Source organism: Loxodonta africana, chromosome 1, assembly GCF_030014295.1.
Source record: "Loxodonta africana isolate mLoxAfr1 chromosome 1, mLoxAfr1.hap2, whole genome shotgun sequence".
NCBI lineage: Eukaryota > Metazoa > Chordata > Mammalia > Proboscidea > Elephantidae > Loxodonta > Loxodonta africana.
In genome coordinates, this window is record NC_087342.1 from 155,062,304 (window position 1) to 155,206,482 (window position 144,179).

A 144,179-nucleotide genomic window follows, 5' to 3' on the forward strand; every position below is an offset into this window, starting at 1 on the left:
ATAAAAGGAAAAAAGATGACCACTTAACTTTTAAACTTAGACATAGCCCTTTAGCTATACATGATGATCAGTCATTGCTGAGAGAGAGAAAGAAAATAATTTCTAAGGTTGAAAAATGTTTTTTGTACTATACTCACTTTCCGGGAATACAAAGAAAGATTACTCTGGATATGACTATAAAGAAAAAAAGATTAGTGTTCTGATTTGACTCACTAAAATAATTTGTATTATTCTATAGTTATAATTTATCTATGCTTTAGCACTCACAGATGTTTAATGAAATCTTCCACATTTAAGAGACTGTCCTAGTAGACAGGTGTCATGGTTTTCAACAATGTCTAATAAGATTTTCATTGTAAACCAAATAAATACATAAAAAAAAAAACCCTCCAAACTCATTGCCGTCGATTCCAACTCATAGCCACCCAAATGACTCAGTAGAACTGCCCCATAGGGTTTCCAAGGAGCACCTGGTGGATTTGAACTGCTGACCTTTTTATTAGCAGCCGTAGCTCTTAACCACTACACCACCAGGTTTCCAAAAATGTGTATAGAAGGTGATGTATGTTCATCTTCAATGAACATTTTCAGACCTTTCTCTTGGAGCTTCTTAATTTTTCATGTTTACCAAAGGAGATTTCTCAGTTCTCCAACATCATTTGTGACTTAAATACTTTAAGCATCATTTTGTATATCATTTTTCAGAACAAGTGAAGTTAGGTAAGAGATTTATATCTTGTTTATCAAAAGATTTTCCTAGTTTTTTTTCTAAGAGCCTTTTACTGAATAAAGACACTTCAAAGATTTGAAATAACATGCTGACCCCTGAATATCAAATTCAATCTCTTCCATTTTTTTGTGAACTTATGACATATTTCATGATGGTTAAGATAGCATTTTCAACAGGCTTTACCTCATAAAATTTATAATAAAAATACCAAAAATCTTAATCACTGTGGGAAAAGAGGTCATCCAACAGAGATTAAGAAGAAGAAAAAGCTATGTTCCAGGAAGCAATATACTTCATAACTGCTACTCTAGTCATAAGACAGTGTTTCAAATAAACAAAAGCTAGTAAATTAAGGGTCACAGATTAAAGGTAATGTAATACTGACAGAGGGCTGGCATTCTTATGTTTCTGTCCTGCCAAGATCTTCTTTAATCATAAAAGGACAAGGGGGGTCACGTACCTTACCATACCCAATCGGGAACAAGCCTAGTTGTAACAGCAGGCTAAAACCTTTATGGAAATGTCACCTACCTGTGCATATCAAGTGCATGGATGGCATTATTATTTCTATTATCAGGGACTAAGCAATACCCTGTGATTGTCATATAACTCTAAAATGTTATTTAAAAAAATGAGGGCTTTGTTTCACAGTTGCTAGTGTTGGCAAAATGAAATGTTACTTCCACAGCATAAAACTGACAGTTTCTTCACCTTCAAAAAGTGCAGACTCTTATTAACATTTTGTATATGAAATGTGTAAAATTTAAGAGTGTTTTGAAAAATTATGTCTATAGACAAGTAAGTGTATAAATAATTGCAAATTGTAAAAATTTCATAATAGGCAAAACATTTTCTGTTAGCCTTTGTCTGATATGACCCTTGAAAAATGAATGAAAGATTTTTATATGTATATATATAAAGGAAACCCTGGTGGCATAGTGGTTAAGAGCTACGGCTGTTAACCAAAAAGGTTTGCAGTTTGAGTCCACCAGGTGCTCCTCGGAAACCCTATGTGGCAGTTCTACTCTGTCCTATAGGGTCGCTATGAGTCAGAATTGACTTGATGGCAAAGGGTTTGTTTGTTTTTGTTTTCTTTTTATATATATATATAAATGTGTGTATATATATATGTATACATACATATCTCCTTTGTCCAAATTTTCCACATTGTTCCTATGTTTCTATCCAAGACAATACCTCTTACCCACCCTGGATGGCAGGTACCATATTGTGGCACACAAAAAATTTGAAGTGACTCTGTACTTTCCTAATGGAAAAGTACAAAGACTTATGACCAATTCTGGAACCAGATTATAGATATTGAGTACAGTTCAGAGATGTTTCTGGCAACTGTCTTGAATCAGGTTGTCAGGATCATTCTGGGTTTAGCCAAAGCTGACTTGGGCTCTGTCTTTGAGCCGGCCGCACTTGGATGTTACTCTAGAGCAACATCCTCTATGGCTAAAGTAGATCCAAACCACTGTCTAGGTAGGAGTTAGCACTTGCATTCATCCAGAAAAAAAAAAAAAAAAATCCTTTGAAGTCATAGTCACATGAGGACAGTCATCTTCTGAGGTTTAAAATGGAAATGAAAACTTAAAAGATGGGTATTTTCTTAGATACACACTTAAAAATGTTTAACATAATCTTCCAATTTAAAGGAAAATGCTATCATTATAGATGCGAGATAGCAGTCTTTTAATCTTAACTATGTACTAATCTTTTTTTTTTATGTACTAATCTCAGTAAATACAAAGCAAAGTATTTTCAACTACTAATTTCACATTAAAGTTTCTTTCCTCTCGTTTGACTAGCTCACGTACTAAAAAGACCCCATAAGGAGTTGAGAATACCTTAAGATTATAACACACCATTAGAAACAGCCTGAACACATATACTTCAGTAAATATGTGGAATCATACAATGCACCTACCTCTTGAATCTCATTTTAAATCTATAAATAAATCACTCTTCCTACTGCAGCCAACAGAAAAATTTAGTTTTTCCCCCAACTTTTCTTTTGCATTACAAGGTCAATAGATATAGGTGGGAAGCTATTTTGGCTTTTCAGTTCCCTGATTGCTCTAGATATATCAACTATTCACCTTCATGTTTGTGACTTCATTAAATTCTGATTTAGAAACTAATTTAAAAGAAGCCTGACCTTTGTAATACGGAGGGTGACAAGAGGGCAAAGAAAGGAGGTGGAGAAGATACTGCTGAGCAGGTCTCAAATCATATGTATGTTTTAAAAGCTACCTTAGGATCCATTCACCACTCACAATTTAGCTTTTTAATCCAAATTTTAACGTGAAAAGCAACCCCTGCTGACTCCAAAGTGTTATAACATGCAGTGGCCAGGTGGGGGAGAAGTGCAGCCTTATCCCTTTGAAGCTTGGCTGCCCAGGATCAATAGGACATCACAGGTGGCTGCACTTCAAAGGGGAAACACTGGATCTCTGTTACAGTCCAGCCCCTGTAACAGTTCTCCCCTCCTCTCTCCCTAGTGCTGGTGGAATTGGCTTTCATGTTACACTTTCACTTAGGAAAGTGAATGAAGAGCATTAGAGGCAGATCTTGATTAAAAGGATCTGAAAAGAATCCAACATCTTGAGAGGTCCAGCTAACTTTTAAAAGCACCTATTAATGCAATTGCTAGGTAGAAGGAAAGGTAAGCCTGCAGGGAGATTTTTTTAGAAGCAACCCACTTATGGTGTTGTATCTAACATTTTAGCAACTATGCTGCAACCCTTCAGATAGCTACAATGGTTCTAAGTAAGTTTTTATTCAACATTTTGTAACTGGGTATTTATTCTGTATGGATTTCGATCGAAAAAATGCCCAGCACTGCCAACTTCAGGTGGAAAGAACTCCAGTGATATTAGTGGAAAAATAGCAGTGACCACGAATAGAACCATTAAATCCATTTCTGCTACAACCAATACACAGGAATGTATTCCTTGTGAACATAGGCACAAAACACTCACTGAAATATATCTTCTATTAATTCTCATAGTTGGAGTCTTTTTTACTCCTCACTTATTAATTATCTTGTTATCTGACATTTCACATTTTAGTGCAGCAGCTAAGAGCTACAACTGCTAACCAAAAGGTCAGTAGTTTGAATCCACCAGCTGCTCCTTGGAAACCCCGTGGCGCAGTTCCACTCTGTCCTACAGGGTCACTATAAGTCAGGATCAACTTGACTGCAATGGGTTTGGTTTTTGGTTTAACTCCTCACTTATCGACTCTCGTTATCTGACATTTTGCATCTAGGACAATAGTAAAAAATTTTCTATCCAACTATTCTGTGCATTAACTACATAAAGCTGGCAGTAGCAAACAGCGAGGTATGAGGTGAGAGTAATGCTGGCTGTGAGGGTTAAGATTTTAGGTCAGCTTAGCTGGGCCATAATTCTCAGTGGTTTGGCAGTTATGTAACGATGTAATTTGACAGTTACGTAACGATGTAATTTAGCTGTTATGTAATGATGTTATCACCCTCCATTTTATAATGTGATGTGGCCTTCCTCCATTTTTGTATGACACCAATTTTCACGTAACTACCTGCTCTTTGGAACCTACCCATGTCAATAAGTGAGGAGAGGGCATACTGCATTTTATATAAACAAGCCTCTGAATTAGTTGGTAGTGTTCCTCTTGTCACAGATAAATAGATCATACGTGTGTCTCAATACTTTTATAAGTGACATAAAAACTGGAGAAGTTCTTTATAATCCAGAAAAGATGGTTCTCAAACTTGGCCATATAATGGATCTATCTGGCAAGCTTTAAAAACAAAATGATGTCTGGACCCCATCTGAGAGATTTTATTTAATTGGTCTAGAGTGGGTCTGGGCATAGGAATTTGAAAAATTCTCAGGTGATTCTCATGTGCACCCAAGAATGAGAAACACTGATCTAGACCAGTGCCTCTCAACCTTAAATGTATACACAAACCACCCAGAGACCTCTCTAAAAACACAGATTGGTTCAGTGGGTCCAGGGTAGGGCCTGAGATTCTGCATTAGTAGGAAGCTTCCAAATGATGTCAAACTGCTGGTTCCCAGGCCACTCATTGTAAAGTAAGAACTTAGTGATGTTTCACAGCTTGGGAGGATCAGAGACTACAATAATTCAGGCATTTACATTGAAACTACCTATATTTTCATAGGTCTCCAACCAAACTAGACACCCAATTGCTCTGACTCATGTGCCACTACTTTTTACCTTTCAGGGTAAAGCTGTTATTTTTGTTGTCGCTACCTCATAGCCAACCCATATGTTACAGAGTAGAACTACTCCGTAGGGTTTCCTTGGCTGTAATCTTTACAGAATTTCATCAGACCTTTCTTCCACAGAGCTGCTGGGTGGGTTTGAACTACCAACCTTTAGGTTAGCAGCTGATCACCTACTGCTTGTACCACCCAGGCTCCTTGAAGTCAATGTTAGGGGCTCATTATATCTAGTTCCTGGTATAACCCCAGAAGGCCATGCTGGAGCTTTAAAATTCATATAGAAATTGCATGCTGGGATATTTCAAATGAATAAACTGCTTACTATAAAAAAAAAAAAAATTTTTTTTTTTTTTTATAGGCAACTAAAAAAGCTGCATTGTTAAAATTATACTGTGAACATGTTGAGCTTGAATGCTAAAGTGAGGTCTTTAATTTGATTGGACCCTATTCATGACATTTTTTCAAGGAAAGGATAAGCTGGGTGAGAACCAACTGAATGTAAGGAAAGGACTAGTTACCCACATCAGTGGAAGTCAGAGCATTCTGTGCGCACAGCAGGGAATGTATAACCCCGACTTGCAGTTTACACATCCTGGGTGGCCTGTGTGGGATCCAGACTAAAGGCTGCGCAGGGTGCTCTAACCCCTGGGTGACATCTTATCTGACTTTCGTTCAACATTTAACCATTCACTATCCTACCATATGCTAAACAACCTTCAGGAAATTGAGGATTTAGCAGGAGAGACGATGACAAAAACTTTGTCCTTGAACTGCAGATTCTCTAGATTATAAAATAAGATCTAAAAATCTACAATATTACAAGAATAAGTGACTTTCTCAGATTCACATGGTTTGTGGCTACTATTCTCTTGGAATTTGAACACAGCCTGAACTCTAAATGCTCCCTCTCTATACCTGGGTGCCTCCCATGTGCTAGTCATACTTCAGTGGGAAGAATCCAGTGATGAACAAGGATGACATAATCTCTGATTATATTAAGAGAAGGTCAGGACTTGTTCCACTTTAGGGTGTGATATTTGATTGAGGCATGAAAGGTGAGAAGGAGATAGCCAACCAAAAAGCCAAGAGAGGGGTTTTTCAGGGGTAGAGAACAAGCAGAGGGCTTTAGCGGACACGGAGCTGAATGTGAGTAAGAGAAAGCAGTTAAGTAAGGGAAAGAGTGGTACAGAATAGGTTCAAACAGATATGCATGGACCAGATCACCTTGAATGTCATTGTAAAAAAGTTTAGACTTTTATTTTAAGGGCTGTGGGAAGCTACTAGAAAATTAAGGAGTAACATGATCTAATTTTTGTCTTTAAAAAGATTTTGTTGGTGACTGCAATGTGGAGAATAGGTTCCAGGAAGGCAAAATGAGAAAGAAGAAGGCAGGAGGCTACTGAAGGAGTCCAGATGAGAGATGATGGAGCTGGGATGATATGTAGGAAGCACTGCAGAATACCTAGCACAAAGTGAGGGCTTAATCCTAAAGCAAGTCCGTTGCCATTAAGTAGATTCAATTCATAGTGACCCCATGTATTTAAGAGTAGAACTGTGATCTATAGGAATTTCAATGGCCATGACATTTCAGAAATAGATCACCAGGCATTTCTTCAGACGTGCCTCTGGGTATATTTAAGCAACCAACCTTTCAGTTAGTAGACAAGTACTTAACTGTGCCACCCAGGTACTCTGGTAGCAATTATTATTATTATTAGTTTAAGGAGGGCTCTATGGTCCCATGTTAGGGATTGAATTGTGCCCCCCAGAAATGTGTGTCAACTGGGTTAGGCCATGATTCCCTGTACTGTGTGGTTGTCCACCATTTTGTGATCTGATGTGATTATCCTATGTGTTGTAAATCCTAATCTCTGTGATGTTAATGAGGCAGGATTAGAGGCAGTTATATCAATGAGGCAGGACTCAATCTATAGGATTAGGTTGTATTTTGAGTCAATCCCTTTTGAGACATAAAAGAGAGAACTGATCAGAGAGGAGAAGGACCTCATACCACCAAGAAAGGAGTGCTGGGAGCACAGTATATCCTTTGCACCATAGGGTTCCTGCACTGAGAAGCTTCCCTGCACTGAGAAGCTTCCTCGCCCAGAGGAAGATTGGTGACAAAGACCTTTCCCCAGAACTGACAGAGAGAGAAAGCATTCCCTGGGAGCTGGTGTCCTGAATTCAGACTTCTAACCACCTATACTATGAGGGAATTAATTTCTGTTTGTTAAAGTCATCTCCTTGTGGTATTGCTGTTATAGCAGCACTGATAACTAAGACAACCCGCTATAATGTCTTTGGCAGGCCATTGTTACATATCACAACTACCATTTCTCCTTTGTTCCTAATTAGGTCATTGTGGTTCTTACTTTCCCAAATAGCTGGGAGTATTTCTCCAGCTAACACCAGATTGCCTGCAATTATAAGCACTTTCCTGAAAAAAAATTTTCAGCAGTGCATCTCATTATTTGAAAATAACCACAGTATTTTAAAGATTCTAAAGTTAGTATAAATCAGTAAATACATGTAGATAAATTATTGATTTTTTTCACCTGCTTTTTGTTCTCAAATATAAAGTTAGTGGTAAATCTGAATAAAAGTGATAAGGGATTTATTACTCTATTTCCTTAATTACAAGATATTCCTCCTTCTCTTTCTTCTTTTAGTAAGTATGTCCCATATAGTATTGGGGATATACTTACATTTAAAAAAAAAATTCTTATTTATCTGAAATTCAAATTTCACTGGGCAGCCTGTATTTTATCCGGCAGTTCCAACAAAGGCTCTGGGAAGCCAGTGATAGCCTTTAGAGAAAGTCGAGCTATGATCAGATTTATGATTCTTAGACATTCTCTCTGATCATATTTTAGGGTTGTAGTTGTTGTTAGCTGCTGTTGAATTAATTCCAACTCATAGAAACCCCATAAGGCAAAGTAGAACTGCTCTATAGGGTTTCCCAGTCTGTAATTTTTATGGGAGAATATTGCCATGTCTTTCTCCTGCAGAGCCTATGGGTGGGTTTGAACCACCAATCATTTGGCGAGGAGCTAAGCTCTTAACCACTAAGTCACCAGGTCTTCTTCCTCCTTCTTTTAATGACATTTTAAAGTGCTTGGATTTGGGAACATTTTCACAATTGATGTGCAGAATTAACAGATGTGGTAGGCTGATGTCCTAATTACTGGAACTTTGGATGTTGTGAATGTTATTTTACATGTTAAATTTTTTGGCAGATGTGATTAAATTAAGGATTTTGAAATGAAGAGATTATCCTGGGTTATCCATGTAGGTCCTAGATGCTATCACAGGTGTCCTGATAAGAAAGAGGCAGAGGGAGATTATACAAACAAAAGAGGAAGAAGTGGATGTGAAGACTGAGGCAGAAATTGGAGTGAAGTAGCTACAAGGACAGGAATGTCACCAGAAGATGGAAGAGGGAGGGAACAGATTCTCTCTTAGTGCCTCCAGAGAACGTGCAGCTGACATCTTGATTCTGGACTCTGGTCTCCAGAACTGCGGGAGAATACATTATAGTTGCTTTAAGCCACTAAGTTTGTGGTACAGGCAGCCCCAACACAGGACATATTCAAATTACAATGAACTGCACTTACTACCGTCTGTTTTTTCTTATCATTAGTAATGTGTACTACATACAATGTTGCAGCATGTAGTTTGCTAATATTATCATTCTCATTTGTCCACTCACAGGTTATTTATAAAGATACTGATAATAAAAGGCAATACACTTAGTCCTTACTTATCAACTATCTCATAATCCAACATTTCATATTTACGATGATAGTAAAAAAATCTACTATCCAACTATTTTGCACATTAATGACATACATCCAGCAGTAATAAACGCTGAGGTATGAGTAAGAGTAATGCTGGCTGTGATGGTTAAGGTTATGCGTCAACTTAGCAGGGCCATGATTCTCAGTAGTTTAACAGTCATGTAATGATGTAATTTGGGAATTATGTAATGATGTAGTGATGTAGTCATCTTCCATTTTGTTATCTGGTGTAGTTAACCTCCATTTTTGCATCATGCCAATTTTTGCATAATGACATGGTCTTTAGAACCTAACCATGTCAATAAATGAACAGTGGGTCTAATAATGAAAACTTAAAAAAAATGGGTTATGCAGCTTATGTCAGAACTGAATTAATATGGAGCAGTCAGAATGGAACATTTGTCATAAGTTGGGCACTATCTGTAATTTTTTACAACAACGTTAGGAAACTAATACTATAGGTTAGAGGGTTTTTTTTTTCTCCTTAAAAGCTGTTGTTAAGTAGATAGTTGTCATGGATTGAATTATGTTACCCCAAAAATGTGTGTATCAATTTATCTGAGCCATAATATCCGGGTATTGTGTGATTTTCCTTTACGTTGTAAATCCTGCCTCTATGATGTTAATGAGGGAAGATGGGTGGCAGTTGTGTCAGTGAGGCAGGACTCAATCTATAAGAGTGGATTGTGTTTTGAGGCAATCTCTTGAGATATAAAAGAAAGAAGAGAGCAGAGAGACAGGGGGACCTCATACCCAGGGAGCAGAGCACTTCCTTTAGAACTAGGGTTCCTGCTGGGAGAAGCTCCTAGGTCAAGGGGAAGATTGACAAGAAAGACCTTCCTCCAGAGCTGACAGAGAGAGAAAGCCTTCCCCTGGAGCTGACACCCTGAATATGAACTTTTAGTCTAATATACTGTGAGAAAAAAAAATTCTCTTTGTTAAAGTCATCCACTTGTGGTATTTCTGTTTTAGCAGCACTAGATAACTAAGACAACAGCATATCTTTCACTTAATGCCATCTCAGTTAATGTCTGCATGAAATAAGTGTTTTCTAAAATAATGATTATATAAACTTAAAAACAAAAGGTTATAATTCCAAAACTTTACTAACTTGTAAATCAGACAGCTTTCTCAACAACAGTGAGGTAATATTGAAAATGACTTTTTGCTTGGCAATATAAAATAAATATATCAGATATAACTTATGTATTGCAGAAATTCATAATATTGAAACACACAGCTATAGTGAAAGTTCCCTACTGCTATGAAAAACTTGGCTTGTAATTAATTTAGGAAGAAAAACAAGTATTTAATTCAAGCTGAATGGTCTCAGCAAAGACATCACTGAGGATGAATATTATCCAAATTTGAGAAAAGAATAAAAAGAATGAGCACACAACAGAGGTTGAAATAGTGTTATAACTTGTTAAACTCCGGCTTAGAAAGACTCTCAAAAGTACTGTATCATTGCCCAGATTCCTTTCAGCATAAGGTTCATGAGCGTAAGGTTCATGAGCAGGTGCTTAATCTAAATTTTTATTATATCCTTTAGGGATAGAATCTAAGAGGTCAAGCAAAATTAAGTAGAACATCTTATACAACAGCATAGTAAAGACATACAGTATAGTAAAGCTGTAATAAAGAACTCAGGTCTGGTAAATTATGTCACTCTTTTCAACAAAATCCACTAAATGGAGAGGGCTGCCAATATACAAGTGATTATCATAACAATGATAAGCAATTTTCATAAAAGTTTCAGTGCATCATGTTTCACCCATTAAAGTGTTTTCTAAAAATTGACACGCGTGTGAAACAGTCTTTTAAAAAGGTAGAATTTCCCCCATTGACCCTCATTATAATATCAGGTATATCACTTTTTGCATCACTTATTTTCTGTCATTCTAGCTTTGTTTCCTTGCTGTCTAGTCTCTATCTTCTCTATTAATTATGTCAATGTTTTACAAGTTCTTTTTACTACAAATAAACATAACCCATTGCCTTTATCACAAGTTTTTTTTTTAATACACATAATCATAACTCATTGCCTTTGAGTCGATTCTGACTGGCAGCAACCCTATATATGACAGAGTAGAGCTACCCCATAGGGTTTCCAGGGCTGTAAATCTTTGCAGAAGCAGACTGCCCTAGCTTCCTCCTGTGGGGTAGCTGGTAGATTAGAACTGCCAATCTTTTGGTTAACAGCCTAGTGCTTAGCCACTGCACTACCAGATCTCCTAATACAAATAAAAACAAAAAACTAAACCCATTGCTGTGGAGTCCATTCCAACTCATAGTGACTCTATATGTAGAACTAATTAAATTTCTTGAGTCACTTCTAATATTAAAGGTTATCTTCAGTGAGTTAGCTAATGTATGTGACACCTAGAAGCCAAGAGCCTCTTAAACAAATGACTTAAAATTTTCTGTGGTAGAAGGGAGCAGTTCTTGCTCCATATTTTCCATGTTCCAGTCATGATAAGGAATCATGACAATTGCTCCATTAACATCAGTGGTTGAAAAATAATGATACATCTTAATATTTGTGTGTAGCACTCAGTGCTACTCAGAAAGCATTCCTATAAGCTCATTCTTGCCACCTAAGATACATTGCACATGGTTACTCCTCATTCCCCACCGCGAGTCTGCAGTTTTATGTAAACGATCAATTTATTATATAATGTTTCATAAAATACATACGGCATTTCGATTTTCATTTTTCCCCTTTGTGTCCATAATGTGTTTTGTAATTCATTATTAAGAGCAGAAAAGAACAACCTTTCCTGTCATGCTCCTTATCCTAGGTTTGGGTTCTTCCTTCGATTTTCCCCCGGAGAAGCCTAAAAAGGAGGAAATCAGGAGGTAGAATGGACTAGAATGCTGATTCCTAGGATAATGGTCTGGCTGCTTTAACTCAGCCAGTGAATCAGTGCTTTCCCTCCACAACAGTGGGTTTTGTTAGAGAAAATAAATAGGTTCATTCCCTACGCAGAGTTAGGTAAGAATATAATGGAGAACTGCCTGACACGCTGGCTTATAGCTTTTTGTAGAAATGCCAGCAGGAGCAGTAAGAGGTTGGGCACATAAAGAAAAACAGAGAAGAATAAAGCAAGCAAAATTATGAGCTATAATAGAAACAGTATAGAATACAAAAGCTTTTTGCAGATAAAATAGAAACAACACAAAACTAAGATTCCCTGGCTGCTCATGACTTCACCCAACACATTCAATTAATTAGAAAGACCTTGTGATCCATCTCCAAACCTTATCCCAGATTCCATTCTTCTCTTTATTTCCTCTATATCATTGGCATATAAATCGCCATGTCTCCTCCTAGCAGTCTCCTTTCTTCCACTCTTGCTTCCCAAAGTGGCCCCCACCCCACACCATATCCTGATTCAAAGCTAATTTAATTGGATCTTCTCATTTCCCCTGCATTAAACCCTTTCATAGCTACTAACACTAACCAAAAACCAAACTCATTGCCATTGAGTTGATTCTGACTCATAGTAACAGTAGAATAGAACCTAAATTTTTACCAATCTTTCAATCCTAGTATAATCTGGGCCCATATTCCCCTGTCATTATCTAAAACCTCCCTTTTGTGCTTTTTAAAGCTACAATCACAATGGCTTTTTTTCTATTCCTAGAAAAAAGACCTGCCTTGAGCTATTTGCCCCGGCAGTTTCTACCCTGAAATACTATTCTTTCTGATGTTGCCACCTCCCTGGAAACCCTTCCTCAAGCTTCTTCTTGTCTTTGAGGTCTCAGTTTGACATTCACCTTCTCAGAAAGTACTTCCTTGACTCCTTGATCAAAAGTAGCCCCTGTCTCAATCCAGTGCATCATCCTACTTTACTCCTCTGTTGAGCACTCATCCCTATATTTTCCTCTTTACTTTTTTGTTGTTGTTGCTGTTTGTTTAATTATGACCTGCACCCCATTACCACTAAACAGATTGTAAACTCCTTGAGAGCAGTAACTTGTCTGTCTCTTTGTTTTGTATATTGCTCTAACTTCACACCTAGAGTAATCCCTGTTATTGTTAGGTGCCATCAAGTCGGTTCCAACTCATGGCAACCCTATGTACAACAGAACGAAACATTGCCCGGTCCTGCACCATCCTCACAATTGTTGCTATTTTTTAGCCCACTGTTGCAGCCACTGTGTTAATCCATTTTGTTGAGGGTCTCCCTCTTCACTGACCATCTACTTTACCAAGCATGATGTCCTTCTCCAAGAACCAATCCTTCCTGACAACATGTCCAAAGTCTCACCATCTTTGCTTCTAAGGAGCATTCTGGTGTACTTCATCCAAGACAGATTTGTTCATTTTTCTGGCAGTCTGTGGTATATTCAATATTCTTTGCCAACACCACAATTCAAAGGTCTCAGTTCTTCTTCCATCTGCCTTATTCATTGTCCAGATTTTGCATGCATATGAGGCGATAGAAAACACCATGACTTGGATCAGGTGACCACGGCTTAGTCCTCAAGGTGACATCTTGCTTTCCAACACTTTAAAGAGATCTCTTGCAGCGCATTTGCCCAATGCAACACGTCTTTTGATTTCTTGACTGCTGCTTCCATGGCTGTTGATTGTGGATCCAAGTAAAATGAAACCTTTGATAACCTCAATCTTTTCTCTGTTTGTCATGATGTTATTTATTGGTCCAGTGGTGAAGATTTTTTTTTCTTTATGTTGAGGTGTAATCCATACTGAAGGCTGTAGTCTTTCATCTTCATTAGTAAGTGCTTCAAGTCCTCTTCAGTTTCAGCAAGCAAGGTTGTGTCATCGTACATCTCAGGTTGTTAGTAAGTCTTCCTCCAAGCCTGATGCCCCATTCCTCTTCATACAGTCCAAGTTCTTGGAATATTTTCTCAGAATACGGTTTGAAGAAGTATGGTGAAAGAATACAACTCTGATGCACACCATTTCTGATTTTAAAACATGCAGTATGCACTTATTCTGTTTGAACGACTGCCTCCTTGTCTATGTACGGGTTTTTCTTGAGCACAGTTAAGAGCACTCCTCACAATGTTATCCATAATTTGTTATGATCCACACAGTCAAATGCCTTTGCACAGTCAATAAAACACAGGTAAACATCCTTCTGGTATTCTCTGCTTTCAGCCAGGATCCATCTGACATCAGCAATGATACCCTTGTTCCACATTCTCTTCTGCATCTGGCTTGAATTTCTGGCAGTTCTCTGTCCATGTACTGCTGCTACCACTTTTGGATTATCTTCAGCAAAATTTTACTTGTGCGTGAGATTAATGATATTGTTTGATAATTTCGACATTCTGTTGGATCACATTTCTTCGGAATGGGCACAAACATGGATCTCTTCCAGTCAGTTGGCCAATTAGCTGTCTTCCAAATTTCTTCACAAAGGTGAGTGCTTCGAGCACTGCATTCATTTGGTGAGACGTCTCAATTGGTATTCCATCAATTCTGGAGCCTTGTTTTTTGTCATTGCCTTCAGTGCGACTTCAATTTCTTCCTTTCATACAACTGGCTCTTTATCATACGCCACCTCCTGAAATGGTTGAACATCTACCAATTCCTTTTGGTGCAGTGACCGTGTTCCTTCCCTCTTCTTTTGGTGTTATACGTCATCCAGTATTTTGCCCACAGAATCCTTCAATAGTGCAACTCTAGGCTTGGATTTTTCTTCAGTTCTTTCAGCTTGAGAAATGCCAAGCATGTTCTTGCCTTTTGGTTTTCTAACTCCAGACCTTTGTACATTGCTAAATATAGAACTATTAAATATATAATATGAACAAAGAAAAACTCAAATCGTACATAATAAAAAAAACATAACCAAATTGAATAAATATTTAGCCCATATGCTTGGAAGACATTCTAAAGTTCTTTGTCAAATAATCTTCTTATCTTTTCCTCTTCCCTTGGTTAATTCACCACTACAGTTTGTCATATACTTTGCTGTCAATTTGCAATTTATTACATGAAACCTGAGACACTGAGTATACTTGGTATACATTTGAGTATACATGTGTATTTTGATGCTATAGCTACATTTTTTTCATTTATTTACTTTTCTTAAGTAGATATTGCACACAAATCTATTTTTTATATGACTGGCTATTTGGAATTCTTCTTATTATGTTTTCTGTCCTTAGAAGTGGGTCACTATAATTTCATCTCCTATGGAAAATACAGTTAGACACAGACTGACGTATTGACATGTAAGTAACTAATGTCCTTCTGAATGTTCACCAAATTTTCATGTGCTACGGGAGCCATGGCTGCTAGCCAAAAAGTCAGCAGTTCAAATCCCCCAGGTGCTTTTTGGAAACCCTATGGGGCACTTCCACTCTGTCCTATAAGGTTGCTATAAGTCAGAATCAACTTGACGGCAGTGGTTTTACTGTCCATAGTTTCATCAACTATTGCTACAATCAGTTTTTTTAAAAGGTGGATTTTGTATATTTTGAAAAAACTTGACATCTGAAAAATCCAAAACTACACAAAATATAAATTGAATATAAATCACTGTTTGATTATACAATGACTTGATCCAAACAGAACTATGGAATTTTTACTTGAATATTACCTTAGAAATCATGTAGTTTAATTATCTCAGGTAGTTTGTTGCTGTTGTTAGGTGCTGTCGAATTGATTCTGACTCATAGTGACCCTGTGTACAACAGAACGAAACACTGCCTGGTTCTGCATCATCCTCACAATCATTTTTATGTTTGATCCCATTGTTGCAGCCACTGTGTCAATCCATTCCATCAAGGGTCTTCCTCTTTTTCACTGACCCTCAACTTTACCAAGCATGATGTCCTTCTCCAGGGACTGGTCCCTCCTGATAACATGTCCAAAATATGTGAGATGAAGTCTCGCCATCCTCATTTCCAAGGAACACTCTGGCTGTACTTCCTCCAAGATAGATTTGTTTGCTCTCCTTGCAGTCCATGATATATTCAATATTTTTCACCAATACCATAATTCAAAAGCATCATTTCTTCTTTGGTCTTTCTTATTCATTGCCTAGCTTTCACATGCATATGAGGCAATTGAAAATGCAATGGCTTGGGTCAGGGCCACCTTAGTCCTCTATGTGACAGTTTTGCTTTTTGACACTTTAAAGAGGTCTTTTGCAGCAGATTTGCCCAATCCAATATGCTGTTTGATTCTTGACTGCTGCTTCCACGTGCATTGATTGTGGATCCAAGTAAAACGAAATCCTTGATAACTTCAATATTTTCTCCATTTATCTGGATGTTTCTTATTGGTCCAGTTGTGAGGATTTGTGTTCTCTTTATGTTGCGGTGTAATTCATATTGGAGACTGTAGTGCTATATTAATGTAGTATTAATAGCTCATATTAATAATAAACCCAAGAAGAAAAAGTAAATTTGAAGCAGATTTGAAAGTAGTAAGAGAATAGTGTATAAAAAGTTGATCTCTTAATATTTATTTCCCCAACTGGAGAACCAATCGTCTGTCACATAGTATGTTAAATATTTGCTGACTTACTATTGAAGAGTTATGTTGTCTTTATGCTACTTTAAAACAAGTCACAAGTACACATCGCATAAAATATCCTTTTAAGTGTTCATAGCATTATATGTTTGGCACATATTTTAAAAAATATGTCTTGATTTAAGCATGCTGGGTTCTAATCTTGATCTGTCTGTATCATATAGTGAACATGCCAAAACTGCAATTCTAGACTAGGTCCTTAATATTACCAGTTAATAAGTGACATACATGGGATCACAATAAGTTAGGATTGACTCGAAGGCAACTAATTTACTGGTTTATTGAAAGGAAGTAATCATATTTGTGCTTGAGGCTTGACTGAACTTAGCAACAACTCATTCCATGCAGCATGTAGGGAAATATTATCCTCGAGTTTAGAACCTTAGCCAATTTCTGCAGAACCTGGCATAGTTTGTGTCTCTGCCTTTTTGAATCATGGTCAATGCCTTTGCTCATAAAAAAACACTCCATTTCCAGTTGCTCAATGCCAGATTGCTTCCACTGCTATTATTTCCCAGCAGGTCAATGCTATGGAGTACCATGTAACACTGAGGGGTTTGTCAACATTGTCAGTCCTCCATATTTATGAAACATTGCCTTTGTGGGGATGAAATATAGCCAAATCCATGTCATTTCCAGTGTGCCTTTTCCATAACTGTCATTTATTTGGCTTGAAGTGGATAATGCTTACTTTCCAGGGAGCAAATGTAGCCTCCTTTCAGACTGGCATTTGGAAAGGAATTTACATTCTTACACTAAACAGACTTCTTGTTTTAAGAATATAAAATAATCAGCAAGAATCACAAGAAAGAAAAAGTAGGCAAAAGAGAAAGTAAAAACTCCAGAAATGCTTTTGAGTCTTTAAAACCACAGTGGTATTGATGCCTTTAGACATCAGCAAATACATATGGCATTTGCTATATTTGAGATCAATTAAAAAATAATTGCTTTAGAGTACAAATGTATCACCAATTGAGTTCTGCAAAATGTCATGATGTTCAGATGCACGTATGGCTTTGCACAACATGGAATTCAAGAACTACCTCCAAAGTGATATATGGACTACACACAAAATTATAAGAAATACAATAAAAAGATGTAAATTCAGCAGTCTAGAAGACAAGCATTATAGCTCCTAAAAACTGCACACATTATTAATGCCTGGCAGTAAATTCTATGTAAGTGGCTGTCACAAAGAAAATCTGTATCTTAAGATAACACACCAAGAATGCTTAATCACAATAAAATCCACAAACAGTTGTAGAGACAAAACACAAACAGTCAACAGTTTTGTTTTCTGCTGATCGAGAGTAAAGAATGACCAAAAGCTCATAACTCTGACTTTATGATTCAAACTCTACTTAGTATTATTTAAAAATATTCCTTTTTAATTTTTAATTAAAAAAAGTATATTAAGAAGGTGTCTTAGGCTGGGTTCTCCAGAGAGGCAAAACCAGTAAAGCGTACAAATATATATACAGAGAGAGAGAGAGATTTAAATCAAGGAAATGGCTCCTGCTGCTGTAGAGGCTAGAATGTCCCAAGTTTATGGGTCAGGATAGAGGCTTCTCCTGATGCACACAGCCACCAGGGCCAGTGAACTCAAGATCAGTAGGCTGGAGAACAGGGCTCTTATTCATAGGCTGTGAAGATCAACAAATCCCAAATATCAGATGGCAAGACCACGGGCAAGCTGCTAGCTCAAGTCCCAAGAACCAGAGATCGAATGAACAGGAGCCAGCTGCAGGAACTAGAATGAGCAAAAGCCTACAAGCTTTGCTAGAATATCCACTTATATTCAATGCAGTCCACACGCCCAAGAAAATTGCCTTGCAACTGATTGGCTACTCACAGCAGATCTCACATAATATCAAATCTCATCAAGGAAGTGATTACACCATCATCCAACTATCAAATCACTGAGAATCGTGGCCCAGCCAAGTTAACATACAACCTTAACCACCACAGAAGGTATTGTTAGCTATTTATTACGGATTACTAAATGGATTTATTACTAATGGATTTTTTTTTATTGGTTTCATAAAACAAAAACCATAGTATTTCAGGTTGTGTATGAAGTAAGCCCAGTTATTTAGTGGAAAGAAAATATGAAGGGGGCCTCTGTTATTCCAAAGAAATAAAAAATCAATATTCCACCATTTCAAGCAATGTCTTTAAACCTATATTAAGTTGGAATTAAAATAATTTAGGAGTGATCTACTTGTTATATAGGCAATACTTGGATTTTTTTACATTGGCCTAGTGTAAATTTTCTTTGAGATCTTGTCCTTTTCATTTCACAATATCAAGCTTGCTTTGTTTAGAAGAAAAGCTGAAAAACACACAGATGATATAGGACAATAAGAATATAAATATTATAAGAGCATTAATCAAGTAGTTCAGCAGATATTATCTGTACTATTGCAGCCCATTTGTTCTTTTTTGCTGTGCTTTAAATCACTGTGTTATGATAAACTATGGTTTCACATCATTCATCAGCAATTGGATTATAGCTGTATTGCAATTTGCCTAATTGGTATCAAAGCAAAAATTATGCTGTACTGGACAGGTTGTTAACAGAATGTAACAAAGGGAGAAAAATGTTGTCTCTAGCAAATCTGAACATCACAATATAATGCTATGCCTGTCAAGGCAACTGGTTGGTTTTAAATGTCATGATGAATAATTAGGAACTGCAAGCAAGATCTGTGATCATTCAGAACGTATGCTATTAAGACACTGTACTCTTCTGGCTAGAAACTCTGAATTTTTAAATCAAATATTAAGAAAAAATACTAAAGAAAAAAGATATTATGCCCTCAAAAGTAGAAAGTTAAGTTTTTCTACTTTAGAAGCAAAAAGGGTATTTTTCTTTTAACTGGAGCACTAAAGATGAATGAACTTACCCCAGAATGAAAAAAGCTGCATTTTTCATGATCGAAATTCACATTTCTACCCACTTTGAAATGTAATTTGCAAAGCTGGTAGCTGATTTGAACATAGCCATGTTTTAGTTGGGTTCTTGACCCCATTTTACATCAAAGCATTTTGAAAAAAATTCTTAAAAATGCATTAATTGGAAAAATTCACAGGCTTTCAAAGGTCTATTTCACGCACACACACGAATCTATGCCTGTATCTCTTTACCCATGACACATGCAAACTTCACATCTAAAGCCAACTTTCTAAGATCTTCTTGAAAATGGAATGTCAGCCTTGGAAATGAAAAAAATACATTTGTCTTACTCATAAGTGTAACTATTTAGAATAAAGTTTACCTGCCTAAATAAATTCTAAAAGCCTAATTTTAAAATCAAATGTACCCCTTCATCATATACTGTTAGCAGAGAAGGAGATAACAGCAATCAGTTTGGTGATTGAAAATCAACCTGTATTTAAAAAATGGAAAAGGTAATTTATAAAATGATATTTCTCATATAAAACCAATATACTTTTCAGATGTCTTAAATACCTCATGACATATGATTTTGCATACACATTCTGGTTTAGCATATGTCTGTGTATTAGTAGACAAATGTAAGTACATGGAGGCAAGATTAAGCATGCTACTCCTTCAATAAGTAATGACTGAATATTGCTAACATGGCTGTATTCTACTTCCTCTGACAAGTTCAGAAAGGGCATCCTAGATTCACTGAATATTATGACCAAAAGGGAGATCTTTTAGTTCAAACTTATCCTACAATTCAAAACGTCAATCAAATTATGTTTAAATATATCACAGATGAATATTTTCATCAACTTGAACTTTGTTAAAGGCACAGAGTTGAGAAGGACTTCTGATGAAGTACGTATGCATCCAGACAGACATTAGTCATTCTCAACTTTGGCTGAATATTAGAATCACCTCTAAAAAAAAAATTAGAATCACCTCTGCCTACAGAGAATTTATTTGTCTGGTGAAGTCTGCACATCAGTGTTAGAAATTCACCATCAGTATGTTTCTAAAGCATACTCTAATGCATAGCCAGGTTGAGGACCGCTGACCACATGGATCATATAAGCAATTACTGTTGGGAGGAGATATCAAAATGCAAATACATAATGTCAGAAATGAGCAAAGTTTGTTTCCAAGTTAAAACAAATTGCCAATATTGCAAACCAGATTCACGCATGTAAATTCACATAAACAATTCTTTCCATGTTTATTAAATGAGTCATTATGCATACATATTTTTACATTTTGAATTAAGGCTATTTTCTATGACATTGAAGTTGTTAAAAAGCACTTTACAAACATTAATTGTGCTTCATAATATCCCTATAAGCTACATATTACTATTTCTGTTTTACAAATGGGAAAACAGAGGCATGAAGAGGCTAAACTAATTGCCCACAGTCATGCAAATAATGAGCAGTAGAACTGGGAAAATAAGGAGGATTCTAATTCTTAATTCCCTTATCTAATAAAATTTTCCATGGAGGTGAAGAAAGGACAGGGCCTCACAATTTTTTTTTTTTTTAATTCAGTGCTTTCTTTTTTAGAAAACACTGTGCTGTCATCTATAAACATTTATTGCCTCTATTGGAACTAGTTTTTTTTTTTTTTTTTTTATGTATGGGGTACTGTGATGATTAAGATTGTGTGTCAACTTGGCTGGGTCATGACTCCCACTGTTTTGGCAGTTCTATAATGTTGTGATCACTTCCCTGCTGAAATTTGATACGTAAGCACCCCCCTGACAGAATCTGCTGGGTGGTACTGGCAGGGGTGGGACCTGTGGTGGCTTATCAGGCCCCCACAGCCTTCATCTCTCTGCCTTCCACCTCCTACTTCCTTCCTGCTTGCCTTGCAAAAGTTGTTGGCTTGTTCTGGATCCAGCAGCTATCTCTTGTCTGACCTCTGTTTCTTGGGACTTGAGCTAGCAGTTTACCTGTCCGTCTTGGGATTCCTCGATCTTCACAGCCTGCGAGCAAGAGTTCTGTTCCCTGACCTGCCTATCTTGGGTTTGCCAGCCCCGGCAGCTACTTGACTTAGAAGAAACCTTGAGGTCTTGTCTACAGACCTGGGGGATTCCCCTGTCACAGCCCATGAGCGGGAGTCCTCCTGTGGAACCTGCTCACCTTGGGTTCACCAGCTTCTGTGGCTCCATGAATTGAGAAAGACCTCTATCTTGAACCAAGGACTTGGGGCTTTCCAACCCCTACAATCGCTTGAGCTGTTTCCTTGATATATGTTGCTCTATTTATATATATTTATACATGTTACTGGTTTTGCTTCTTTAGAGAACCCAGCCTAAGACAGGGACCATGCCACACAAAAGGAACATAAAACAGTACAGGACCAAGAAGTTCCATTTCAAATACAGGCCCAAGATCCTTCATTCTAAATATAGGACAAAGAAACTATCTGAGGTGAGCACGTAAAAAAAATCACGTATGCTAAGAGACAAATTTGTGCTGAAGAAATAACTATAGAGATCCAGGGGTTGTATTTGGAAAAGCTTGAAATTAAACTGATATAAAGGCAAAAAAAAAAAAAATGCTGAGGCAGAAACATGTGTGGGAACAATTAATTGCCTAATTTATTTTGATCACATATTCATGGAAGAAAGTATAGATGATAACTTTTGGAAACATGGTAAGACTCAAGAGGTGAAAACATTTGAATAGCAGTCTAAGAAGTTTGTATATTACCCAATGGGAAAAATGAAAAAACATTGGTAATTTTTAAGTAGAGAAATATCAAAGGTAAATTACTGGATAGAAATATTAATATGAAACAAACTTTGTGAGAAAGGCTCAAGTGGAAAAAACTAGAAGCAAGGAGACCAATTAGGGTATAAGTGGTTGGCTGAGGTAGAGAAAGAAGGGTCTGATTAATAATGGTAAATGTGGAAATAGAAAGAAATATATGGATTAGAAAGACCTTTGAAAAGCAAAATTAAAAACTGTTGATTGACTGAATACAGGAAGAGATGGAGAAGGAGAATTTGAAGATGACATAGATATGTCATCATATGAATACACTATATTTCATCTAGCTTGGTATTGAGTATGTTTTGGGATTGTAAAACTCCCTTTTACATTCCATTTTTGGATTGCCCTAGTTATTAGAAAGTTTATTTGCTGAAAATCTCATCTTAGTGTAACTTTCATCTATTAGTCTAAGTTGGCTATCATATCACTCTAGCTCACAGGAAGGCAACAGGGCCAACTTTCTCTGAAGGGCCAGGTAGAAAAAATGTTAAGATTTCACACCACATGGTCTCTGTTGCAACTACACAATTGTGTCATTGTAATGTGAATGCAGCTATAGATAATATGTAATGCAGATGAGTGTGTTCCAATAAAACTTTATTTGCAAACACAGATGGAAGGTTAGTTTTGGCCCTAGCCCAAAGGACATAGTTTGTCCACCCCTGCTGTAGCTCATACCTGTGGTTAACATATTTTAAAGCATATTTTATCCTCCTAACTTTTCACAAAGGAGCTCCAATGGCACAAGAGTTGAGCTTTCGGCTGCTAACAAAAAGTTCCACAGTTCCTATCCACCAGCCGCTCCATGAGACAAAGACAAAAAATCTGCACAGCCTTGGAAACCCTGTGGGGCAGTACTACTCTGCCCTATAGGGTCACTATGAGTAGAAATTGACTGGATGGCAATGGATTTCGTATTTGGTTTTGAACTTTTGGGAAGTTCCTGTCTGCTCCTTTTGGTGTCCCCTGGGCAGCTTGAAGGCTGAGGTCAAATGAAGGCTTATTCGCTCACGTCTTTTGGTTGATTTTGCCTGTTGGTTGGGAACTTGGTTGGAGCTGTTGGCCAGGAAACCTAAATCCGGCCTTCCTGCCTGGCCTCAACTACCTCACAGCTCAGAGACTGGCTTTAAGGTAGAACATACTGAGAGAAAAATAGGCAAAAACTGTGTCACCCTTTCTAACCTAGCTTCATAGCCATGCCGTGTTAATATTGCCACTTTCTACTCATTACAATGCCAGCCTGTATTTAAGGGAAGAAGAAATAAGCTCTAACCATTAATGTGGAAGATTGTCAAAGAAATTGTGGCCTTGTTTTATAATCATCACAGTCCTTCCTCTGGCTACAGATTATTTAAATTTTTTGAACATGCAATATACCATCGTCCCCTCATAAAAACCATACAAACAAACAAAAAGGTCTACCTCTCATTTTGAAAGATTCTCCCTACCTCAGTCACGCTGTTCCTCAGACTTGCCAAGCACCTTCCGCTTCAGAGCTTTCCCTTTTCCTGGCCCTTTTGATGGCTAGCTTCTAATCATCTTTCAAGTTCCCTCCTCTGGGGTCTTGAAAAAAAAAAATTTTTTTTCGAGCCCCATCTAATTTAGTTTTCCCTTTCTACATTTTATAATGTCGTGTACACATTAAAACTCCCTTCACAAAATAAATACCACATTGCTACAGAAGGCAGCATCACTATGATCAATTATTAGAATTTGTCTTTGGATAGTAATGTGTGTGGCTATTTATTTGATTACCGACTTTTCCTCTAGAATAACAGTTTTCAGAGTAGTATCCTTAAACTCTTGGGTGTCCCCAGGACCCTTTGACCCATTGAGGTCAAAACTATTTTCATAATAGTCCTAAGATGTCACGTGCCTTATTCTTGCTCATCCTCTTACTGGTGTATGGTGAGCTGTACTGGAGGATGAAATGCAAAGGTTTTATTGGTTTATAAATATATATTTATTTTCTTTTTCAGGGCCTTTCTGATATGTGATGTTACAACAGACAGAGCACCGAGGCAGATATGTGATTCCAGCTGTTTTCTATTACCACAGACATTAAAGAGATTTACAAACTGTAAAGCAATGGCACTCTTGACTAAATTGTTTTGTAAAATAGTTATTTTTCATTAAATATATATAATTTATGTGAATTTGTAATGAGTTTATTAAAGTTATTTTGAGTACGTTATTGAATAAAAAAATTAAGATACGTTAATTTCTAATTCAGTAAATGTAAAACCAAAACCAAACCCACTGCCTTCGAGTTGATTAATCCACGTAAAAAAAAAAAAAAAAAAAAAACTCTTTGAGGCCCTCAATATTTAAGAGGAAAATGTTTGTATCACGGCCCTAGAATGTAAGCTTAACAAATGTGGAAATCATCTCTTTTTGCTCGTCACTGTATACCAACACTTAACATAGTGTCTGGAGCAAGATATTTGTTGAATGAATGAATGCATGGTCGATGAAACAGTTTCAGTGGAGCTTGGGATAAGAACCAGATTGCTAGGAGTTAGATAAAGGGTGAGTAAATAGGAAATGTCATCAGCATGGGTAAACAACTTATTACAGAGATTTTTCAACAAATGAAACAAGATAAACAGGAAGGTGGCTAAGGAAGGAGACAGGGCCAAGAGATTGTTTCAAGATGGGGGAATTTGGGTCTGTTTAGTTTCTCTGTCCTCATAGTTACATGTTCAGGTATGTGATATTTACATGTGCTCTAGATGGATTCCTTTTGTCTCACGTGTCATGATGAGTGTACACTGTATTTATGATCCATGGATAGTCCTTTTACAGGCGTCTCCCACTTCTGTGTCTCTGATATGGGGCCATAACACTTGGCTAAAGCATTTTGTAAGTTTGATTGATTACCTTTAGGAGATGCTCAAAGCACAGAATGTGCTTCTGGCTCCCTCTGTATCATGGCTACAAAAAAAGACATGCCACTTGGACAAGTTGAAATATCAACCATCGTTTTGAAATATAGTCATAAACGAAAGAAAATTTCCTTCCTCCAGCTTGCAATGGGGAAGTGGTAGCAATTACTGATATCACAGCCCGTGAAAACACCAATGAGGATCAGAACACAGTATGAGACACACACACTGCCAAGCAAATGTGTGCAAAGCTGAGAAGGAATCAATCTGGGCGAGCAGCTTTAAGTGGTGCAGTGCCATTCACTTTCTAGGATAAACCTGTACGTTTTAACATTTACTTTTGCCTGGGGAATTCTTTATCTGAATTCTTATCTCTCTTTTTTTTAAACTCTGATTTTGAACTGCTCACTCTATATTTTTATGTGACTTTGCTGCCGCCTTCGCTCCCTTTAGGGTCAGTTCTGCCTGGCCACTCAGAACACATGCAGCTCTTCCCCTCTGATGGTTCCCACTCACCAACTTAGAATTAGGAATATTCCTTCCTACGATTGGAGAAGAGGAAAGATTTAAAGATGAAGGGTATAGGCTTCATGAGCACAGTGAATGTGAAATGCATAATGGATGTAAAAAATCGTTGTGTGAAAATTAGTTTAACGTTGCAGAGTCTACAGTTTGGAGCCTGACAAAGTGTATGACCTTGCCATCAGGATAATTTAATTAACAAGATGTAGTGGGCTGAATGGTGACCCCCCAAAAATATGTCCACATTCTAATCCCTGGGACCTGTGACTATTTCTATACGGCAAAGAAGTGGTTAAGGAGAGGAAGTCCTTATCCTAAATTATTCATATGGGCTATAAATGCAGTCACGTGTGCCCTGATAAGAAAGAGGTAGAGGGAGATTTGACCCAGACACATAGAGAAGAAGAGAGAAGAAGAGGAGGCAATGTGACCAAGGAGGCAGAGATTGGAATGGTGAATCAACAAGGCAAGGAACTCCTACAGCCACCAGAGGCTAGAAAAGGCAAAGGAAGATTCTTCACTAGAGCCTTCAGGGGAAGCATGGCTCTGCTGACACCTTGATTTTAAACTCTGGCCTCCAGGATCATAAGAGAGTAAGTTTGTGTTGCTTTAAGCCACCTGGAAAAAACTAAACCTGTTGCCGCCAAGTCGATTTTAACTCATAGCAACTCTATAGAACACCATAGAACTGCCCCATAGGGTTTCCAAGGAGTGGTTGGTGGATTCAAACTACCAATCTGTTGGTTAGCACCCAAGCTCTTAACCACTGCACCACCAGGGCCCTTTAAGCCACCCAGTTGATGATAAGTTGTTATGGTAATTTGTTTTAGCCCTAGAAAACTTTATACAATGTAAATAATGGAGTCACATACTTTGATTTCTTTGTTGTTGTTGTTGTTGTTAGGTGCCTTCGAGTTGGTTCCAATTCATAGCAGCCCAATGTACAATAGAATGAAACGCTGCCTGGTCCTGTGCCACCGTCACAATTGTTGCTATCTTTGAGCCCATTGTTGCAGCCACTGTGTCACTCCATCTCATGAGGGTCTTCTTCTTTTTCCATGACCCTCTACCTCACCAAGCATGATGTCCTTCTCCAGGGCCTGGTCCATCCCTATAACAGGCCCAAAGTACGTAACACCAATTCTTGCCACCCTTGCTTCTAAAGAGCATTCTGGCTGTACTTCTTCCAAGACAGATTTGTTTGTTCTTCTGCAGTCTATGGCATATTCAATATTTTTCACCAACACCACAATTCAAAGGCATCAATTCTTCTTTGGTCTTCCTTATTCGTTGCCTAGCTTTCTCATACATCTGAGGTATTTGAAAATATTGTGGCTTGGCTCAGGTGCACCTTAGTCCTCAGAGTGACATCTTTGGTTTTTAAAACTTTGAAGAGGTCCTTTGCAGCAGATTTGTCCAATGAAATATGTCATTTGATTTCTTGACTGCTGTTTCCATGGCCATTGATTGTGGATTCAACTAAAATGAAATCCTTGATAATTTCAGTATTTTCTCTATCATGATGTTGCTTATTGGTCCAGTTGTGAGGATTTATGTTTTCTTTATGTTGAGGTATAATTCATATTGAAAGCTGTAATCTTTTGTCTTCCTCAGTAAGTGCTTCAAGTCCTCTTCACTTTCAGCAAGCTAGGTTGTGCCATATGCATATCTGACTGGAAAAGATACATATTTGTGCCCATTCCAAAGAAAGGTGATTCAACAGAATGTGGAAATTATAGGACGATATCATTAATAACACATGCAATTAAAATTTTGCCGAAGATAATTCAAAGACAGCTGCAGCAGTACATCAATAGGGAACTGCCAGAAATTCAAGCCAGATTCAGAAGAGGACATGGAACGAGGGATATCATTGCCGATGTCAGATGGATCTTGGCTGTTGGCAGAGAACACCGGAAAGATGTTCACCTGTGTTTTATTGCCTGTGCAAAAGCATTAGACTGTGTGGACCATAACAAATATGAATAACATTTTGAAGAATGGGAATTCCAGAATACTTAGTTGTGCTCATGAGGAAACTACATAGACCACGAGGCAGTTATTCAAACAGAACAAAGGGATACTGCATGGTTTAAAATCAGCAAAGATGTGTGTCAGGGTTGTGTTCTTTCACCATGCTCATTCAATATGTATGCTGAGCAAATAATCTGAGATTGCTTTCTTTAGGTTCAATTTATAAACATACATATGTATACATATTTATATTTTCAATTAGTGTATATGTATATATATAATGATTGCTACCTTCTCATTAAGCTAATAGGAAATTCAATAAATCCAATTGAGGAAGAAATGTAAAGGCCAAATTATATGGCACCTATGATTTGAAGCTGAGCTGTAAATATGTGCTACTCTCTCCCCTATAGATACACACATTTATAGTATATAGACACTTAAATTGGCAACAGGTAAGTGTTTCTAATGTTGAGGGAACTGTTGATTATACCCATGCAGACATTAAAACTCCTTTTACAAATTAAATGTCCCTTTACAGCAAAAGGCACCAATACCAATGCTCTATGCTCTATGAATGCTAAGTGGAATGTGATAATTGTCATTGCACTGTACACATCTGTTTGAATTTCGCAGGATCTTGACATGATTTCTATGTTTTGTCTAATTGGTTACTACAAATTAGATATAACTGAAGATATATTGATCACTGGTGGATTATTGGGAAAGTAGTGCTTATGTTTATTATCATGTGCATAACAGTACCTTAAAATTATACTTAATGTGTATTAATTTTTAGGTGACAGTAGGTAACCCTGAGGTCCCATTTGTTTACAGCAATGAGAACCATAGCGGTACAAAGATGCAATTATATAATCAGCTACACACACACATACTTGGAGTGGGATTTCAAATTCGATACCAAGCCTTTTTAGATGTAAAGTGGCTCCATTTAGTATTTTGGTAGGTCACACACCACAAGTCTAGCGAACTTTATTCTCGGCAATGTAAGTTGCTGCCATCTGAACAGTGGCAGAGCCCTGGACAGCCTCAAAGCTCAGGTTTCTCAAGTTCTGAGGTTGCTGAGGAGGAACAGTTGTCAGTAGGCATCCTTACATTCATAGGCCACAGATACTGTGGTTGGGAATCATGAGCTCTTCCTCATGTGGTCTGATGAAGTAGTCTTCATCTTTGGAAACATGTTTTTCAATTAAAATTTTTTAAATATATGTTTTAAAACCCCCACGCATCTGTCAGTTTCTCATACTGTGGGGGATTGTATGTTGCTGTGATGCTAGAAACTATGCCACAGGTATTCAAATTCTGGCAGTGTCACCTATGGAAGACAGGTTTCAGTTGAGCTTCTAGACAAAGACAGACTAGGAAGGAGGGCCCGGGAATCTACATCTGGGAAAAGAATTAGCCAGTGAAACCTTATGAATAGCAGGGGACCCTGATATAGTGCCAGAAGATGAGCCCCTCTGGTTGGAAGACACTCAAAACACAACTGGAGAAGAGCTGCCTCCTCAAAGTAGAGTTGACCTTAATGATATGGATGGAATCAAGCTTCCGGGATCTTCATTTGCTGATGTGGCGTGACTCAAAAATGAGAAAAAACAGCAGCAAACATCCATTAATAATCAAAACCTGGAATGTACAAAGTATGAATCTAGGAAAACTGGAAATTGTCAAAAAAAATAATAAAATGGGGTTAAGAAACCCAACCCAGTGCTGTCGAGTTGATTCCGACTCATAGCGACTCTATAGGACAGAGTAAAACTGCCCCATAGAGTTTTCAAGAAGCACCTGGCGGATTCGAACTGCCGTCCCTTTGGTTAGCTACGAGAGAGCCATAAATGAGGGTTGTATACCAGAGGAAGCCAGCCAGGTACACAGCTCACAGGCTGGAGGGCCTTCTCTGACAGGAGCTCAGGGAAAGGCTAACTTCACGGAAGCAGAGTCTAAGTGGTTACTTCGAGGTTCATCAAATGGAGTTTTCAAAGACTTTTGGTTCCATAAAGCTAATTTGGAAAGCCTGGTGCTGTAGTGGTTAAAAGCTATGACTGCTAACCAAAAGGTGGGCAGTTCTAATTCACCAGGCATTCCATGGAAACTCTATGGGGCAGTTCTACTCTGTCCTATAGGTTCGCTATGAGTCAGGATGGATTCAACAGTAATGGGTTTGTTTTGTTTTGTCTAAAGCTAGTTTACAGGTTATCTGGGGCCATGGCAAAGACCTTGTCCTGGAGTGAACAGAAAGAAGCTGTGCTGAGTGATGAATGAGACTAAACAGTGTTCCCGTGCTTGGTGATTTTGATAAGGATGTACTACATAAGAGTTAAGAGCATTATAATGACCATTATTACCATATAAACATGTCACTTATCCAGAAAGCCTACAATTTATGTTCACCTGGGAATGTAATTTAAAAACTTTCCGAACACCAGATTGAATCTTGGGAAGCAATTTTCAAGTAAACAAAAACATGTCATCTTAAAAAGAAAAAAAAGGAACATAAAGATCAATATCCTAGGCATTAGTGAGCTGAAATGGACTGGTATTGGTCACTTTGAATCAGACAATCATACAGGCTACTATGCCAGGAAGGACAATTTGGAGAGGAATAGCATTTCATTCATCCTCAAGGAGAACATTTCAAGATCTATCCTAAAGTACAACGCTGTCAGTGATAGGATAATATCCATACGCCTACAAGGAAGACCAGTTAATGCAGCTATTATTCAAATTTACACAACAGCCACTAAGGCTAAAGATGAAGAAATTAAAGATTTTTACCAACTTCTGCAATTTGAAATTGATCAAACATGCAATCAGGATGCACTGATAATTACTGGTGATTGGAATGCTAAAATTGAAAACAAAGAAGAAGGATCAGTAGTTGGAAAATATGGCTTTGGTGATAAAACGATGCCTGAGATCTCATGATTGAATTTTGTAAGACCAATGACTCCTTCGTGGCAAATATCTTTTTTCACCTACATAAACGGTGACTATACACATGGTATTCAGCAGATGGAATACACAGGAATCAAACTGACTACATCTGTGGAAAGAGATGATGGAAAAGCTCAATATCAACAACCAGAACAAGGCCAGGGGTTGACTACAGAACAGATCGTCAATTCTCAGATGCAAGTTCAAGTCGAACTGAAGAAAATTAGAACAAGTCCATGAGGGCCAAGGTACAATCTTGAGTATATCCCACCTGAATTTAGAGACCATCTCAGGAATAGATTTGACATGTTGAACACTAATGACCAAAGACCAGAGAAGTTGTAGAAGGACATCATACATGAAGAAAGCAAGAGGTCATTAAAAAGACAGGAGAGAAAGAAAAGGCCTAAATGGATGTCAGAGAGACTCTGAAACTTGCTTTTGAATGTTGAGTAGCTAAAGCAAAAGGAAAAAATGATGAAATAAAAGAGATGAACAGAAGATTTCAAGGGGCAGCTCAAGAAGACAAAGTATTAGGATGATATGTACAAAGACCTGGAGATAGAAAACTAAAAGGGAAGAATAACTCAGCATTTCTCATGCTGAAAGAACTGAAAAAAAAAAAAAATCAAGCTTCTAGTTGCAATAGTGAAAGATTCTATGGGGGAAAATATTAAATGGCACAGGAAGTAACAAAAGAACATGGAAGGAGCACACAGAGTCACAATACCAAAAAAAAAAAAAAAAAGGTCTATATTCGACCATTGCAGGAGGTAACATATGATCAGGAACTGATGATACTGAAGGAAGAAGCCCAAGCTTCGCTGAAGGCATTGGGGAAAAACTAGGCTTCGGGAATTGACAGAATACCAACTGAGATATTTCAACAAACAGACGCAGCACTGGAAGTGCTCATTCATCTATGCCAGGAAATTTGGAAGACAGCTACCTGGCCAACTGACTGGAAGAAATCCATATTTATGCTCATTCTCCAGAAAGGCAATCTAACTGAATGCAGAAATTCTTGAACAATATTAACATCACATGGAATCAAAATTTGACTGAAAATCATCCAAAAGCATCTGCAGCAGTATATCAACAGAGAACTGCTAGAAATTCACGCTGGATTTGGAAGAGGATGTGAAACAGGGGATATCATTGCTGATGTGAGATGGATCCTGGCTGGAAGCAAAGAAAACTAGAAAGATGTTTGCCTATGTTTTATGGACTATGCTAAGGCATTTGTGCGGATCGTAACAAATTATGGATAACATTTCAGAGAACAGGAATTCTGGAACACTTAATTGTGCTCATGGGGAACCTATACATGAATCAAGAGGCAGTCATTCGAACAGAACGAGGGGGTACTGCATGGTTTAAAGTCAGGAAAGGTGTGCATCAGGGCTGTATTCTCTCACCATACCTATACAATCTGTATGTTGAACAAATAATCCGAGACGCTGGACTATATGAAGAAGAACAGGGCATCAGGATTGGAGGAAGACTCATTAACAATCTGTGTTATACAGATAACACAACCTTGCATGCCCATAGTGAAGAAGACTGGAAGCACTTACTGATGAAGATGAAAGACTACAGCCTTCAGTGTGGCTTGCACCTCAACACAAAGAAAACAAAAATCATCACAACTAGACCAATAAACAACACCATGACAAATGGAGAAAAGATTGAGATTGTCAAGGATTTCATTTTACTTGGATCCACAATCAACACCCACGGAAGCAGCAGTCAAGAAATCAAACTATGTTTTTGCACTGGGCAAATCTTCTGCAAAAGACCTCTTTAAAGTGTTGAAAAGCAAATATGTCACTTTGAGGACTAAGGTGCACCTGACCCAAGCCATGGTGTTTTCAATCACCTCATATGCATGCGAAAGCTGAACAATGAATAACGAAGACCGAAGGATTAATGCCTTTCAATTGTGGTGTTGGAACCAACTTAAAGGTACCTAACAAGAATAGCATATTTTAAAAATCAAGGAATTATTTTTGATTTGCTGCTCTACCACATAATTTATTCATATAGATATATGCTTAAAACTGACACATATTAAGACTGGAATTAAAAGTATATACACACGGAAACATTTTAACAGTATACCCAAATCATTATGTCATTGTTACTCGGTTCTGAGTAGGTTCTGACTCATAGCAATCCTATGCAGAACGGAATGAAACACTTTCCCGTCCTGTGCCATCCTCACAGTTGTTGTTATGCTTGATCCCATTCTTGCATTCATGTGCCAATTCATCTCGTTGTGGGTGTTCCTCTTCTTTGATGACCCTCTAATTTACCAAACACCACATCCTTCTTCAGGGACTGATCCCTCCTGGTAACATGTCCAAAGTATGTGAGATGAAGTTTTGCGATCCTTGCTTCTAATGAACATTCTGGCTGTAATTCTGCCAAGACAGATTTGTTCTTCTGGCAGTCCATGGTACATTCAATAGTATTTTTCAACACCATAAATCAAAGTCTTCTCTGATCTTCCTTATTCATTGTCCAGCTTTCACATGCATATGAGGCAAGTGAAAACACCCAGGCTTAGGTCAGGCACACCTTAGTCCTTAAAGTGACATCTTCACTTTTTAACATCTTCAAGGGGTTTTTTGCAGATTTGCCAATGATCGTGCTTAATAATTTGCCTCTGGTTATAGTACTTTCATGCTAACCACATTAAATCCCCAGCCCCCAAATATTCCTCTGAACTTCAAGTGACAGAATAGTTTTCACGCACAATTATAAAATAAGAAAAGGCAGTTATGGACATAGACAAACTTATTCAAAATACTGACAAACCAAGTAGTAATCATAGTTTTTTTTTTTTTTAACTACTCACAATAATTTATAAAATTTATAACCATCCCTTAATTCCTATTCTGTATTCTTTTTCATTCTCAATATCAAAATGACATTTTCCCTGAAAATACTATTACTAAATTTCACGGCTTCAAGTCCCCTCTCTGTGGATTAGATCAGTTTTGATCTAATGGCCAGTTTTCCTATAACTACCTAGAGCTACGGCCATACCCATTCAATTCCAGTTCTTCTCTTGAGCCCAGCCAAGTATAAACCAAGAAAAACCCAAAGCCGTTGCCATCGAGTCCCTATAGGACGGCATAGAACTGCTCCACGGAGTTTCCAGCTGGTGGATTCAAACCGCAGGCCTTTTGATCAGCAGCTGAGCTCTTAGCTATTGTGCCACCAGGGTTCCAAAACCACTCAGAGCTATGGTCAAACCCATCCAATCCCAATTCTTCTTTTCAGCCCAGCCAGGTATACTTGCCTCCTTTTCCTCTCTGAGTGTTTTACCTGTGAGTGTAAGATTGAATTAATCATGATACAAGGCATTGTTACTCTAAAAGCGAGATTAGGTCTCCCTGAAATATTAAGTGGAAATCCATGTACTTTCTCCCCAGTGTGATGGTGGCAGACACAGCTTGTCTCCCTATGGACATGTGGTAAGGCTGTGAGCTTTGCTCACTAGGGATTAAGATGCGGAGAAGAAAAGAACTGAATATTTGAAATTGGATTGCTATTCCTAGACTAAGTCACTTTCAGTCATGCAGAAATGAGGAGCAAATATTAATCCTCTTCCAGGAAAAGGAGTCTGTCCTGAAGGGAAAGAAACGTAGCAATGTACAAGATTTACCCATGGATGATGATAGACCCAGGAGCCCTGGTAGCACAGTGGTTAAAGATAGCAGCTGATCACAGAAAGGAGTCAGGAGTCACTCTGTAGGAGAAGGATGTGGCAGTCTGCTTCCATAAAGATTTACAGCCTTAGAAACCCCATGGGACAATGCTACTCTGTCCCTTAGGGTCCTTATGAGTTAGAATGACTCCAGGGCAATGGGTTAGGTTTTTTTTTTTTTCCTCTTTTTGGTGATGACAGGAGGGAAGGGAGGATCCATTAGATGCATCACAGCACGGTGACACACAGATTTTAGAGAGGAAAGTATGATATATATGTATATATATATATTTTAATCCCAAGGACACAAACAGCACCACGTCGTGAATTTAGTCCTCTTCCCTTTAAAATCAAAAAGGAAAATCTTCTAGGCAGTGTAGAGCACCACAGAGGAGAAGCATGTCATGAGGGTGTCCCCTGTATTCTGTAGGAAGAAACAAACCCTAAAACATTAGACCTCCAAAGTACACTGGGCGTGGCTGCTGCAATGCCAGTAGGGAAAAGAGTTCAGACGCTAGGTGCCGTCAGCGTTAAGGGTATGGAATTGGGAGACAGGATGCCTGCGTTTGAATCCCAATTCCCACGATAGTTTGCTACGTGATCGTGGCTAAGTATGTCACTGCTTGTTGCTTTAGTGTCCTCAGCAGCCAACTTGGGGCTATGGGAGTGGTAGTATTTACAGGAATCGATTCCAATTCAGGGAGATCCTTATAGGGTGTTGTAAAGATCCACTGCAATTTTATATGTGTTAAATGTTCAGTACAGTTCTGACACATGGGAAGCACTCAGTAATTGTTAGATAATATTAATTTTATTATTTGATTATATTTAAGCCAGAAAAAGTTATTGGATGGTACCAGAGCTTTAGTGATATTAAGGCTCGTGATGATGTTACATAGAGTTATTTTGTAGTGAGCTGGAGGGTTTTGACTCGATTATAACCCCCAGAGTTGTCTTGAGCTTTGAAGTTAGACACAGTTTTGCACCACTACTCATTCACCTGGAGCTCATTACTGAGCCATTCTGAGGATGAGTTACTTCATCTGTTAAATAAGGTAGGTATGTAAAGTGCCTAGCACATAGTAAGGATTTTGTCTAGTTTATTTTCCTCAAATTCTGTCCTTCCTCTCAACTTTGTGTTTATACTACAGAAGAAAAATTGACAAGAAACTATGAGAGTACCTTGAAAAATATTTGTGCTTGGACCAATCTACGTGCTAAATAGCTGCACCTTCTCAGGCTCTGAGTAAATCGTGGTTCCAGCCAGAGCCACCAGGTTACTTAAGGTTAATCACTGGTGCTTACAGTTAATTGTTATCAATCCCCTTCTGAAAGACTGCTCTGTTGGAGTTTTCCATACACGACAATCAGTTCCAACAACAGCTCCAGGCTTAAAATGAGTTCATGTTGTGATTTTTTTTTTCCTGATTAATTATCAAAATATATCAAACACAGTAAACATAGACTTCGTATCATTAAAATTGCCAACTACGTATGTGGTTTTCAAGCTTAAGCATTGGTCAGAATCATCTGGAGGGCTTGTTAAATCTCAGTTTCTGATGCAGCAGAACTGTGGTGGGTCCAGAATCCCAGGATGATGGAGTTTCCAGTCTCCCCAGAGGAAAGGCCTGGCGATCTACTTCTGAAAAATCAGCTTTTGAAAACCCTGTGGAGTACAGTTCTACTCTGATACACACGAGGTCACCATGAGTCCTAATTGACTCCGGAGCAACTGATTGGGGGTGGGTTCAGGGAACATGCATTTCTCACCAAGTCCTAGGATATGCTGATGCTGCGGGTTCCGGAAACCTTTTTTTTTTTTTTTTTTTTTAAAGGATTTGGGGCATTTGTGAAGAAGAAAAGATTGATAAGCAAAACTCTTCTGTTGCTTTAACTTAACTACAATTTGACATCCCCCTTTGTCATTGTCAAGCCTTTTGCATTCCTACCCATACAACCCAATCTTAAGTACTGCCTCCTCAGATCTTTCATTTTTCCACATCACCTGTAAAGATGCCTCTTTGCTCATCTAAGAATAGGCAGATTGTAAGGGCAAAATAATCCCTAAACCAGAGATAAATCCCCAACAACTGTCTTTTCCCTGGACTGCTCAATCTCACAGTGTTTTATGGGCCTATCATCAACCATTTCCTGCATCTTAAACTTTGATGTTTCCTAGAGATTCATCCACTCTCGTCCCGTAGCCTTAATTAAACAGGGATCGATTTCTTGGAAAAACTCATCCTCCCTGACTTGTTAAATGATTGTATCCCCTGCTCCCAACCCTCACCCACTCTTCTGTCCAATTGTTCCTGGACTTGTGCCTGTTGTGCCCTTGCCTCTACCCCAGCTTCTAAATGATGGAATAGTGTGGCATTTGGAGCCACAGCACTGGTTTCCTGATGGCATAAGTGAATCAAAGTATTTCCCACAAACATTTAAATGATTTCCTGGCATCCAGTTCCAAAGACAAATAATGCATGGCCAAAGCATGGCTGTCATACATGTTCCCTTGAGTAGTGGAGAGGGATATCATACCCGAATGCCATATAAAGACTAGAGGTTTCCTCCGCTGGCTGCTCTGAAAAGCCATGTTTGCATTGTTCTTAGGTCCAGCTACTCACTTGCCATAGCCACCTTCATTGTGCACCTCTTCCACCACTGTGGACTCTGGCAGGTTTCTCATCAGAGTCCCCAGGATTGTGCTTTCCTTGTAATCCACTGTATAGGATCACCAGCATGCCCCACCAAATCAGACGCCACCGTAGATACCAGTTCTGAAATCATCACCAAGGACTTAAAGAAGAAACAGGAGATTGTGGAGGAGGTGGAGAATGGAAGAGATGCACCCACTAATGGGAATAAAAAACGAGGGAAATGGGAAACGGGAGGCTGACAATGAGGTAGATAAAGAAGAGAAAGAAGGTGAGGAGGAAGAGGAGGAAGAAGATGATGGTGAGGAAGAGGATGGAGATGGAGATGAGGAGGCTGAGGCAGCTATAGGAAAATCGGCAAAAAAGGAAGAGTTAAACTAAAAAAAAAAATAGGTCACCATAACTTCTTTTTTTTTTTTAATTTTTATTGTGCTTTGAGTGAAAGTTTACAAATCAAGTCAGCCTCTCACAAAAAAACTTATATACACCTTGCTACATATTCCCAACTGCTCTCCCCCTAATGAGACAGCCTGCTCCCTCCCTCCACTCTCTCTTTTTATGTCCATTCTGCCAGATTCTAACCCCCTCTACTCTCTCATCTCCCCTCCAGACAGAAGATGCCAACATAGTTTCAAGTGTCCACCTGATCCAAGAATCTCACTCCCCACCAGCATCCCTCTCCATCCCATTGTCCAGTCTAATCCTTGTCTGAAGAGTTAGCTTTGGGAGTGGTTCCTGTCCTGGGCCAGCAGAAGGTCAGGTCATGGTAACCCTCTTCACCCTCTACTTCCCATTTCAGAATCTGAACGTGGCCACCCTCTACTAGAGTCCCACCGCCCACCTCAGGCACTGCCACCCGTATATGACATGCACTCTCCACAAGCTAACCAAAACCACAACGTGAATTTGCTTGCAACAGAGGAGAAAAAAAAGAAACAAAACTTTCAAGGCCCTGCTTTTTTTTCTTAAAAGTACTTTAAAAAGAAAAATTCTTTTGTATCTGTTATTTACATTTTATATTTTTGCACATGTTAGAGGTCAGCCATTTTTAATGATCTCGTATGACCAAACCAGCCTTCTGACTTTGTGGTGTGATCATGTTCAGTATAATCTCAAAGGGAAAAAAAATAAGTAAAACTTTGTAATAAAAGCAAAGCAACAACAAAAAAATACAATTTTATTTCAAGCTTTGCAGTAACTTTTTTGCATATGCACTTAGCTATACTATAAGTAGTTGGTTTGTATGAGATGGTTAAAAAGGCCAAAGATAGGTGGAGCCAGCATGGCACCCTAGACAGACGCATCATGTCCACATCATGCTGGTCCCTCTGCAACCAAGACTAGGAAAACTAGGTAAAATGCATAAAACGTCAATCCTGGAACCCTAAGCATCAAATGAAGGATAAAGAACTACATCAAATACTGAATGGAAAAGGAAACTGAAGGAAAACAGAAAATGAGGAGAGAAAGGAAGTGAAGGTCCCCTGCCAAGTAATACCCCACATCATCGCCATTTTAGAGCATAGCCAGCAATGATCCTGGACGGGCAGTAGGGAAGGCAGATTCACAGAGCTGCCAACAGGAGACAGAGCACCCAGTAACCAGAGAAACATGCTTTCCTATCCCTCACTCTTCTGCCCATAATCAACCTCCACCCCTTCCCACTGGGGCACTTTGATAGAAAGCCAACAGCCTGTCGCTACCCCAGTTCTGATCTGCCCCCATCTGCTGGCTCTCACCATGCCATTTTTTTTTTCCTTTCTTCCTTTTCTTTCTCCCTTCCACCTAGCCCATACACTACATCTACCCCTTCTCACTGGGCCACACTACACTGCTGCGGGAAGAGAGCCACTGGCCCCCCACCACCCCAAGCCCACCCAACCTGTCCCCGTCATGCTGACATTTTCTTTCTTTTTCTTCTTTCTTTTCTTTCTCCCTCCCACCTAACCCTGTAAGTCACCTCCCCTCCCTTCAAACTGGCCCTCAGGTCTGCCTCCCACACTTGCTGACCTCACCACATCACCAGTTTTTCTTTTTTTATTATTATTATTTTTTCTTTCTCCCTCCCACCTAGCCCTGTACACCACCTCCACCCTTCCCACTGGGCCACACCACATGACCGTGATTAGAGAGCCACTGGCCCACTGCCACTCCAGGTCCAGAGCCAGACTATGCTGCATCACCTTTTTCTTTTCTTTACCTTCCCTCCCTTCTCACTGGCTCTTGGGCCTGACTCATCCCCACTCACCAGCCACTATCCTGCAGCCAGTTTTCTTTTTTTTCTTTCTGCGTTTTTTTCTCCCTCCCATCTAGCCCTGTACACCACCTCCCCCCCTTTCCTACCAAACTTTGCCACACCACCTCAGCAGAGTGCCCCAGGTCTGTCCCCCCTCCACCCACAGTCCCCACAATGCAGACTTTCTTTGTCCTCTTGTTTTTTTTTTTTTTGTCCCTCCCCCCAGCCCGATATATCACTTCCCCACCTTTCCTACCAGACCCTGGGTCCACCCTGCCCCCACTCACCAGCCCCAGCTACATCACCATTCTTTTTTCTTTTTCTTCCTTCTTTTCTTTCCCCCTCCCACTTAGTACTATACTTCACCTCACCTCCCTTCTCACTGGTCCTTGGGACTGATCCACTTCCACTCACTGCAGCCCCCATCCTGCAGCCAGTCTTTTATTTATTTCTCTTTCTACCTTTTCTTTCTCCCTCCCATCTAGCCCTGTATGCCACCTTCTCCCCTTCCTACCAGCTCACTGCTGCTTCAGGTCTATCCCACCATCACCCATGGCCCTCACCATGTTGACTTTTTTTTTCCTGTTCCTCCTTTTCTTTCTCCCTCCCATCTAGCCTAGTACACCATCTCACCTCATATCCCACTAGCCCCTGGGTCAATCCCACCCCCACTTGCTGGCACCAGCCACACTGTTTTGTCTTACCACAGTACTGTTTTCTCTTTTCTTGCTTTTCTTTCTCCCTCCCACCTAGCCCTGTACACCACCTCCCCCACTTTACACTGGCCCTTGATACTCTGCCACAGACAGTGCCACTGGCACATCAGCCCACCAATGCTCTGGGTACACCCCACCCCAACCCATTGGCCCTCGCCTCACTGCTATTTCTTGTATTTTTTTTCTTTTTCTTTCCACCTCCCACCTAGCTCTATCACCCCCTCCCCCGGACGGCTTCCAGGTCCACCCCATTCTCACCCCCCTTTTTTTCTCTCTCCTTTCATTTCTTTCTCCCCCTACCTAGACCCTTACACTACCCTTATTTCCCACTGGCCTCTGCCAGTCTCTGCTGGGCAGAGTGTCCACAGTGCTCAGGCCCACTGCCACACCTGTCCCACACTTGCCATCCCCTCCTACCACTTGAGCGGCTGCTGAATGATGGGAAGCAAACCTGTACAATACTCTGTACACTCCCCCACCTATCTGGCTAGTGGCTGTGAATGTTTCCACATCGCTGGGCCAAAATCAGGGGGCAGACAGTGCCTGTTCAGTCCACTCTTAGATACCTAACCAAACCAGTGTATGGCTAAGTGGGCTCACCATGCCTGCTGCTGCCCTGTCCACCCAGACAAGGTGGTGAGATCTATCATGCCCACAAACAAGCAAGCAGTAAACATGGCTGGCCTGAATGCCCCAACATATCAAAACAAAGAAGCAGAGCAAAACAAATGAACATACAATCAATAACTAAAGAAAATAACACCTTAATGTCTCGAAGACAGCAGAAAATATCAAAACATACAAAAAAGTGGGACAAGACAGCTCCAGCAAGTGATCAAAATTAAAATCAGATGTTCCAGTAGAAAAGAAGACAGTGTAACTACCTGATATGGCATTCAAAAGACTAATATTTAGGACTCTCCAGGAGATTAGGAAAGATATCAAGGAAAACACAGACGAAACCAAGGAATATATAGATAAAATTACGGAAAATATAGACAACACCAACAAAAACGTAGCCAAAATCCAGGAAAAGAAACACACAAAACAATAGAAGAATTCAGGAAAATAATACAAGAACAAAACATCAAAATAAATAAACAATTAGAAATCATACAAAAACAGCAACTAGAAATCCAAAAATAAACAACAAAATTTCAGAAATGAACAACTCAATAGAAGGGTTTAGGATCAAATTTGACATAATGTAAGATAGAATCAGTGATATTAAAAACATATCTATGGATACCCCTTTGAGGAAAAATCAGAGAAAAGAGCAAAGAAAAATGAAGATAAACTAAGAATTATGTGGGACACAATCAAAAGCAAAACTGTGCACTTGATCAGAGTTTCAGAACAGGGAGATAAAATGGAAAACACAGAGAAGGTTGCTGAAGATTTGCTGGCAGAAAACTACCCAAATGACATGAAAGATGAAAAGCTGACTATCCAAGAAGCTCAATGAACCCCATATAGAAAAGACCCCAAGAAAAAGTCACCAAGACATTTCATAATCACACTTACCAAGACCAAAGACAAAGAATCCTGAGAAAACCTCGAGAAAAATGAAAAGTCACTTACAAAGGGGAAACAATAAGACTAAACTCTGATTATGCAGCAGAAACTATGTAGACAAGAAGGCAATGGGATGACATGTATAAACCTTGAAAGGAAAAAAAAAAAATTCCAACCAAGAATAGCATATCCTGCAAAACCCTCTCTCAAATATGGCAACATTAGGACATTTCCAGAAAAACAGAAATTAAAGGAATTTGTAAAAACCAAACCAAACTTACAAGAAATATTACAGTATGTACTTTGGTTAGAGAACAAACAACATCAGACAACAACTGGAGTCTAAGACACAGGATAGCATCAGCCAGATACCAACGTAGTTACAGAACTCTCAATAATAAAACAAAACTAAAAGACTTAAAACAGGGAAACAAAGATGTCACTCTGTAAATGATGACAATGTCAAAACAATAAAAAGGGAAATAAATGATGTAGTTATAGAATTTTTAAATGAAGAGGAGGTCAAGGTGGTATCAGATAATAAAAGACTGATTCAAACTTAGGAAGGTAAGGGTAAATTTCAGAGTAACCACAAAGAAAGCTAACAAACCTACTCTTCAAAATAAAACTAAAGAAAAACATAAAGTCTCAGTAAACATAAAATCTATAATAATGAAAGAAAAGAAAATCCACAAACAAAAGTAGCTCAATACAGAAAAGTAAAAGGAGCAAAGAAAACATCAACAACACACACACACACAAAGAAAGCACAATATGGCAGCAATAAACTCGTATCTACCAATAACACACTGAATGTAAATGGCTTAAATATACCTACACAGAGACAAAGATTGGCAAAATGGATTAAAAAAAGAAAATGATCCATTAACATACTGTATACAAGAGATACACCTTAGATCCAAAGACATAAATATATTAAAAATTAAAGAATGGAAAAAATATGTCAAGCAAACAGTAACCAAAAAGAGCAGGAGTGTCAACACTAATCTCAGATAAAAAGTAATTTAAGACAAAATCTACCATAAAAGATAAGGAAGGGCATTATATAAGGTTAAAGAGACAATCCACTAAGAAGACATAACCTTAATAAATATCTGTGCATCTAATGACAAGGGTCCAAAATACATAAAGCAAACTTCAATAGCACTGAAAGAGACATTCCACAATAGTAGTAGAAGATTTTAACACATCACTCTTGGTAAAGGACAGAATATCTAGAAAGAAACCCAACAAAGAAACGGGTGATGTAAAGGCCAAAATCAAGCAGCATGACCTCATAGACATATACACAGCACTTCACCCAATAGCAGCAAAGTATACATTCTTTTCCAACACGCATGGAACATTCTCCAGAATAGATCACCTTTTAGGTCACAAAGCAACCCTCAATATAATCCAAAACCTCAAAATAACACAAAGCATTCTCTCTGATCACAATGCCATAAAAGTAGAAATCAGTAACAGGAAGATCAAAGAAAAAAAATTAAATACATGTAAACTGAATAACATCTTGCTTAAAAACAGCTAGGTAACCAAAGAAATAGAAGAGAGAATCAAAAATTCCCTGGAATCAAATGAGAGTGAAAACACATCATACCAAGACCCTTGGGACACAGAAAAGGCAGTGCTAAGAGGTAAATTTATAGCAATAAGCACATCCATTGAAAAACAAGAAAGGTCCAAAATCAAAATGTTAGCCCTACAACTCAAACAAATAAAAACAGAACAGCAAAAGGAGCCCTCAGGCACCAAGAGAAAGGAAATAATAAAGATTACAGCAGAAATAAATGAAATAGAGAACAGAAAAACAATGGAATCAAGAAGACCAAAAGTTGGTTCTTTGAAAAGATCAACAAAATTGACAAGCCATTGGCAAACTGACAAGAAAAACAGGAGAGGAAGCAACTAACCCAAATAAGAAATGAGACGAAGGACATTACAACAGACCCAACTGAAATAAAAAGAATTACAACAAAACACTAAGAAAAATTTTACTCCAACAAATTTGAGAGCCTAGAAGAAATGGACAAATTTCTAGAAACACATTCCCTATCTAAACTATCAAAAACTGAGATAGAAAATCTAAGTAGACATAACAAGAGAAGAGATTGAAGAGGTAATTAAAAATCTTCCTCCCCCTCCTAACCCTCCCCCCGCCCCCCGCAAAAAAAGCACTGGCTTAGACAGCTTCCTGAAGAATTGCACCAAGCATTCAGAGAAGAGCTCACACCAGTGGCACTCATACTATTTCAAAGTGTAGAAAAGGAAGGAATATTGCTGAATTCATTCTATGAAGACAGCATAACACTGATACCAAAACCAGGCAAAGACACCACAAAAAAAAAAAAAAAGAAAGAAAGAAAGAAAATTACAGACCAATCTCTCTCATGAATATAGATGCAAAAATTCTCAACAAAATTCTAGCCAATAGAATTCAGCTTCATATAAAAAATTAATACACCACAACCAATTGCGATTCATACCTGGTATGCAAGGATGGTTCAACATTAGAAAATCAATCGATATAATCAAACACATAAATAGAACAAAAGAAAAAGAATTGCGTGATCATCTCAATCCATGTAGAAAAGGCATTTGATAAAGTCTAACACCCATTCTGATAAAAACTCTCAAGAAAATAGAGATAGAAGGGAAATTCCTCAACATAATAAAAGACGTCATACAAAACCAAGCCAACATCATTCTTAATGGAGAGAGGCTGAAAACACTCCCTCTGAGAATGGGAACAAGACAAAGATGCCCTTTATCACCACTCCTATTTAACATTGTGCTGGAAGTCCTAGCTAAAGCAATAAGTCGAGAAAAGGAAATATAAGGCATTCAGATTGAACAGGAAGAAGTAAAACTATCCTGATTCACAAATAATATAATCCTATAGAGACAGAATCCCAAAAAGAATCCCAAGAAAACTACTGGAACTAATAGAAAGATTTAGCAGAGTATCAGAATACAGGATAAGCATGTAAAAATCAGCTGGATTTCTATACAAAAACAAAGAGAACTTTGAAAAAGAAATCAAGTATAATAACCTCTAAAAAGATAATATACTTAGGAACAAATCTAACTAGGGATGTAAAAGACTTATAAAAAGAAAACTACAAAACAGTATTGCAAGAAACCAAAAGAGACTTTTGTAAATGGAAAAAATACCATGCTCATGGATCAGAAGACTCAACACTGTGTAAGTGTCAGTTCTACCCAAAGTGATCTACAGATACAATGCAATCTCAATCCAAAAACCAACAGAATTCTTTAATGAGATGGAAAAACTGATCACCGACTTTATATGAAATGGAAAGAGGTCCCAGATAAGCAAACCACAACTGAAGAAAAACAAAAAAGTAGGAGACCTCACACTACCTAATTTCAGAACCTCCTGTAGGACGAACATAGTCAAAACAGCCTGGTACTGGTACAAGAGGCACATAGACAAATGGAAAATCAAGAACATAGATGTAAATCCATCCACCTATGGTCAGCTGATTTTTGACAAAGGCCAAAAGTCCTTAAATGGGGAAAAGACAGTCTTTTTAGCAAATGGTGCTGGCAAAACTGGATGTCATCTGTAAAAAAATGAAACAGGACCAATAACTCACTCCCTATACAAAAACTGACTCAAAATCTATCAAAGACCTAAGTGTAAGACCTAAAACGATAAAGATCGTGTAAGAAAAACTAAGGACAGCACTATGGGCCCTAATAACCCGTTGCCATCGTAACACAAGGCATAAATTCACTACAAACTGTAACTAACAATGTACAAACACCAGAAGATAAACTAGGTAACTGGGAACTCCTAAAAATTAAACACTTATGATCATCGAAAGACTTCACCAAAAGAGAAAAAAGAACCTACAGACTGGGAAAAAATTTGTGGTTACGACATATCTGACAAGGGTCTCACCTCTAAAATATAAAAAAAAAAATCTATAGAACCCTTCAAAACCTTGATAACAAAAAGACAAATAATCGAGTTAAAAAGTGAACAAAGGATGTGAACAGACACTTTACCAAAGAAGACACTTAGGCAGCTAACAGATACATGAGGAAATAGTCATGATTATTAGCCATTAAAAAAAAAAAAAGGAATGCAAATCAAAACTACAATGAGATACCATCTCACCCTGACATTACTGGCACTAAACAAACAAACAAACAAGCAGAAAATAACAAATGTTGGAGAGGCTGCAGGGAGATTGGAACTCATGCAATGCTGGTAGGAACATAAAATGGTACAACCTCTATGGAAAACAATATGGCACCTCCTTAAAAAGCTAGAATAGAAATACAATATTTTTGTTGTTAGGTGCCATTGAGTCAGTTCTGACTCATAGTCACTCTACAGGACAGAGTAGAACTGCCCCATAGGGTTTCCAAGGAGCGGCTGGTGGATTTGAACTGCCAACCTTTTGGTTAGCAGCTGAGCTCTTAACCGCTATGCCTCCAGGGCTCCAGAAATACCATGGGATCCAGCAATCTCTCTCCTAGGAAAATATCCTAGAGAAATAAGAGCCATCACATGAACAGACATATGCATACCACATTCATTGCAGCATTACTCACAATAGCAAAAAGACAGAAACAATCTAATTATGGTACATACACACGATGAAATACCACTCAGTGATAAAGAACAGCGTCAAATCTGCAAAACATTTCATAACATGGATGAACCTGGAGGGCATTACGTTGAGTGAAATAAGTCAATTACAAAAGGACAAATACTGCTTGAGACCACTATTATAAAAACTCAAGAAAAGGTTTACACACAGAAAAAAAAAAAAAAAAAAAAACTTTGATGGTTATGAGGGAGCAGAGGAGTGAGAGGAAATCACTCACTAGATAGTAGACAAGTGTTCACTTTGGTGAAGGGAAAGACAACACACAATATAGGTGAAGTCAGCACAACTTGACCAAGGCAAAGCCATAGGAGCTTCCTAGACACATCCACACACCTTGAAAGACTGAGTCGCTGGGGCTGAGGGCTGAGAACTCTGGTCTCGGGGGACATCTAGGTAAGTTGGCATAACATAGTTCATATAAAAAATGCTGTACATCCTCCTTTGGTGAATAGTGTCTAGGGTCTTAAAAGCTTGCGAGCGGCCATCTAAAACATCTATTGGTCCCATCATGTTAGGAGCAAACGAGAATGAATAAAACCAAAGAGACAAGTAAAATATTTGTCCAAAGGACCAATGGACCACAAGAACCATACAGCCTCCATCAGCCTAAGCCTAAAAGAATTAGATGGTGCCTGGCTACCACGACTGACCACTTTGAGGACCACAATAGAGGGCTCCAGACAGAGCAGGAGAAAAAATGTAGAACAAAATTCAAATTCGTAATAAAAGACCAGACTTACTGTTCGACAGAGGCTGGAGGAACCGCCAAGACTATGGCCCACAGACATCCCTTTAACGCAGAACTGAAGCCATTCTCAAAGTCCACCTTTCAGCCAAAGATTATGAAGGCCTAGAAAACAAACAACACAAGTGAGGACACAAGTGATGAACATGCTTCTTAATTCATTCAAGTATATGAGATCGAATGGGCAACATCTGACCAAAAGCAAAGACGAGAAAGCAGAAAGAGACAGGAAAACTGGATAAATGGACATGGAGAACCTGGGGTGGAAAGTGAAAGGGGGAGAGCGCTGCCACATTGAGGGAATTGTAACCAATGTCACAAAACAATCTGTGTATAAGATTTTTTATGAAAAGAAATAAATAAAACCCTTAGTCACGTTCAAAAAAAGAAAAAAAAAATGCCCCCCAAAATTTTTATTTTTTGCCTATGAAGTTGCTGTTTATTATTTATTTATTTATGGACTGTTTGATGTATGTGTGAAACAATGTTGTCCATCAATAAACAAGAATTTTCTTTTTCTGAGTTGTTCTAACACACACACACAAAGACTAGAGATTTATCAGAAGGTGACTAACCAGATATTTCCCAGATAAATAGAAGGCAAAGAATATCCTGAGGAATTCTGGCTGAATGCCACTTTTTGGGATGGAGTAAGTGGGGCTAAGATTAAGAAAGTCAGTCATTGATTATACATAGACTTTTCTATTTACCTCTTTACACTAAAGTGACCTCATAATTTATCGGTCAATCAGGACACTTTTGAGAGTGGGAGGCATGCTAATAATTACACCAGGACAACCTGCATCAGCTGGACTGTCCTAGAAAAGTGGGGCTTTGTTATTGTTAGGTGCTGCTGAGTTGATTCCGACTCATAGTGACCACATGTGAGAGCAGAACTGCCCCGTAGGGTGTTCTTGGCTGTGATTATTATGGAGGCAGATTGGCAGTTCTTTCTCCCACAGAGCACCTGGGTGCTTTTGAACTTTTAGGTTAGCAAAGAAGTGCTCAACTGTTGTGCCACCAGGCCTCCTTATTTAACACCAACTCTGAAGCTGTCTGCAGTATTTGGAGTCAAGAGGGGGAAAGTTTAGTCTCTATCCTCACCACTACACCAGACATAAACATAGAGAGAACCACTGAGAATATAAGATCAGTTCTCATTTCAGAAGCAAGCAATATAATCAAATTTATATAGCATCAGGAGGATACCTCATAAATATGCCTCTTAAAGACCCAATGCCTCAATCCTTCAGCAAGAAAAGTTCCTCCTAGAACTTCTTCCTAGACCCAGGGCCCCTTCCTATTACTACATACCTCTTTTAACCCTTCTTTGAATCCTAAATGCCCAAATCTTTTCTAATCATAGCCTCTCTGCCCTATGATTTTTGACTGTTGGAGATGGAATGTGACATTAGGAAAGGTAATCTGTCCCTAGGCAACAATATCTAATAGAAGAACAAAAGGAAGTATCTCAAAGTAAACCACCTCATATTGCTAGATGTAATTCCTTGTTAGCTTATCCTTGATCCTTACTTAAATGAAGTCTCCTTTTCTGAACGTGAGTCACATCACAAAAATCCCTCTTCTGTTATGTCAGTCTATAAAGACCTTAATTTAGAAGAAGAGAAAGAAATACTACCCCATATCCCATTTTTGTCTGGAATCTCCCTTGATGTTCCAAAGAGGTCAGAGACAGCACAGGTTCAAGCCTTGCTTTTGCCCAGGTATGTGCAAATATGAATTCATTAATTCTGTCCTCACCCTTTCTGAGTTGTGAATGGTTTTGTGTTCTTATTCAATGGCATTATGTTGCCTAGCACAGATTACCAGAGTGGATGCCACTCATCCATTCTCACAGCACAAGTAATGGGCACAGGGCCCTGAAAATCAGCATCTCTGCCAAAGAGACTGATGTCCTTTCTTAGAAAGCTGATGGGCCAGGTCAGTCAGTCAGGACTTCACAGGTCTGAACCTGAAGAGAGTGTAACTTAGCCTGAGTTGCAGAAGCCGCTAGAAGCAGAGAAATATACAGTGGGGTGCTGAGCAAAAGTGCCAGTATCAGTAAGCAAGAAAAGGAGCCTGGGTCAGAGGCAGCTCTCAATACTCAGTCCCAAGCCCAATGGCCTGAAAGCCATGGAAATATAAACATGAGTTTAATGGCCAACCAAGCAAGCAGTTCACAATACATACCAGAAGCCTGTATGTTCTACATAATTGAGTACATAGGGGTCTCTGCCCAAGCCATGAATATGAGTTGCTGCTTTTAAATGACCAGATATAGAGCAAACTCTTTGATAAAATTATTGAAATTTTCCCTGTTTCTTCAGGATTAAGCCCACAAACACCTTAGCGCAGCAGTCAAGTACATCAAACTTACCTATACCAAACTTTCTAGAAACTTTGGTCATTCACATGCATTCACTTGGTACCCAGGAAAAATGTCAGTTTAATTGTAAGTTTTTGAAAATATTCTATGTTCCTTATTGCTCTCTGCCTTTGCCTACACAAAATCATAGTTAACCTCCACTGATCTAAAAGCCGTTGCTATTGCACTATTCTATCCGCAACATCAAAATGTGTTTGACACATAGAAGCTGTTTGATAAAATTAACTGACTGAATGGAGGGATGTCACTGTTCTTTCCTGCCCTGTGTGTCCTCTGAGACTTGGCTTGATGTTTCTTCTCTTGGACTTCAATGGTCAAGCCCATGCATGCTTCCTCTTTGACCAGGATCTCCTCACAGACCCCATACCAGGCTGCCATAATTCCTATTTGCATTTCTATCTTTGCTCCTGGACCTGGGAGATATTGGAGGGCAAGGACAATAGTTACGTAATCCTGGAACCTAGCACATTATTATCATAGAGATTACCTTTTGGTAGGCAATTTTGGTACTTTAGTGAATAGTCATATACATTTTTTTTTCATATACAAAACTGATGTGAATCAATGTTGCCTAACATACTTTTAAAATATAAACTAAAAATATGTTGTAAAAATATATTATAAAAAGCGTATAAATGTGTATATAAAAATTAAAGATATAAACTAAAATAAATGTAAATATAAAATATATATTTACTAAAAATTAAAATATTTAAATACTATAAGGTGTATCATTCAGTTATTTTCAAATAAGTACACACTGTGAACACAAGAGTTTTATCAGAAAATAATCTTAGGATTTTAATGGATTCAAAGACTGGCTATAGAAATAAAGAACAATAAATATAGAATCATGGCAAAGGTAAGCAGTAATTTAACAGAAAGATTCCCAGGTGAAAGTTTGGTGTATTGGGAATAGTTGTTAGAATTAAGAAGACCCACGTTCACATTGTCTCTACCCTGCATCCCTTGTACTTACGGACACTTTACTTGAATTCCCTGAGCATCAATATCCTTCCCTAAAATGGAACTAATACTATACACCCTAATGGATTGTTGTGAAAATTAAATAGGATGCTACAGCTTCTGACACATAAATAGGTGCCCAATAAACTTGAGACCCTGTTTTTATGTCAGATGCTGAAATTAAGACACATATAAAGATGATGATACCTTCAATGAAAAAAGGTAAACAATGAACTCATCAATAGGTAAAATTCATGTAAACAAGGACAGGCAGAGAATTACCACATATTTCTTAGGGAAACAGTTTTTATCCCATAAGTGGATGCCAAATAACAAAGCATATAACACCCTCCCCCTTATCCTTTTTCTCTTGGTGAATTATATTAATCTCTGTCTATAAGTAAACACTCTTTCTAAGGCTTAAATGTACCAACACATTATATATTATTATAGAAAGAGAAATGTTTTAATTTCTATTTTCATATCATTAAAAAAAAAAGGCTTAACATGAGGCTTTGGTAAGAAGAGCAGATCAGGAGCCCCAAACATTTGGACATTTTACTTTCTTAATTCTGAACGAGCTCCTACAAAGACTTCTCATTTTGCCCTCCTTTGTAGCAATTTATACTGACTACAATTCCTCTTTGCCACCTGAACCTTTCTGCTCTGCACACCTGCCCTAAAGAAGTGAACATTAGATGTAACACCCAGTCAAGAGAAGGCTGAAAACGTATCATAGATAATTACCTTTCTCTAGGAGAGAGGAATTCTGATCCTTCTTCTAGGTCACATATAAATATGACATTCGAGATTTTTACAAATAGAAACAATGACTCTGATACAATGCAAAAAATGAGGCATAATACGAAGCTGGTAGTGAGAAACCAGAAGGGAATTATCATTGTGATTGTTTAGTAAACTGAATTTAGACTAGGAGTGACACTCAAGATATATCCATTACCGTATTTTCCATTAGTTACATGCCATCCTAAGCAATATCCCACTGCTAATTTTAACTTGAGTAATATAAATTATTTTTACCTTCATATTACTTATTTGATATGACAATTTAAAAGAAAAGCGTACCTCTGAACTTACTGTGAAAAATGGCATACAATATACTTATTACTGGCAAAAGCAAGGGTCTGTTTCAATCCTTGCTGTCACCTCTGTGGTGGTTATAACCATTATTCCTTTCCCAGGTTTTGCATTTTGCTTCTTGTTTAAACCAGTTTTGCTTTTTTTCTTACTTGTTCAATTTGTTCTGCACGTTTTTGAAAACCAGTGCAAATTAGGGTCCCTGCCAGGAAAAAACGTGTTTTGTAAAATGCTGACATTAGAAAATAAATCAAATACCAGCTGTAATTGATGTGATTATCTTTTGGTAGATAATCTGAAGAACTTTAGCAAATATTTCTGTTTTAGAATGAAATGAAAAGAAGAAATATCCACTTTTCAGATAAGTATTGAATTCAGGAACAAAGAATTATTGCGATATTAATTTAAGCGTTCTGTGAGTAATTTGGGTAATGATTGTATTTATTAGAAACATAATTTTGGATAAAGGATTTAGCCATTTTTAATTTGTGAACTGCATTATAGTTCAGCAACCTTGAATATAATCAAACTTCCTTACTAAATAAGAAAGGATTTATGAAAGGGGAAACTTTTACAGGATCAAACACATTTATCTTGTGACATTATAAATACGCTTTCAATAATATATTTCATTTTAAAAATCTCAATTTTCAAAAGATCATATAAAAAGGATGTTTTTCCATATAAACTAACATTTAAGTTCAGCTTAAAAGTAACATGCCTACAGTTAAATTTTATTTAAGAAAGTAGCATGTATTTACTTGTCATCTTCAGAAATGCAAAACTAATTACAGGAGTGGGATATTCCTTTAACATTAGCTCAAAAACAAGAAGTACTTGTTTGGAGAAAGTTCACAAAATCATAGCAGTTCACATTGTCAGCCACATTTAGTTACAGTGGATTTTATAGATACCGTAAAATTACTGTTTAAAAAAATATTGTCGAATTTCAAGTCTTCTGAAAGTTCCAAGATCTAAAATTGCACCTCATATTTTATAACATATAATAACAAGTTTCCCCCTCTTCAAGCCCCACGGGTTAAAAGCCATTTAAATGTGTTCAGGAAGAAAGTATTATGTACTGTAGATTTCCTGAAACATAAACAAAGATCTTTAAAAGCAATGCTTAAGAACAAAAGGTTCAGTGGAAATACATTTGTCTTATAATTGAAAGTCTATATACAACTATGTGAAATAGATTTAGAAATCAGTTTATTTACGAATCTTTAAAGGAAAATTGTTCTCAACATTTTCTCTGTATATAACACAAATGAACATGATACTTCAAGTTTATTAAAAGAAAACTGGCATTTAAGTATTAATAACAATTACATTCGTAGCTGAATTGTGAGAATATTAACTAGATTTGATAAATGACATACATTTGTCTCATATTCTCTTCAGGCATTATTTTATTGTCAGAATACTGATACCCCACTTTACATAAGAACACATTGTATATAGGCTAAGACTTGATACTCTATAAACTAGATTCTGAGGCTATTTCCCTTGGGGGGCTCATACTAGATTACAGTAAGTTTCTGATTATACTAATAAAAGTAATGTCTACTTTCAACTTTCCAAAGAGACCACCAGAATAACAGGTCGATTAAGCAAAGTCTAGGATTTTTTTTTTTTTTTCACTGCAAGAGGAAAAACACTTTGAGGCTTAATAGTGTCTTAAAAGGGGAGTTTAAGGCTGGTATTTTTAGGTCTTGATCATCTTACCATTGTTTAAGGTATATCTTTCAATGGGTTATTGAACTGGAGCTAGGCAAAAATCATGATGTAAAAATTTAAGACTGAAAGACAGAGGGAGGAAAGAAGTGAATGTTGCTGAATAAACGGTTGTTTGATTAGTAAATGGGTTTGACCAGTTGAGTGATCTATTGTCCTGAGAAGGGGGTTGGTTGAGCACTCTGTTGTTTGGATAAATGGATTTTTCCAAAGCTCTTGGAAAAAAATAAAGTTATTTTCTGGTTTATAGCCTTATCTTTCAGGGAAAGAATTTCCTGGAACCCATTGTAGCCTTGTGATGTAGGTTTAGTTCTGAAGTTAAACTCTGAGACCCCAGAGGCCTCTTCATTCAGTTGTTGGAGATGACAACCACAACTGGATACACACCACCAAAAGCAGAATAATGAAAACAGGAAAGATTCTCCCTCATGTAACTGTAAATATAATCATATTATAAAAATATAATAAAGACAATATAATAAAGGTCATTAGATAAGCACACTTACACACAATCCCAGAAGCACTCCACCTAGGAAAAAGTACATGAACTACTTGAAGTATCTGTTCAAATGTATACCTCAAGTTATTACTCCTTTCTGAAATTTTGAAGACAGAGATTTTTAATGATGACCAATGACATTTGCATAAGGCATTTTGTTTCTGGTCTTCACTTTGTTAAATTGTGTATTAAATGAAAATTGAAATACATACCTATGAAATCTAAGATATTTGCAAGTATTTAAATATGCTGGAATCGAAGATCTAAGCATTAGTGTGACTCAACAGCCACATGGGGTCTGCATTAAAGAATCAGCTGGGTGTTAAAGTAAGTAGCCATGGGGTTAGTTTACTTTTAGAATCCATTGTCTGTGCATCAGCAATATAGATTTATGAAATAAAATGGCATTTGGCCTTCTAACAATGTATTTGAAATTATCTTCTTCAGAAGACTCCTTATATCTGAAAAGATGTTGGCTGTGTGAATACTTTCTCTCTCTCTCCCTTTTCTCTTGCTTTCCTTTTCTTTCTTCCTTCTCTTTGTTTATTAATTTTCTTCCCTACATATAATTAATTTCTCATCCTACAAATAATTATATCTTCAGCACTTACTGACACTGTACAAGGGGCTTCTTTAGAGAGAGAGGAAGATGAATCAGAACTATGTAATCAGAATTTTAACATCTCCTAAATGATGTATTTAAATATTTTTAATATTATTAAATATAGTTACAAAAGCAATGCTTATAATTGTCAAATATTCTCTGTGACTCTATGGAGCCCTGGTTGCACAGTGGTTAAGAGCTTAGCTGCTAACCAAAAGTTAGGCAATTCAAATTCAATAGCTGCCTTTTGGAAATCCTACAGGGTAGGTCTACTTTGTCTTGTAGGGTCACTATGAGTTGGAACGACTTGATGGCAAATTGTTTGCTTTGGTTTTTTTATAGGATGAGTTTTTGAGGACTGTTGTTGCTGTCATTAGGTGCCATGGAGTCGGTTCCAACTCATACTGACCCTATGTACAACTGAACACAACTCTTCCTGCTGCAGCACTGTCCTCACAATCATTGCTATGCTTCAGCCCATTCTGTCAGCCGCTGTGTTAATCCGTCTCCTTGAGGGTCTTCTACTGACCCTCTACTCTACTAAGCATAATGTCCTTCTCCAGGGACTGGTCCCTCCTGATAACACATCCAAAGTATGTGAGTCAAAGTCTTGCCTTCCTTGCTTCTAAGGAACATTCTGGATGTACTTTTTCCAAGACAAATTTGTTCATTCTTCTGGCAGTCTGTGGTATATTCAATATTCTTCACTAACAGCATAATTCAAAGGCATCAATTCTTCTTTAGTCTTCCTTATTCACTGTCCAGCTTTCACATGCATATGTATAAGGCGATTGAAAACACCGTGGCTTGGGTCAGGCACACGTTAGTCCTTAAAGTGGCATCTTTGCTTTTTAACACTTTAAAGAGGTCTTTTGCAGTAGATTTGCCCAATGCGATGCACCATAGCAACATGCAAACCCCCACAGTATGATAAACTGTAGATGCATGGAGGTTTTTGAGGGCTAGAAGGGGAGAAATGCACCACTGAAAATATAGCAGTAAATGTGATATATTATCTCAACATAAAATACATTTATTCTTAGATAAAATATCTCTACTTCAAATAAAAAAAGCATTTAAAGCAAATATAGATAATATTTCTTAAACAATTAATTAGATGCAAATATTGGACAACCAATATAGTTATATGTATAAAAAAACATGTGCCTGAGATTATGACATCTCTCCAATGGGATCACATGCATTTACTTCTCAAAATATTATAAATACTTTATTCTTCTATGGTTTCTTTTATTTCGAGTGATCTTTGGAATTATTTCAAATCATTAGATACATTTCTGGCCATTCTACTTTTTTTTTAATAATTTTATTTATTTTGTTGTTGAGAATATACACAGCAAAACATACACCAATTTAACGGTTTCTACGTGTACCATTCAGTGACAATGATTACAGTCCTTAAGTTGTGCAACCATTGTCACCCTCTTTTCTGAGTTGTCCCTCCCCCCCAGCATAAATTCATCGTCCCTAAGGTTCCTATCTAATGTTTTGAAATGCTGTTGTCAATTTGATCCAGTGTATATAGTTCTTAAAAGAGCATAATGGTTAAGGCAGACATTTTTTACTAGTTAAGCTAAACTAGTGTTTGGTTTTAAGAAGACTAGATGGCAGCTTGCAAGCTTTTAAGACACCAGGCACTATGCATCAAATTAGGAAGTAGAAAGGAAACATTAAACATGTTATTAGGTCAGCTAACTGGGATGTCCCATGAAACCGTGACCCTAAACCTCCAAACCAAGAAACCAAATCCCATGAGGTTTTTGGATGGACATAAGCAGCCTCAGTAGCTACTCTTTTTGCTATTGTTGTTGTAAATGTATCTATCACACAAATTCTGCCAATTCAACTTTTTAGAGGTGTACAGCTTATTGAGAGCAATTACAATAATCTGCTATGCAAACCTACCCTTAATCAATGCAATATTCCCATCCCATTACCCCTCCTCTCTCCTTCTCCTCCTCCCTATGGTAACCACTAATAAACTTTGTTCTTTTACATTTGCCTTTTCTTTTTATATAAGTGAGGTCATACAATATTTGTCCTTTTGTGATTGAGTTATTTCACTCAACATAATGTCTTCCAGCTTCATCCATATTGTAGCATGTATCATGACTTCATTTCTCCTACTGGCTGAGTAGTATCCCATTGTACATATGTACCACGTTTTGTTTATTCATTCATCTGTCGATAGGCATTTAGGTTGTTTCCACCTCTTGGCTATTAAGAACAGTGATGGAATGAACACTGGTGTACAAGTCTCTTTTTGAGTCTCTGCTTTCAAGACTTTTGGGTACATATCTAGAAGTGGAATTACTGGGTCAGATGGTAGTTAGATTTTGGTTTTTTGAGGAGCCACCTCGCTATTTCCCACATGGCCATACCATTTTGCATTCCCTCCAGCAATACGTAAATGTTCCAATTTCTCCACATCCTTAACAACAATTGTTATTTTCTTTTTATATATATATATATGGTTGCTTTGAGTTGGAATCAACTTGATGGCAAGGGGTTTATATATATATATGTATATACATATATATAAAATATCATTTGAAAAATAAAATAAAATCCTCACCAAAACCTTTAGAAGTGATGCCAATATAATATGCAAACATGTACTTTTTTTGAATAAAATGATAGTGGTTACTTCAATGCTTTCCATTTGGGATTTATTTTATTTATGGGTGGAAACGAAAAGGATGTTGAAATGGAAAGGTGAAATCTATAACTGATCTGAGATAGTTTGCCTAATCATGGCTTATTATTTCATGTATAATTCAAACAAAACATCTACTTCATTGGTCTACCTCTCTACCCTAGTGCTATTTTACTTTTTTACTATTATCAAATGAGAAATTAGCTCTTCTCACTTTAATTTGTGTTTATTTGTTACTGGGAGGAGAAGGGAGTTAAATGGTAAACAAGGAATGAGATCCCATATGAAAAATGTAAACTAGTCTAACAAATTCTACATGCTTTTATGAAAGAAAATACTTCACTGTTGTGGAAATAAATGGAAACACCCAAATGAGATCTAGCAAAGGCTCTTTATTCACATCTTTCTGCAGCAAGGGAGTCAGCCACAATCACCTGTGTTTGGTAAAGACTCAAAGCAGGCAGAGGAGTGAGGAAGCTTTATAGTGGAAAAAAAAGAATACTTCAGGTATACCGTTATTGAAGGATGTTGGCGTGAGGAAGCTGTAGGCAGGCTAACTAGATGGGGGAGCATACTATGCAATTTTTTAGGGAATCATATGCTCACTCATCCATGCCAAGAAATTTGGAAGACAGCTACCTGGTCAGCTGACTAGAAGATATCCACATTTTTGCCCGTTTCAAAGAAAGGTGATCCAACAGAATGAGAATATTATCAAACAATATCATTAATATCACACACAAGTTAAAATTTACTGAAGATAATTAGAAAATTGTTGCAGCAGTACACCAACAGGGAACTGCCAGAAATTTAAGCCAGATTTAGAAAAGGATGTGGAATGAACAATATCATTGCTGATGTCAGATGGCTCTTGGCTGAAAGCAGAAAATACGAGAAATGTGTTTACCTGCATTTCATAGACTATGCAAAGGCATTTGTCTGTGTGGATCATAACAAATTATGGTTAACATTGTAAAGAATAGAAATTCCAGAACATATATTTGTACTCATGGAGAACCTGTACATAGACCAAGAGGCAGTCCTTTCAACAGAACAAGGGGATACTGTGTGGTTTATAATTGGGAAAATGTGTGTCAGGGTTGTATCCTTTACCTATACTCATTCAATCTGTATGCCGAGCAAATAATCTGAGAAATTGGAATATAGGAAGAAAAAGTGGCATCGGGATTGGAGGAAGGCTCATTAACAACTTGTGATATGCAGACGATACAACCTTGCTTGCTGAAACCAGTGAGGACTTGAAGCACTTATTGATGAAGTTCAAAGATCACAGCCTTCAGTATGTATTACACTTTAACATAAAGAAAACAGAAATCCTCACAACTTGACCAATAAGCAACATCATGATAAACAGAGAAAAGACTGAAGTTGTCAAGGATTTCATTCTACTCAGATCCACAATCAACACCCATGGAAGCAGAAGTCAAGAAATCAAACTACATATTGCACTGCACAAATCTTCTGCAAAAGACTTCTTTAAAGTGTTGAAAAGCAAAGACGTCACTTTGAGGACTAAGGTGTGCCTGACCCAAGCCATGATGTTTTCAATTGCCTCATATGCATGTGAAAGCTGGACAATGAATAAGGAAGACCGCAGAAGAATTGATGCCTTTGAATTATGCTGTTAGTGAAGAATATTGAATATATCATGAACTGTCAAAAGAACAAACAAGTCTGTCTTGGAGAAGTACAACCAGAGTGCTCCTTGGAAGCGAGGATGATGAGATTTTGTATCACGTCCTTTAGACATGTTATCAAGGGGGACCAGTTCCTGGAGAAGGACATCATGCTTGGTAAAGTAAAGGGACAAGTATAAAGACCAAACCATTGAGTGGATTCCAACTCATAGTGAGCCTATATGTCAGAGTAGAACTGCCCCATAGGATTTTCAATGAATGGCTGGTGAATTCGAACTACTAATCTTTTGTTTAGCAGTCAAACACTTAACTACAATGCCACTGGGGCTCCAGGGTCATGTACAGAGTCAACAAAAAAGAGGAAGACACTCTATTAGATGGATTGACATAGTGGCTGCAACAGTGGGCTCAAACATAGCAATAATTGTGAGGACAGCATAGGGCAAGGCAGTGTTTCATTCTGTTGTACATAGGGTCCTATGAGTTTGAATCAACTCCAAAGCACATAGCAACAACAATAATGCTGTTCTCTGCATTCATTGCAGTCTTCATAAATGCCAATTATTTTCCTTCCATCTTTTGCAAAAATCATACTAAAAATGAAAATATTTACAGATAATTTTTGTTTCGGTCCTCACCTTAGTCCTCAATTTTTGTTTTGCATTAAAGCAAAAATATTAAATTTGGTCATAAAAATCCAATATTTTAGTGCTCCTATTATTTGCTTATTTCTACTGATTACTGGTTCTAAGATAAGACAATCTGTTCACCACATTCTAGGATGATCCTTTGAAAATCTGTGTGGTTTTCCTAATACATGAGCCGTATTTAGCAGCACAGAATCAAATAAAGCTAAATGATACTGGTACATGAAGTTGTTTAGAAAATTAACCTTTAAATGGAAAAAAAGTAATGCATGTCAGAGTCCTATTGACGTCATGCCAGCTTAGACAAATCACAATCAATTTTGAGCGAAAAAAAAGTTAATTGCATATTCCCTTCCTTTCCTTTTCACAAATGTCACAAAACATAATGTAAGTGCCACAGAAGAAGACACTTCCAAAAAAAAATACAGGCTATCGTTGTTTTCAAATCATTAAAAATCACATTAAAAATAGAGTAAGTTTCTAAATATACCCATAAAATATATTCAAATTTCAAATATCTGTTACCTATCTATATAATCAGGGAAAGTAATCAGAATGAATATTTCTAGAGTGTCAAGCAAATCTATTTCACATATACTACTCTTAACAGTATAGAATAAAATATAGATAGCAATTCAGGAACCATGGAGAGACTTTTGTTTCATAATCCTGTGTACTACAGAAAAAGGATATCATTGAAAAAAATAATTAATAAATTTGGATAGAATTCCCATTTTATGTTCTTAAATTTTATAGCACTTGGTTGTATTAAAAAATGCTAGGATCACAGTTTTTACCAAGAAAGCAATAAAATTAAAGGCAAAAAAATGGAAATTATGTTTGAAAATTCTAATCAACTATACCAGCTTCTTCAAATAATTCAACTTTATGAATGGGAAAAATAATTATGGGATTTGAAAACTATTTTTTGAGAGAAAGGAAAAAAAGTAGCAAATTAAGAAGCAATTCCAATATTTAAAATTATTATATATTTTTTTTGTGCTTCATATAAGTTTTTAGAAAGGAGCCTGGGTGGCCCAAATGGTTAAGCCCTCAGCTGCTAACCAAAAGTTTGGCAGTTCGAAGCCACCCACCAGCTCCAAGGGAGAAAAACCTGGCAATCTTCTCCCATAAAGGTTATAGCCTAGAAAACCCTTTGGGCAGTTGGAAGGTTGCATACTCGATCTATAAGGATTATTATATAAAAACGATTATGTTAACTTGGGGAAATTGTAGTCAGTTAATTGCAATTGCTGTGTTTATTTCAGAAAGAATTCATGAGTGATTGTTATTGCTGTTGTTAGGTGCCATGGAATCGGTTTCAACTCATAGCAACCTTAACTATTACAGGACGAAACACTGGTCCTGCGCCATGCTCACAATCGTTGTTATGCTTGAGCCCATTGTTGCAGCCACCATGTCAATCCATCTTGTTGAGGGTCTTCCACTTTTTCACTGACCCTCTACTTTACCAAGCATGATGTCCTTCTCCAAGGACTGATACCTCCTGATAACATGTCCAAAATATGTAAGACATAGTCTTGCCATCCTTTGCTTCTAAGAAGCATTCTGATTGTACTTCTTCCAAGCCAGATTTTGTTCATTCTTTGTGGCAGTCCATGGTATATTTAATAATCTTTGCCAGCACCACAATTCAAAGGTTTCAATTCTTCTTCGGTCATCCTTATTCATTGTCCAGCTTTCGGATGCACAAGATGCGGTTGAAAATACCATGACTTGGGTCAGGCGCACCTGAGTCTTCAATGTGACAGCTTGGCTTTTCAACACTTTCACAGCAGATTTGCCCAATGCAATGTGTCTCTTGATTTCTTGACTTCTGCCTTCGTGGGTGTTGATTGTGGATCCAAGTAAAATGAAATCCTTGACAACTTCAGTCTTTTCTCTGTTTATCATGATGTTGTTTATTGGTCTAGTTGTGAGGATTTTTGTTTTCTTTATGTTGAAGTGTAATCCATACTGAAGGCTGTGGTCTTTGATTGTCATCAGTAAGTGCTTCAAGTCCTCTCCACTTTCATCAAGCGAGGTTGTGTCATTGGCATTATGCAGGTTGTTAATGAGTCTTCCTTCAATCCTGATGCCCCGCTCTTCTTCATACGGTCCAGCCTCTTGGATTATCTGCTCAGCAGAGAGATTGAATAGGTATGGCGAAACAATACAACCCTGACACACACCTTTTCTGACTTTAAACCACACTATCCCTTTGTTCTATTCAAACAAGTGTCTCTTATCTATGTATAGATTTCTCACAATCACAATTATGTGTTCTGGAATTTGCAATGTTATTCATAATTTGTTATGATCTACACAGCCGAATGCCTTTGCATAGTCAATAAAACACATGTAAACATCTTTCTGGTATTCTCTTTCAGCCAGGATCCATCTGACATAACCAATGATTTCCCTGGTTCCATGTTCTCTTCCGAATCCGGCCTGAATTTCTGGCAGTTCCCTGTCAATACACTGCTGCAGTTGTCTTTGAATAATCTTCAGCAAAATTTTACCTGCGTGTGATATTAATGTTATTGTTTGATAATTTCCACATTCACTGGGAGCAACTTTCTTGGGAATAGGCATAAATATGGATCTCTTCCAGTCGGTTGGCCAGGTAGCTGTCTTCCAAATCTCCTGGCATAGAAGATTGAGCAGTACCAGCACTGCATCCATTTGTTGAAACATCTCAACTGATATCCCGTCAACTCCTGGAGCTTTGTTTTTCTCTAATGCCTTCAGAGCAGCTTGGACTTCTTCCTTCAGTACTGAACCCCTATCATATTAAAAGGGAACACAATTTCTTCTTGTTTTCTTTTCTTTTCTTAAACAAATGCTCGTTCCTAAAATTACAGATCTCTTAATTTGGACCTCTATCAGGTAAGCACAGAAAAGGGCAGACTGAAGCCTGTTCCAAAAGAATCAGTCTTCATAAACCTTTTAACTTGTAGGATAAAAGAACCCAAAACCAATTCGAGAGAAACGCTATGAAAATTTTTCTTCTAAGATCCTTTAAGTCAAAAACATGTCAGAATTAGAGGCATTGTTATTAGTCACTAACACAAGGCTGGGATCAGTTAACTAAACTCTCTTCAAAATAAATAAATTGCCAATACTTAATTGCATCCATTAAATTTTCCATTGTGGTAATTCAAGGTACTAAGTATACCAATGAACTTGGATCATTAATCATTTAATTTTAAACTTTTTTTTTTTCTTAATATGGTCCTCAGACAAAGTTTTATATCTTTCTTCAATATGTGCTTTCTTTCTAAGTTTGGGAATTTATAACATGGGCAGAGAATTGTTACACAAGAATCAATATGCATCCTTAAAAATATGTAAGAGTACCTTGACTTGCTGTAACAGAGTTACCTAATATATAATTAATTCTAAGACTTGTGGTTTACAATTGATAGATTCCTTTTCTTTCCTTTTTCATTCCTAAAGGCCCATGGACTCATATTAATGAAGTAAGGTTTTCAAGGAAGCTTGGGAGTATTCTTATATTACACCAAACCAAAGCCTTAATAAAATTAGTTTTCACAGCACATATATTTTCCCCCCACATAATATGGAAAATTGTGTAAATGCATACATTAATTTCAGGAAAAACACAAAATGATCTTTCAAACATATGGACGTATCTTTTTTATATTATACTTCTGGTGTTTTTAGGAGGTGTGTAATAATAACTAATGCTTAGTAAGTGTGTTTCAGACACTATTCTAAATGCTTTAAATGTAGCATCTCACATAACTTTTCTACAGCTCTGTTTGAGATTGCTACCTTTACTATCCTCGTTTTACAAATGAGGAATTAAGGCACATGGAGCATAGGAAAATTGACAAAGGCTACAGAGCCAGTAATTGGCAGAACCAGGATTTGAAATAAATCAGTCAAACTTTAGAACCTGTGCTCTTAGCCACAACAGTTTATTCCTCTGGCTATAAAATATTATAACACTAGAGTACCTGAACTATCCAAAGAAGTTTTCAAAATAGATATCAATCTCAACTACACAAAATAGGTGATATGTTTGGTTTTGATTATTGAGTACACAGGAGTCAGGTTTGCTCTTTGGCATTTGTAGAATGGTGAAGGTGGAGAGGTTGGCACACGTCCTCTCCCTGTTCAGCTACACTCTTTTTCACCCAGGTGCCAGGCAATTCTCCTACCACCTTAACTCTTTATACGTCAATATACGCTGGCTCATAGCCCATTCTCAACTAATCCTTCCAGGTAAAACTTTAAAAAATGTCCTAATATGTTCCGTTCCATTTATTTAATGTTCAAAATAATTAAGCTGTTCAGACAATCAAACGTTTTACGAAAGCAATCACTTTTTTCAAAATCCAGTTATCACTAGTCTTTAGCTTAAGGAAAGCGTTAGAATTAAAAATTAAAATAAAACGAACTTCAAATCACCAATTCCCTGCCTGATCTGCCCGGAATAGAGATCTAGAGGGGGGATGGAGGAGTTAGTATCATACTTCTCAATATGAAGTGTAAATATCCCCATGGCTACTGTGATGTGCCAGGTATGAGGAATTGTTGGTGCTAAAGCCACAAGATAAATACAGTACACCTTCCAGAAGCATGCATTTTAGTAGACAGCAATTATTTAAAACTTTATTTTCCATATGCATCAAGATGCATCCAGAAGTCAGAAGCAATATTTACATGACTTTTTTTTTTTTTTTTTTTTAGCATAAAACAGAGACTTGAGAAAATTTTATGTTTTTACCTGTTTGCTAAAGCCTACATTCTTAATGACTGCCTCCTTTTCCAGGACGAATTCAGGATTTCCTAACATCAGGGTCTTTAGTACAGGTTGAAAATTACTTAATTGAGGAATACATCGAAATTGAGATAGGAGGACATCGCACAATATATCATAGCTTCTTTTGAAATTAAGTCTGATTGGATAAAATATACTCAGATATTGATTCTTGTGGGTTGAATTGTGTCCCTCAAAAAGACATGTCAAAGTCCTAAACTCTGGTAACTCTGAATGGGATCTTATTTGGAAATAGGCTCTTTGCAGATGAAATCAAGTTGAGGTCATTAGGGCAGTGTCTTAGTTATCTAGTGCTGCTATAACAGAAATACCACAAGTGGATGGCTTTAACAAAGAGAAGATTATCTTCTCATAGTAAAGTAGGCTAAAAGGCGAAATTCAGAGTGTCGCCTCCAGGGGAAGGATTTCTTTCTCTGTCAGCTCAGGAGGAAGGTCTTTCTCATCAATCTTCCCCTGGACCAGGGGCTTCTCTGAACAGGACGCGCTGTGCTTCAGGTGCTTCTTTCTTGGTCATATGAGGTCCCCAGTTCTCTGCTTGCCTCCCTTTCCTTTTGTCTCTTGTAAGATAAAAGGTGATGCAGGCCACACCCCAGGGAAACTCCCTTTACATTGGATCAACGATGTGACCTTAGTAAGGGTGTTACAATCCCACCCTAATCCTCTTTAACATAAAATTACAACTAAAAAAAAAAAGACAACCACACAATATGAGGAATCATGGCCCAGCCAAATTAATACACACATTTTTGGGGGGACGTAATTCAGTCCATGACTGGCAGGCCTTAATTCAATATGATTGGAGTCCTTCTAAGAAGAGGGGAAGAGGCACACGCACAGAGGAAAGAGGACTGTTCAACAGTGAAGGCAGAGACTGGAGTTATGCTGCCGCAAATGAAAGAATGCCTGGGGCTACCAGAAACTGGAGGCAAAGAAGGATCCTTCCCTAGAAAATCTGGAGGAAGCATGGTCCTGCCGATCCCTTGATTTAGTACTTTTAGCCTCCAGAATTGTAAAAGGATAAATTTCATTTGTTTCAAACCCTGCAGCTTGTAGCAATTTGTTCTGGCAGTCCTAGGAAACCAACGAAGTTCCTGAGCAGTGTAAATGATTAACACGCTAGTCTGCAAACCAGAAAGTTGGAGGTCTGAATTCATTCAGAGGCACCTCAGAAGAAATGCCTGGTGATCTACTTTTGAAGAATCAGCCACTGAAAACCCTCTGGAACACAGTTCTACTCTGACACACATGGGGTCTCTACCAGTTGGGGTCAACCTGAGGGCGACTAGTAGGCTATCAATACACTGACAGACTGACAGTTAACATCTTCCTGTGCCTAAATTTAGTTAATATTATATAGGCAGACAAGGGGAGGTGTGTGGATATCTTATGCACTAGATACTGGCCTCCGTGGGAATTTTCACATTTGGTAAGAACTGTGATATTTTATAGATAAAAGAAAAACAGTTTGAGTTTACATCGTTAAATGGAGCGACAGTAAGTGAAATAACATGATCTAAGTTATGGTGCATTTTATAGTTAGTGATTACCTGTTGCTGTCGAGTCAATTCTGACTCATGGTGACCCTATAGGACAGAGTGGAACTGAAGCAGACCACCACATTATTCTGCCACGGATCAGCTGATGGGTTCGAACCACTGACATTTCGGTTGGCAGCCGGGTGCATAACTACTGCGCCACCACGGTTCCTTAGTTAATGATTAGATACCCCAAATACAAATATAAAACATGCCTGAAACCTGGATGGAGTTAGCAGTACCTCACTGGCCATCAAATGGTCACTGCACAAATAGTCTCAAAATTAGAAACATTCTCTGTTAACCTCTCTTAAAAGACTATCCCCCACAAGAGAGTTTGCCTAATAACAGTTTCAAGTTGACATAAAAGAAGACACTTGAAAACCAAAAGCATTCACCTACTGAAATGAAATATATGCAGTTGTGGAATTTTAAGTATATTGAGAGTTGATGCAAATACTTTGGTGTGGAGATTTTTGCTAGGATCCTTTTCACACCATATTAGTGATAACATTACCTGCTTATGTATGCGTAATGGTTTAGCCAAAGGTCATAAGTTCTACTTTATTTACTTATATAGTAGACTTGACTTATCACAATTGGCAAGAGCAGACAAAACTGTGATTTTCTTATGGGTACTGTTTAGCTAGTATTTCTCTTTGTGGAGCTTTCATTGTGTTAGATACAACCAGGAATACCAACCTTGCTATGACTCACATTCATTTATCTAAGGTCACTCTCAACCAGATTCCATGGCATGAAGTCAGGAGATATCAGACAATAAATTATTTATTTAATCGGTGAAGGCATAACCAGATAGTTTGACTAATTAAACAGATACTTACCTGGTTTCTGAAATGTCTTTAGGATTTGGGAATGCTAACCACTGCGAATATGATAGCAAATAAGACATAATCCCTATCTTCGTGTTGCTTCAAGATTATTTAATAACTCTGTTTTAGCAGCTGTATTTGTCTTCCTAGTCTAATGACCTGGGAAACATGAGCTATAAGATCTCTCCTCCTCACTTCTTACAAGACTTAGAGCAGAAGCAGTCTGCAGGAAGAATCCCATCTGTTCTGACTTGCTTTTCTAGTTCTTTTTATTCCAATATAGAAAGAGGCTTTCTCCCGTAAAATCTAAAGCAAATTTGCTCTCTACCACTTCCTATATTTATATTATTTTATGTTCCTAATGAAATCCCTGGGCTGCTAACCCTAAGGTTGGAGGTTCGAGTCTACCCAGAGGCACCTCAGGAGAAAGGCCTGGTGATCTACTTCTGAAAAATCAGTCACTAAAATACCAGAGAAGCACAGTTCTACTCAGACACACAGAGGCTGCCATGAGTCAGAACGGACTGGACAACAACTGGTTTGGGTTTATGCTCTAAAAGGTAGGGGGTCTCCCAAGTGGGAAGTAGCTTTATTCCCATGACACTACTTCACCTTCATGAGCTAGGAACCAGTAGATGGGAAGAAGCAGACCATAAGGAAGAATGCACTTCTTACATTTTACAATTGTGTAGTCATACATTTTTATTCCTTCCCCAAACATCAACTACCACTCTCAATTTTTTCACTTTGCTCCTGGTGCATATCAGATGCCAGGGAGGAGAAAGGACAAAAGGGGAAGAAAGGAAGGAGCAGAAGGAGCAGGAGGAGCAGAGACCAGCCGGAAGAACCAGAAGCCTCGCTCGAGTTAGAGGCTAGTTCATGTGGACCATGATGTGTACCAAGCTCTGGAAGCAGCTTGGAAAAAACCATGTAGCCAGCTTAAAGAAAGACTCCAGGAAAATGATGAAGATGGCTCCCTTCCTGTTGTATTCTAGACAGCATATTATTCATACTGTCGCAGGCACCAAAGAATAAATTAGACTGTCTGAATATTCTTGGCAGAGCAGAAGCTATCATAGCAAACTGAGTTATACAACATTCTGAACGAAATGCAATAAGGCATGTAATAGGCCAAATAAACTCCAAAGTTAAGCTTAAGAAAAAGCCCTCTGCTCTCAGTTGTGTGTTTGCATGGTATAATCTATTTTCTGTTCTGGAATAAAGTCAAAGTGAAAGCAGCTTTGACGTTATGAATCACCTGCATCAGATGGTAAGCTCCATCACACAGACAATTTTATTAAATAATACGTTTCAAGGGAAGATTAAAATAAAATTGCGGCAGAAAACATGCAATTGGCTGATAAATTCATTATGATCATTTTGTCTTCTTAATTAATATTTGTTGCACAAAGAAATATTATCCTGTTAGATACTTTAAGTGTCATCTAAATGGTGTACAGTTAGAGATCAGTACTCATTTAGATAAATAAAATTTTCCTGTTGAGATTATCAGTTTTCTTTAAAATAAAAATGGCTAATGTGAAAATTGATCATTTAGATATTCTTCTTAATTACAAATACTTGTCTACATTTTGGGTTATCCTTTTAATGCAAATTCTCTTGTTGCATTTTTAAAAAGAATTTACTATGCATATCTGTGTTTCTATGTTTACAAAAGCTACACCAAAACCTCATTAAAACTAGAGCCTCAATTCATGTTATACAGTGTACTATACTTCATAATTATGTCAGCCTCAAATTTCTTAATGGCTATTCCCAAGAAACGAAACAATTTAAAAGACCAAAGCAAACTGAGAAGCCATGTTTTGTGGGCATCAACATTTGATCATTTAAATTTGCTTCCATCACTAATGTGAAAACACAGGCAGGATGCAGAAGATGGCTTTATATAGTTACTTTTGGTAGCTGATTATGAAAACACAGAGGCCCATCAAGGATCAGAGGAAAAGTAATGGTAAGAGAGAAAAGTTGATTAGTAAATTCATTTCTGATACATAGTTAAAACTCTATTCTTTAAGTAAAACTTTTACTTAGGGAGATAGAGGAATCCTATAAGATTTCATGGAAATCCTGTTTGAGAGTAATTACCTGAGGAGCCCTGTAGAGGAGGGGCAGGTGTGGAACAGCTCTTAGATCACGGTGACCAACAACTAAACTGTTTGGTTATTCAAGCATAATGTGAGTTGATACTGGAAAAAGGTGGCAACTGTTGAAAAAAATGTAGAAGCATTTCAGAGTAGGGATAAGTAGAATTGGCAACAAAGAGCAAAGGAAATAGTATCTTCATGAATGAAACCCAGCCTACAGACCTGAAGGCTCAATTGGACGAGTATTTCAAATTCAAGTATCATCTTTGTGATCCCACAGCTGCTTTTTCTCATGAATGACCTATCTCAGTAAACCAAGTCCACTACCTATCCTTTGCCTAGCTCAGAAACTTCACTCATCCTCAACCCTTGCCTCCCTCTTCTCCCCTACATACCAGCCATCAACAAATCTTAGGAAACAAAATGCTCCCTTAAATTTTTGAACTCTGCCCATTTGTCTCTATCCCTACCACCTCAACCCAAACAATACAGTGATCTGTCTTTATTGCAGAAATTACCTCACTGGTTTCCCTTTGCTGCTTTTGCTCCTTCTATTAATCCATTCTCCATACTATATAGCCAGAGTGAGTGTTTCGAAATGCAAATCTGATCCTTATCCATCACCTGTTTAAAACTCAGTGTTCTCTGGATAAAATAAAATCTTCCCATAAGTTCCTTCCTTTCATGTCCCCACCTTCTTCTCCAGACCAGTCTCTCATCCCCTAATGCACTCCCACTATACTCCGTCCACACTAAAAGGCTTCTAGGTCTTCAAATGTGATTACAGTAAAACGTGCAAAAGCTGCAAACTGTTAAGGCAGGAACCTGTCAGAGAAGGAAAACTCAAATATTTTCCACTCGTACAGATCGATAGAAAAGCGGTCAGCTGCACTTACCAGACCTGGAAAAACAAAGCAGTCCTGTCGAGTTCCAACTCTCACAGGCTTCACTGTATGAGAGCTATTTCACTACTGACCATTGTCAAGAATCTAACTTGTATCTTTAATATTTTAATAGTCTGTCATTTTAAATGTGTTATGTATATACCCAGTCTGAATCTGGCTGAAATGAGTGGAAGAATCCTGATGAAGACATGGTGAGAAAACTTATAAATTGGGCCACATTGTTTAAATTTGATATGTAATTTACATAAAAGCCATTAACCTATTTGGACCAGCTTCAGAGTAGAGTAATTAAATTCAACAAATCATAGAGTATAAATCAAAAATAAAATTATTTCCCATTTTTCTTTTCCCAGAAGACACAGGAGACTCAATTTACAATTCTTACCCATCTTCTCTCTACTACTCTTCACCCAAACATGTAAGCACAAACAATATTCTCTTGTTTCCTCACCACACTTTCTCTAAACTCTGTAATGTGTAGGGAAATTCACCCTCTCTGTACTTGTTCAGCTTTTTTGTTGTTGTTGTACTGCATTTAGTTTTCATTTTGCCTCACCCATTACCCTCATTCTTTACAAAATGCATGTCCAAGGACGTGATGGAGCAATCATGTGGCTAAGAAATTCAGAAGTGGGGAAGTTGTAAAGATCCATACATTAGGGGTCTTCTGCCCTGCACATTTTTATTATCTATTGTATTATTTCCTAGGGCTGCTGTAATGAAATAGGACAAACTGAGTGGCTTAAAACAAGAGGAATTTATTCTTTCACAATTCTGGGGGCTACACACTCAAAATCAAGGCAGGGCTATGTTCTGTCTTAAGGCTCTAGGAGAGAATCTTTCTTGGCCTCTTCATAACTTCTGGGATTGCCAGCAATCCATGAAATTCCTTGGTTTGTGGACACATCACTCCAATTTCTGTCTCTGTTGTCACATGGCATTATTTCTGTGTATCTCCTCTTATAAGGACACCAGACATATGGATTTGGGCTCAACCTCATCTTAACTAAACTACATGGGCAAAGACCCTAGTTTCAAATAAGGTCATATTCTGAGGTTCTGGGAAGACGTGAATTTTGAGGAACACTATTCAACTCAATATGCATACATATTGCAATACTTCAGTGGCACAGTCACTAGAATTCCCATGAAGAATACATCAAGAAGCTGCTTAAAATATCAGCGGGGCATCAGGGGAAACTGAAAACTTCACCTTGTTTAAAAAACATGCACAACAAAATGGAAGAAGGACTTGACAAAAATAAAAGAACGCGCCCAACTAAAAGGATATTTTAAAGAAGGTTCAAGCTCTAAGCTGAGGCCTGCCTTAATGCTAAGGGTAACAGCATGCATTTCTATTACAAAACATTTTTCCTGCCCTCAGTTTAAAATTATTCTTGCCTAATACACTGTAGCAGATCTGGTAGATAGACTAACTCAATCTCTGATCCAGTCTCTGTCTTGTGTGTCTTCCTGTACTGTGGAAACTGAAAAACAAACAAACAAAAAACCTATATTTCCTGGGTACCCTTGCAACTAAGTTTCAGGATGTGATTTAGGTTCTGTCAATCAGATACTCCGATGTTAAGCTTGTGAAGCTTGAATGTGGAATGAAAGACAAACACACCACTATAGCTTTATATTTTAAGCCTATTCTGGCTGGATTTTATGGCCCCAGCCTCAGTTATCCTTCTTTTGTTCCCGTTCTCATTTATTTATTTACTTATTTATTTTTAAGCTATTTTAAGAACTTTCTAGAAGAACCAATATTGAAATTACACTTACATAGAATTTTGAACATCTTTTTTCAATACAATTATTTAAAAGCTAATTTCTATAACATGATATTGAAAAAAAATCTTGGCAAGCTTGATACTTGACAAGGAAATCTCATTGTTTTAATTTGTATTTGTCTAGTTTTTGCAGATATTCAATATTTTTATATTTTTAAGCCATTTATAGACCTTCTTTGGAAAATTGCAATTCATATCCTTTGTTCATTTATCTATTAGAACTTATTAAAGCATATTTTCCTTATTTGGAGGATATTGCCAACCAGTTGCTGTTGTACAGATTCCAACTCATGGTGACCCCATGTGTTTCATAGTACGACCGCTCTTCATAGGGTTTTCAATGGCCGTGATCTTTCAGAAGTAGATCCTGAGGTCTTTCTTCAAAGGAGCCTCCAGGTGTATTCTAATGGCTAACTTTAAGGTTAGTGGCTGAGCTCTTAACCTTTTGAGCCATGAAGGGGTTCTTTGGTGAATATTACTGCTTTATTTATTAACTATATCTTTACAGCTTATTTTTCTGGAGGACAGGGGAAAGTACATTGTTAAATACTACCATGAGAGCAAGTAAAGAAAAACTGTCCAACAAATACTTTATATGTTATTTAGAATATTTCTTCATTGAGAGTAAGAGCTGAACGCTAAAAACGGTAAACTCAAGCCTAGAAACAGATGAGGGAGAGAACTTAAAACACATCTAGTAATTTTAAATAAGTACAAATATCCTGGCCAGTAAAACCTTTGAATCAGGTATCAGTGCATAACTGTTATTAGTAATGTTTTAAAGTTCATGAAGAAAAAGACAGACCACAGAAGATTAGAAAGGAGAAAATACCGCTCCAACATCCAGAAGGAGAAAAAGATAGCATGTGAGAATTTTACAGTGAGCTTGATATTACGTCTTAGAAAAATCCTAGCCTAGATAATTAAACAGATGATTTGTAACTATTGGAGCCCTGGTAGCACAGTGGTTAAGACCTTGGCTGCTGACCAAAGGGTCTGCAGTTCAAATCCACCAGTCGCTCCTTGGAAACCTTATGGGGCAGTTCCAGTCTGTCTATAGGGTTTCTGTTAGTCTGAATCTACTCGACGGCAATGGGTTTGGGTTGTATTTAAGAAGAGTGATCTATAAGGAACAACACAACCCTAAATTAGTATATTTTCTTTTCAGCTCAGATAACAAACTGGCAGATCCTGAAATTCCACTTCATTGGTTTTCAGCTGAATATTTGGGTAAGTCTATCATATGTCATCGATGTCTGAAAAAATAAGTATGGACTGCTAGAAAAACTCATGTTGTTGTTTTTAGGTGCCTTCGAGTTGCTTCTGACTCATAGTGACCCTATGCACAGTGGAGCGAAACACTGCCCTGTCATAGCTGTCTATAATGTTTCCCAAAGAATTTTGATCATTTAGTTGTGAGAAATTTCTCAACGTGGTGATCATTAAAATTTTTGGTTGAAGCCTTTATGAGAAACAAAAAATATCGAGTATTTATTCTCTTTATATATAAATATGTAAATTATTTGCATATTTCTATAACAAAGGACTCGTCAGCACTGTTTTTTTTTTTTTTATAACAAAAGAGCCCTGGTGGCACAATACTAACCAAAGGTCTGCAGTTCAAATCCACCAGCTGCTTCTTGGAAACTATATGGGACAGTTTAACTCTGACCTATGGGGTCACTATGAGTCAGAATTAACTTGATGGCAATGGGTTTTATAATAAACTTATATAGATTATAAAACCTATACAAAAGGTGAAACTGATGAGATTGAGATAAACATTGAGAAAATAACACTAGATTCATGAGCACACAGAAACTGCCCTAACTGAAAAATATACTGTTAATAGTGTTCTGAATGCTTGATTTTTAAATGTCTTGCAATTTATGGTGGTTTTATTTAATTATTAAGGACTATCCCATGGCACACATACATTTATTGATGTGTTTATCCTCAATAATTGAGGATACAAAGCTGTATTTGAAATAATCTTTTCAATAAGTAAAAAATTGAGGGACTGACGTCTTGTTAAATCTGATGAGCTTATCATGGTGTCTGTAATATGCCTGATTATGAAGACGTTCTGAGAGAAATATCAGCTGTGCCATTTTCTTCTTCTTTGCTTATATTTGAAAAATAATATTTTCAATTGCAGTTTCTTAGCAAAAACCTTTTAAGCTACTTTTCCACTTAAATAATCAGGAAATCCACTTAAAGAATACAAACTGCAATACGTACCAATATGTTAAATATGAAAAAAAAAACCTTTAGGTTGTCATTATCAAACCTTTTGTGTTAAAATTTTTCTGTTCTTTCTGACATTGAAACCAAGTTGGATTATGAGTCAATTAATATTAGAAACATTAGTAAAGCTTAATATTGTCTAATTGTGCAGATAAAAATACATAAGTAAAATTGATCTAGTATCTTCTTCTCCATCCCAATGGCTCAAATCATCAAGTGAAATTCTTGAGAGAAGACTATCTCACTTCATAGACCACAATTTGTAATATAAACGACTTGGCTGAAGACATATGAAGCATGACTATTAAATGTGTTGCTGTTGTTGTTAGGTGCCATTGAGTTGACTCCAACTCATAGCTACCCTGTGTACAACAGAACGAAACACTGCTTGGTCCTGTGCCATCCTCACAATCTTTTTTATGCTTACACCCATTGTTGCAGCCACTGTGTCAGTCCATCTCATTGAGGGTCTTCCCCTTTTTCACTGATCCTCTACTTTCCAAAGCAATATGGCCCTCTCCAGAGACAATCCCTTTAGATAACATGTCCAAAGAATGTGAGACACAGTCTTGCCATCCTCGCTTCTAAGAAGCATTCTGGTTGTACTTTTCCCAACACAGAGTTGTTAGTTCTTTTGGCAGTCCGTGGTATATTCAATATTCTTCTCCAACACCACAATTCAAAGACATCATTTCTTCTTCTGTCTTCTTTATTCATTCTCCAGCTTTTGCATGCATATGAGGTGACTGAAAACACCATGGCTTGAGTCAGGCACACCTTAGTCTTCAAGGTGATGTCTTTGCTTTTCAACACTTTAAAGAAATCCTTTGTAGCAGATTTGTGCAATGCAACGTGTCTTTTGATTTTGTGACTGCTGCTTCCATGGGTGTTGATTGTAGATCCAAGTAAAATGAAATCCTTGACAACTTGAATCTTTTCTTCATTTATCGTGTCGTGGCTTATTGGTCCAGTTATGAGGATTTTTGTTTTCTTTATGTTGAGGTGTAATCCATGAAGGCTGTGGTCTTTGATCTTCATCAGTAAGTGCTTCAAGCCCTCCTCGCTTTCAGCAAGCAAGGTTGTGTCATCTGCATAATACAGGTTGTTAATGAGTCTTCCTCCAATCCTGATGCCCGTTCTTTTTCATATAGTCCAGTTTCTAGGATTATTTGTTCAGCAAACAGATTGAATAGGTATCGTGAAAAGATACAACCCTGACACATAGCTTTCCTGACTTTAAACCACGCAGCGTCCCCTTGTTCTGTTCAAATAACTGCCTCTTGATCTATGTACAGGTTCCTCGCAAGCACAATTTAGTGTTCTGGAATTCCCACTCTTCACAACATTACCCATAATCTGTTATGATCCATACAAATGACTTTGCATAGTTAATAACACACAGGTAAACATCTTTTGGGTATTTTCTGCTTTTAGCCAAGATCCATCTGGCATCAGCAATGATATCCCTGGTTCCACATCTTCCTCTGAATCCAACTTGAATTTCTGGCAGTTGCCAGTGGATATACTGCTGCAGCCACTTTTGAATGATCTTCAACAAAATTTTATTTGTGTGTGATATTAACGATGTTGTTCGGTAATTTTCACACTTGTTGGGATCACCTGTCTTGGGAATAGGCATAAATATGGCTCTCTTCCAGTCGGTTGGCCAGGTAGCTGTCATTCAAATTTCTTGGCATAGACGAGTGATTACTTCCAGTGCTGCAACTGTTTGTTGAAACATCTCAACTGGTATTCTGTCAATTCCTGAAGCCTTGTTTTTCTCCAATGCCTTCAGTGCAACTTGGACATTTTCTTTCAGTACCATTGGTTCCTGATCATATGTTACCTTCTGAAATGGTTAAACATTGACCAATTCTTTTTGGTATAGTGACTGTGTGTATTCCTTCAATCTTCTTTTGATGCTTCCTGAATCATAGAATCCTTCACCATTGCAACTCAAGTCTTGAATTTTTTCTTCAGTTCTTTCAGCTTGAGAAATACAGAGCGTATTCTTCCCTTTTGGTTTTCCGTCTCCAGGTGTTTGCACATGTAATTATAATAGTTTACTTTGTCTTCCTGAGCAGCCCTTTGAAATCATCTGTTCAACTCTTTTACTTCATCATTTCTTCCTTTCACTTTAGGTACTCTATGTTCAAGAGCAAGTTTCAGAGTCTTTTCTTTCTTTTCTGTCTGTTAAATGACCTCTTGCTTTCTTCATGTTTGATGTCCTTGATGTCACTCCATAACTCCTCTGGTGTTTGGTCATTCTTGTTCAATGCATCATATTTATTCTTGAGATGCTCTCTAATTCAGGTGGGATATACTCAAGGTCATACTTTGACACTTGTTGACTTCTAATCTTCTTCAGTTTCAGCTTGAACTTGCATATGAGCAATTGATGGTCTGTTCTACAGTCAGCCCCTGGCTTTGTCTGACTGATGATATAGAGCTTGTTTATCTTTCCACAGATGTAGCAGATTTGATCCCTGTGTATTCCATGTGGGGAGGTTTACTTGTATAGTCACTGTTTATGTTGGTTAAAAAATATTTGCAATGAAGAAGTTGTTGGTCTTGCAAAATTCTATCATGCGATCTCTGGCATCTTTTCTGCCTATCACCAAGGCCATTTTTTCCAACTGCCAATTCTTCTTTGTTTCCAACTTTCGCATTCAATCTCTAGTAATTATCAAAGCATCCTGATTGCATGTTCAATCAATTTTAGACTGAAGATGTTGTTAAAAACATTCAATTTCTTCATCTTTGGCCTTAGAGGTTGGTGCATAAATTTGAATAATAGTGATGTTAACTGGTCTTCCTTGTTAATATGGATATTATCCTATCACTGACAGCATTCTACTTCAGGATAGATGAAGTACAATGAATGCAACACCATTCCTCTTCAAGTTGTTGTTCCCGGCATAGCAGACCGTATGATTGCCAGATTCAAAATGGCCAATAGCATTCCATTTCAGCTCACTAATGCCTAGGATATCAATGTTTATGTGTTTCATTTCATTTTTGACAACTTCCAATTCTCCTGGGTTCATACTTCATACATTCCATGCTCCGATTATTTATGGATGTTTGCAGTTGTATCTTCTCATTTTGAGACATGCCACATCAGAAAATGAAGGTCTGGAAGCTTGACTCCATCCACATCATTAAGGTTACCTCTACTTTGAGAGGCAGCTCTTCCCCAGTCATCTTTTGAGTGCCTTCCAACCAGAGAGGCTCATCTTCTGGCACTATATCAAACAACATTCTATTGCTATACATAAGGTTTTCACTCGATAATTCTTTTCAGAATTAGACTGCAGGGTCCTTCTTCTTAGTCTGTCTTAGTCTGGAAGCTCAGCTGAAACCTATCCACCATGGGTGACCCTCCTGGTATTTGAACATTGGAGGCATAGCTTCCAGCATACAGCAACTTGCAAGCCCCTACAGTATGACATACTGACAGACACAGGGGAATGACACAAAATGAAAGGAATAATTAGTATGCTGGATAGGGTTTTAATTAAATCCAAGCATACTACCTGTCAAGACACTAGGAAATGGGAGGGTGCAGATAGAACCTACTGGTATTTCAGTCTTTATGATGCTGAACACGGGTAAGAAGAAGACTAACCTCAGAAAAGAACTGTTATGTGTCAGACAAAATACCTTGAATGATAGCCACTCTTATTAACATTGAGATATTGATCATTTAGGAGATGGTTACTATTTTAAAGTATATTTAAAGAGATGTATTTTATTTTACTATTAGAGTAGAAGATATTCAGGATGATTTTATCAATCTAAAATCTGACAATCAGATTGCTTTGATATATATCAGATTTTACTCATGAACAGGAGGCTCCTTTCTCTAGGTATAACTTTCCTTGATTTCTTCTAGACTGACAAAGTAATTAAAAAAGCTGAAGATATTTATGATGGAAAAACATTTGAGAAATATGTTTATATTTTCCATCTAAAGACAGTAGTATCAAAAATAATTTTTTATACTTTTGTGATTATATGCTATCAGGCACTAAATTATGTCCCCCCAAAAATGTGTGTATCAATTGGGGTGGGCCATGATGCCCGGTATTGTGTGATTTTCTTGTATGCTGTAAATCCTGCCTCTATGAGGTTAATGAGGGGGGATAGGCAGCAGTTGTATTAGTGAAGCAGGATTCAACCTATAGGATTGGATTGTGTCTTGAGGCAATCTCTTGAGATGTAAAAGATAGAAGCAAGCAGAGAGACAGGGGGACCTCATACCACCAAGAAAAAAGCATGAGGAGTGGAGCACATCCTTTAGACCCAGAGTTCCCTGTGGAAAACAGGAGAATATTGATAAGAAAGCCCTTCATCCAGAGCCAACATAGAGAAAGCCTTCCTCTGAAGCTGACATCCTGAATTTGGACTTCTAGCCTACCAGACTGTGAGAAGATAAATTAAAGCCATCCACTTGTAGTAGTTCTGTTATAGCAGCACTAGGTGACTAAAACATACGCCTATCTCACCAAGTATTTCTATATAACATGGAAACCAAATTCAGCAACTTTCACTCAAAATGACTACTGGTGGTACTTTATTCAAGTACTCTTGTACAATTTTTACTCTAAAGTTATAAAATTATACTTTAAGGAAATGAAATCACAAATATATAAATAACTCTGACAGAACAGTATGTTTTCTTGGATAGATACTTTGAATAGATTGCTTAATCTCCGCATCTAATTCATTAAAAATATTTTTTTGTCTGAACAAGGCAGAAGTTTGATCATTAATAAGTTCCACATGAGTTAAAAGAGTATTAGTAAATATTTGCTGGTTGCAAAGATCACACTAAATGTTTCTCAAAGTATACTCGCTCATCGTTCTATTTACATGTACAGTCAATCTACATTATCAGCATAAAGATTTTTCAAAAAGTCAAATAGAAAGTAAGTTTCGACATAGGAAATTTGGCTAAGAAGTCTATTTTAATCTGTGGAATGCTGATGGATTGAATTTTGAATTTTTCTTAGTATGCAATATACAATTTTTATTTAAAAAATCAACTTTTTAAACTATATTCTAGGCATTAGAAAGACCATATTATTAAGTGTGAAGTTTCTGTTTCCAGAAAAACCTACAGAATATACATTAATTTTATAATTGTCAGAGAAGAGGCTTCACATTTGGTTTTTATCAAACATTTTTTCTTCTGAGGGTTAATCCCTGGGTAATCTGAAGGAGACTTTACCTCAGCCAAACTCTTCAGAATTTGAAATGGCCTTTAGAAAGTGATCTATTAAATGTGTATATAGTTCAGTGCCCTCTAGTAAATTCTATTTTTGCTAAATATAGGAATGTAGTTTAACTCCTCAAGATGTCATTACAATCAACTGTTAAAGACATCATTGAGAAATCCAATCTTTTGATATATTTATGTTTTACTCTGTAAAATAAGCAACAAGGTTTTTAGTAGTATAGCATTGTTCTTATTCAATGGGAAGGCATATATTCCATTCTTGGTGCTGTTTGCTTGATTACATTCTGCTTTTCTTTCTCCTACTGAAATAAGTATGTTGGATGTTTGACCCCCCGCCCCAGCCTTCTTGTTTTGTCAATTTTTTTTTTTTTTTTTCCGAATTGGAAAAATTTGAACTCAATAATTAAATTTGACAGACTCATCACACTGGCAATTTTCTATTTAATCATAGTAACAATTTTTGTCTTCACTTTTATTTTTCATGTCATTAATGATTTAATGCATTAATATGCCATGGCAATCATTAATTTGCCAGTACAGACTACTTTACTAAATAACCTGCTATATTAGTAGTAGTTTTTATCTCACGTAAAAAAAGTCTATTTTGACAGGAATAAAAAACAATTTGTTCACATTTGTCTGCTGAAAAGGGAGTAAAGCACTCACACATACACACACACAAACTGGAAGGTCTAGAATGTCTAACACAGAAGAGAAAAACCACATTCAGAACAAAATAAAAAACCTGAATCTAATTTCAGAGGGGTACCTGAAATACTGATAATTTCTTGAAAAAAAAGGTGGAAAAGAAAAATGAAGTTATATTTCTGTCAGAAAAATATGACTAAATCTAAGGTTGAAAATTAAAGCCAGTTCTTGAAATGATTTTTTGTTACAGACAGTAAGTATTATCTCTCTCCTCAAGAGAAAGGAATGCCAAGATCTGAAGGCTTAGACTGTTTTTCTTACAAATGCAGGAGAATTGTTGCCTTTAAGGCTGCAACTGACACTGGAATTTTTGTAAGCCCTAATCAATCAGAACTCTTGAAAGCGGTTATTACAATATGATCTGAAAGTCATACTGTGTGACATGAACTTTCCAAAAACTAGCAGACAGCAGCTCTCTCTAAGGGCACTCATTTTTTGCCTCTTGATGTGAAAAAGAAAAGAATGTGAATGCTCCCAAGTTCCAAAAAAAATGGTATTATTACCTATAAATAATTTGAATGTATAAATAATTTGAATGTGTGGGGTCAGTGTTTTATAAATAAGCACATTTGCAAACTGATTTAATGTCTTCATTACAGATACAATATAAAGACTGGCAGACCATTTACAGATCAAAAATAATTTGTATGACCCTTTTTCTTAAAGAAACCCATCTAGATTAACAGTAGCTTTTAGATGTATATCAATCCTGTATTTTCATGGAAATATTCCACCCTTTATAGGTTTTTTGCAAACGGCCCAACCCCTCACATGTTATTTTCATAAGTGCACTCTACCAATGTGTTTTTTTTTTTTTTTTTTTCACGTTCGCTGACTTCAATTTCTTTCTTTTTTTTTCTTTCCAATGGATTTAGTATTACTGGGATAAAACTGATCTCATGGAAACTTCATTTAAGGTAGGTTCCTAAACCAAGTGCAACCAACAGTGTACTGAATGGGCTCATGATGGAAATGGGACGCCATGTTGAAAACAAAGAGTATGAATGCTCGAAGAGCTAAAAATTAGTAAGTCAAAAATGATCCTAGACTAAAAGTTGAAAAACAAGATGTCATTTATATTTTATGGCTTTCATGAATCTTAAACTGAAACATAATTTTTGATAATCTATGTCTTTGAAATTAACAAAAGTCACCAAAAGAAACTGTGTTTTCATCTTAAAGTAGGCCATTTTAGTTTATTAATTAATTATCATCATCATCTGACTCTGGAAGTTGCTGGCCTACAGTGGTTCTCATTCTCACGGAAAGGCCATTCTTTTTTGTGAATTTAGAAATCCAGGTGAAACCCGCCTTGATATTTGAAATTCCTCTTTCATTTGTCAGAAGCTTCACTTTGATCTGAATTGCGCCAGTAGAGAGGCCTGATTTTTGTTCCCTCTGAGAAATAATCCACTCTTTCAAATCGTTTTCCAACTCAGTCTATTTTGCTTTGGGCCCATGGCATGGGCGTTTTCAAGGATTTATTGTCTCCAGCTTCTTTTTCTCCTTTTTCAATTCATGAATGGAGGACTCTCCAACACTTACCCTCTCGCTGCCGTGCTGTTACTTGTTTCTTTGCCCTCACAACAACGTTTCAGTTTGAAGTTGGTGGTATAGGACTTACTTTTAATTCCTGACGTGATCCTAAAGGCTTCTAAGATTTAGATTTATAAACTGAAAAAATGTACACAATCTAGTCGATAACTGGCTGGCTCTAGTAAAGAGATTGCAAAATTCAAACGTGAGCCGGAGGAAAAGTAGGGGTCTTTTTATGTGCTCACAAGCATATGACAAAGGCGACTCATGACCATTGATCAAAGACATTGGCATTAAAAAAACATAATCAGTCTATGAAATAAGCGGGCCTAACTGTAGCTTAATGGTTTCATTTAAGATGACCTGATAAGGTTTTTGCATTCAACTATTGAGCCAAGAGCCATTGTGTATCAGTTTTGCTTTGTTTGCTCCTTCAGTTAAAAGTCAGTGTTGAAAGACGACTATGATAATTATGTCAATGTAGGTTGAGTTGAGATTTCTACTGGCAGCTACTGGATGACATTTATGCCAGTGAAGGTTTCACTTTGTTTACATTTCCAATTGATAGCACGTGATTTATGGACGGGCTTTAGTGGGTTCAAGGTCCTGATTGATGACTCAGAGCAATACGGACATAATTATCAACTTAAATTAATAGAAAGAAAAGCACAGCTTCAATTGTCCATTTTCCCATTACTGGGGTACTACGAAGCTCAATCCATGATTTCTTGATCATAGCTTATACCTTTAATATACAAATACGATCAAAAGCAACATTTATGGACTATTCAATGAGGGTGAATGAGGCCAGAATTCACTTCTGGAAACGTCACAAGACATGCACACTATATGTGTGGGCACTCTATGCAAGAACTTGGCATAATTTTGTCATTTCAGAGGGTCATATGTGAGTGCGTGTTATTTATGTAGGCAAACTATTTGCAAAAAAAAATACAGAAAATGAAATTATATGGAATCATGTATGATAAAGTCCACAGATAAAGGATCAAATGAAAACTGATTTTGATTAGGATGGGTACAGTGATTGCTTGTGCATCTTCTATGCCCATTCATTAATCATGAGAGAGAATCATCCTACTTACATAAAAATTGGAGAATGGAGATGGTTTGGCACAGTCATTTATGTGTAATAATAAATAGCCAGTCTTGCAGGTTGTCCTCCTTACAGATAAACAAATGACTCAGTAAAATTAACCATGAATAGTAAATCTCAAAAACAGAAGACATTTTTCTTTTGGCAGTTATATTAACAGAACTAATAATTTGTTTTCTATATTCCTTTACTTTTCCTCCATACCCTTTTATTTGACCTGTCCACAAAACAGTAGGGATAGGAGACAGATGAGGTAGATTACTTTCATTGTTTAACTAAGGGTTAACTATAATGTCATGAGAATGTTCATATTTTTATATATTTTTAATTACCTAGTATATCTCACATTAAGTGTGAGAAGTTTTTTTTTTTTTTTTTTAGATTTGAAAACTTTATGGTGAAGAATTATTTTTAAAATGTTTACTCTTTCTTCCCTATAGAGGACATGACCTAGTGTGTTATTTTGACTCATACAACCATTCATGGTTTTCGTTATTGTTCACTAACAACAAAAGTAATTCTCCATTAGTATCAAAATTATAATTAATATGAATAAAATAACAGACTGATACATTTCCAAATAATTTTTATTCTTCTAACCAAAATAAAATAGAAATTCAAAGATTAATTTTACCTAAATAACTGGACATTTGAAAGAAAATTAAAGTGTTGTCTTCATAGTAGTAATATGTGTACATAGTATATTGATATGTTACCTTTGTGTATATATTATACGCATGCAGCATATAAATGAAAATTGATATCTGAATAATAATATAAGGCAGTCCATGGGTTATGAACATCTGACTTATGGACAACTCATACTTGCCCTTTAATGTTATGCAAATTTGCCCTCACTTTGAAAAGGTTGAACCAACTCCCACTCACAACAAATTCTTCGTCACAATCGCCTTCACTTGCTGCACGTGCAGCATTTAAATCATTGAAAAGGCTCTGAGACTTTTCTTGCACTGAAGTGAGGCTAAATAAGACCCATCTGCACCTGTTCCAGCTTACCAACAAATTCTTAAAGACGTATTTAGAAATTGATCTTGTTTGTAACCCAGCGACTGCCTGTAATCTCAGACAGATGTACTAGATATAATTAATAGTATATATATATACATTAAGAATTGATTATATATGCATCATGTTCAAACACTGAAATGTAGTTATTTTTGATTCACTGTTATTTATGTTGTATATTGTATATAAATATGTAATATACATGTACATGAATATATATATGCACACACATATGATATATAGTAACTATTTTTTTTTATAACATATGGTCTTTTATTACTAGTTACAGTTTTCTTTTGGTGGCATATTTTTCCCTGAACAATCAGTAACTGAAAGTTAAAAGTATTTTTTTGTCTTCTGTCTTACTAAGCATATCTAGATATTAGTAGAACAATATGTATCTGTAAATGGAAGTGGTTTTTTTTTTTTAGTTATACCTCTTCCTACCTGTCAGTGTTTTAATCATCATGCAAAATAAGCAGAAGCAACAAGATAGATGTCAAATAAATTGTCTGAAATTGAAAAAAAGTGAGTTTTAAATCAGCAGAGTTTAAAATGACGACCATTCTAAGACAGCTAAATCTGTGAGGTGAGGGAGTCTGACATGACTAGAAGCAAAATAAAGATCTTAAAAATCAAAAGTTTTCATCAATAAAAAAAAAAAATACTACTACTTCTATAGGAAATTTCTTCCTGGAGAACACCTACGCTAATGGCATTTCACCAATTGTGTTTAAACAATGGTATTTGTTCTGCTCTTGATTATTCTCCAGGATGCTTTTTAAATCCATATGCAAGATTTCTAGAAGAGCAAGTTTGATATATGGCTACAGTTCACAATAAAGTGTTTTGCACCTCAGTGGAGAATTATTAGGCTCGGGACTCTTTTTTTTTTTTTTTTTTTTAAAGTCTTATAGGAAGGAACCCAGGTGGTACAGTGGTTAAGTGTTCAGTTGCTAACCAAAAGGTCAGCAATTCGAACCCACCAGCTGCTCCCAGGGAGAAAGGTGAGTCAGTCTGCTTCATAAAGATTAAACCCATTGTCATCAAATCGATTCCGACTCACAGTGACCCTATTGGACAGAGTAGAACTGCCCCATAGGGTTTCCAAGAAGTGGCTGGTGGATTCCAACTGCCAACCTGTTCAGTTATCAGCCAAGCTCTTAACCACTATGCCACCTGGGCTCCTCTGTAATGACTGCATGCATACAGCCTTGGAAACCCTATGGGGCAGTTCTACTTTGCCCTATAGTGTCACTATGAATCAGAATCGCTTCAATGGCAATGCATATAGTCTCCTATAAAGGGAGTATGCCATAGATGTGTCTTGATTTCTCCAGACTTGTTTGCCTAATGCACGATACAATCTATTCTCAAATAAATAGTGTACAGGTGATGACATATTCCTAAATCTGGTAAATCAGAAATTATCTTGGAGTTTTTACAATTGCATTTTTGACCAATCTTTGCTTTAATTACAAAAAAAAAATTGTGGTATACCAGAATATTTCTTCAAGTGTAGCCTCATTTTCTTTATAGGAAAATTGTACATCAAAGAAGATATCACCTTTATATTTTAATAAATTAGTTTTAATTCTCCTTCAATTATTACTATTTTATATAATTGAATATTACTTGAGACTATCTAAATATTACACCAAACTCATTTATACTATTAAAGTTTGGATTAAACAGCATTGTACCCCCCAAATTCTAGTATGCATGCAAAATTAAGATCCAATCTTGATTCCATATATCAGTACAAGGAAATACAATATGGTAGCCCCCAAAACAAAATTTTATTATCTTAGAAATATGATTTTCAAAAATCTACAGTTAATGAATCGAAACCTGCTTAATTTTTCCCCCATTTTTCACTTCAGCTCAATCTCAAGTCCAACCTTCTTAGAAAAGGCAAATCTCCCAACCCTAAGCAAGGTTTCTGCTCAACGTTTTTACAGGAGAGGAGAGGTAGTTAAGTACACAGCTCTTCTTGGGCTGTGCCTGCCATCAAGCTGGGTGCAGTTACGCAAAATGAATACCTACATGCCAACGAAGGAGGTGAATAGTGGAGTAGTTGTTAATATGACATCAACATTTGCCTTGGTTTGAAATAGACAAACTATGCAAGTGTCCGGGCTACTTTTAGCATTCCATTTTTGTATTTTGCAATGTGCTAAGAAAAAGAAAAAAACAGCATTTTAAAATCTCAAAATGCAGTGACATCTGCTGATGATCAGGAAGACAATGTGTCCTCACATAGTGAGTGTCAGACAGTAGACCTGGAGAAAGGAGAGCTGGGTTCTTACGTGCGCTTGCTCACTTTCTTTTACAATTTAGGTTGGACACAACTGCTTGGAGTCTCAGTTTAGCTGAAAAATCATATGCTTCATCTGAATGATTGCTAAGAGTCTCTCCAGCTCTAAAATGTCCATGATTAATTTACCGAAAGGATCTTCACTAAAATACAATCACCACAATCCATATCTGAATAGAAGGTTAGTAATCGAAGCTCCAGTTTTTATGTTGTTGTGAGACAGCCAAACCATTTGGGACATAGTTACGTTTTTCTCTTCTTTTTTTTTTTGGAAACACAATGGTGGTCTCTTATTTACTACATAACAGTATTCTTTACAGTCACCAAAATTGATGGTTAACGAGACAAATTCTTCACATTACACAAAGTGTAGAAGTAGACTATTTTAAGTGAGACTCACGGATGGTCAATGGAATTGTCAGAATATCTTAATGTGGTAAAAGAAATTATTTTTCTCCAAAAGCAGATGTGATTAAACTAAAGTTTGTGTTAAACGAGCATTATAAAAATAAGACAATCTATTTTGAGAAATTTGTTCGACTTCTTAAAAAAATCTTCAAGGAAAGATCCAACATCTGTTGCTTACCTGGAGTAATTAATTATAAAGGTAAAACTAGACATTTGGTTTTCAAATAGACACCATATACCAATAGCCTTTGCCTATTTGACATAACTATATTTTTCCAACAATGAAATATTTTTTAATGTCTCCCTTGACTCTTCCTTTTGCAATCAAAATACTAGAGCCTAGTTACTTTTATCTTTGACTAGTAAAAATTACACAATTACATAGGGATAGTTTGCCCTGTATATGCTAAAATTTAACAAATAAGATTCAAATGGATTTTTCCTACCTGAGGAGCGAAATCCTCATAATCAAAGAAAGAGCAACGTAATAAGGTTTCTTCAGCAGAGCTCAACTCAATTCAAGATAATCATACCAATATGTTACAAATTGAACACTCTTTCTGCTTCAGTGAGAAAAACCACAAAACACGTAAAGGCCTCAGCACTGATGACATTTTGGGTTAAATTCTTTTCTTTTGTAGGCCATGTGTGTTCCTTCTTTTGACAGACTGCAGATCCCACGAAGGCTATTATGTTTTTAGCTATGCCTTCTTTGGGGTCACTGGTAAAATTATAAGATCTTGCCCAGCTGAGTTCATAGGTGGTATATTTATTTAATTGTTTACCACTTGACCTTGAGTCAGTTTTAGCAGAACAAAAGCCTGATACGGGTATACAGTCAGGTTCATCATGATTTCTGGCTGGCTGTGTTTGTTACAATCCAATCACCTAGAACAGCCATGCCTCAGTGACCCATGAATGCCCAACTCCTGGCACATGGATTGAAAATGTTGTCCAGTCATAGCAAATGAAGTTTACCATTTCATGGTCCTCTCAGTGTTTGTTTGCCACATGTATAATTGAGTTGTCATAGTCACCATATGTGTGTATAAGGCTTAGGGGTATTATTTAGTTATGAAAAATCAAATATCAAGTGTGAAGGTTAATTTTAGGTCTAAACTTGTCTAGGCAATGGTGCCCAGTTTTTTTGTGAAACACTAGTCCTTGTTAGTTGCCATCAGGTAGGCTCAGACTCCTGTTGACCCCATGTACAACAGAATGACATGCTGCCTGGCCCTGTGCCATCCTCACAATAGTCGGTACGCTTGAGCCCACGGTTGCAGCTATTGTGTCAGTCCATCTCTCTGAAGGTTTTCTTTTTCCGCTGACCCTCTACTTTACCAAACATGATGTCTAGTGATTGGTCTTTCCTGATGACGTATCCATAGTAAGCAAGACGATATCCCACCATCCTCACTAATAAAGAATATTCTGGCTGTACTTCCCCCGAGGCTGATTTGTTCTTTCTGGGAGTCCACAATATATTCAATATTCTTTACCAGTAGAATGTGCCAATTCTTTACTGGCCCTTTTTCCTTGTCTAGCTTTTGTGTGTGTAAGAAGCAACCACTCATCTGTCAGTTTGTTGTACTGTGGTACTGTGGTGGCTTGTGTGCTACTATGATTCTGCAAGCTATGTTACCAGTATTTCAAATACCAGCATGGTCAACAATGGTGCACCATGTTTCAGCAGAACTTCTGGACTAAAATAGGCTAGGAAGAAAGGCCTGATGATCTCCTACCCAAAATTAGTCAATGAGAACCTTATGAATAACAAAACACTTATCAAGTTGCCTCTATAAAGTAATTAAACCAAACCAGTTGCCATGGAGTCTATTTCACCTCCTGAAGAGCCCATGTGTTAGAGTAGAGCTGCACTCCATAGAATTTCAAGACCATGACCTTTCCAGAGCAGATCCCCAAGTCTTTTGTCCCAACCACCTCTGGGTGGGTTCGAACTGTCGACATTTTGGTTAGGACTGGAGCAACATGTGATTAAACCTATTGGCCTAAAGTAAAGCAGATTAACTTCCATAATGTGCGTGGGCCTCAGCACATCACTTGAAGGCCTTAAGAGCAAAATGGAAGTTTCCCTAGGGTATGTTCTGCCTCCAGAGACTATAAATAGACATTTTATCAGAACACTCTCATTACCTGACCTACAGGTTTGGAATGCAAGCCTGCAGGAGCCTCCAGTTTATTGCCTGACCTACCAATAGCAGTCTCCAGCCTGTCAACTGACTTGCAGACTTTGGACTTGCTAGCTGCCCCCACAATCATATGAGCCAATTTCTTGAAGTAAATCAACCTCTTTCTCTCTCATATATATCAATCTCACTGGTTCTGTTTCTGTAGAGAATTCTAAGACATCAAATATATGTGGCATTACATCTGAATAAACTTAAGTAATACAATGTATATATTCATATAGGCTTCCTGTTGAACATTGTTTGAGGTTACACCGCGTATGAAACATGTTGACGTCTTAATCTTTTTTTCTTTCCCCTCTTTGGCAGACTCATCAATAAAATCTGTTAGATTTCTCCTTTCTTATGCATAGTCTTTAAATACATTACCATTTATTGAGGCTCTGTTTTGGTCCCAGATCTATGTTAGGTATTAAAGGTGCTATAAAAATAAATCAAGACAGACAATTATGCTGTCAACGCCCCAAAGGGAGGTTCTATGTTGTAGCCTCAATGCCTAGCACATAGTAGGTGATCAGTAAAAAGTTGACTGAATGAGTGAATTCCCTCAAGATGAAGATTGCCAGTTTTAAATAGTCGTAAAATAAACAATTTTCTCCTGGGTTGTAAGTTCAACTTTAAGGGTAAATTAAGTACCAAAAGTGGCTAGAATGATGGGTTGAAGAGCACTTAGATTATTTTAATTGCTTGATAAAATACAATACTTTGATATCAGTAAAATGGGTTCAAAAAGGAAGAGACAGGTGAAATCTTGAGGTTAATGTAAAATATCATTAGGAAAAGCCATTTAAAAAAAAAAAAAACCCTCTGATTAGAATTTGAAAACAGAGGTCTTTGGGGATGATTTTGCAGACGCATGAAAATTTTAGGCCTGTAAAGAATTATATATTGTCCATAATGGAGGATTTGGATTTTTGCCTTTGTGGTTTATAGAAATTGTCTTATTAATGAAGGAGAGTAATGACTGGTTTCCATTAAGAATGTCTAAAAAAAAAACTGTCTACTCTTTTAAAAATAGCTACCTCAGTCATTTGGTCAGCTGCTTTTGTGTAATTGGTTTATATAGAAACATGTAAGCATATTTTCACGACTAATGAGAGAAAGCATGTGCCACAGGAAACTAGATCAGGAGAGGCCTATAACATGGTAGGAGTAAGTAGAAAACTGAACAAACATGTCAAATACCATTCTTTTCTTGCCATTGCTTAATTATTTTTTGGACCTTGTCCTCAATGCATCTGAAAAATATAAACACCTGGCACTAACATTCTGGAAGTCAGAATCCAGTAGAAATTAAAAACTAAACAGGACATATAATGCTCATCTTTCCTCTAATAATTCTATTTTTTTTTTTTTTTTTTCCCCTTCTTGCAATTTTCCTCCTGGAAATATGTTATGGCACATGGAAGCCACAGCCATAGCAAGAAGTCTCAAGTTTTTGAATTCCTCAGATGTTGCCTGTGGGTATTTCTGGTTGTGACTTCCTGCAGAACCCTCCCACTTCTGTTATTTTCTCACCATCTGTATTCTAGGCCCAGATCCTCTTTCAGCAGAATGACTGGAATTTCATGAGTCTTCCTTCTTATCCGTATAAATTTCCTATAACAAATTTCAAATTTTAGCTAGAGCCATGCTGCCTGCTTAATTTCTCAATCATAATTTTTCCCCATATTGGTGTAAAACTTCTATACATAAAAGTGCACAAATTAAAACTATACAGCTCTATACATTTCACAAAGTGAACATACATTTGTAAATGCCACCCACATCAAGAAATAGAACGTCAGCAACAACACAGAGTGTGTAGATCAATTAACCCTCCATGAGAGTACCAGCCACTCCACATTTCCTTCTAACACTTGGCATTACCAGTCTTTTTTATACTTTAGCCATTCAGGTATGTGTATCCATATCTAATTGTGATTTTAATGTGTATCCTCCTGATGAGGACGAATGAGATTAGGGACATTCTCTCTTTCGCCCACTTTTTATTTTGTGGTCTTTTACTTGTTGGAGTTCTGGATAAGAGACCATTATTCTTTATATGTTGCAAATAGCTCCTATGGCTTGTCTTTTTACTCTTTTAAGGATAATTTTGATGAACAGAAGCTCTTAATGTAGTCATTATTTAGTTATTTACTTCCTTTTCTGGGTTATGCTTTTTGTGCTGTTTAAAAAAATGATGTCTACTCAAAAGCCATAAAAATAAAGTGTATTTCATTTTCTATATCACCAATAATATCATCCAAACATAGAGACTGCTTTATTGTTCCTTTCCAATCTTTATGACTTCTGCTTTTTTTTTTTTTGCACTGTCCTCCAGGACATTAAATAGAAGTAGTGATTGTAGATATGCTTGCCTCATTGTTAATATCAGAGTAAAACTTCAATTTTTTAAGTGCAAAGTTTGCTAAAAGATTCCTTAGAGAAACCTTAAGAGGTTTCTATTACTATTTTACTAAGAGTTTTTTTTTTTTAAATCAAAAATAGTTGTTCAATTTTATCAAATGGCATTTCTGCATATATCGAAATAAACATGTTTTTTCTCCTTTTTTTTTATAGTGGATTATGTTGCTTGATTTATAAATTTTAATCTCCCCTTGCACTCCTGGATTAAATCCCTTTGGTTTCATTTCACTAATTTGTTCATGAGAAAGATTGATTTCTGAGAAATTGTGGAGCCTCTAGATGGTATTACTCTCTACCAGAGAGGGTTTACCTCATCCACAGTGAGGCCATCTAGAGTGGGAACAGATCACTTTCATCTGTTTAGTCAAGTATAGGTTTGCATTTTGTAAAAGCTGGTTGATCTTTGCTTTGTCCTCTCTCCCAAGAGCAGTTTTCCAGCTGTCCCAGATAGAAGGTGGGGGCGTTTACTGTGGCTCATCTTCCTTGGTCAGACCTGAACATCAGTATTATGAGTTTGCTGAAGAATATGCTCTGGGTTTCCACTATTTTCTGCATAGGTTCTTAGCCCTCTAGAACTTAAAATTAGGCAAATCTCTTGAGGAGAACATGTCTGGCTTAGGCTCACTGATTTATGTCACTGTTCTTTCCAGATTCTTGGTCTCTCAATTCCTAACTTTTTGACAGCCATGTATCTGTTTTTTTCCCCCTCTCTCTGCCTCTGTGAAATAGCTAATAACTCTGCTACCTTCTCTGCCTCTTAGTAACAGGTTTATGCCAGGTTCATGAGTTCTAGTTGTTATTGCTATGTACCATCGACTCAGCTCCAACTCCTAGCAACCAACCATGCACATAGCATTGCCTGGTCCTGTGCCATCCTCACAATTGTCGCTATGTTTGAGCCCATTGTTGCAGTCGCTGTGTCAATCACCTCACTGAGATTCTTCCTCTTTGATTCTAGTACTACATCATAAATAGACATAGCTACCGAGGAGAAAAGTATCCTGTAGAATATCATCTCATAGGTTTGTGGTTCCCTTCATTTCAGGATACTGGTTCCTCACCAGGTCTCTGATGCCTTCAAACAGATGATTTTTGTATTTTGTTAGCTTCTCTGGCTTTTTTCACTGGGAGATTTGGTCTGTCACAAACTATCGTAACCACAACAGATGTCTGTGTCTTTTCATTAAAAAGCAAAAGTAAGTATATTACCGTACACAACAAAAACAACCCAAACCCACCCTTCACTTAAAAGTTCCTATTTTACTCTGTCAGCACTTGTGACTTGTTCTCATGGCCTTCCATCTCTCTGACTCCTCCTCTATAAACTCCTATTAAATGCATCTGCTCCCTCAGGAATCTATCATCTTCCCCAGCTGATGCTTTGATATCTGCACACCTTTGTTCTATGGGGAGCGTCGGACAATAAACGGTGACAAGATGCCCCTTTGGAAACTACCTCAAAGTTCATGTTTCTGAGTTTATCTATCCCTTAAACCTCTAAATCTACATCTATCCATCCATCCACCCACCCATCCATCCATCCATCCATCCATCCATCCATCCATCCATCCATCCATCCATCCATCCATCCACCTATCCACCTATCATCTACCTATCTATCTATCTATCTATCTATCTATCTATCTATCTATCTATCTATCTATCTATCTATCATCTATCTATCATCTATCTATCTATCTATCTATCTATCTATCTATCTATCATCTATCATCTATCTATCTATCATCTATCTATCTATCTATCATCTATCTATCTACCTATCATCTACCGATCTACCTATCTACCTATCATCTACCTATCTACCTATCATCTATCTATCTATCAACTATCTATCTATCATCTATCTATCTACCTATCTACCTACCTACCATCTATCATCTATCTATCTATCTATCTATCTATCTATCTATCTATCTATCTATCTATCTATCTATCATCTATCTATCATCTATCTATCTATCATCTATCTATCTATCATCTATCTACCTATCTACCTATCATCTACCTATCTACCTATCATCTATCTATCTATCATCTACCTATCTACCTACCTACCTATCTACCATCTATCTATCTACCTATCATCTGCCTATCTACCTATCTATTATCTACCTATCTATCTATCATCTATCTACCTACCTACCTACCATCTATCTATCTATCTATCTATCTATCTATCTATCTATCTATCTATCTATCATCTATCTATCATTATCTATCATGCCTTTTCCTTCTCCTTTCCCATTGTTAATAACCAGGTTATTGCTGTAGTTTTCCTAATTGCTGTCCTTTCCTGCTTTCATCCTGTACCTAACTAGAATCCATTCTCCAATTTGGTCCTAACCAAACCAAAAACCAAACCAGTTACCATCAAGTCAATTTCAATTCTTGGCAATCCCATGTGTGCAGAGTAGAACTGCACTCCATGGGGTTTTCAAGGCTGTGATCTTTTGGAAGCAGGTCGCCAGTCCTTTCTTCCAAGGCACCTCTGGGTGGGTTAAAACCGCCAGCTTTTCCATTAGTAGTCAAGCGCTTAACCATTTGTGCCACCAAGGGACTCTTAAGTTGGTCCCAGAGTGATCATTTTTAGCATACACAGCTGACTATATTTTTGGATATTTTAAAATTCTTCAGCGGATCCTGTAGCATTCAGAGCAGTGTTAAAATGCCATTGCTTAACATAAAATACCATTAATTATTTGATAATTACCTACTTTTATGTTATTTCTTTGTTTGTAAGCTCAAAAAAAAAAAAAAACTCCTCTTTTCTCCACCCTTTTATTAAATAATACAGTCTCAAAACTCTGTACAGATTCTCTATGTTCACCCATTTAGATTTAGACGTCTTTCTTTAGGGAGCTTATAGGACACTGTAGTAGAGCAATTATCATATTTTATTATAAAAGATTTTTACTTTTCTTTCTCTCAAAGAAAACCTTACAACCTTGAGGACCGTGATTGTTCCTTATGTGACAGTGCAGCCCAGAAAAATAGCATAATATCTAGGATATAATCAATGCCCGATAAACATATGCTGGGATCATGTATGAGTTAATGTTTGACTGCTACGTACTTTATCTGTGAAAAAAAAAAAATTTTATAATTCAACAATAATAAGAGTTGACAAATCAAAAGGAACTGTTTACCCAGTGTGACCACATTATGAGCGATGAAGAAAGAATATTTCCCTTTAAATGTTATATTTAAGTATACAATAAAAATGGATAGGGTTATAAAATTTAATATATGCTTTCTTATTTTAATAACACAATGACAACTTTTTAAAAAGGGATTTGGTAGCGTGGCTTTTATATGGTTCCTTTAAATTTGGCTCTTGTGTTAGGTGTGTTAATTGATTCAATAAGTTTTGCGAATCAAAAAACCACCAATGAGAAGTTGAATTGTCAATTGCCTCTTAATTATAGTGATTTGGAGAAGTCTGGAAGGTGACCCTGAGGGCACTTGGAAACACAGATTTTCTTTACTGCATTGCTGTGGTTATGTTAATGTGGCTTGTGGTTATTTCATTAATTAGGAAGAATAGTTTATAAAAACAACAGGCTTTCTAAATAAAATATTTCCTGTTAACTCTAAAGGAAAAGATTCATTGCTTTTGTTTTAAAAGTGAGATAATTTAAAGTACATGATAATTAAGTTCTTGACCATTGCATCCTAAAATTCCAGTAGTAGGGCTAAGACAAAAGGGTTTTATCTTTAGTCAAGTCTGACGCTAAAATAGGAAACTCTGTTGTCCTGTTTTCAAAAGATTGAGGATATGTGTGTGTGTTTATATGTATATATTTATATATAAAGGATCAAAGGAATATGTATTTAATTACAATATATTCAACATCTCTTGCCTTTGTTTTGTTATAACCTGTCTTTATAACGGTGTTCAAAACAATATTCTCTATATTTCTAGTCCTCCCTTTAAGTTTATTTAATATGTATAGTAAGTGTATCTACATGTAGATGTTATAATTTGCTACATATAACTTCCATTCTTCCCTCTGACCCGCTTTAAAATATCAGAACTTAAAGTATATTAATTTTAAAAGTCATCCCCCAATAAGACCTAGCAAAATGTATGTTTACATTGCTCATAACAGCTCTTGTTGTGCAAGTGGCTTGAAATTTAAATCTGTCAGGATTATAATTATAGTAAAAGGAAGGCAAATGCAAGAATGGCTCGGAGAAGTTTCTCCTTTTAAACTGCAAATTTAGCTCTTTTACATAGGCAGGTTTAATTTCAAAGATTTTCACAGTGTAGGAACTAATTAATTAGTTAATAATGCATGAAGCCAGTAGAGCATTATCAGTGCTATATCCCAGATGGAAAACCAGAACAAATGAGGAAACTTACATTTAATTTGACCCTTTGAAACATGAAAACTTTAAGCTTTTCTTGTTGTCTTGTTAAATTTTCATCAATTTATTCTACATGTTACTGGTTACCCCCTGCTGCACCTCCACAAGACTATAAAATTTTTAGACTCCTGGAGTGGAAAAGGGAGGTGACAATAATTTGAAACAAGAAATCATTTAATGGGCTTGATAAAGTTGATTTTAAAAAGTAAAGTCATTCTTCACTGTGGTAGCACATTATCCTGTGTGGATTGCTAGTGTCCATTTGCTAAATTGTCTTCTTTATTACAACCAACTGAAACCTAATGGTCTGAGGGAGTTAATAACACCCTACATTCCCTAGCCCCTCTCCCCGCAACATACTACTAGTAAGAGAGAAAAAAAAAAAAAAAAGGACAGTTGCCATTGATTCAGCTGTAACTCATGGTGACCTCACGTGTGTCAGTGTAGAGCCACTCTCTATAGGGTTTTCACTGTCTGATTTTCAGAAGTAGATTGCCAGGCCTTTCTTCCGAGGTAACTCTGGATAGACTTGAACCTCCAAACTTTTGGTTAGCAGCTGAGCATGTTAATTGCACTACCCAGGGACTCCCCACACATGCTAAAGAGAGTGATCATCTGAATACCTATTCATCTGTCTTAGTCATCTAGTCCTGCCATAACAGAAATACCACAAGTGGATGGCTTTAACAAAGAGAAATTTACTTTCGCACAGTCTAGTAGATTACAAGTCCAAATTCAGGGCATCGGCTCCAGGGGAAGGCTTTCTCTCTCTGTTGGTTCTAGTGGAAAGTCCTTGTCCTCAATCTTCCCCTGGTTGAGGAGCTTCTTAGGCTCGGGGACCCTATGTCCAAAGGATGTGCTCTGCTCCTGGTGCTGCTTTCTTGGTGGTATGAAGTCCCCAACTCTCTGCTTCCATCCCTTTCCTTTTTATCTCTTGAGAGATAAAAGGTGGTGCAGTCCACATCCCAGGGAAACTCCCTTTATTGGATCAGGGAAATGACCAGGGTAAGGGTGGTGTTACAATCCCACCCTAATCCTCTCAACATAAAATTGCAATCACAAAATGGAGGACAACCACACAATACTGGAAATTATGGCCTAACCACATTGATACACATATTTTTTGGGGGATACAATTCAATTCATGACATCATCCCAAATTATACTTATTATATCTAAAGTGTCATGTAAAAATTAATAGTGGTGGTTTTAAGCCATCAAATGTATTTATTTCTTTCACATCTCTTCTTATAAATACATGATGCTGATTTGACAGGTAAAATTTACTTACTGCCATAAAATGTTATCACTGTTCTATCAGTTCTTCTGTTTTTATTATTCTTTTCATAGATAGAATGAAACAGAAAAATCTACAAATTAAAATCTATAACCTCTTTCTCCTCCTCCTCCTCCTTCTTCTTCTTGCTCAAATTAGGGTTAAATTCAGCTTCTTCAGTACAGTTGGTGTCTCATTTGCCATTAACATATCACTAATAAGGCAATGTGCTACAATGTGAATATGAGCTCTGATTGTTGACGTCTTTTTTTTTTATAGGGTATTCTTTCTTGGAGAGATCTAAAATGAAGAAAGGAAGAAGTTTCATCCTTAAGAATGGAAGGTGAAATGAACCAGTGTGGCCTTAAAAGTTTCACAGTCCAAATAATAGAAACTGCAAAAAAAAAAAAAAAAAAAAAATTAAAAGTTGTTTTTCTTTCTTTTTTTTTTTTTGGTTAATGATGGCCACATTTTGTCCTACCAAAACAGTGAAAGAAGTGCAAATAATTGTGAATTCAGTTTGAAAGCACCATTAAAGGTTATTTCATTAAAAAACCTACATATTACAATAAGAAAAGTGCCCACGAACTTCCACAAATGAAGAAGATTGGCTCAGGAGGTGCCAGCCCATTGATCCTGCCAAGACAATGGATGGATTAAGGATAGAGCAGGTTGAAAGTGTTGTCAGGATAGCTCTTACCTGAAAATATGAGGTCAAAATAGGAAGCCAAGAAAAATGAAGACTGAGTTATAAATACCTTAAGAAATCATACATGAAAGGTGGTAAAAATCCTTATTAAGTAACAGGAAAAAAAAAAAAAAAAAGGAGAGAAATAGAAGACCATATAAATGGAAAGTCATCATGTAGAATTCTAGATTTCTGACATTTCCCTTTACTAAAAAGCAGTATTTATAGAAAGGTCAGAATTGTTCTTGTAGATCTGCAGCCCACAGAGCAGCCCAAATTGCAGGCTGTATTCTTATGACAGGCCAAAAAAGGCATTGTTTTACCACTAACCCAATGCAATCAATAAAAATACATTCCTCATTTGGATTAATTATATGTCTTTGCCTTTTCATTTAAGACAAGTATTTATTGTAGTTGCCATGTTGTTATTGTCAATAGCTGCCATACAGTTGGCCCCTGATTCATGGCAAACTCCATGCCCAATGGAAAGAAACACTGCCTGACCCTGCATCATCTCTGTGATCAGTTTCAGATTGGATTTTTGTGATCCATAGGGTTTTTGCTGGCTGATTTTTGGAAATACATCACCAAGCCTTTCTTCGTAGTCCATCTTAATCTGGAAAAAAAAAAAAAAAATCTGGAAGCTCTCCTGAAATTCATCCAGCATCATAACACTCTAACCTCCATTGACAGATGGGTGGTTGCTACACATAAAGTGCATTGTCCAGGAATCAAACCCAGGTCTCCCATACGGAAGTGAGAATTCCTGTCCTCACAGAGCTTCCAATTTAGTGTGAGAATTGTATAACTACAGAAATAATTACAATAAAATGCAACAAGTACCACTTATTGAGGTGGGAAGGTCAGAAGACTTATAAGAACACAAATCAGAGACAATTTACTAGGTTGGGGAAAGGGAAGATAACAGTAAGGAACTTCCTCCAAAGATATGACATCTTAACTGTATCTGAAGATGAAGTAAGGCGTTAACTAGGTGGAAAGGAGACAGAAGATTAGTCAGAAAGAGCATTGAATGGAATATTGATGGTGAAAGAGGGAGCAAGTCACAGTGAAGACAGTCATGATCAGTTTAAGTGAACCATGGAGAACTATAGGATGGATGGTAGGAGAGGGAACTGGAATAATATGTATACTTAAATGTAAGTTACTAAACTATCTTTCTGGTCTTCTTGTTGTTTTGTGGTGGTGGCAGTATTTTGTGTATGTGTTAATTATAAGTTATAAGTCAGTCTGAAAAACTGTCTACTCTAGGACTCTGACAAGATCCTGAACCAGCAAGACACAAGGCTCAAGATCAGATCTTGAGACTAAATGCTAAGGTAAACTCAGCCAGACCTTTTATTTGAAATGTAAAGCATATTTCACTATAAGCCTGTCTCACTCCATCTCATTTTCTCTTCTCTCTCTCTTTAGATTATTTAATAGTTCTCAATTAGTGGAAGTTTTTAAAGTATCTTCAGCTGTAATAATAGACTGATTTTTCCCCCAACCACCTAACTTACTAAAACTCTTTATTTTCTTTGCAAGTTTTAACTTACTATAGGCCCATGTTTTATTTTGAAAGTGGAAACTTTGTTTTCAGATGCCATTCCCATGTCTCAGTGCAAATATTTGATTTCTAATGTTATTTCCCAGTACTTTACTGATAGCAGCTCCTCCCACGACAACAAAACCACAGTCCCTTGGGATATAAATTGTAAACTAATACAGCAAAGTCAACAAAAGAAGTATTTTCTGTACATTCAGCACTTGGCATCTGTGGCATTTTCAAGCAAAGTTTATGAAAGAAATGGGACACAATTTGGCAGTAATCCTTGGAGGAAGGTTCATATTTAACTATTTTGTGTGCTGTTGCTTTTGTGGTTGTTGTCCTTCAGAAATAGGTGAATAATAATTTAGTAAAGACAGAAGTTTACGATTGCAAAATTAAGTAAAGGCTAGATTTTCCTCTTCATACAATATTACAATCAAATTGCAGTAAGTTCAAATGACATCATTCCTGAGTCAAATTCTTCTCATAGAATTCATGTTCACTAAAAACTATAGAAACATGGTGTTAAATCCACTTTAATATATTTCTTGATATTCAAAACACGGGAATTCATCAGGCTTCTGCATTCACTGCAGTAACAAGGTATTTGTTGGAGCCAAAGGAGCCAAAGGGTGGAGAATGGTTTGGTTTTATGTGTTGGGTCAGGGTCCCCATGTAATCCCTATGTAACGATTATAGTTGAACATATTATAACTTTATTTCTGATATCATCCTCAGTAGAGCAGGGCAAAATATTATTTCCTCAGTACTTTGTAACCATTTCCCTACAGATGATACAGTACAAATACAACCCAGTAGTTTTTATTGGGTCACTCAGTTCTCTACTTTTAAAAATATTCAGCTGTAAAATTTGAATATAAATTGTAATCCTCCAATTCACACAGAAATGTCATGTGAAATAAAAAAAAAATTATGTAAAAATACATTACTATCTTGATCTTGCATAAAAATTATATAAGGAATGAAAAAGATAAAATATCTCTATTTGAAAATCGTGTTTAAATTGTCCTTTCTCTCATATACTTACAAAATATGTCTTATAAAATACTTATTATCATATATCTAGGTTTAATTCATTGGGTATTTAACATACTAGCTTTTATGAACTTGAGAAGTTGGAGTCGACTCATCATTTATTTATCCCTTTCTTTTCCTTCCTTTCTTCCTTCCAAATTTCTTTACTTCCTCCCTTGCTTTTAACTTCTTTCCTTTCTTCTTTTCTAACTTCTTCCTTTCCTCTCTCCCTCCCTTTCTTTACAGAAGGAGAGAATCACATTCTGATTTTCCTTGGAAAATTGCTACTGATTCACCCTATGTCTATGTAGTTGAGGTGAGCTTGAATCTACTAATAGCTGCACAGGTAGACAGACATGTGTCCCCAAGTCCCATCACTGAAACTCAGTTCAAGGACTTGTAGCGAAACCACTGGAAAAGAAAACCTCGCTTTCCTCTTGCATTCAGCTGTGAGAATGTACACCTACAACTGTTTAGGGCTTTTAGAATGTGACAGCCTGCCTAAGAATTAAGCCAACAAAGAAGAAATAAACAGTCAACAGACGGAAAGAGATGATTTCCTGACAATATCATTTCCGGACCCTGATCTAGCCATTTTTCCATCTGTTGGATAAAATTTTCTGGTTTTGTTTAAGGCAAGTTGAGCAGATTTTTTTGTTATTTGTAACTTAAAAAACTTAAAGGGCTCTGATTAATACATCAGTGTCCTTCTAAGGAGAGGATCAGAGACCCACCAGAAAGGGCCACTTCCTGACAAATGTACTCAGTAAGTCTTTCGGGAAGTGATATGGAAATCAGGAGTACAACAATGCGTATTTTTATGACAACTAAAGTTTGAAGGAGCCCTGGTGGCATAGTGGTTAAGAGCTCAGCTGCTAACCAAAAGGTCTACGGTTCAAATCTACCAGCTACTCACTGGAAAACCTATGGGGCAGCTCTATCCTGTCCTATAGGGTCCCTGTGAGTCAGAAATGACTTGACAGCAATAGGTTTTTAAGGTTTGAAAACACAGTCTAGAAAATAAGCTCAATGGATATGGGCTACATGTTTTTGTATCTTTGTATCCCCAATGCCTTGTATTTGATCTAGGATACAATTAACAATGATTTTTTAATGATGTGCTCTCAAATTCCATACGTTAGTAGGGCATACAGGGACAAAAAGTACAAAACAGGTCACTTTTCTTTGAGGAGAACAAAAATTACGTACTCAAATTATTTTAATAATTCCACATTTTTTACCTGTTCCAAGAGACGTAAAAAAATATTCCCCCAAAATAAAAAACAAGTTACAGGCTTAAGTAAATTTGAGAAATTTGTCCACTATTACTTTTCTTTTAAAAAATTCCAAAATACATTAACACATTAAAGACTCAAAAAGTCCTGAAGCTTTCAGGAGTCAAGTCCAGTGTGCCAAAAAAGGACATAAACACTTTTAGAAAATGACACACCTATTAATATCTCACATAAGCATTACACATACCACCATGAGAAAAGTAGCGGCAAAGCATGATAAGAACTATATATGGAGGACCGATGAAAGGGCTGTAGTGAGGTAATAAGAAAAGGACATTCGACATGGTTCTTGAATCATTCTTTGACAGTGAATCAAAAAGAGAAGTTACTTAAGTGTTATGTAGGTGGAAGGCAAAGTGTATGCAAAGCCATGCACTTTTGCCAGCACTATGAGAACAGAGAATGGCAGACATTCTTGACACTAATTCTCAATATGAAATAACTTTGCCTGTGCTAATTATTCACAGTTCCTACTTTTTTTATTAGAACTGTCATGTATCATGAACTAAATGCCTTACATGTTACTTTATTCAATTTTCATCATTCTATGAAGTCTCTACTCTTTCCTTCTTTTCTTCCTTCCTTCCTTAGTTATTAGGTGCCACCACCTCCCAAAATAATAAAAATAACAGCAAAAATGAAGTCTTCTTATGTGTTGGTAGATTTCTAAGGGCTTTGCATGCTTAAATCTATTAACCCTCACAACAACACTGTGAAATAGGATCTATTATTATCACCATTTGATACCCAGGAATTGAGACATAGGAATGTTAAGTAGATGCTCAAGGTTAGAAGACAGGTAGATGGCTAAGCCAAGGTCAACCCATGAGGTCTAGCTCCAACACCTTCCTTTGACATCATGCTCTTCCTTATACCAGCACTGGCGTGGGTACTATGTACATCCTGGTGAATTAATACACCAGTCCCCTGTCCTGGTCAGCTTACGATGTGTGAAGAAGGTAGACCAAAAACAAAACGAAACAAAAAATAAAGAACTAGTCTCAAAATAGGAGCCAAAATCAAATTTTTTTTTTCTTTTAAATCTTGAGGGGAGGGAAGAGGAGTGATAGCTGGTGATAACTGACCAATACAAAGTCAAACTTACTTTTATGAAGAACAACTTTAATGTCCATGATTATTTTATGAGTTTTGAAATTCCTCACCTTGGTAGTTGCTGAAAATTTTGATTCTCTATAGTTAAAATAATGGCATTTCCCTAAAAATTCTAAAAAGTTATAAAAATGAGAAGTTAGAAAACCACCTATCAGGGAACCTAAGAAGGAAAAGGGATGATAGTAGAAGGAGGAAGGGGCTAGACAGAGTTTCGAGATGTGAAAACTAGATAACAGAGCAGGAAGTGAGAAGTGGTCTCACCAGGGGCTGACATTTTGCGTGGTAATCCCTCCAGGAAAGGTAAAGGAAACAGTGAAGCAAGGCCCAAATGACCCTTTCATGGATGATTACTTTGGGGGGGGGGATTTTTTGATGATGCCATGTTTTTTCACCAATGGAATGGATGCTGAATCATTGCTTGTTGGTAGTTTTTTATCATTTAAAAAAATGGGGTACCAATTGGAAGCGGGCCATATTGATACCCTGTTCCATGAAGTACATTGCAAACATGGCACATACCAGTACCATGGACCATGAATTGCATTACACTTCCTGGTTACACTTGAGCCATAAACTATCTTACTTAAATTTCCAAATGACCAATGGGCAACATCATAACAAGTGGAGAAAAGATTGAAATTGTCAAAAATTTCATTTTAATTGGATCCACAATCAACATCCACGGAAGCAGCAGTCAAGAAATCAAAAGATGCATTGCATTGGGTAAATGTGCTGCAAAGGTCCTCTTTAAAGTGTTGAAAACCAAAGGTGTCGCCTTCAAGACTAAGGTATTTTCAATTGCATCATATGCATGTGAAAGCTGGACAATGATGAATAAGGAAGACTGAAGAAGTATTGACGCCTTTGAATTGTGGCAAAGGATATTGAATATACCATGGGCTGCCAAAAGAATGAACAAATCTGTCTTGGAAGAAGTACAACCAGAACGCTCTTTAGAAGCAAGGATGGAAAGACTGCGTCTTACATACTTTGACGTGTTGTCAGGAGGGATTAGTCTCTGGAGAAGGACATCATGCTTGGCAAAGTACAAGGTCAGCAGAAAAGAGGAAGACCCTCGATGAGGTGGAGTGACACAGTGGCTGCAACAATGAGCTCAAGAATAACAATGGTGGTACAGATGGTGCAGGACAGGGCAGTGTTTTGTTCTGTTGTGCATAGGGTCGCTATGAGTCAGAACCCACTTGATGGCACCTAACAACAACAACAACTTTCCAAAAATACACAAAATACTAAATAAACATTGCACTTGCTGCACATGGTTGTTATCAGTTTGACTTAGAATTGGGCATATCAGTACCATGTTCCTTCCATGAAGCACATCATATGGTACATATTGGTACTATGGCCCAGAAAGTACATCACGAACTGTTTTCACTCTAAAAATTGCTCATTCACTTGAATACTTTTGAATGCCAGTAACCATACCATCTCAACAACACAAAGAAAATAGTAAACATATTTACAAACCTTATCTTGTGCTGCAGAAGCCAAAAGACACAAAAATTTCACACAATCACTTCTCCGGGAAGCATGAATGGCTCTCAACACTCAAATGTGATGCAGACAAACTTCTTTGTTTTTTAGGCAGTTGCACCAGTATCTGCCACGATGCTAGAATGTACTAAAGTGGCTCAAATGCCTGCCAATACGCTTCCAGAGGCAAAAAATGTGAGTGGTAGGTTTATCTACCCGTAACCATTAAGGGGTTTAATTAACAGCAAATTTGGCCTCCAAATACCTACCGCCCTTTCAACCTACCTACTTTTTACCATCAATTCTTCTCCTTCCGTTCTTCTTCCTTCAAGTTCTGAAATAATCTTTCTTCTCCAATCCTCAACAAAATCCACATTCATATAGAATGATTCGCATACACTAGCCTAAAAATGAAATCTTTTTTTTAGCTGTGAATTTCGGTGCTTCTGGGTATAGCAAACTCTCCCCTGGCTTTGTCTTCTTTGCTGTTTCCTTTATTGGATGGGATCGTTGACTCTCACCTGGCCTCCTAATTAGTCTAAGAATCCACTCCCACTGGTCATCTATTTCCTTTGTTTCCCAGGGACTTAAAATCGCAATAATGATTACTTAATCTCTTTTTCTTTCTAAGTGTTGCTGAGGATAACACAAACCATTGTCGGTTCCAGTGGTATAACTATTGCACACAGGGGATGCTTGTGATATATACCCCTACCTTGAGAATTACTGTCTGAAAGCTTCAAATTTGAGTCAAGTCTACTTTAATAAAGATTTTAATGAGAATCAGCATTTAACACTGTGCATGTATGCTACATTTTTATAGGCAGAGACTCGCAAATTATAGTCAGTAAAATAAAAATCTAAAATAATAATAACAATAACAATGTTTCATCTACATATACAAGATCGCTTGCCTTAAACAAGAGAGTCAAATTCCTCAGGAAGAACCACTCATTCAATAGTCTAAGGTCTTTGAATACCTACGAAGTGCCGAGCCTTGTGCTAGGTCTGAGAATGAATTTAAAAAGTCACTTTCCCCCACTTAATTAAGGCTGTCGGACCAATCCTATCACGTTCTCTCCCACCCCAGAGAGCACATCCTCAGTGCATATAAAAGAAACTTAAATTTTAAAGACGTCCATAGGAAAACCGAATATAATACTTAAAATGAGACTTAAAATCTTACTCAAAGAAAATAATATTTGTTAGAAATGAATTTTTTCCAATAAAAGATTACCCTTCTCATTCTAAGAGCAGTGAACACATCTTCTGAGTTAAATTCAATAGGTTTACAATGAATTAGAAGGACTCAAGAGTGAAGTAGAGCACCCAGGTAAAGAAAAGCTTATATTGACTTTTTTTTTTTTAAATAATGCAATGAATAATCTAAGATTAAAATTGCATTGATGGTATCAGAGTATTAAACCTGATGGTTGCTTTAATCTTCACTGAACAGTTTACTTTCTTCAAATGTCAGTCATTCTCCAGATTTTATGATAAAAAAAGTAAACTTATTCAAAGGAGATTTTTAAGGGCCTTAAGAAATACACTTTTAAAAACTAAATAAGCGCCAGTCCAACATTTAAGCTCCTGGAAAGCACATAAAACCTAATGATAGACATTGGTTAATCTCTAGAACAGTGTCAATAGTGTGTGTAAACCAACTGAGTTTAGCACAACATACTAGAAGCATTGTTTTATGTTATATAATCCAAGGTGACCTTATAGAATTAATAAAGAAAAAAAAATATCCCTGAAAGCATAGGTGTTTAGCTACTCTTGAGCATATGACATCTTACACAAACAAGATGAATGCATAAGCAAGCACACTAAACCCATTGAGTAATTTAGGTCAAAATAAATGAAGTATATAAATAATTTATATTTTCCAGTGAAGTACTCTGCAATGCTAACCAATTTACAGAGAGCAACTCACATAAATGTTTGGAATCTCATTAAAACATAATATGAGTCTACTGATAGATCAGCCAGATTCTGAATTCTTAAAACTCTCCAATTGCGAACAATGAAAAAATGGACATTAATGTAATCAGGAAAACTTTAGTAATGTATCACAGCTCACCTGCTTCTCTTGGCCCATAAGTTTAACCTGTTTATAGGTCCATTCTATCAAGAGAGGAAAATTAAATGGAATCTCTCAAAGGATATGAAATCTTTCCTCTCTAGCCTATTCTGGTTGAAATTCTATGCATTTCTTCCATGCACAAACACAGGAGAAATGCATTTTGAAACAAGGAAAGAATTTAGAAATAGGTTCAAGGCTTTCATTTTAGGGATAAATAAATTTAGCACTAGATACCCATCTAATAGAAGTTATAAGAAGCATTATTGTTTGACTTCCCCTGTGCCATTAACAAGGGGTTTGCAACTCATTGGATATGGCCGCTCCATACTGTAGAATCTGATAACATTGTATCATTTTTAAATAAACTCTAGAAACACATCTATCTCCTCACAGAGTAATTTTCTGGCCTATTTATTACCTCATTTTATGACATATCATAGAGGTATGTTGTATTCCATTGTCCTGATTTTAATTTGAGCAAAACTGAAATAAGAAAAAAAAAAAAAAAAATTCCCAGGCAACAGACATATTGGCTAACTACTACTCCAGACAGCCTTAGTGATGTGTCTGAGAGATATTTGGTTTCTTACCAAAAACACAGCCCAGGACTCTAATTGTAGTTATTTTCTTTTGAGAAATGGATGGTAAATGACAAGATGAGACTAAACCCTCATAACACAAAGTCATGAAATTTATCGATCCACCTCAAAACTGCTGGAGTTTTCATATATCAGGGCTTTCAAGTAGTCGTGTACTCTCTGTACATCATGCACATTAGGGTTTTATTAAAAATTCAATGAAATATTTATATCTGTTATAAATTCCTGATGGATAGATAAATGCAATCAAGACATAGTGGTTTTCCAATATAAGTTTTATGCATAGAACATTTTGTCACGGCATTCAATGTCTTTTAGTTTTTAAAAAGACAACATTTTTAAGTATTCTACTTCTTACATGGAAACGACTTCTTATTTGATCACTGTTTCAACTGTTCTCCCCCCACACGCACCACCCACCCTCGACAGAAGAATAAAATTGATTTATAAGTGAATTCCCATAGGGCTTATTTAAACCTTCCCTGGGTAATTCAGAAATAATTTCAAATTTCCCTAGGTAGTTCAGAAATAATTTCAAAATAATGTATAATAAAATTCATGCAGATTTTAAAGTTAACAACCCTTTCTATTGAAATTCCCAAGATAATATTTCTTACAGTAATTCCTTTGTATAACTACACAGGCAATTGTCAGTAATTCAAATGATGTCGATATTTGAAGATGAAGGATATCTATCTCTCATGATTTCTGCCAGCAGGGCTGCCATCTTGCTCATCTCCCGGGGCAGCATTCACAGAGAAGAGAAACTGAGAACTAGGCCATGGACTCTCCTCCCTGAAAAGTCACAACTGGATGAGTCAGCTAGAGGTTTTAAATTGTTAAGGTGACTATATCTTCCTACATGTCTCTTAAGACTTTTGAGAGTTTTTTATGTGCTAGATTTATGTAGCAATAAAATCTGGAATAAAATTTATTTTCAAAGGTCTTTTTTCTTCACATAAACCTTGATATTTGACTTAAGGATTTTTTTTTCTAGGTCTCTTTTAAGTATTTTTAACCATATTCAATGGTATAGATACTGGGGCAAAACTTAAAAGCATCTCAAAGTGCAATAAACTCAATATCCTTTTTCAAGTAATTTGATCTTGAGTTTCTACATAATGGACAAGCTTACAGCATCATCACTGAAGTTTGGTTTAAGAAGGGCAAGATGATTAGAACAACCAAACACAATATCTAATATGCTTATTTTATTTGTTCCACCTCAGAATATCTCTGCTGACGATTCTTTTCTTCTTCTTCTAATTTTAAAGTGTTTAGCCATCTAACAATAATGATAACTTCAACTGTATCTTTAGTCAAATAATATACACTGTTATTTACAAATTTTAAAGTCAACAAACTGTTCGCATGTACATGGAGGATTTAAAATTTAATCATTGCATTTTCTATCTTGCATTAGTAGAAAAGGCAATGCCTTTAAAAATAATTAGTAATGTTTAGCTTTAATACCTCTAATGGCCTCTTCTATAATAACGTTCAACCTTTCAAGGGCATTTCAGGAAGCATTTCTTTATCTTTTTGCAAAATACAATTCCCTTATTATCAGGCTATCATTATACTTTTATAAGGCAGATACCAGGTAGCCCTTAGAGAAGGGCTAAGCAGGCAAATTAGGACACTGATATAGCAATAACTTGATGTACAAACCTGCTTTAAAGGACACTTAGTTTTTTTTTTTTGGTCTACCTTTAAAAACTGGATTTTAATTTCTCGTCATGAGTAGAGACATACCAGTAGCTTCCTAGTTGTGGTGTGGACTGACGACCTTCCAAGCGTCTCACAAAGAAAATATCTCCAATCCACTGCTTTCTTATTTAATCCTATCCTTGAATTTTCTCCCTTTGTGTAAATTTAGGGAGGTAGAGAATAATGAGGAGGGAGATAATCCCATTTAACTGTTCATCAGTAAAGCTAAGTATGGTGAGCACATTCAAAGTGGGGACTATTTAACAGTCTGGGAAAAATTTAAATCAGATGATGTTTAGATCACTATTTAAAAAAAAAAATCAACTTCTAGGGAGAAAGAGTTGAGGACTTGGGAAGCTATAAAAGAGAATTTTATTGAAACAGTGAAACTCTTCCTCTCTCACTAGTCTCACTGTCTTTTATTCTTTGAACTTCCAAGAAATTGATGTTTATAAAAGTAAGTCCAAATATTGTGTATTGGTATCACCCCTTCAGAACTGTCCCAAAGTAGTTCTAGCATTACAACAATGGGATTGCTGAAAACTGGCTTTTTTTCTGACACTGGCTTTTTTCCTTGAGAGCCACACTTATCCTTCGTAAAGGTTGTTGATGTAACTGGCTTTCCTTGCACTTCTCCTGTTTTCCTTCCAACCTGCATTATAAATTAAACCGATTTCATCTCAAGCCTGCCCTTTCTGAGCAGACTCCTCACAGATTAATTCTAGACACAACAGAGTAGTAGTTAAGACCTTGAAATAAAACTTGCAAGTGATGAGTGAAAGGTACAGGAATTCCAGATTTTGCATTTCTCTTTTTTTCTTTTATACAAAGCTGGCATTGAGCAAATCTTAGAATTCCTCTGAAAACATGAAATCACAACTTCCAGTATAATTCAGATAATAATTTTTGAAGTCTGATTATCTTTGATGCATTTATTGTTTTATGGTTGCGTTGCTGGATATCTCCATTACTCTACTAATTATCTCAAGTCTAGCAGAACTTTTTAATCTAAAGACAAGTGTGATTGCTGCCTCACAGATGAGTCTGTGGAGGTCAGTTCAAGGAAAAGTGCATTTGTCGGAAGTGTGCTTGATTGTCATTTGTTTAGCGTAAAGGACGATGAAGCTTTTGAATACAAAAGCGATTCCTGCACTCATTTCTCAGCATTCACTGCTGCCAGAAAATTGGTGGGAAACTTGGCTGTAAGGACAGCCAGTATTTTCCTGGACAATTTCCAAAACTTAGATGAGTTGTTATTAAAAGAAAAGTCTGTCTGGTAAACATAGACATAAAAGTTCTGATTATACAGTTAGGATAAGAATTTCCCAAGAGTTCTGTGACATTTCTGAATATTTTGGTTAGTTTTTTTTTCTTTTTTAATTTAATTTAACCAACTTAAACAAAAAGGTAAATAAAATAGCCTCAGTTTTTCTTAAAGTTTCGTATATATATATATTATATGCAATAAAAAATATATAATTGTTTAAACCTGAAAGAAGAATAAAGAGAAATTAATGACAGCAGCATTATCCAGATAAATAATCTCCCATAAATTTTGCTTTTTATGCATTTTATAATTTTTTTTATTCCCTCAGTAATCATTTATAAACAGTGTTAATGTACTAACCCCAAAGCACAGTGCTGAACATTGCAAAGATCAGAAAGATACGTAAAGTACAGTGCCTGGCCTCTGCACTGTGAAATTTCTGAATATTTTGGCTAGTGTATTTTTTTTTAAACCAACTTAAATAAAAAAGTAAATAACCTCAGTTTTTCTTAAAGCTTCCTGTATCTAGTCTCTAGGTCTCAAATCTCTCACAATATGATAAACGGTAACATGGATAATGAAAACATGATGTAAGATGCAATAAATGCCACCTGTACAGTAAAATCAAGTACTATTATTCAAAATAGGAAACAGCTTCTTTTAGTTAGTAATGTCAGGATAATCAAGGCCATGCTTTGCAACTAAGTGTTAAAGAACAGAAAGACTTTTAACAGGCGGAAATCCCAGTGGGTAAAATTCTAGGTGAAGAAAGGAGTGTGAACAAAGGTAAAAAAGCAGAAGACACACATAAAACAGTGAGTAGTCAAGTTGGGTTACAGGTTAGATTTTCTGTACAAGAAAAGTGGGAAATTAGGCTACTTAAATAGGAGAGGAGGCAGGTATTGAGAAGCCTTGAATTCTAAGTATGATGTAAAAACATGAATTTGTCAAGGAGCGGTTTCTAAGTCCAGTTTCATTATTCCACCTTTATAGAATTTTATACCCTATAGGAATATTTTTTTATGTGATTTACAAATAGGACAAACAGAAAAAAACAAAGCCGACAAGCTAATGGGGGAGATACATGTTGTTAGGTGCTGTTGAGTCTGTTCCAAATCATGGCAACCCCATTCGTGCAGAGTAGAACTGCTCCATAGGATTTTCATGGCTATGACCTTTCAGAACCAGAACACCAGGCCTACCTTACATGGTGCCTCTGCGTGGGTTGGGACTTCCAACCTTTTGGCTATAGCAGAGAATTTAATCATTTGGCCACTCGGCCACATCATGGAAATATATAACAGGTATAAAAAAGTATTTCCACATAAGCACATATGTACAAAGATATGCATAATATACAGTTTTTGTTCACCCTCTTCAGTTTAATCATGAAGAAAGTGAAGGCCAAAAGATTCATTGCCTGAATCAATATCCAAAGAGTAGCAATTCAGTTATTCTTACTTATATTACTAGCTTATTTAAGAAGCTAGATTTGGCAGGGTTCAAAGGAAGAAACTTTTTTTTTACACCATACTGTGCCAAATCCCTCATTCTCCTACCACAGATCCCTGTACACAAACATGTGCTAGTATATTACTTAAATTGTGTGTGTGTGGGTGTTTGTGTGTATCTGTGTGTGTGTGTGTAGGGGGTCATCAGGTTGCAATATTAAAGAACAGTCTCATTTTGGGGAATTAAAGAGTGCAGTCAAGTCTACTATCAAACAACCAACATGTCATCCAAGTTAAAACTTCTCTTCTACCTCGGCTTGGGTCTTTACTCTTAGAAACCTACAGTGGGGTTGGGATGCACAGAAGCCTACCTTCTTCAGCCTGCTGGCCTTCAGTTCTACTCAGTTTAGTATGAATAAAAGGACAGATCAGTAAAGGGCAAAGTTTTAATTGACTGGTGTTATCCCGATACGGCATCGGTATACTCTCTGGATATCAGAGATTATATAATGCTGGCTATCTTCCTCTATCACAGGAAACTTCTTTACTTCCTGGCACTTGGGATGCAATGGACTTTGGATCACTTTACAACCTGGCCCTAACAGCTTCTCCCTTCAACAGTACATCTATGACCTCTTTCTGAGGAGCTAAGAAACATCTGGAAGGAAAGTCTCTTGTTCAGTGTCTTTCTGAAGATGCATTAGGGTTAGCATGACCTCTTACTTGTTCCATAATATAACACATCTTATCGAGATGTTGGTGGATGCACAGCTCACTCCCCTGCCCCCAGCCTCATCTACCATTCCTGCCTTTCAACTATAGAATTCTTCAGATGAGAATGAGGTATCAGTCCTTATACCCCTCAAATGGCAGGTAACATATTTTGGGGTCTTCCGAGAGTTCTCACTGTGCATTTTACTCCAGTTTGTTTCTTTGTTACTTTAAACCAAGGTGTACAATTTTCTTCAGTTCTTTGGGGATCAGAGGTCAATTTCCCTGCCTAAAAACCATACAATATCTCTTTGAGCGGTTCTTGTGGCTTGAGGTTGATGGTTATAAGTAGAGGAGGCTCAACATTCTAGCAATACACTCCAGTGAATCATCCTTCCTGATCAAATTTCTGTGCTCCCCTTATATACTCTTGCAGTGGGGGATGAACTAAGGGTCAGTGCCCTTTTCTTCATTTTGTTGGTAGTCAGGGGTGGGAGCTGCAGTAAAGGATTCCTCAGGAATGTCTGTACAGATGATCCGGCAACTCTCTTTAGAATATATGGACACTTAATCTACTCTCATATTTTTCACATCTGCCAAAATTCAGAGACAACAGGTCCCCATTAACATCCAGCTATAATTAAGAACTTTAAATATTTCCCACTACCTCCAATATCAAGTGCAAAGTCTTTAGCTTGCATGCTGCTATTCAGTTCAGCTATTGATACTGCCATGTAACAAATAATCTGAAAATTCAATGGCTTACAACAACAACAATCATTTCATTATTTATCATGGTTCCTGTGGGTCAAAAATTGGGGAAGGAGTTGCTGGGCAGTTCAAGCTTAGAGTCTCTCCTGAGGTTCTAGTGAGACAGTAACTGAAGCTGGAAATGTGGGAGGCTAGTGCAGCTGAATATACCACAGACTGCCAGAAGAACAAAAGAATCTGTCTTGGAAGAAGTATGGCCAGAATGATCATTAGAAGTGAGGATTGTGAGACTTCACCTCATGTATTTTGGACATGTTATCAGGAGAGACCAGTCCTAGAGAAAGACATCATACTTGGTAGAGGGTCAGTGAAAAAGAGGAAGACCCTCAACAAGATGGATTGACACAGTGGCTGCAACAATGGGCTCAAACACAGCTACAGTTTTGAAGATGGTACAGGCCCAGTGTTTCATTCTGTTGTACATAGGGTTGCTATGAGTCAGAAACAACTCAATGACACCTAACAACAACAGAGCAGTTGAGGACTAGCTAGATTTGAAGCCTTAGGCCTTTCCATGTGGTCACTGCATGGGTTAGTTTGGGCTTCCTCACTAGCAGACTCAGGGCAGGCAAAGTGTTTATAATGTGACTAAAGGCTTCAAGAGCAATTATTCCAGAGGGCAGTGTAAAAGCTGAATCACCTTATATGACTTAGTTTGAGAAGCCCTGCAGAAGTCCTACAGTGTGACTTATGACACATCCCAGTGTTTACACTCCAGTCACAAGTCCACCAAGTTTCAAAGGGAAAATAATTAGATTCCTTACCTTGGTGGGGTAGTGGGGAGATACTATAAGAATACGTGGGACAGAAAATATTGTTGCTATCTTTGGAAAATAAAATCTACCACAGATATCGTTCATGACCAGGTCCAAGCAAACTCCCAGGTCAATTCCTTCCATTTCTTCATATACAACAATGTATCATCTAACACAGAGAGCTATTTGGGATTCTAAAAAAAAAAAAAAAAATTGTTATATTTTTGTATATCTCACTGCCATTGAGATTATTGTTGCTCTGCACAAATGTATTTTGTTTTAATCTACCCAGCAAAAACCTGTTCAGCCTCAGAAAGCAATTGTCCCGGCACAGCCTTCCCTGACTCCTCCAGAGGGTTGGTGTGCTGCTCAGTGATACACATGAATTTTGCATTTAATTATCTCAAAAAATTTATTAAACTGTACTGTGTAGCCATTTTTCCATATCCTAATAAAACATATTTTCACATATATCTGGACAAGTTTTAACTGTATAATTAAAAAAATTAATGTTCTGTGTCTTAAATTGTCATGTTATAATCATTATTTTACATGCCAAAACAAAGAAGGGATGGCAATGTATTTATTTCAGTACAATGGTCCATCCTCTAACTAAGGTATCTGAAAAAGCATTCTTTCAATGATGCTGTGGAAATGGACACTGTAGAGATATAATTTCAGGTAGAAAGAACTCTTTCCTCTAATTCCTTGAAGAAACTTAAAATATTGAAAATGTGTACCACTTCATGAGGTAAAAAAGAAACAATTTGCTATATTAAAAATAAAATAACAAGTTAAAATGAAAATAAACCTAAATCACCTGATTTAAAGCAGTCTCTCTCGGTCTGTTGTACTGTGGTGGCATGTGTGTTGTTATGAGGCTGGAAGCTATGTCACTGATATTTCAAATATCAGCAGTGTTACCTACGGTAGACAGGTTTCACAGGAGCTTCCAGACTAAGACAGACTAGGAAGAAGGACCTGGGGATCTACTTCTGAAAGAAACTGGCCAATAAAAACCTTTTGAATTGCAGCAGAAAATTATCTAATACAGTGCCAGAAGATGAGGCCCTCAGGTTGGAAGGTACTCAAAATAAAAATGAGGAAGTGCTGCCTTCTCAAAGTAGAGTTGACCGTAATGACATGGATGGAGTAAAGCTTGGGACCTTCATTTGTTGATGTGGCATAACTCAAAATGAGGAGAAAGAGCTGCAAACATCCATTAGTAACTGGAATGTGGAATGTATGAAGTATGAATCTAGGAACATTGGAAGTCATCAAAAATGAAATGGAACACATAAAGATCAATATCCTAGGCATTAGTAAGCTGAAATGAAGTGATATTGGTCATTTTGAATCAATTACATGGTCTACTATGCCTGGAATGGCAAATTAAACAGGAATGATATTGCATTCATCATCAAAAAGAACATTTCAAGATCTATCCTGAAGTACAGTTCTGTCAGGGATAGGATAATATCCATATATCTACAAGGAAGACCAGTTAATATGACTATTATTCAAATTTACACACCAACCTCTAAGCTCAAGGATGAGGAAATTAAACATCTGCAGTATGAAATTGATCAAACATGCAATCAAGATGCATTGATAATTACTGGTGACTGGAATGTGAAAGTTGGAAATAAAGAAATACGAGTGGTGTTGGAAAATATGGCCTTGATGAAAGATAAAATGCTGGAGATCCCATGACAGATTTTTGCAAGACCAACAACCTATTCATTACAAATACCTTTTTACACCAACATAAATGCAAAGTATATGTGTGGACCTCACCAGATGGGATACAGAGGAATCAAATTGACTATGTCTGTGGAAAAAGACAATGGAGAAGCTCAGTATCATTAGTCAGAACAAAGCCAGGGGCTGACTGTGGAACATGTCATCAATTGCTTATACAAGTTCAACTTGAAGCTGAAGAAAATTACACAAGTCCACGAGAGCCAAAATATGACCTTGAGTATATCTCACTTGAATTTAGAGACCATCTCAAGAAGATTTGATGCATTGAACACTAATGTCCAAAGATCAGACAAGTTGTGGAATGACATCAAGGACATCATACACAAAGAAACCAAGAGGTCATTAAAAAGACAGGAAAGAAAGAAAAGATGAAAATGGATGTCAGAAGAGAGTCTGAAACTTGCTCTTGAATGTCAGGTAGCTAAAATGAAAGGAAGCAATGATGAAGTAAAAGAGCTGAACAGAAGATTTCAAAGGGAATTCATGAAGATGAAGTAAAGGATTATAATGAAATGTGCAAAGACCTAGAGTTAGGAAACCAAAAGGGAAGAACACACTTGGCATTTCTCAAGCTGAAAGGACTGAAGAAAATATTCAAGTCTCAAGTTGCAATTTTGAAGGATTCCATGGGCAAAATATTGAACAATGCAGGAAGCATAAAAATAAGATGGAAGAAATACACAGAGTCACTGTACCAAAAAGAGGTGATCAACATTCAACCATTTCAGGAGGTAGTATATGAACAAAAACCGATAGCATCAAAGGAAGAAGTCCAAGCCATACTCTCTTGGAAGAAGTACAGCCAGAATGCTCCTTAGAATCAAGGAGGACGAGACTTTGTCTCACATACTTTTGACATGTTATTTGGAGGGACCAGTCCCTGGAGAAGCATGTCATGCTTGGTAAAGCAGAGGGTCAGTAAAAAAGAGGAAGACCCTCAACAAGATGAATTGACACAGTGGCTGCAGTAATGAGCTCAAGCATAAGAATTATTGTGAGGATGGCACAGGACCAGGCAGTGTTTCTTTCTGTTGTGCATAAGGTCACTATGAATCAAAAGTGACTTTATGGTACCTAACAGCACTGGTGGCATAATGGTTAAGTACTACGGCTGCTAACCAAAATGTTGGCAGTTCAAGTCCACCAGGTGCTCTTGGAAACTCTATGGGGGCAGTTCTACCCTGTCCTATATGGTCACTATGAGTCAGAATTGACTTAACGGCAATGGGTTAACAGCAACAACTCATCTTAAAGTATATACGAATTACTATTATATTGGTATTTTTACAATATTAGATAGATATTTCTTTCATAATAAGAAAATTTTCTGCTGGGCTTAATCTTTAAATATTCTCCTTATGGGATTCTCATTCAGAGTAATTTTGGACCTAAAGAATTGTAACTCCTATTTTCTTATACCGGTGAAGAAATAACCAAAGCAGACTTGTATAAGTTAAGGAATGGAACAATGTAACAAACACGAATATGAAAGAACTAATTATTTTACAACATGAATGGGTTTTTTTAACGACAAAACGAACGTGGCCCAAAGAAATCTTATGGTAAGCTGCACACATAGGTAATAACAACAAAAACAAACACATTGCCATTGAGTAGATTCCAACTCATAGGTAATAACAATGGAAATACAAATAATATGGCATTGTGCTTTGATTGCATTGTAGGCCACTATATTTGCTTATATAAAAAGAATAGGGCACTTCCGCTTGTGATTATCTGATCGACTATTATGCATGGTTTAACTTTTGCCACTGGAAACAATTATATATCCCAGGATCCTAGGTAAAATATGTTATATAAACTTCTAAAAAAACCCTTATTAAATTAAATAAAATTTAAGATATTTTAACTATATACTTTCTAATTAAAAATGTAAATAACGAATAATGTTTAACTCTAATCTCTTTAGATACCTTTGAAAAGTTATTATGAAAATAATATTTCATAATAATAACACGAAAATAGCAATAAAAAAATTAAGAGTCAAAGAGTCTTGTTTAAAAATAATGCAATTTTGGAACTTATTATTAGGGTTTCCTACTGCTACAATAACTTTTTCATTCTGTACATTTGTTAATATAAAGATTTATATGGCTTTTGAAATAAAACCTGCTTTTTAAGGAAAAATGAAAACAAGTGATAATTATATTCTTTGTATATAAAATGAGCCCTGTTGGCACAGTGGTTAAAGCACTCAGCTGCTAATTGAAAGGTTAGTGGTTCAAACCCACCACCCACTCCAAGGGAGAAAGATGTTGGCAGTTTTCTTCTGTAAAGATTATAACCTTGGTAGGTGGGGCAAAGATGGCAGAGTAGTCAGACACTTCCTGTGGTCCCTTTTACAACAAGACTCAAAAAAAAAAAAAAAAACAACTGAATCCATTATATATGACAATCTACAGGCCCCAAACATCAAAGGCAATGTTGAGGAGTTGAACTGAGCAGCAGAGGGAGGGAGAGATGGCTTGGAAGCAGCAAGGAGTTGCCAGACCTGATCCAATGGGAACCGGCACTCTGCAGGCTAGATTGGCTGGTGTGTGTGGTGAGGCAAGCAGTGGTACTCAGGATGCGTTTTCCACACTGGGAGAAACCAAAAGGAGGAGAGTCTACTCAAGCCTCCAGAACCAGTGAAAAGTGGCACTCAGTAGGCAAAAGATAAGTATATACATCTAATCTACTGCACAGAACAAAAAAAAACACTCCATTGGGAAGAACATCTCTCCCATTTACCTGCCCCCTCCCCATTTTGGACCAGGTCCCTTGTGGACTTCAAAGATCGCCAATCGCCATTTCCCCTGGGCTGGAAATAGAACATGTCATGCACACTGAGCCATTCTGCCAGCTTTGGAGAGGGAACAAATCAGCAAACAGGAAAAAACCATCTGTCAGCTCCTTTAAATTGGGCACAGGCATAAGGGGTCCACCGACTTTGAATGACTTTCACCCCTGCATAGACCTGTGTGGGCCTATTTCAACAGCATAGACTCTCATAGCCAAAGTACAAAAGGGTATATACCTGAAGCCTAATATCAGCTATAAGGTAGTTTGGCAGATTCATGACATTTGACACCACTCTACCAGCTAAGCAGGGTCCTCATCTACCAACATCAGGTGATTGAGGACTGGGGGCTACATCCATGCCACCTAGCCACCCATGACAGGGGTCCAAGAATAAGTGGTGCCTCTCAGTCCTTACAGCTAACAGCGTTACATGACTGCAGTCAAGCTGCAAAACCCACCCACCTACATGCTTTAGGGAGCAGGGACACACTTTCCTCCCAGACACTCAGGGGCAGCCATCAGCCCCCTGCCTTTCTCCACGCATGACTCCCTACTGCAGCCAGGTACCTGTGCCTACTCCAATCACCCCTGCCCATCTAGGACTATAGGTGAGAGCCTGTACCATACGTTTGGTGACCTGGACCATGAGCTGCATCCATACAAGAAAAGTAATGGACTCTTAGGCTCACATACCTAGTAACAGGATATGAGAGCTTCAAAAGAGCCAATAATCAAACTAATTCACATGACCAAATTATTTGGGCATATGAAAACACAACAAAACAAGAAGGTAGGACACAGTGAGCAAACACAGAATAAATAAATATAATAACTTATTGATGGCTCAGAGAAAACAGTTGTTATCAAATCACATAAAGAGGCAGATCACGATGGCTTCAGCAAGTGCACAAAACAAAGAATCAAGAAACCTTCCAGAGGAAGAAAAATTCTTGGAATTATTGGAGGTAGAATTCAAAAGATTAATATACAGAGCTCGTCAATAGATCAGGAAGGAGATCAAGCAAAAGATAGAACAAGCCAAGGAACACACTGACAAAGCAATACAGGAACTTAAGAAGGTTATACAAGACTGTTATTACAAATTTAACAATCTGTAAGAATCCATAGAGAGACAGCAAACAGAAATCCAGAAGATTAACAATAACATTTTAGAATTAGACAACTCAGTAGAAAGCCATAGGAACAGAATTGAGACAATGGATGTCAGAATTAGTGAGATTGAAGATAAAGCACTTCACACCAACTTATTTGAGGAAAAATCAGATAAAATAATTTTTTAAAAATGAAGAAGCCCTAAGAATTATGTGGGACTCTATCCAGAGGAATAACCTACGAGTGACTGAAGTATCAGAACAATTGGGAATAACAGAAAATACAGAGAGAACTGTTGAAGATTTGTGGGCATAAAACTTCCCTGATATCATGAAAGATGAGAAGACATCTATCTAAGATTCTCATCAAAAGAAAGTCACCAAGACATATTATAATCAAACTTGCCAAAACCAAAGATAAAGAGAGAATTTTAAGAGCAGCTAGAGATAAACACAAAGTCATCTACAAAGGGGAGTCCATAAGACTAAGCTCTGACTACTCAGCAGAAACCATGCAGGCAAGGAGACAATGGGATGACATATATAAAGCCTTGAAGGAAAAAAAAAAAAAAAAGCAAAAAACTGCTGGCCAAGAATTATATATCCAGCAAAACTGTCTCTCAAATATGATGATGAAATTAGAGCATTTCCAGATAAACAGCAGTTTAGGAAATTTGTAAAAACCAAACCAAAAGTACAAGAAATAGTAAAGGGAGTCCTCTGGTTAGAAAATCAGTAACGTCAGATAACAATCCAAGACTAGAACACAGGACAGAACAACCAGATATCAACCCAGATAGGAAAGTCACAAATAAATCAAAACTTAAAATAAGGAAACAGAAATGTCGATATGTAAAAGATGACAACATTAAAACAAAAAAAGAGGGACTAAATAACATAGTCATAGATCTTGCATATGGAGAGGAAGTCAAGGTGATATAGAGAAATAAAAGATTGTTTTAAACTTATAAAAATAGAGATAAATATTAAGGTAATCACAAAGGAAACTAACAATCCCATACATCAAAACAAAAAAGAAGAAAAACATAAAGATTCAGCAAATACAAAATAAACTACAATGAAAAGGATAAAAAGAAAATACATAAAGAAAAACAACGCAGCACAGAAAATTAAGTGGAACTAAGAAACTGTCAACAACACACATACAAACAAAAATACATCAAGATGACAGCACTAAACTCATACCTATCAATAATTACGCTGAATGTAAATGGACTAAATGTACCAAAAAAGAGACAGAGAGTGGCAGAATGGGTAAAAAAAAAAAAAACTATCTGTCTAAATGCTGCCTACAAGAGAAACACCTTGGACTCAAGGACACAAACTAAAACACAAAGGATGGAAAATAATATATCAATCAAACAGCAGTCAAAAAAAAGAGCAGGAATGACAATATTAATCTCTGACAAAAGGGACTTTAAACTAAAATCCACCACAAAGGATAAGGGACTAAACGGTCAATACAACAGGAGGACATAACCATAATAAATATTTACACACCCAAAATGCATAAAACAAACACTAAAGGCATTGAAAATGGAAATAGACAGCTCCACAGTAACAGTAGGAGACATCAACGCGCCACTTTTGGTGAAGGACAGAACACCCAGAAAGTAGCTCGATAAAGACACGGAAGATCTAAATGCCACAATCAACCAACTTGATCTCATAAACATATACAGAACACTCCTCCCAACAGCAGCCAAGTATATTTTCTTTTCCAACACACATGGAACACTCTCCAGAATAGACCACAAATTAGTTCATAAAGCAAGCCTTAACAGAATCCAAAGAATCGAAATATAACAAAGAAACTTTTCTGACTGTAAAGCCATAAAAGTAGAAATCAGTAACAGAAAAAGCAAGGAAAAGAAATAAAACACATGGAATCTGAACAACACCTTGCTCAAAAACTACTGGGTTATAGAGGAAATTACGGCCAGAATAAAGAAAGTCATAGAATCCAAGGAAAATGAAAACATTTCCTATCAGAGCCTTTGGGACTCAGCAAAAGCAGTGCTCAGAAGTCAATTTACAGCAACAAATGCACACATCCAAAAGGAAGAAAGGGCCAAAATCAAAACATTAACCCTACAACTTGAACAAATAGAAAGAGCTCAGCAAGAAAGACTTTGGGCACCAGAAGAAAGCAAATAATAAAAATTAGGGCACAGTTAAAGGAAATAGACAATAGAAAAACTGTTGAAAGAGTTAGCAAGGCCAAAAGCTGGTTCTTTGAAGAGATCAATAAAATCGATAAACCACTTGCCAAATGATAAAAGAAAAAAAGGAGAGGGAGCAAATACCCAAATAAGAAATGAGATGGGTGATATCACAACAGACCCAAATGAAATTAAAAGAATCATAACAGAATGCTATGAAAAACTATAACAGATTTGAAAACCTAGAGGAAACGGGCAAATTTCTCGAAGCACATTACCTACCTAAACTAATACAGAGGCAGAACAACTAAATAAACCTATAGCAAAAGAAGAGATTGAAAACACAATTTAAAAAGTCCCAACAAAAAAAAAGTCCTGGCACCAATGGCTTCACTGGAGAATTCTACCAAACGTTCAGGGAAGAGTTAACGCCACTACTATTAACAGTATTTCAGAGCCTACAAAAAGATGGAATACTCCAAACCCATTCTATCAGCATAATCCTGATACCAAAATCTGGTAGAGACACTACAAAAAAAGAAAATTATAAATAAATATCCCTCATGAACATAGGGGTAAACAAAATTCTAGAGAATAGAATTCAACAACATATCAAAAAAATAATTCACCATGACCTATCAGGATTCATATCGGGTATGTAGGGATGGTTCAACATTACAAATACAATCTATGTAATCCATCACATAAATAAAACAAAAGATAAGAACCACATGATCTTATCAATTGATGCAGAAAAGGCATTTGACAAAGTCCAACACCCATTCATGATATAAACTCTCAGCAAAATAGGAATAGAAGGCAAATTCCTCAACATAATAAAGGACATTTATACAAAACCAACATCATCCTAAATCGAGAGAGGCGGAAAGCATTCCCCTTGAGAATGGAAACCAGACAAGGATGCCTTTTATCACCACTCTCATTCCATATTGTGCTGGAGTTCCTGGCCAGAGCACTTAGGCTAGAAAAGACATAAAGGCAACCAAATTGGTAAGAAACAAGAAAAAGTATCTCTATTTGCAGATGATATGATCTTATAAACAGAAAATCCCAAAGAATCCACAAGGAGACTACTAGAACTAACAGAATATTTCAGTGAAGTATCAGGATACAAGATAAACATACAAAAATCAGTTGGATTCCTGTACACCAACAAAGAGAACTTCGAAGAGGAAATCAAATCAATACCATTTACAATAGCCCCCAAGAAGATAAAACATTTAGAAACAAATCTAACCAGAGATATAAAAGACCTATACAAAGAGAACTACAAGCCACTACTGTAAGAAACTAAAAGAGACCTACATAATTGGAAAAACATACCTTGCTCATGGATAGGAAGACCTAAAATTGTGACAATATCTATTCTACCCAAAGCGATCTACAGATACAATGCAATCCCTACACAAATTCCAGTTGCATTTTTAATGATATGGAGAAGCAAATCACCAACTTCATATGGAAAGGGAAGAGACCTTGGATAGGTAAAACATTACTGAAGAAGAAGGACAAAGTGGGAGGCCTCACACTACCTGACTTTAGAACCTATAACACTGCCACAGTAGTCAGAACAGTCTGCTACTGGTACAACAACAGATATATAGACCAATGGAACAGAATTGAGAATACAGACGTGAATTTATCCACCTAGGAACAGCTGATATTTGAAAAAGGCCCAAAGTCCATTAAATGGAGAAAAGACAGTCTCTTTAACAAATGGTGCTGACATAATTGGATATCCGTCTGCAAAAAATGAAACAAGACCCATACTTCACACCATGCACAAAAACTAACTCAAAATGAATCAAAGACCTAAATATAAAATCTAAAACTATAAATATCATGGAAGAAAAAATAAGGACAATGCTAGCAGCCTTAATACGTGGCATAAATAGAACACATTACCAACAATGCACAAACACCAGAAGAGAAACTACAAAACTGGAAACTCCTAAAAATCAAACACCTATGCTCATCCAAAGACCTCGCCAAAAGAGTAAAAAGACAACCTACAAACTGGGTAAAAATTTTTTGCTACCACATATCTGACCTGGGTCTGATCTCTAAAATCTACAAAATACTGCAAACCTCAACAACAAAAACACAAACAACACAACTAAAAAATGGGCAAAGGATATGAACAGGCACTTCACCAAAAAAACATTCAGGTGGCTAGCAGATACATGAGGAAATGCTCAAGAGCATTAGACATTAGAGAAATGCAAATCAAAACTACAATGAGATACTATCTCACCCCAACAAGGCTAGCATTAATCTAAAAAATACAAAATAATAAACATTGGAGAGGTTGTGGAGAGACCAGAACACTTACACATGGCAGGCGGGAATGTAAAATGGTACAACCACTTTGCAAATCGATTTGGCACTTCCTTAAAAACCTAGAAATAGAAGTACCATATGATCCAGCAATCCCATTCCTTGGAATATATCCTAGAGAAATAACAGCCATCACACAAATATATATATATATATATACACACACACTCATGTTCATTGTAGCACTGTCCACAGTAGTAAAAAGATGGAAACAACCTAAGCGCCCATCAACAGACGAATGGATAAACAAATTACAGTATATTCACACAGTGTAATACCACACAAAGATAAAGAACAATCGTAAGCCTGCAAAATATTTCATAACATGGATGAATCTCGAGGGCATTATTCTGAGTGAAATTAGACAGCCACAAAAGGATAAACATTGTGTGAAACCACTTACCATAAGAACTCAAGAAAAGGTTTAAATATAGAAGAAAACATTCTTTAATGGTTACGAGGGTGAGGAGGGAGGGAAAGGGATATTCTCTGACTGGATAGTAGACAAGAATTATATTAGGTGAAAGGAAGGACAACACACAATACAGGGGAAGTCAGTACAACTGGACTAACCAAAAGATAAGAAGTTTCCTAGATATAACCAAACACTTCTAGGGACAGAATAGCAGGGGCAGGGATCTGGAGACCATAGTTTCAGGCAACAACTAGTTCAACTGACATGACAAAGTTTATTAAAAAAAATGTACTGCATCCCACTTTGGTGAGTGGTGTCTGCAGCTAGAAAGCTAGAAAGTGGCCATCTAAGATGCATCAATTTGTCCCAGCCCACCAGGAGCAAAGGAGAATTAAAAACACACACATAAAAAAAACCAAACCCACTGCCATCCAGTCAATTCTGACCCTACAGGACAGAGTAGAACTGCCCGTATAGTTCCCAAGGAGCACCTGGTGGATTCAAACTCCCGACATTTTGGTTAGCTGCCGTAGCTCTGGAAATCCTGGTGGTATAGTGGTTAAATGCTATGGCTGCTAACCAAAGAGTCGTCAGTTTGAATCCACCAGGTGCTCCTTGGAAACTTTTGGGGGCAGTTCTACTCTGTCCTGTAGGGTCACTATGAGTCGGAATGGACTCAACGGCACTGGGTTTGGTTTTGGTTTTGGCCATAGCACTTAACCACTACACCACAAGGAAAATATTAGCCCAAGAGACAGAAAGCTCCACATAAACCAGAGGCTCCATCAGCCCGAGACCAGAAGAACTAGATGGTGCCAGGCTACCACGAATGATCACCCTGACAGGGAAAACAACAGACAGTCCCTGATGGAGCAGGAGAAAAGTGGGGTGCAAGCTCAAATTCTAGTAAAAAGACCAGATTTAATGGCCTGACTCTGGAGGAAACCCGAAGACATGGCTCCCAGACTCTGTCAACCCAGAACTAAAACCGTTTCCAAAGCCAACTCTTCAGACAAAGATTAGGCTGAACTATAAGACAAAAAATGATACTCATGAAGAGTGTGCTCCTTAGCTCAAGTAGATAAATGCAGCTAAATGGGCAGCTCCTGTCTGGGGGAGAGATGAAAAGCAGAAAGGGACGGAAACTGGTTAAGGGAAATCCAGGGTGGAAAGGAGGAGTGTGCTGTCGCATTATAGAGAGAGCAACCAGGGTCACATAATAATGTGCGCATAAATTTTTGTATGAGAAACCAACTTGAGCTATAAGCCTTCACTTAAAACATGATTAAAAAAAAAAAAGATATACAAGTGACTGATAAGCAAATGAAAAGATGCTCAACATCTTTAGTCATCAGGAAAGTAAAAATTTAAATCACAATAGGTTACCATTACACAGAGACTAGACCGGCTAAAATTAACAAGGCTGATGACACAAAGTGTTGGTGAAAACATGGAGCAATTTCAACTCTCATACACTGCAAGCGGAAGTGTAAAATGATACAATCATACTGGGACAGTTAAGCATTTTCTTATAAAGTTAAACCTACACTTACTATAAAAAAAAAAAAAAAAAACCAAGCCAGTTGCCTTTGAGTTGATTCCTACTCATAGCAGCCTTATAGGACAGAGTAGAACTGCCCCATGGGGTTTCCAGGGAGTGTCTGGTGGATTCAAACTGCCCATCTTTGGGTTGGCAGCCGAGCTCTTAACCTTTGCGCCACCAGGGTCCACACTTACTACACAATCGAGCAATCCCACTCCTACGTATCTAACAGAGAGAAATAAAAGTGTATGTCCATGCAAAGACCTTTATTTATAATAGCCCAAAACTGTAAACAACTCAAATGTCCATCAACAGGGGAATTCTATAAACAACTTGTGCTATTCCTATACAGTAGAATACTACTCATAAACAAAAATTACTGATACATGCAATAATGTAAATGAACCTCAAAAAATTTTGTTGAGCAAAAGAAGCCAGTCAACAAAAGAGAACATATTATATGATTTCATTTATATCAAATTCTAGAACTGATGAAACCTGGCTAGAGTGCTAGAAAGCTGCTCAGTGATTGCCTGGAGCAGGGCTACAGGATTGACTACAAAGGGGCTTGAGAGAGTTTGGGGAAATGAAAATGTTCTACATTTCCATTGGGGTTTTTTTTATTATATGTAAATTATACCTTAATGGAATTGATAAAAATAAAAGACTTCAAAAAAAAAAAAAAAAAGATAATAGCCTTGGAAACCCTATGTGGCAGTTCTAAACTGTCCTATAGGTCACTGTGAGTCAGAATCAACTTGAAGGCAACAAGTTTGTATATAAAATTTACTATGTATATTTAGACTCAAAGTCCAGACATAAAATATTTTAGGTTTATCAAAAGACCATAAAATAGACCCCTATATTTTGATATACAAGATTAGCTAATTATCTTTTATTCTCATAATTCCTTCAGAAAATTATGAAATTTACTCCAAATAACAATTTTTGTTTAACTTCACTTATGCATCTTAGCTCATTAGACTCCACCCAATATTTAAACGACTCTTTAGGTAAGCCCCATATTGATTTTTGAAGGCTATTGTGTACCAATGCTTCAATTTGTTGTACTGACAGTGGCAAAGGAAATCAATATTAGCTAAGGTACAAGGTTCTGGGAAAATTTAAAAACAATGAATCTGCTAAGCTAGTCGTCCTCCGTTAAGTTTTACAATTTTTATATAAAAAGACGGGGAAAAAGCCCGGGATGTTGATGAACCAGCCTCATAGCTTTTCACATCACCACCACCACCAATGCTCAAATACGTCAAGGCCTTTGTGAAAAATGAAAACCGGTGACAATGAAAGCATTCAGCTTGAAAGATATATTACCTCTTTCCCACGTTACATTTCAGAAACAATACAAAACAGGATTACTAGTCCCAGCGGAAGGAAGGACTCTTTACAAGTGATATTACCATTTCAAAATATCTTTGTATAAAAGCAGAGCTAAATAAAGACTTTGAAACACCGGGATTTCTAAGACAGAAGCTAGAGTTTCTGTATATAGGATATATTCCTGGGTGAAGAGGGAGAGCAGTTGGGAGTTGAATGGAGTCAGTTCGTACCTCACTGGTTCACGCTTAGGTGAAGTAAAGGAAACAAAAAAATCTGTGAATATAAAGATTGTAGGTATATTATCACCGTGTGTAGTGTGGGTTTTATAGAGCATAACATTTAAATCAAATATTGGTATACAAGTGTCAGAGAAGCCAGTACCCTGAAAAGAAGTGCCCATTCAAAGACGAAGAAGCTAAATGTCTGCAAATTATCTGAAAATGATTACACAATCCACTTGGTGAGGAAGCTCTTTTTCTGATCTGTTGGCCATTTTCTAAAACCTCGGGAGGTTAAGGAGCCCTGATGATGCAGCAGCTAAGGGCTCGGCTCCTAACCAAAAGGTTGGTGGTTTAAATCCATGAACTACTCTACGGGAGAAAGACATGGCAGTCTGCTTCCGGAAAGACTACAGCCTTGGAAACCCTAGGGGGCAGTTCCACTCTGTCCTATGGGCTCATTATGTCTTGGAATCAACCCAACAGCAATTGGATTTTCTTGGAGGCTGGATAAAAAAAAATAGGAAAGGGTAATATTGCACCTTAAGCGCTGCTTTCTTTTACTCTTTCCTCCAGGCAATATGCAATATGAACTTCTCACATGTCTAAAAGTGAGGACTCGGCTTTGAATTAAGGAAAAGAGTTAAACTTTTGTATAAACCAAAAAAAGGAGTTACATAATCTAACTTAAAAACTTAGTAATGCTAAAATAAGACGGGGAAATATCACTTCAAAATAATTTCAACAAATCTTAGGGTTTTAAAGACAATATTACTGTACTGATTTTAGTTGAGTGATTCCCTCTTCCCCCTTATAAAAGGTGAAAATTTTCCGTGGTAACTTTTCCCAGTTGGAGGATTTGCTACGCGAGGATTATTTATAAGTTTGCGTATGTACACAGATGTGCGTGTTTTAAGTTGCTCTTAATGGCTATCATGCTTGTGGAGCAACTACTAGTTCTTAAGAAATAGAATCTATTTTTAGGTATTGTCACATAGGAAACAATTGTATTTAGAATATAAGTAGTCCTTGACTTACGAAGTACTCAAGTACTTAAAACTGCCTGCTGTATTTTGTTTTGTTTTGTTTTTTTGGTACATCTTATCATTATTAAGGAAACCCTGGTGGCGCAGTCATTAAGTGCTACAACTGCTAACCAGTAGGTTAGGAGTTCGAATCCACCAGGTGCTCCCTGGAAACTCTATGGGGCAGTTCAACACTGTCCTATAGGGTCGCTATGAGTTGGAATTGACTCGACGGCAACGACTTATCATTATTAATATGTACTACATAAAATGTTGCAGCATGTAATTGGCTGTTGCTATCATTCTCCGAAGTAAGGTTTCCAACCCCCAAAAGACAAAGTTAGAATTTTGAAAGATACTGACAATAAAAGGCAATAATAATGAAAAAAATTTTTTAATGAGATATTCAACTTATGTAAGAATTGGCTTAGATGGAGTAGTTATTGGAAAGGAACCCCATTGTATGTCAGGGACTGCCTGTATCTGCTGAAGAAGTAGAACTCTGACACATTTCAGAACTGGGTTACACAACTAAGCTTTGCTGAAAGTCCACTTTCTGCCTTTAACCAAGATGTTCAAACAATGATCATACTCACAAAATATTTTATTGTCTCTTTTACTTATCATAATACTATAAGAGATTATATCTGTAATTACAGAATAAATCAATGTTAAATTGTTTTCTAGTAACACAACAGAGTGTGTAATTAGGATCATATCAAATACTTTCCCCTAAACTCAAAATTCATAGCTTAGTGAGGGAATCACTTTTTTAAAACATATTAAGAAAATTGGTGATATAATGGTAAGATATAATTATTTTTAAAATCCAAGATATGCATCATTTTTTATAAAAATATCTCTTTTGTACCTAATCCTTCTCACAATTTTTTGCAACTCAACTGTAAAGGTGACATGCATAAAGCTAACTTTGTCAAGTAAATATTTCTACTAGTTTATCCATTTGGCTTAGGTTAGAAGGAAGTGCATATGATATGAACCACCCCCCCCCCTCCTTTTTTTCCACTCCAATCTCAGGCAGGTATTGACACAGGGACACTTCTAAACTTTGAGGCTGTATCAATGCATCTCCCTCCTAGATGTGGTAGCTAAGTTAATGTTAGCAGAGTAACGGTGGCCATTCCCCACGTATTCTTCCTCACAAGATACACTTTCAGACAGAAAACTTGTCAGGCCTCTTATAGGAAGAATCATTGGCAGGCTAATGTTTCATTAATTCCTCATAAAATTTTGTTTATAGGCTCCAAATTCAGCCACTAAACCATCATTCAGATCAATTCCTTTGTATTAAAAACCTAAGTTTTATGTTCACTCTTCAAAATTCTTTGGCAGTATCTACTAAAGCTAAACATCTGCTTACCAGCACATGACTCAGCAAAAGACAAGTACCAGAACGTCCCCAGTAATATGCTGTTCAACAGCCTCTAACGGTTAACTACCAAAATGCTCTTCATTTCTCATCAACGGTAGAATGCATAATTGCACTGCAGTAGTTTCACAGAATGGAATAGTACAAGGCGATGAGAATGAATGAACTACAAGTACACTTAAAAATATGAATGACTCTCACGCACATATTACTGACCAGAAGAGAACCTGAACCAAGAGAGTTCCAACTGTATGATTCTATTTATAAGTTCAGAAGTTGACAAGACAATCTGTAGCATTAAAAACCAGGAGAGTGGTTACACTTGGGGTGGGAATAGTGACTAGAAGGGGATTGAAGGGGCTTCTGGGGTGCCTTTTGATCTTGGCATTAATTAAAAGGTGTCTTCAGCTCATGAAAATCCATTGAGCTGTAGAATTATGATTTGTTCGCTTTTCTACGTGTATAAAATAATTTAATAAAAAGTAAAACCAAGACAAAAAGGTTAAATGCACAATCTCCTTAAGCGTGTGTGTGTCTGTTGTATAGGGCTGGGTAAGGTAGATTGAAATTTTGTTCTGTCACAAGTTCAGTTTAACATGTGCAAACAGTAAAGACTTTTAAGCATCTCACTTATGTTACTTATAGTGCCAATTTTTAAAAATTGAAAATTTTCAGAATCAGAGATTGGGGCACCCTCGACTCGATGGCAGTGGGTTTTTTATATAGATTTTAGCATTATATAATTATGCCTTTTGAGTTGATAATTTTATCCACCTTTTATCTCTCACAAGACTACTGCATTATGTTCTCTAGAAATAACTGGTTTCCTCAACTTCCTGATTATCTTCCTTGTATTTATTGATCCCCTCACTTCTGGTCCTTTCCTTACAGCTTCAGAATTCCAGAGCTGATTTCCCTACTTTGATTTCTTTTAAAATTAAAATATATACTCAAATAGAAAACAAAATATATAGCAAATGGCTCAAATTAAAAAATTTTAAGGAACCATCAAAATCAATGATCACTAGTACTTACCTATTTGCACAACCTAAAAAAATAGATGCCTTTCTCCCATTTCTCATTCCCCATTCTATCAAGTTCATATCCCTAAACCTCTGCATAATGCATAAACATTCTCAAAGTGAGGATGATGCAAACAATTCTCAAAGTAAATCAGGGCATTATAAACAGAAGGAGCCAGTGCCATCTCTCAAAAAGTTTAGGGATGGTTTTGTTGGTTAATATAAGCACCACCTTAGACAATCCCAGAAGAGTCCATTTGGCTTCTCAGAGCCTAAATGAATGACTAAGGTGCTGAAAATTGATGCAAGCTCTAGAACACGATATTTGGGAAACTTCAGTTCATCCTTCTACCACAGAGTAGTCCAAAGCTCATGGAAATGCTAAACAGAGAGTGAAGGAGCCACTCATTATGTAGAAAAGAAATTACCTGGGTACATTTTGGACCACTTTGCTATTCTTCAGGCACAACAGAGATTAGGCTAGGTTATGAGTTTAGGTGAGCCCTCAGGCTTATATTGTTTTCACTTTCCTTCTCACCTCTGTATTCCTACAGCCTTGCATAGTGCATATAGCACACAGTGGGCAACACAAACATATATGTGCATAACTTCACAAATGAACAGAACAAAAAGGCTTTAAGAGTAGGTCATTCACTCTGGGACTAATGAGCAGAACTGTGAATAGCCTAAAAGAGTTGGAGACGTGGATGTGCATTAGCAGATACTTAATAAGCAGCTTAATTACCAGGCTGAGTCCGGCCTCTATTACAATGCATTATTTTAAGGCCATAAACTATTTACATGGCTTAGACATATGTATCTGCCTTTGTCCTCTCTTTTTGTAAATACTTTATATTAACTTGCATCTTGACAAAGACTACAATTATGTGTATTTCCTCAAGATGAAGGAGCAACTATATCTCCAATGGAAAAATCAATTTGTTAAATCTATATTTTTCGTGTTATAAAGTATTTTCACTTTGAGAATTACCAGGATTAATTGCCCTCATTTGTTCTCCATGTGGTGGTATTCAGGCCTTTCAATAGATCTATTCCCCTGCCCCCACTGCATAATAATTTCTTAAAGCTCCTTTTGGAAACATTCCCAGATGTAAGCAAATATGTTGAAAATAACAGAGCTGAGAAAACAGTGTTTTTCAAAGGGAAATTTCATAAAGATAACTTTTAGATGGAAACTAATTTTTGCTGAAATAAAGAGGAATGTGTTACCATGGGCCTGAGAAATACCAGCACAATGGTAGTACACAGCTCATCAAGACTGCAGCGAACTTCAAACATTGCTTTGAAGATGGGAGTGGGTATAATTCCACATGGTTCTTAAAGTAAACACACTTGGGTCCATTGTATGAGCCTGAGAAGCACTGCCCTGAGTAAAAACAAGGTGAACTGGGATCCATCAACTTATAGCCACAAATGAAATAAGCCAATTTTGCTAATGGACATAGGTTCCCAGAAACGGTGCATGAGATTATAATTAACTACTTAAAAAGACAGGCAGTATGTTAGTAGAGTGGTAGGTTTAATTCCAAAGTTGTGACAGAAGCAATAAGCAGTCAAAATAGCAAATGACCCTTAAGATTTTTTTTTTTTTTTAATTTTTTATTTTGGGGTAATGGTTTTCCTGCACTGCTGAAAGTAAAAGGAAAAAAAAAAAAAAAAAAACACTAAGAGAAAGTTTATATTTGTCACAACAAACTCCTTGTGCATAAAGCATAGAAAAAATGGTCCAACATGTGTCCAGGACTTTTTTTTTTTTTTATGAATACCGAATGGCTATTTCATTCTATTTAGCACTCTCACGAGCTTTTGATTGTATCATGCTAGGAAGACCAAAGATCAATTTCAGCTTGAGCCACTCAGCTTCAGATTGTTCCATAGTCATGAACTGAACATGTACCTTAAATAGCTAATAATTGACAAGAGATGAATACACAAAAGCCAAAAAACAACTGATTACATGACTACTGATATTGTGCCAGCCATAAAAGAGCATAATAATAAAGTGTGCACAAATATGGAAGCCCTGGTGGTGTAGTGGTTAAGTGCTATGGCTGCTAACCAAAGGGTTGGCAATTTGAATCTGCCAGGCGCTCCTTGGAAACTCTATGGGGCAGTTCTACTCTGTCCTATAGAGTCGCTATGAGTTGGAATCGACTAGATGTCACTGGGCTCTGGGCTGGGGTGCACAAATATATCAGTCTATTTAGTCACTCATCCAACATCCATATATTAAGCACCCACTCTGGTAGGCCCTACGGTCAGAATGCTCCTTAGAAGTGAGACTTCGTCTAGCTTACTTTCAACATGCTATCAGAAGTGACCAATCCCTGGAGAAGGACATGAGGCTTGGTAAAGTAGAGGGTCATCAAAAAAGAGGAAGACCCTCAACGAGATGGACTGACACAGTAGATGCAACAATGGGCTCAGACTTAGCAATGATTGTGAGGATGGTGCTGGACCATGCAACATTTCATTCTGTTATACATAAGGTCACCATGAGTCAGAATGAACTTGATTGCACCTAAGAACAACATGGAAAATCCTATAGAAATTTTCTAAAGTTATAACAAAAAGATGATTTCACCTTGTACTCAATACATTCAGGACATAATATTAAACTATGGTCATAGAACAGTAACTGAACTATGGAAGAAATCACATATGCCTTTGAGAATCAGGTGAATGCTATAAGACTCTTTCTTGGAAGGAAAAAAAAAGACAACATTTGCACAAATGTCTATATAATTCCACATATAATTTTCGGGGTTCGCATACCTAGAAAATCCATTTTTGGAACCAGGAGTTCATGAGTCACAGGTTACAACCCATCCTGGTGGACTTCTCATACCTAACTAAAACCAGTTGCCATTGAGTTGATTCCAACTCATGATGACTTCATATGTGCCAGAGTAGAATTTGTACTCCATAGGGTTTCAATGGCTGATTTTACATAAGTAGATCGCCAGGTCTTTCTTCTGAGGTGCCTCTGGGTGACTTAAACCTCCAGCCTTTCCATTAGCAGGCAAGTGAATTTAACCATGTGAACCATCCAGGGATTCCCATACCTAACTAACTACTATGATTCCTCATTTCATAGCTGCCTGACATACTGAGAAATTTTTTTACTATCACATTGGTATTAGTTATATATTGTTGTATTAACCTTAACTACTTCAAAATTTAGCAGCAGCTTAAAGGACAAATATTTAATATCCAACATAGGTTCAGAGGATCAGGAATCTTTGATTGACTCGGCTCAGGGGTTGTGGCAGTCAAAGTATCTACTGGTGCTACAGTCAACTTGTGGCTTGACTGAGTCAGAAATATTTGGTGGCAAGCTCACTCACATTACTAATGGCAAGAGGCCTCAATCCCTTGTAGTCTGTTGGCTGCAGGCTGCAGTTCCCTGACCACATGTGTCTCTCCTTAAGACTGCTCGTGACATGGCAGCTGGCTTCTCCCAGAGCAAATTGTCCAAAAGAAAGCAAGATAACAGAAAGCCACACTACATTTTATGATATAGCCTCAGAAGTGAAATAATCTGCTTTAATCTATTGGTCACACACATTAATCCTGATACAATGTGGAAGTAGACTTCACAAGGGTATGAATCCCAGGTGACAGAGATCATTGGGGATTATCTTGGAAGCTGGATACCATAATATTCAAACTAGGATAATGAAGATAGACTTGAAATACAGAATTGGGAGTGGTCAAGGGACTTGGAGCATACCCTACTTTGTGAAATTAGCTAATGGTATGATATTGACCAAGTTGTTTACCTTCGTATATAAAATGAGTGACTTTGATTAAGTAAACTCTCAGGTCTCTTCTAACTTGAATTCTGTGTGATTAGATGACCTTCCCATCGCCATTTCAATGTATAGCCATTATAGAGCTATTAGGGGGAGGGAATCCTAAGACTCAGTCAAACCCAGTATAGAGTCAATTAATAAATGCACCTAATAAAAGTTAAAAAAAAAAAAAAAAAAGTTCCCAGCTAATGCACTTAGAAAGACACAATTCATTTTACCTTATTATAAAATGTAATTATTGATAATAAATACAACTAGACATAAATGCATTGCTTTTACTATGATTTTACTGGTGATTATTAGTAAACTGACAGACAAAACATTAGCAATGCCTTTCAAAAAAAAACTAGCATTGTTGAGCTTTTTAGAATGTTGTTAGTGAAACCTGGCATGTATTGAAGCATCTCAAGCTTATATACTGCACTTAACACAAGGCCTACAATGTTTTCAGAAATCCATTTTAGGTCATCTTGGGTAGGTTGTCATCAGGAAACAGTAGCTCATGAACAACTGCCTCAAGGACTTTTGAGGAGGATTGCAAGTTATTGGAGTGGAAAAGTCTTTTAGGGATCAAAATATATCCTAATATCACCCCTGAGGTCTCTTGTTGCATAGTCAAGCATGGCTGCCTAAAATAGATTGAATAAAACTGGAAACATTAGACAGCTCTGTTTCCCAAGATTAGTGATGGATGGCTCTGGCCAGATGCCATCAACACTAACTTGACCAGTCATTTCAACATGAAAATTTCAAGCTGTTGGTAAAGTTGGCAAACCAACTTATATTCTCATTGTCAGGGCAGAGATTCTCTGCTGTCGGCAAAAGTTGTGGGAGATTACTAATCAAAATGTTGACAGCTGAAGGGTTATAACATTCCTGCCCATTGCAAGATGGTATCACTGGAACCAACTGACATATTCCTAAAAATCTTAAGGTAAGTGATTCCTGATTTTTCAAAAAAATTAAAATCAGTAAAATATATTTACCATTCAGTGCAACTCTACTAATACTTAATGAAGATACTTGAGTACCTGAGTAAAAAAGAGCAACAGGATCTTAGCCCTTAGGTTGTTTCTAATCTACCCTGTGGAGGGGGGTAGAACTTTCAACAATTACAGGTTGATGAATAGTAATTATCATAAAGAGTTTTCACAATTCTTGCATTGAAAATCATTCCTAGGGCCCATATTTTAAAATTTGACAACTAAAATACCTGTTTTGTCTTTGATATTTATAGCTACAACCTTTACCATGCTCTCTCTCTGCCGCTCACTTACTCTTTCTTGCTCTGCTCTTTGTTTTATGGGAAACTGGATCATAAATCTTCTCTCTGTCTCTCGAGAACCTGTCTCTGCCCTACTCTACATTATTCTTTGTTCTGGAGGCTGATCTGGAATGGCTACACAAATAGTCCTCTCTACTCTCTGACTTTCATTTGGGTTTGACCAATGAGGAACCATACCAGAAGTAGAAAGGAGGGAGCAGATTGAGCTCAGGGTATTTATTCCCCCAATTCCTCATCTTGCTGAGTCACCTGTAGTCTACTGAGGCCCTTGACTGATGAGTCACGAAGTCTCTCTCCACATTCCTTTGTGCCTTTCTTGGTAACAGCCTTAGATTTTTGTACTATCCCTGTGGTTTCTCTACACACATAGCATATAGACTATTGTTGTTGTGTACCATCAAGTCAATTCTAAGTGCTACCTTTATTAAACTCACCTGTTTCCTACTGGGATACAGACACTTTCAACAAACTTCTCTCTCCCCCTATAAGAACTCCAGGCTTTTTGGTTCTTTCTTCCTCTTATACTAGCTCTGCTACCAGACCACGTACCTTTTCATTCCTCCAGGGAAGATTATATCTAATTTGAGAGAAAAACAAAACAAAAACGACTACGCTTTACAAGTAAATATTTAACTGAGACTCTTCATTGGCTCACTAGTCAGCGGTTTCTTTGTGTTTTTTGCTTCTGCGTGTTTCTTCCAACTTTGATGAGGGTAGAGGAGGGAAACTGGCTTTAGAGATATCAGTGAGAAAGAAGAGGCAAAGGTGAGTAAACAGGTAAGTACTAGAGATGTAGCTCTGCCATTAAAAAAAAAAAATTCATATTATGCTGGTAGGGATTTCTATAATTGAGGAAATGCAAACCTGGGTCAGAAGAGGAAGAGTGGAGGGGCTATGAAGAAAAACATAAACTCTAAGAATATAGCAAGAGAAGGTTGCCTCTACTCATACCTGAAACTAAAAGATTAGGGCTTGTTTACATTTAATAAGGGATTCATGGGTGGTGCAAACAGTAAATGTACTTGGCTGCTAACCAAAAATCTGGAGGTTTTAGTCTACCCAGAGACTCCTCAGAAGAAATGCCTGGCAATCTACTTCTGAAAAATCAGTCATTGAAAACTCTAGAGAGCACAGTTCTCTACTCTGACCATGAGTTGGAATCAACTCAAAGGCAAATGGTTTTACCATTTAGAAGACAGTCATTAGATTCATTTTGGGAGATCAAACACATTTTTGCAAATTTGTGCAGGTATAGCTAAAGGATAAAAATATCTATAAGTGTAATTGCTGGCAATTGAAAACAAGGCCCAAATTACAGTCCTAGAAAGTGATAAGCATTTAGTTAATGTCTTTCATCTTGACGTTTTGGGGTATTTAAGCCCGCTGCTCTTTTGTTTCCACCCACTGAAGGCTGACCCAACATGGGCTTGCTTCCACCACGTTCATATTCCAAGCCACGCTGAGCATTGTGGGAATGCTGCCTTTATGTACTCCTTGAGCACAACCTCAACTTCTAACGGTTTGTGTATTCATTCTTCCTGTACTTGTAACAACTAGTTTACGCACTGCACATGATTCATGTGAAACTGTATTCAGGGCAAATGCAATTCATCTAAGTACACTGAAATCTGCTGACGGCCAGGAAAAAATTCAGTGCTCTGCCAAATCCATTCAGCTTGAAGTCAGTCATACTGCAGTCATTTTCATTGAGCTGTAATGAGATAGCGCATATGGAAAGTGACAAACAAGGATGTGGAAACTTGTAGGAATGTCTGGGTAAAATAAAAAATAAATAAATAAAGCCTGTGGTCAGTGAAGGACCATGAAATTTGACACAAACAAAAAGCCTAAACTTTTCAAGGGGGAACAACAATAACGAAAAAATCCTATTCACACACACTGAAATATAGAATATATAAAAAGAAAACCCAGTAACCTTCTGAGATTTAAACTGCAGGTGTGTGGTTCCTGCTGCTTCCCTTCCAGATGTGTTATCCATCAAAGAGCTACCCTATTAACCCTGGTGGATAAGTCTGCTGTATGAGACAGGGCGTAGTCCTTTTCTTGGTTACCCAGGGATGCCTGGTGGTATGATGAAAAGCTTTGGTCCCTGTCGGTGGCTGGCCCTGAAATGCTCCTCACAAGGCAAACCAAGCCTCAAGTGGTCCATGAGCTCACCAGGCCCAAGTCTCAAAAGACAGCTGCAAGCCAAGAGATGATTTCCTTCCTCTGCCTGCAGCTGCTCAACTCCTTACCCACAGCTCCAGAAGCAGCTCAGCATAATTTTTGTCCAAGTGGTTCTGTAGGATGTCTGCAGCTAGGGAGCAATACCACCATTTATTTAAGCTTATATCTAGAGCAAAAACCTAATTCCACCTCTAATACTTTTACTTGCCTTTCAGTTTATCTGCTCCACAACCCTGCCTTGTTACATGGTCCACCTTGTGAGAAGTCATACCTACCTTGTTCAGTGATAAACTATTTATTTGAATCATCAAGACATACAGGTAAAATAAGTAAGTATCTTCTTGGTAAAGGTTTTAATTCCAATAATTAAGTCTTTGGTTTTGTTTCATTTGGAAAACATTAGAGTTACACCAATTATTGCAAATATAAATTAACCTGAAATCCAAAGGACCATAAAGTGTAAATAACTTCACCTGTTTATAGACACGGCTTCAAAAGAAAGTCAAAGAAGTAGCTATTTTTTTTTTTCCTTCAAACAAACATATTCAAAATGTGTCAAGGAATCATCACAGAATTAAATAAAACTCCTAAACTTCATGAGGAGATAATGATGTTCATATTCATGGATACAAGGGAACACTGGGTCCTAAGTACATAAGTGTAGCTTATACAATGTTTTAATGATAAGGATTTTTTAAATAGTTTAATAAGAAAAATAGTAAGTGCTCCATAAATACAACTACTATGCTAAATAATAGCCTAAATACATTTGTTATCTCATTTAATTACTACAATTCCGCAACATTATCATCATTTTAATCTGAGAATATACTAGTATAAAGAGATACAGTAATTTATCCAAGGACAAAGAACTAGTAAGAGTCAGAGTCAGAATTTAAAATGTGCATCTGTTAACGTACAACCGGTGACTTGATACAGACAAAAAAATATAATACTTTATAGTAGTTACAGTAGACTTTCATATTCACTATCTAGCTTCCTCTTTATCTAATTTGGTGTGTTCAGAGCTGTTATTTTCACCATTATGTAAATGAAATAGATGAAGCACAGAAGATCGACTTTCCAAAAGTCATCCATTTATTATACTGAGGTACATTTGGAACCCAGATGTAGTTCTTTTGAGACGATTTTTCCTACCCATCTCAAATACTGATCTAAGTGGCATTTCATACAATATAAATTAGAAATAAATGTTATCAAGCAGATGGAAAATTAGAGCATTGTGATCAATTAATATGTGGCAAATTTTAATTCCAAATGGGGAATGAAAATTATCCATTATTAGTAGGAAATCTATTTTATAGATGGTTTTATTCCCAGAATTAAGAATATGGCCTAACACAAAACAGGTTTTCTAATACTTGTTGAGGGAGTAAATGAATAAATATATATTATATGACTTATGATCTATGATTTTTTGTTTGTTGTTGTTCTATTTAAACCAGTAGAAAATTATCTAACTTTGAATTTAAGTTTTGGAACTTAAAATTTAATCCAGAATTAAGGAATTAAAAAAAAAATCTAATTTTGATGCATATGTCCATACAGTATGACTTCTTGTAGTAAAGGATGACTGGAATAATTCAAGTAAAATGCCAGACACCTTAGCAGGGATAACAATTATGCTATTATACATTATCATTACTCAAGCATTCATGTGTTCAAATATAACTAATATCTCCATTTTTATCAAATCTCAAAAAAATACTTATAAAAAAGAGTCAAGATTCTGTCCAGTTTCAAAATTTAATACTTATGCCCAAATGATACATTTTAAAAATCTCTAATACAGTAGTTTTTAAACTTTACTGTACATAAGAATCACCTGGAGGACTTGTTGGAGCCCTGATGGCATAGTGTTTTAAGAGCTGGGCTGCGAACCAAAAAGTTGACGGTTCGAATCCACCACCCTATGGGGCAGTTTACTCTGTCCTATAGAGTCGCTATGTGTTGGAAGCTAGTTGACAGCAATGGGTTTGGAGGACTGGTTAAACTACAGATCATTAGGCCCTATCTCAGGAGTTTCTGATTAAGTAGATCTGGGGCTAGGCCAGAATTTTGTTTAACCAGTTTCCAGCTGATACCAGTACTGCAGGTCTGTGGACTACACTTTGTGAACCACTGCTATAATAGAAAGTCCTATGTTTATCTTGAACTCTTACTTTAAAATTAAGGATAGAGGATACCAGGTTGTCACTGGTTCACAGCTCTTCTTAACCACTATCCTCTGTTCCTACATTAATCTCCAGATTTGGTACACCTGATTTGTCCTGTGTCCTAGATAGTTTATATTGTAGAATCATTAGATTTCCTGAGCCAATAGGTTCCTATATAGCTGCAGAGCTTTACACTGAATATAGTATAAATTCTGCTCGTATGGAAGATCCAATGATTATCAAGTAGTGTAAGAAGTCAAAATGCTAAATCACTATAATTGGTTTTTCGATCTAATCAAAATATTTTGAAAAGTACATATAACTAAAAGTGCAGTGCTTTACCATTATCCAACAAAGGAGCAACTAGGTATTGCTGGTTAGGTAAATCAATATAACGAAAGATATTAGATCTTTCCATTTGACTATATCCACAGAGATGTCATGTGTAAACATCAACTGCCACTGGAAGCACTGGCAGGAAGTAATTAATATGATCTTGAAATACTGACTTCACTTCTCGATGCCTTGCTTTTTTTTTTTTTTTAATAACATTTTACAGTGTTTTAGGTGAAAGTTTATGTAGCAAATTAGTTTCTCATTCAACAATTCAAACACAAACTGTTTGGTGACATTGGTTACTCTTCCCACAATATGTCAGTACTCTCCCCATTTCCACCCTGCCTTCCCCATTTCCATACCTCCAGTTTCCCTGCTCCTCCTTGCTTCTCATCTTTGCTTTTAAGTAAATGTTGCCCATTTGGTCTCATACAGTTGATGATTCTAAGAAGCACATTCCTCACGGGTGTCATTGTTTATTTTGTAGGCCAGCCTATTATTTGGCTGAAAGGTGACCTCTGGAAGTGGCTTCCGTTCCAGGTTAAAAGAGTGTCTTAGGGCGATAGTCTCGGGGTTCCTCCAGTCTCTATTAGTCCAGTAAGTCTGGTCTTTTTTTTACAAATTTGAATTTTGTTCTACATTTTTCTCCCATTCTAAATGGGACCTTCTATTGTGTCCCTAATCAAAATGGCCATCAGTGGTAGCTGGGCACCAGGTAGTTCTTCTGGTCTCAGGCTAGAGGAGGCTGTGGTTCATATGGGCCATTAGTCCCATGGACTGACTGCTTCTTTGAGTCTTTGGTTTCCTTCACTCTTCTTTGCTCCAGGTGGAAAGAGACCACTAGTAAATAGTATCTTAGATGGCTGCTCGCAAGCTTGTAAGAACCCAAATTCTACTCACCAAACCAGGATGTAGAACATTATCTTTTTGAACTACGTTATGCCAGTTGACCTAGGTGTCCCCCAAGACTATGGTCCTTAGACTTTGAGCCCAGGAACTCAGTCCCATGAGGTGTTTGGATATGTCTAAGAAGTTTCCATAACTGTACCCCCTATGTGCTGTATTATCTGTATGAATATATAGGCAGCAAATACAAATATGTATATACAAATGCCCACAACTATATATACATGCATGTACTCCTGTATGCCCTCCCTCACCTATATTGCATGCATAGCTACATATGTAACCACTTACAAAGTTTTGGTTACTATTAGTGTTGTTTCAGAATTGTATATGTTGTAGTATGTACCATAAAAAATAGTTGTCCTTTATTCTCGTGTACCTTTCAGTGTCTTCCTTCCTTCTCCTCGCAGATCCATGGTAATCATCAAAGAATATTGCTTTCTGTGCGTAAAACCACTCTTGACTTTTTATAAAAGTGGTATCATATACTTTTGTGATTGACTTATTTCACTCAGTGTAATGTCCTCCAGACTCATCCATGTTATGTTTTTTGGACTCATCATTATTCTTTATTATTGCACAGTATTCAATTTATGTATGTACAACATTTTGTTTATCCATTCTTCCATTGTTGGACACTTTGATTGCTTCCATCTTTTTGCTACTGTGAATAGTGCTGCAATGAAAATGGGTGTACATGTCTATTCATGTCACTGCTCTTATATCTGTACGATATAATCCTAGCAATAGGATTGCTGGATCATATGGTATTTTTATTTCTAGCTTTTAGGAATTGCCATACCATTTTCCATAGTGGTTGTACCATTTTGCAATCCCACCATCAGTGTATTTAAGAGTTCCAATCTTCCCACAACCTCAGCAGCATTTGTTGTTTTCTGCTTTTTTTTTTTAATCAGTGCCATGTTTTCAGGAGTGAGATGGTATCTTATTGTAGTTTTCATGTGCATCTCTCTAATGACTAATAGGAAACCCTGGTGGAGTGGTGGTTAAGAGCACTTTGAATCCACCAGGTGCTCCTTGGAAACTCTATGGAGAAGTTCTACTTTGTCCTATAGGGTCATTATGAGTTGGAATAGCCTCAATGGTAGTGGGTTTTTGTTTTGTTTTGTTTTGTTTTAATGGCTAATAAACCCTGGTGGTATAGTGGTTGCATTCAGCTGCTAACCAAAGGGTCAGCATCTTAAATCCATCAGGGGCTCCTTGGAAACTCTATGGGGCAGTTCTATTCTGTCCTATAGTGTCCCTATGAGTCAGAATTGACTCAACAGCAACAGGTTATTTTTTAATTGGATTATTTGTTTTGTCATTGTTGTTGAAGTTTTCTATATATTTTAGAGACTAGACCCTTGTCAAATATGTCATTCCCCCAAATTTTTTTTTCAGTCTATGGATTCGTTTTTTACTCTTTTGGTAAAGTCTTGATGAGCATAAATGTTTTATTTTTGGAGGTCCCAGTTACCTAGTTTATCTTCTGTTGTTTCTGAATTTTTAGTTATGTTTGATAGTGTATTTATGCCGTAAATTAGGACCCCTAGCTTTGTCCATAGGAGCCCTGGTGGCATAGTGGTTAAGAGCATGACTGCTAACCAAAAGGTTGGCAGTTCAAATCCACCAACTGCTCCCTGGAAACCCTATAGGGCAGTTCAGCTCTGTCCTATAGGGTCGCTATAAGCTGGAACCTACTCAACGGCACCTAACAAGGACAGCTTTGTCCCTATGTTGTCCTCCAAGAACTTTATAGTTAATAGGTTTAACATTTAGGTCTTGATCCATTTCTAGTTAGTCTTTGTGTATGGTGTGAGGTATGGATATCCAATTTTGCCAGCACCATTTGTTAAAGAGACTATCTCTTCCCTGCTGAATGGATTTTGACCCTTTGTTGAAAATCAGCTGTCCATAGCTGAATGGATTTCTGTTCCATTGGTCTATGTGTCTATTGTTGTACCAACACCAGGCTATTTTGATTACTGTGGCTGTGTAGTAAGTTCTACATTAGGAAATGTGAGACCTCCTAGTTTGTTCTTCTTCAGTAATGCTTTAGCTGTTCAGGGCCTCTTTCCTTTGCCATATAAAGTTGGAGATCAGTTTTTCTGTTTTGTTAAAGAATGTTGTTGGGATTTCGATTGGGATTGCATTATATCTATAGATCACTCTGGGCTGTATTGACATTTTCACAACATTAAGTCTTCCAATCCATGAGCATGGTATGTTTACCCATTTGTGTAGGTCACTTTGGATTTCTTGCAGTAGTAGTGTTTTGTAGTTTCCCTTGTATAAGTCTTTCACATCCCTGATTAGATTTATTCCTAGGTATCAATTTTATCTTATCCTTTTCGATGCTATTGTAAATGGTATCATTTCCTTGATTTCTGTTTCAGGGTTCTCCTTATTAGTGTATAGAAATCCAACTCACTTTTGTATGTTGATCTTGTACCCTGCCACTTTGATGAAGGCTTCTATTAGTTCCAGTAACTTTCTTGTGGAATCTCTGGGATTTTCTATCTATAGGGTCATGTCATCTTCAAACAGAGATAGTTTTACTTCTTCCTTACCAACTTGGATGTCCTTTATTTCCCTTTTTTGCCTTACTGCTCTTGCTAGGACTTCCAGTATAATATTGAATAAGAGTGATGATAATTGGCATCCTTGTCTCATTCCCATTCTCAAGGAGAATGCTTCCAACCTCCCTCTGTTGAGAATAATGTTGCCTATTGGTTTTGTACATACGCCCTTAATTATGTTCAGGAATTTCCCTTCAATTTTTATTTTATTTTGCTGAGAGTTTTTTTTTTTTTTTTTTTTTTTTATCAAATGCCTTTTCATCGATTCAGACGTTCATGGGATTCTTTTCCTTTGTTTTATGTGGTAACTTCTGTTGATTCTTTTTCTAATTTTGAACCACTGTTGCATCCATGGTATGAATCCTACCTGATGGTGATGTGTTACTTTTTTGATATGCTGTTGTATTCTGTTGGGTAGAATTTGGTTGAGAATTTTTGCATATATGAGGGATATTGGTCTGTAATTTTCTTTTTTTGTGATATCTTTGACTGACTTTGGATCAGACTTATGCTGTCTTCATAGAATGAATTAGGGAGTATTCCTTCCTTTTCTACATTCTGGAATTGTTTGTCTAGAGTGGTATCAACTCTTCTCTGAATGTTTGGTAGAACTCTCCAGTGAAGCTATCTGGTCTGGGACTTTTTTTGTTGGGAGGGTTTTTTTTTTTTTTTTTTTTTTTTTCTAATGACATCTTCAATTTCTTCTTTCATTGTAGGTCTATTTAAGTTTTCTACCTCTGTGTTGTTTTTGGTAGGCAGCGTGTTTCTAAAATTTGTCTATTCTAACTTTTTTAATTCATTACAATACAATTTTTCATAATATTGTGTAATGATCCTCTTTATCTAGGTTGGTTCTGTTGTAATGTCACCCATTTCATTTCTTATTTTGGTTATTTACATCTTCTCATTTTTTCCTTTGTCAATTTGACTAGTGGTTTGTCAATTTTGTTGATGCTCTCAAAGAATCACCTTCAGTTTTGTTGATTCTTTCTATTGTTCTTCTACTTTCTATTTCATTTATTTCTGCTCTGATCTTTATTATTTCCTTTCTCTTGGTGACTGTAGACTACTTTTGTTGATCCTTGTCTATTTGTTCAAGTTGTCACCTAAAGTTATTGATTTTAGATCTTCTTTTTTTTTTTTGATGTGTGCATTTATTGTTATAAATTTTCCTCTGAACACTGCTTTTGCTTTGGCCCAGAGATTTTGGTATGTTCTGTCTTCATTCTCATTTGAGTCTGAGAATTTTTTAATTTCATTTTTAGTTTCTTCTGTTACTCAGTAACTTTTAGGTAAGGTGTTATTCAGTTTCCATTTAATTTTTTTTTTTTTTCCTTGCTCTTTCTGTTATTAAATTCTAGTTAAGGTCGTAGAAGATACTTTGTATTACGAAGATGTTTTTGAATTTATTGAGGCTTGCTTTGTGGCCTAGAATATGGTCTATCATGGAGAACG